Source organism: Diplotaxodon limnothrissa, linkage group LG22, assembly GCF_057381915.1.
Source record: "Diplotaxodon limnothrissa isolate DT_005_m linkage group LG22, D_limnothrissa_male_GT1.1, whole genome shotgun sequence".
In the NCBI taxonomy this organism is placed as follows: Eukaryota; Metazoa; Chordata; class Actinopteri; order Cichliformes; family Cichlidae; genus Diplotaxodon; species Diplotaxodon limnothrissa.
The window spans coordinates 15,417,284-15,561,462 of record NC_140616.1 but is presented as its reverse complement, the minus strand read 5'-3'; positions in this window follow the sequence as shown (position 1 = coordinate 15,561,462).

Here is a 144,179-nt window from a genome sequence, read left to right as displayed (position 1 = left end):
TAGTAGAGATAGAGTTCCCTGAGGATGTAGCAGGTGTCAAGGGTCCCCTTAACGTCCTCGCTCTCGTCTGTCCTGAGCCCCCACAAGGTCATGAAACCCCTGTAGTGGTTGGTACCAACGCTTTTCTGTTCAGCCGCCTATTTCAGCTGTGCAGAGATAGCGGTAGTGAGAACAAAGTCAGCTCCATGAGGATACAGGCAGTTTATGACAAAATCCAAACTCAGTCCCTAGGACCCCATGCAGCCGACGATCCCATAGGGCAAGTGACATGGCAAGGTCCAGGGCCACTTACCATTGCTCCGGGAAAAAAATGTTATGCCACGTGTAAAGTAGAGCAGAAAAGAACTAAACCCCAAGATGTTGTTTTGGTCGAAGCACCTGCCATGCCCCAACTCCCATCCGGCGTGTTGGTCCAGCCAGGTGTTCTCCGTGAAAGTGACATGGATGAGAACAGTTTCATCGTTCTATTACAGAATGAGTCAGAAAAACCCACCTCTATCCAAGTCGGCACAGTTATTGCCGAGATGCATGCAGTGGACGTAGTCACCGACCCTAAAGTTTTAGAACCTGAAGCTAGTACCGTAGCTCCCGAACTCTTTGATTTTGGTGACTCTCCTGCCCCTGCAGAATGGAAGGAAAGACTACGGCAAAAGCTAGCGCAGAGACGTAATGTTTTCTCTCTTGATGAATGGGATGTGGGGTTAGCTAAAGACGTAGAACATAATATCCGCCTTAGCAATTCTACCCCCTTCAGAGAGCGTTCACGTCGTTTAGCTCCGGCTGATATTCATGATGTACGACAACACCTACAGCAGCTGTTAGCTGCAGGCATTATCAAAGAGTCTCGAAGCCCATTCGCATCACCTATTGTTGTAGTGCGAAAAAAGAATGGCTCCATCAGAATCTGCATCGACTACAGAACTTTGAACAGTCGTACTATCCCCGACCAGTATACCATCCCTCGTATTGATGACGCCTTAGATTGTCTTACAGGCAGCAAATGGTTCTCAGTCCTCTATCTTAGGAGTGGGTACTACCAAATTGCCATGTCCGAGCAAGATAAGGAAAAGACTGCATTTATCTGCCCCCTGGGGTTCTATCAATTTGAACGAATGCCACAAGGCATCACAGGAGCCCCAGCCACTTTTCAGCGGCTCATGGAGAAGGCAGTGGGTGATATGCACCTTCTTCAAGTCCTAGTGTACCTTGACGACATAATCGTCTTTGGTAGAACACTCGAAGAGCATGAGCAACGTCTCCTCAAAGTCTTAGATCGCCTTGAGGAGTTTGGTCTGAAATTGTCACTTGACAAATGTCAGTTCTGTCAGTCCCAAGTCAAATATGTTGGTCATATTGTCTCAAAAGATGGTATAGCCACGGATCCAGAAAAAGTAGAGGTTGTCAGGAACTGGCCAGAGCCAACAGATCTGAAAACCCTTCGCTCATTCCTTGGTTTCTGTGGGTATTATCGCAGATTTATTGCAAATTATTCAAGCATAGTCCGCCCATTAACTGAGCTTACCAAAGGTTATCCACCTACTCAGAAAAACAAGCGATCTCAAACCAAATACCCAACCAAAACGTACCTCAAACCTTCTGAGCCATTCAAAGAGCGATGGGACCACTCCTGTCAAGCCGCATTCAGAAAAATCATTGAATGTCTGACCAATGCCCCTGTTTTGGCATTTGCAGACGCCACTAAACCTTATGTCCTACATGTGGATGCTAGCCTGAACGGGTTAGGTGCCGTGCTAAATCAAGAGTACCCCGAGGGCCTTAAGCCTGTTGCTTTTGCTAGCCGAAAGATCAGTGAGTCAGAACGAAACTATCCGGTCCATCAACTGGAGTTCTTAGCACTTAAGTGGGCGGTCGTGGATAAATTTCATGACTATCTTTATGGAGCTAAGTTCACGGTTAGAACCGACAACAATCCCCTAACCTACGTGTTGACCACCGCAAAGCTAAATGCTGTTGGACATCGTTGGCTTGCAGCTTTAGCCACGTACGATTTCAACATCCAATATCGTCCTGGTCGTCACAACATAGACGCAGATCTATTGTCCCGACAACACACCAATGACACTGAATGGACAGATGTTCCACAGTCTGCAATAAAAGCTATCTGTAAAAAGGAATCTATCTATGAAGCTACTAAGTCCCCTGTCAGGCTAGTAGACCAGCTGGGAGTTCCTACATCCGTGATTCCAGAAGCTTATGTCCTTCCAGTAAGCCTAAAAGCAACTTTGGAAAATCAATTGACTCCTACAGACTTACAAGTTGCTCAAGATCTGGACCCAGCCATTGGACCAGTCAAACAAGCCATCCAGACTGGAAAGCAACTTATCACATCCAAAAATTCACCACCTGACATGTCTTTGTTAAGTCGTGAGAGCAGAAAACTTGAACTGAGAGACAAAATACTATATCGACAGAGAAAACTGGACAATGGCACAGTTCACAAACAACTGGTTTTACCAGATCGATACAGAACAAGTGTAATGAGATCACTACATGATGAATGTGGACATCTAGGAGTCGAGAAGACAACAGAACTCCTCAAAGACCGTTTCTATTGGCCACGCATGAATGCTGATGTGGACCAGTACATCAAAACATGTGGACGTTGTGTCTCTCGCAAAACTCTCCCACAACGGTCATCGCCACTCAGTCAAATCACTAGCAAAGGTCCTTTAGATCTAGTCTGTATTGACTTTCTTCAGATTGAACCAGATAACAAAGGAGTTGCTAATGTATTAGTGGTGACTGATCATTACACAAGGTAGGCACAGGCATTCCCTACAAAAGACCAAAAGTCAGTCACAGTTGCAAAAGTATTATGGGAGAAGTACTTTGTGCATTACGGATTACCTGCCCGGATACACTCAGATAAAATGGAGCACTGTAACAAAAAATAATTTCCCCCAGGGATCAATAAAGTATTCTGATTCTGATGATTCTGATTCTGATCAAGGTCGAGACTTTGAAAGTCGCCTTATCAAAGAGCTCTTGTCTATGCTAGGTATCCGAAAATCACGTACCTCACCATATCATCCGTAAGGAGATGCTCAGCCAGAACGTTTCAACAGAACCTTGCTGTCAATGCTTGGAACTCTTGAACATGTACAGAAACAAAACTGGAGTCAGCACATCAGCCAGTTAGTACATGCCTATAACTGCTCAAAGAATGAGTCTACTGGATATTCTCCATACTATCTAATGTTTGGACGTAATGCCAGATTACCCATTGACATTTGCTTTGGCGCTGTTCTTGAAGATGACGCGGAGATGACTCACCTGCAGTACGTCGACAAAATTAGGAAAGAACTCAAACAAGCATACCATCTAGCTACCGAGAATGCAACAAAGAACCATTTGAGGAACAAGTCACGTTATGACCAAAGAGTAAGAGACCAACCTTTACAAGAGGGAGACAGAGTTCTGATAAGAAACGTTGGCCTTACTGGTAAACACAAACTGCAAGACCGATGGAAGTCAATACCTTACATTGTCATCACACAGCTGCCAAACCTACCTGTGTACAAGGTAAAACCGGAACAAGGATCTGGAGGTGTCAAAACTCTACACAGAGACCATCTGCTACCAATCGGTTATCTTGTCAGAATCGCAGATAACTCAGTTTCACCTGAAAGAGTAAGAACACCAGTTACTAGAAGACGTCATGCCAACAGACGTCAGATACGGGACCAAGAAGACCGATTATCTGATGTCTTGCCAGACACAGAATCTGAGAATGAGTATGTCTACCAGTACCCCACCATTTCCAGTGACCATATTCAGGGACATGAATTCAGGTCAGACAGACCTAACACAGAATCTCTTCACTCTGATAATTCCCCCTCATCTGAGAGTGAACCGGAATTGGAGGAAGGACCTTCTGAAAGTTCTCATGAAGAGGAATGTCAGCCATTTTTCGGTTTCAAACCATTTTTCGGTTTCAAACCATTTTTCGGTTTCAAACCATTTTTCGGTTTCAAACCATTTTTCGGTTTCAAACCATTTTTCGGTTTCAAACCATTTTTCGGTTTCAATCTGCTGGCACTGTTTTGGCGTCCGGGGGCGCGCTGGGGGGTTTTCCGGCCCGCATGTATTTGCATATATTATAGAGGCCACTAGTGCTGACCAAGCTGCCATCTTTCTCTCTTCCCGTCTTTCAATGGCTGCTTCAATTTCAGCTTGAACCTCCAAACCGCAAGTAAGTAATCATTTTTTGTCATCTTTTCTTGCTGTCCCACTGGGCTGGACATTAGTTTAGTTTTTTTAGCTACATCTGGTGAAGTTGTGGTAAAATGCTGGTATTAGCCTATTCGTCGTAGCAAGCTAGCCTGAAGCTAATATTTGCTAAATTTAGGGACACCCGTGTCTCTTCAGGAGTTGGAGGCTGGTGTTCTAGGAGCAGATCTCAGGATCTCAACAGGCAGTGTTGGGCAGTAACATAATACATGCACCGGCGTTACGTATTTAAAATACAAAATATGAGTAAATGTATCCGTTACAATTACTGTTCAATAGGTGATATTGAGAATACAGTTAGTTTGTTGAAATAAATGGATTACATGGCGGTATTTACCTGTTTCATGTTAGGCTATGGTCTCTCTATTTTTTGGTAATTCCACGCCGGTGGAAACTCAAACAAAACACGCAATAAGAGCCTCTAAAAATTATTATACAAAAATTATTTAATATGAAGGCAATAGCAGAGTGTTACAGGCATCGCCCTAAACAATGTAGCCTCATGGGCAGTGTAGTCCGTGCTGCAGGGAGAATGGACTGCCATACCCGTTATGTGTCTGTGAGCGAGGGAGGGAGAGAAAGGAGAAGTACAGCTGTCACGGAGCAGAAACGGGAGCTGGAAGCATGTAAATATAATAATAACCACTAAAGCCAAAAAGAGTGCCTGACGAGCCCAGCTGCAAGTAAGCTGTTAAGACTCGACTGTACACCGTGTTCTTGTTTTCCTCCGAAACAATAAGCAGCCTTTCAACGCCTCTCTCTGTCTCTCGCTAGCAAACTTGACCCAGACAACAAAGTAAAGCTAGTTTTCAGCTATGAGCCCGACACGAACCGGACGTATTAGCCAGAGGTCCCTTTACTACGGTTCGGAGCCGCTGACCTGTTTTATATACGCGCTGAATAGTTTTCTACACGAGATCGCTGCAGCCTTACCTAATGTCCACCTACTGTTACTCATTTATATTAAGATTTTAACATCTAGTTGGTGTTGGTATGGCGAGTAGCCTTCAGTAATAGTAATAAATCACACAGCAATAGCACATTCATGTAGTTGTAAAGTATTCAGAATACATTACTTCTATAATCTTTGGTGGAATACATTTTAAAATTAACCTTCCCAACACTGTCAACAGGTTAGCACCTCATACCACAGTGCATCAAAGCAGCCTCATGAGCGCTGGGAAGGAGGAGCCCAGAGCCCAAAACAGACAGTGCAGGAGATGACAAGGTTAGTAATTGTATGGTGAAAATTATACTTTATCTTGATTGGCAAAAGAAAAGTAAATACAAAATCTGCTTCTCACACATAGGGCATTTCCAAAACTTCAATTTCTTTCATTACAGCTGTCCTGTGCCAGAAGTTCTGTTGACCCACAGTGAGAGGCATCATTTCAGAAACACCAGGAAGACTGAAACTCATCGCCGGGATCAAGCAGGGCTCGTGATCTTCACCAGCAGCTCCCTCACAAGAAGGATAAACCCAGCATTTCATGAACACTGATGGAGACCTTTGCTTTGTGTAATGTTAGAAGTACTCAGATAATCCTCAGAGGGTCTGGACTTTTAATAGAATAGAATTCAACTTTGTTGTCATTGCACATGCACAGGTACAGGGCAACGAAATGCAGTTTGCATCCATCCAGAAGTGCTTTAGCCATGATATAGATATATTACAATATATATTAGCAATAATATAGATATGTAAGTATATTACAGAAATGGGTCTATTATGGTATGTTATAATGTACACGGTATGAAGTATGTTGTGAATATTCTATAACTATAAGTATGTACAGGCTGTAGTGAGTACAAACTATGTACAGGCTATGAACAGGATATAAATATGAAAAACTACAGAAATCTGAGATATACAGTTATACAGAAATGTGAACTATGCAAATTATAAACAGTTGTAGGATTAAAAATCATATGTACAGAATGATTATTTACACAGAACTATACAGTAGTGCAGTTAAGTAATAGCTATAGCTATAAGCTATAGTAATAGCTTTAAGTCCTGTAGAAAGTTAAATATATGTTGTGCTCACTGGTTACTCTGGTATGAATGACTCTGAATTACTTTATGATAAATAACACACTATTGTCAAAAAACAGTGAAAGAATTCCAGATCACAAGTTTTTAGTTCAAATACAAGTAACAACCTTTGACTTTTAATCAGGTTTTATTTAATTGTGTCAGAAAACATCACGTGCTCTTCATGTAGCTGAGTACATTCAGTGTTTAAAACAGAAGTTGTGCAGGTCTGAGATCAGCAGTTTTCTGAAACACCAAACTGAGGTACTGTTAATGCTGATGTATAGTGACACAGTTACAGGGGTGATTAATCCTTTTGACTTTTTGTCTTTAAATTTATCAATAAAACAGCTGCAGCTTTCACTGACAGCACATGTGGTACTTTAACCTTTGTACTGTTTTCTTCAGTTAATTTTGGAGTTACTACAAAGATTGAAGATATAGGATGATCTGTCTGCTGTCACTGGGTGGTGCTGAGGTCTGAATCTGAGGACGGCTCCTGTAATCACAAACAGAACAGAATCATCACAAACTGAAATATAAAGTTTATCTCTCAAATCTGAAATAGAGCAGATCCTTCTCCGTCCTCACACACTCGGGATCTGAAGTTGTTCAGTCCTACAGTTCTGCCGACAGCTGTTTATTTTTTTTATTTGTTTTAAAGGCCTTACTAACACTTTTTCTAATATCATGTTTACCTTTGAGTTGTTGATGCTTTATAAATGGACATCTGCAAAGATGAGATGATGGAGCAGGTTTCAGTCGAGGTTCAGTCTGCTGCTGCATCCTGGTCACAACATACAGAGGTGTTATCAGCTCAGTATTGAACAAGATATATTAATGTTTCAAATTATTTGTCCTAAAGGATGCAAGCTGTACAGAGTACTGAACATGTGACTTTGTGAACATAATTCATTAAAAATAATTTGGACAGTTTTTTAACCTGAATATTTGTAACAAACTCAGTAAAAAAAAAAAAAAGCTAAAAAAAATAATCAGGGGAAAAATGTAACATTTTAAGTTAAGCTGACAAGCGGAAGTAGTTGGTTTCAGTACATAAGTATCGGGCTTTGCTATTTAATCCGTAGCTATTGACTAATGAGGGGAATTTAAAAGTTGGCTTTAATGTCCTTCCACATGTGGAAAGCGACAGAAAACATGCTGCTGTTTGCACATATTTAATAATCAGCTCTGCACAGGAGCAGAAGCAGAGTCCAGCCCGTTGCTCTTACAGTATAATACTCATAATAAAAGTACAGTAACCGTGGTTAGTCACTGAGCAGCCTGGTGCGTTTCTCTTGATTTCTTTAGTCAGGGTAAATCCATTCACCTGCACGGGGTAGCTAAACGAACTTTACAAAACATGTTTCCCCGACAGCCGAGTGCTCATCTTAGCTAGCTAGGTCCTTAGGTAGCTAGCTAAGGACCTAAATTACGGATTAGCTTACAAACACATTTAACTTACCAAAAATAATGCGGTGGGGCCTCAGATCCTCCTGTCCGGTAGTCCAATTTACTGAAGAACACCTCAGGCTGTCACTTTGAAATAGTCGGTAATGTAAACGCTGGACCTCTCGGCATCTGCCATTCCCGAACAGACACGTGCGAGTTTGTCCGTGACCGCAGCCGCGTCGTCAGTGTTTTCTCCAGTCATTGGTCAGCATTATAATATATGCAAATACATGCGGGTCGGAATCCCCGCCCCCCAGCGCACCCCCGTACGCCAAAACAGTGCCAGCAGAGTGAAACTGAAAAATGGTTTGAAACCGAAAAGTGGATTGAAACCGAAAAATGGATTGAAACCGAAAAAAAAAAAAATTGTAAGCGAAAACAAAAAAATTAGTTTCAATTAATTGTTTTTCACTATCAAATTTTTTTTCGGTTTCAATACAAGATTTTTCAGTACATTTATTTCAGTTACAATATTTTTTTTCGGTTTCAATCCATTTTTCGGTTTCGTTTCAAGGTGGCATCGTTCTGATTCCATAGCCCCTCAGCTTGTCCTCGCACTTAGCCCAAAGGATTTGTGAGTAGCCACGAGCACGTGCGTTTTGTTTTCTGCTTGTTTATCAAGCGAAGCGGCCATTTGTGTGTTTTTTCTGGCCCAACGAGCCCGAGCAACGATCAGGCCTGCAACGGTTTCAGTAAAGGAGCTCTAAAAGGTTACAAATTTGAACTGAACTTGAAAGGGGAATATCTTGGATAAATGTGTTGTTTCTAAACATTGACTGTGAATTGTGAAGAGGGAAAAACCATCCAATTGAATTGTAAGGAAACACTTCAGAACTTGGAATATTGTTTTTTTTATTTAAATCATACTTTGGTTTGACTAAATCTTACATTTTGAATTTAAAGTTTTGTGTTGTGTCATATTTATGATTTGCAGAGTTTATAAGTGATAAGGGTTATTAAAAAGGTAAAAGAGAGGTTTAGCATGTTAGATAAATTCATTATTCTTAGTGAAGATGAAACAGAACTCCTTATTTTCACTAAGTGGAGGCACCGCCAACATTAAGATTTATAAGTACAAAGGTTAAAACTGGTTAGCTATCGTTTCTCCTGTTTACCAATAAAATAAGTAACGTACCCAGGGCCCCACTCAGAGTACTATCACCATCTTAACCGAGGGTTAATCCAGAGCTACTTGAGTTGGGTGCTACACTTATTATAGGTGCTCGGAAACTAATCAGCAGTAGGTTTCTTTGCTTTGGCGTCCTTGAATCTGTCCTGCAGCAGATCTGTAAATTAGGCTCATTGTGGTACTGGAAACAAATATCCATTCTGTTCTCCCAAGAAGCTATCTTTTTGAGCATGTAGCAACAATCTCAAGGACATCACCATATAGAGATAACCTGCATTTGAAAGAGCAACAGGCAAAGGACAAGAAGTTACCTAGCAACAGCCATGGTGAAAGTTAGAATCAAAGTGCAGCTAATGACAACTGGAAAGCACTTTATCAACAGCTTGGGAGTGGATAGAGTCACAGAGTTTGCCAGATGGGTCCCCGTTTTTTTTTTTTTTTTTTTTTTTTTCCTTTTTCTTTTTTTTTAGACCCAATAATTCAGTAAAAAAAAAAAAAAAGGTTTTGTAGTTATCTTTTGCATAGTATAAGTTGTACAGTATAGGTATCAGGCCAGTGAACATATTACATGTATTTGGTAAGACACTACTGACGCACAAAGTTCCACTGATTCATATTCCATACCTGCATGGTTTTTCTCAATTTGACCTAGGTCTATGAACCAATAATAATAATTGTCCATAACAAATTTTGAACGATGAATTTGGAAAGCATAAATAGCCTGTTTGGCTTATTAATCCTTAATGAATGTTTCAGAAAGCAAGGAGGGAGTATGTTTAGATTTTACAACACACATTTTTTGGAGAAAAACATTTATAATCACACAAGATTGTGTTCTTTTTTATGTAACACATGAACACAAAACAGTCATAAATGATTTAAACATATTTCACTGAGGCACCAGCATTCTGTAGCTCTTTCTCATAAGAAATCCCCATAGCTACCATTGAAATTTAGCAACATTAACTCACTATTAATTAACAATTAGAACACTTGTTTATTCCAAACAAGTCTGGTCATTCAAAACAGTGGTAGGAAACCTTGTGTGTGTTCCAGACATGTTTGTTACAGTGCTTTGTTCTATATACTTCAAGGACTTTCCCTACCTCACATACATGGCCCATTTAGCATCACCAATTAACCTAACATGTATGTCTTGGGACTGTGGGAGGATGCCCACTCCAGATTTTATGGAAACCTCACACAGAAAGGTTCCAGTCAGGATTTGGCCTGGCCAGGTTTGGAGCCTTTTTTATTGTGAGGAAACAATGTTAACTACCCCACTACTGTGCCACTCTATTTCAGATCTTGTTTCGATGTCATGGCACCATCTCTCAAGACATTCTCTGACCTCTGCATAACCTCTGTTCTTTATGAGCACCATATTTGATCACTACTTTGCTGTTTTACTTTTTCACAGTTCAAAGATTCCCCCATGATCTTTCAAAGACCAGCAAATGTCTCTCTGCGGGAACCTGGGCAAATGTGACGGAAACCCAGACAGTGCTCATAACAATGTCAAAGTTCCCATTGACCTCTATCACACCACCATAATAAAAGCACATGGAGACAACATGTACAGTTTCACAGTTTTAGGATTCCCTAAAACCACGATGTTCTTTGATTTGATTCACACTGGTGGAAACCAAAATTTATCTAAAAAAAATACAGATCGAATTTGACCCAGAACAGCTTCAAGGTACAAACATTTGTAGCTCTTGTAGTTGAACTCCATAAATTGCTACAATATTTAAGTTTTTGTTTATTTCTGGTCACTTTAGGCAAAGTCAAAATTATTCTAAAAGAATTAAATTGAGGTATTTACGTTAATGAAGCGATGCTTTGAAATCTACCTCCATTCGCACAGATTGCATTTTATTCCATGTTTTGTATTCTTGGAAAACGCATCATCATTTGAAGGATGGCAGGCTTGAAATTGTTCTTCATTAAGAATGCTGTGTTTGAGTGTCTGAGTCAGGGACTTATGAGAATTATCTGGAGACAGAGAGAGAGAAGAGAAAAAGTGGTGAAGTAACATTGTGATAGACATAAAAGGAACAGCCAGGCAAAAGAAAAATAGAGTCAGTGAGAGACCATAAAAAAGTGTGATGTAGTGTTGGGTTGTCTGCTCATGTGCTGTCATGATGGAGACAAAGGTCCCTTTTCACAGCAGGTATTAATATGTATCTCAGATAATTTGAAGTAGACATGAGGACACCTTTAAGTATGTCAGTTCCCAATAGTTATTTCAGGTACGCCAGTCCAGCCGTAAGCACAAAAGCCTCACTCACATGCTTCTCGAACCTTATGTTTGTGCGGGGTAGCCGGTCAAGCAAGGGTGATGAGCTAAAACAGCTTTTTTCAGACACTACATAAACTACACTCGGCTGCACTGAATCCGAGTGTAAGATAGAGAATGTTTCATTTGAGCACTGCAACTTTCCTTTTCTGCTTTTATGTTTTTTACCTTGGTATTTTTCCTCATTATGATGTAACAAACAACTTGGCAAATGCTTGGCAGTAAAGGGCAACTATAATTCCGTTGTTTCAACATTGTTCGTCATTAGGCTGTGTCTCTCTGTGCATCTTAGGTGAGCACTTGGTGAATCTGATCTAATGTCCCTGCTTTTTCTGTATGTAAACAAATGCTTTCTTAAACAAATTTCTATTTGTGCTGTTTCTGAATGGAAATGAAATAAAAAACAAAACATCTGGGTAGCACTTTCTATTACAGCTCAGTAATAAAGGGGTAATGGGAGGGTAACAAGGGAAACAAGAGCGTAATAATGTGGTAATTTCTAAGTTATTACCATGCAATTACCAATTTTCAGCAGAATCAAAATTATGTATCTTTATTAATCTGTGCTTTTTTAATATACTATTATCTTTGCAACTATTCACTTGCTGTCAAAGGGACTTTTAATGAACTCAGAAAAAACTGTTAGGTAGGAATGACAGGTTCAACCAGAGAATAGAAGGAAAAGCACTACCTTGCTGTTTTGGTGTTGTAGATGTCTTGGCTGGACCCAGATGGTAGAACTATGTTGGTGCATGGTTGCCTGACACCTTATCACACAGGACTAAATCCTAATATGAATGACACACTGTTCGAATTTCTCTAGCCTTACATATCTCACAACATTTAAACCAGACATTGAGGTTTTATTTCTATTTTTCTTTTGGAAGACTAAATACAACAACAGAAAATAATTTCCCATTATGTAAAATTGGGAGAATTGTCCCATGGGCAGAAAATGTACATTGATTAATTAATATTTTTTTTAGTTTTTAGGGGTTTTTTGTTTGTTTGTTTGTTTGTTTTTTGTATGTTCTGCAAATGTTTTGAGCCTAACACTTAGGAAAATAGCCTGAAGTCTCCTAAACAACCTTTTTTGTAATTTCTTTAAGTAGTCTTCAAGAAAGTTGTCCAGGCTCCTTGAAGGACATTCAAAGCTCTTTATTAGATATCGGCTGTCTTTTGTTCCATTTTCTGTCAATTCACCACTGAATTGGCCTCCATTTTTTTTTTTTTTTTTTTTTTTTTTTTTTTTTTATCACATAATTTCATTAATTTTGACAAGCTCCCCAACATCACTGGCTGAAATGGAACCCTAAACATGATATATCCTCCACAGTGTTTTGGAGATGCTGTAGACACTCAGTTTTCAAACTCTCTTGAATTCCTCTGTATATATTGATGATTTGAAACAAAAATTCATATTTAAATTCATCACTGCTGAAGACCTGCCCTTGAGTTTCATTACAGTTCCTGTGGAAGTTAAACCTCAGGGTTTTCTCTCAGTTTCCCATTCTTAAGAATGTCTTCGTGCAATAACTTCCAAATTAACACATTAATGACATTGCATTTTTCATTAACACAGTAATGCAATGAGTTAGTGTATCAAATGTTCACATCACATTTAAATTTGTTACTTGCATGACAAACGTTCTTCATTTATTTGCACATTAGGTGGATGGAGCAAAAAAAAACAAAACTTCAGTTTTTGAGGATTGGGGATCTGGGCTTTTATTCTATTTCCACAAAAGATCCTAAGTCTGATGATAACATGCAAACTGGATCCAGGACAGAAATAACTGCATACTATTATTATAACAAGCATCTGCGCAGACAGCATGCTAATGCAAATCTAGCTAAAAACCCAGAGTCATGTTGAGAAATGAAAGCTGAGTACATGCAGACCCCAGCTCAGCAGCCAGAGCCTAATTTTCAAAAGGTAACAAAAAAAAAAAAAGATGGCCAATCGGGCTTGTAACATTTCTACCTGTTGACAATTATATGGCAGACTTGCTACAGTTGTCAATTTAAAGACACTTTGGACATATTTAAACAGTAAAAGCTGAGATTAGTGTGTGAGTGAGTGAGATTTTTCAGATTTGCTTCCCTGTTTCTTGTTTTAATCTTGTAAGACATCGTTTACAGTCCATTTTCTTGAAACTTTGAAGTCACCACCTGCCAGTGTTGTGCTACAGCCAAAGACTAAGAACAATAATCACATGCATAATAATTTAAGTTCAATTTTAGATATGTGCATTTTAAAACTGTCTGTTCGTGACGACACTCCTGGGAACCAGGTTGAGAGGCCCTAAGCCACTCTTCTATAGTGTTTGCAAATACCTTAAATAGCAAGGTCAAAGTCAAAAGAAGCTAAAGAGGAAACTGACCAGATAAAAATCTATCACTGATATGTTATCCTGTAGTTCAGTACATATTATTTAGCAAAGGAGATCTCAAGGCACGAGACAGAGGTCTAAAGTTTCAATGAGTACGACAATCGCATGGGCAAGGTGACCTAGTGGTTTGAGATACCATCCAATTACTTAAAGGTCACAGGTGTGATCACAGAAAAAGCCACTGTCTGTCTATCAGCAACCATGTATCATGTCAAATGGTCCTTGAGGTAGACACTGAATATCAGGCTCCTTACTCAGTTCAAGTTCATCAGTGGTAAACATGACAGTATACTCTGTCAAAATTAAAATCAGGGACAACTTTTATTATAGAAGTAAAAAGGTCAAGAACATACAAAATACAGGTTTAATCTAAAAGTGTGAACTAATCCATTTGGAATTATTGCCATTTCTGAAACAAGGATCAATGCGGAGAAAGGAATGGACTTTGGACTGGAGGGATATGAAGTGAATTTTGTAAATAGAAGGAACAAGAGTGGAGGGGGAGTAGCTGTGTATGTGGATAAAAACCTAAACTACAAGGTGGTAGAAAGTATGACAACTGTAATTGATAATTTACTAGAATGTATAACAATTGAAATTTATAAGGAAAAAGAAAAAAATGTAATAATTAGCTGTATATATAGAACACCTGGCTCTAGTATTCAAGTATTTAATGACTTCATAGAGGAAATATTCTCTAAAACAAATCAAAAAGTTATGTTTATCTGTGGTGATTTTAATATTGACCTGTTGAATCCAAAAAAGCATAAAATGAGCGACGAATTCCTAAACACTATGTACAGTTTGAGTTTACATCCTAAAATAACCAGGCCTAGCAGAATTACACCACATTGTGCCACCTTACTTGACAATATTTTCACTAACAATATGGAAAACAACATTGTGAGCGGAATATTAATTAATGACATCAGTGATCACCTACCAGTTTTTGCAGTTTATGACACTAATTATAAGAAAAATCAGCATGAAGAACAACTGAGATACAGACGTGTAAGGACGGAAGAAACTATGACTGCATTTAAGAACGATCTATTAAATCAGGACTGGGACAATGTGTACAAAGAAGCTGATATTGATATTGCATATGGCATATTTTTAAGAATATTCATGGAGTTGTACGATAAAAACTGTCCAACAATAAAATACAACAGAAAGCACAAATATTCAGATAGACCATGGCTCACTAAGGGTTTACAAAATGCATGTAAAAAGAAAAATACACTCTATAGGGAATACCTAAAACAAAGAACAAAAGATGCTGAAAATAAATATAAAAAATACAAAAATAAGTTGACCAATATTATACGTGTATGTAGAAAGGAGTATTATAGTAAAATATTGAACAACAATAAACATAATATGAAAGGAATATGGGATGTTTTAAACGGTATCATTAAAAATAATTCTGGACAACAAAGTTATCCACAATACTTTATCGATAATGGCAATATTATGGAAAACACTGCTGATAAGGTCAACAGCTTTAATCATTATTTTGTAAATATTGGACCAAAACTGGCAGAACAAATTCCTGAGTCACTGCCATCAGTAGACTGTAGTGAAAACCTGATTGATAGGAACCCTAACTCAATGTTCCTCACATCAGTGGAGGAAAAAGAAATAATTGACATTGTACACATGTGTAAATATAAAACATCTACTGATTGTAATGATATTGACATGAAAATCGTCAAGAAGGTCATTGAAGGAATTGTAGGACCTCTAACATATATTTGCAACTTATCATTTCAGACGGGAAAAGTGCCAAACAAAATGAAAATAGCTAAAGTTGTGCCGCTGTATAAAACCGGGGATAGACGCCACTTCACAAATTACAGGCCTGTTTCTTTACTACCACAATTCTCCAAAATCCTAGAAAACCTGTTTAATAAACGATTAGACAAATTCTTAGATAAATATAAATTACTCTCTGACAGTCAATATGGATTCAGATCAAAAAGATCAACATCTCTGGCATTAATCGAATCAATTGAGGAGATTACGAATGCTATTGATCAGAAACAGTATGCAGCTGGAGTATTTCTGGATCTCAAGAAAGCATTCGACACAATCAATCATGACATATTAATTAATAAACTGGAATGGTATGGGATTAGGGGGGTTGTACTGCAATGGGTGAAAAATTATTTAAGTGACCGGAAACAATTTGTGAAGCTGGGTGTCCATTCCTCATCATGCTTGGACATTGCTTGTGGTGTTCCACAAGGCTCTGTACTGGGTCCAAAATTATTTATTATTTATATAAATGATATTTGTAAGGCATCTGATATATTAAAATTAGTATTATTTGAAGATGACACAAATATTTTTTGTTCTGGGGGGAATCTAAAGGAGCTGCTGGATACAATTACTTCAGAAATGTGCAAAATTAAAAAATGGTTTAACAGGAACAAACTATCGCTAAATCTAAGTAAAACTAAAATTATCTTATTTGGGAATTCCCTTAGAAATGCACAAGTGCAGATTCATGTAGATGGTGTGGAAATTGAAAGAGTACTTGAACATAAGTTTCTTGGTGTGATTATAGATGATAAATTAAACTGGAAGTCTCATATAAATCATATACATAACAAAATTTCAAGAAGTGTCTCAATCTTGAGTAAAGTAAAACACATTCTGGACCACAAATCACTCCACATTCTCTATTGTTCCCTGATTGCACCGTATTTGAATTACTGTGCAGAGGTTTGGGGCAATACTTACAAATGTTCGCTATCATCAATCTTTATATTACAAAAAAGGGCCATAAGGATAATCCATAAAACTGGTTACAGAGATCATACAAATCCACTATTCTTAAAATCAAAAATTCTAAAATTCACAGATCTGGTTCATTTTCTCACAGCACAAATTATATATAAAGCAATAAATAACCTGCTTCCTGACAATATTCTAAAAATGTTTTCTAAAAGGGAACGGGGATACAATTTGAGGGGGGAATTAAATTTAAAACATCCTCGTATCCGTACAACATTAAAAAGTTTTTGCATCTCTGTGTGTGGAGTGAAGCTGTGGAACAGACTAAGTAAAGATATGAAGCAATGTCCAAGCATGGCGCAGTTTAAAAAGCGGTTTAAGGATATGGTTTTTACAGGGTACAGGGAAAAGGTAGAGATTTGATAGGGTGTTCTTGTCTAATATTTTCATGTGTGTGCGCACGCACGGGTTTGTTGGTATGGGTATATATATATATATATATATATATATATATATATATATATATATATATATATATATTTATTTATATTTGTAGGCTGTGTATCCTTGAGGTGTTAATGGGGTTATTGAAAATGTGTATATGTGCGTATGTGTGTATATACGTATGTATGGATAGATAGAAACATATATGTGTATATATTTAAAAAAAAAAAAAAAAAAAATTACACATAACATATAATGTAATTGCAAGGAGGTATTTCTGTAGTCTATTGATACTAGATAGTGGAAAAGGGGTGGGATTAAATAAGCTTATGCTTCTTCCTGCTCCTTTTTGAACATGGACGTTGTTTGGAGTTGTGGTTGCTTGTTTTCCTTTTGTTTGCTTTGTTCATTTGTCTCTTTTAATTCTATTTTTTTTTATACTTTTTCAACATGTTCAAAATAAAGATTCAATCAATCAATCAAAAAGTGTGAACATATTCAATCCTGAATATGTCAAAAAAGAGGTAACCCTTAGGTGAGGCTATAAGGATTTACTAGTTCACTTTCTTTTCCCTCTTTAAACTTTGTGCTTGCTCACATATCTATGCCGAGAGATGCTTCTTATTTAAAATGTGTCTGTGTTAAATGCAGCCTCCTATAGTAATCAAATATGGCTAAATGTGCAAGAAAGAGTGTTTGATGTCTCACTACAGAACTAGAGGGCATGCTAATGTTAAGGACACATATTAGATATCCTACCTGGCAAGCAGAGCAGTAATGTGTTGCACAGCAAGAACCACTTTTACGGCTTATTTAATAATGAAAACTTCTCAGTTATAGTTAGGATAATTTAGTCAAATCAGAGAAATCATATTTTAACCATCATAGTAGCAAGACAAAATTTATTGGGGTCTGAGAATATAGAAATAAGAGCAAATTATCTGTATCATTACATCGGGTGCTTTCTTTTCCTTAACGTGGCGCAATAAATATGATAAAGTGTAGACACTGATAAACAGCAGGCTTTCTACTAGTCATTTGAATGCAGAACTGGTACACATCTAAATTTGAACTGCTTTACATTTAGAGTGCCACTGTTAATTAAAGGAAATGATTGGCTTTACTATTATCTAATTTTTCTATCTACACAACAGTCTCCATCTTTTTTTCTCTAGGTCAGAAATCAAAGAACTTCATTTGAAAATGAAAGCTTGTAGAATATCTAAAAAGCAAATAATAGCTTAATGTCTGGATTGTTGAAATTCCCTTATACTAACTACAAGGCACCAAATTTGGATTTCTTTTTTACAAAGAGAAACTAATGCACATTTTATGCCAAACTGCCATCATTGCCCCAGTGATGCCAGCAACTCTTTTGTCCTAAAATATTTTAATCAATTACAACTAGTTCAGAATTCTGTATCTGCAATGCTTACTTGAACTGGCTGCCTCTCAGTCCCCATATATATCTTAGAATCATTGTACAAAATAATTGTTTTGGAATGTAAAGTGCGACTTTTACTTTGAAGCTGAACAATCTCCATTTCCACATCACACTGTCAGTTTGACCACCGCTTGGAAAGTAGTTTGCAAATGTTTGCAGTCAAGTCAGTGTCTTCATTGAAAACTAGTTTTGATGTCAGCAAGGCTTTTGGTGCAGCAGCAAATACCTCTTTATGACCATTTTCACACTAGAGACTGCCAGCAACCTCCAGCAACCACTTGCCAACTGGTTGCAGAATATGCACTTTTACGAGCTGACTGGGGGTTATCAGAGGGGGTCACTGTATGATTTCTAGGCCTGGGTGAATGAGGCTTTAGCAAGATATTTCACAGTGACTGACAGCTACTTTCAGGAACTACTTGGAGCTGGTTTGGCTAGTCACCAACAGGTCTCTGGGTGCTAGATGACTTACCAGAACTGTTTAGGTGTGGTACAACAAAAAGAATGAATGGCCAGGTAAAGGCACATGAAAATGAACAGAACACAGATATACCAGCTGAAAAAAATAGAAAAGGGTATGTGTCTTGCCTGGATTTAGAAAAAAAAATTCTCATTGTTGTTGAATTTCTAACACAATAGAAGTGACTGGTTCCCATGATGCTATAGAGGGGATAGGTGAATACTATTAATAATCTGGCAGCATAATAATTATGGTACCAGCTGGCTGTTTTAAACTAGTACTCTACTGCAAAGCCATCAGAGAAAACCTCTAAAAGAGGCAGCACTGATTTAACAAAGCAGCATTACACCTGCCAACACATGTGTCAGGCCAAAGGTTGGTGCACCAGAGACAATGCAACTGACTATTATATTCCAGACAGCCTTACTGCAATGTCAGAAAGTGTCTGACAATGATTGAAAAGGAACAGTGCTTTAAAGCAATTGTAGATATAGTAAAACATTCAATAATGTTCGTATTTGGCATATTATTGTCACGAATCGCTGTGTGGCAGGCAAGCAGGAGTGGTGGACCCAAAATGCAGAACTCAGACACGGAAGTGAAACTTAAGGCGCAGCTTTATTGCTGGGAAAAACCTCGTACAAACTAAACTCACCAAAAGAAAACCAAAAGTCAGAACAGAGGAACCAAGGACTGAAACACTGGAAAGAAACACTAAACTGGAGCAGGAGACCAAACACTAGGAACATAGAAGCAGAACACACAGCTAGTTGAGGGTACGACGCGACACTGACACAGAGAAACACAGGGCTTAAATACACAGACGGCAGTAATCAAGGGATGAGAGACAGAAGGGGAACACACCTGGGAGAAATCACAGCTGACGAGACAGGGGAAACGTAACTGAGCACACTCACATATGACACAAACCTTCACAATAAAACAGGAAACTCAGACACATGGAACCAGACAAGACATTGAACTAAACAGACAGATTCACAAACAGATGGGGTGACACCATAGACAGAGACAGACTCAAAGGCAGACCAAATATAACACACAGAACTCAAACAATAATAATCATCATCATCATAAACTAGAAAATGATAACTAAAAGCGCTGGGTCACCGACCCAGGACCATGACAATTATTGGTAGTCTACCTATTATTTTTAATTAGACTGCCAAAAACATTTGATTTTCAGACAGATTTACTAATTTTAATTTGTTGTCACACCACATCATTCAACGATAAACTGATCATCTATTTTCTTCTTTGTGTTTTCTTTTGTTTTGTTGTTTTTACTGAGGCATTTTTATGGTTTAGAGATATATGCACAATATACAAACCTTGTCACTCACATTAAACAAGTAAAAAATCTCTTAGATTATGAGGGGATGAAGAATTGACTAACAAATCCCAATAGCTTTTTCTTCTAATTCTTCTCCAAATGTAAGTTTTGTCCAAGAATCCCACATTTTCCGAAGATACAGTAAAACACCTACTCATTGTATGAAAAGAGTGTTGGACTAACACAATAAATGAATTTTTTATACTGTCTCTTTGTACGGACGAGTTGCCATATATAAAAATGGACAAAATAGAACTCAATTGTGACACATGCTGCTTTGCTAAAACCCTTACATGCTATAGAATCCTGAGCTGGAAGGTTGAGTTGCTAGCTTTCATAACCCCGATCTCTGTTCAAGGCTGGCTTTTGGCATTGGTTATAAATTGCCTCCTTGATCTTTCTCCAGCCATCTTCTGATTCATGACCTCTTTCCTCTCACTAGTAAAAGATGTGCTCACTTTTGGCCTGGAGTTTGCAACAAATATTATCTGCTTCCAGTGTTTGTGCCATATTTTGCTCAAGGTGGCAATTTTACAAATGTAGCTTTATATTGCTCATTGCATGCTTGAATACTTCAAAGATGCTTTGAAAGTTCAGTCACATAAGAAAATCACACCAAGCCCTTTATAGTGGAAATTCAAAAATACTACTGTACTGTTATTTTCCACATATAAAACCTAAACCGATTAAGGCATCACCTCACAAAGTGTCAGGCCAGTACACAAGTTGTGATATTTTTGATATATTCATCCAGTTGAGTTTGCTCACTTGATCTCTCCATGGCCTATTGAAATATTCTTAATTGTATAAATTAGCTATACAAAACTCTGAAGTAGTCAACAAAAGCCTTATGAAAACGTATGAAATGAAAACAGAGGTTGAGGTTGTGCTAATGTGTGATTGGTGGGGGTAAAGCTCAACCCTGCGCAGAGCTGGTGCAGACCACATCATAAAAAGAAAGCATTTCTCTTCAGACAAATGACTAAAAAGTGTGTCTGATACTGATCTGGAAGAAACAAAGCCTGAAGGGCGTGAAGAGTTGTTTGCTGCAGTGGTCAAAAACTTCACTACAGTATTCAAGAGCCTCGAGATTTGTGATCAGTGGCAGATGTTTGCCACAGAGTGGGCAGACAGATTTTATAAGGCCTGTGTAAGAAACAAGTGATCCACCGGGGAATATTATTGACTCTAGCTTCCTATTGCTGTTTTCAGATTTTTTTTTTTTTTTTTAACACAACATTAAACCACCCATTCATCAGTCTTTTTTCCCCTTTATCCAATTCATGGTTATGGGGGAATGCTTTTCCCAGCTGTCATAGGGCAAAAGATATGAAAAATTACCTAACCCTTATTTGTAGTACTGCATGAAGTTTGATGTTCAGTTTGTCTCCACAAACAAAGAGAGGGAACAAAAACATGTAAAATTACAGAACCAAATGCCACTTTATGTTTTTTTCAATGTGTGGTATAATGGAGCTTCTAGCTCTTTTAATATATATTTTTAATTAAATATCTGCTGAATTTTATAAAACGTTCCATTATTAGCCATTCATGTAAGTATACTGTGGTGAACAAGTAGCTCTTGAGATTATTATGCTTTCTTTGTCAGTGAATAGAAAGTGACTACGGAGGAGAAAAGTGCACACATGTTTACACAGAGTCATTTGTGCAGGTTGCAGTGGGACACCCCAAATGTGTCTGCAGCAGAAACCGAAAGAATTTTTGTCATTTATTGGCATGAAAAAATTATACATTTCACTTTGCCTAAAATGGCCTCTTGGCATTAGGATTATGTCTCATCCAAATCAAAGGCACACAGCTGCAGGCACCGCTAACGGCAAGCTTGTGGGCCAAGCAAATTGGAATAAAAACACTAAGATCACAACCTGACGATGAGAAACAATGTCACTTTTACTTGCTTCTTTAACTGGGTGTATATATATCCGAGTGAAAGTTTCTGAATAAGACAGCACAGAGATGGAAAATTTAAATGTTACATGATTACTCCTTAGATTTTGAATTTGATTATTAATATAGACTTGCCTCTGCAGTGTGCAAGGTCCCTACTCCCTTATGGTGTATTCACTAGCCAGCAACTCTGACTGGTCGCAGATACTAATCAGCATAGATACCATCAATGCCACATTTAGCTGTTGCTTACCTGCCTCCACTGACACTTAAATATCTTACTACACTTAAATCTGCATTTAATCTGAAGGCCACCAGATGGCAATAGCTGTGATTTAGAAAAAGGCTTCTGGCCCTGTAAAAATCTATGGCAAAGCAAATTTCTGTCTTGACCTGTGCGAACCCTTTGTTGTTGAATTTATGGGCTTAGTCACTCATGCAGGCGGTCTATCCTTCAAGCACGGGTCCTCTACCATAGGCCTGGGAGCTTGAGGGTCCTGCGCAGTATCTTAGCTGTTCCTAGGACTGCACTCTTCTGCACTCTTCTGAGATCTCAGATATTGTTCCTGGGATCTGCTAGAACCACTTGCCTAGCTTGAGAGGAGTGACTATACCTAGTTGTGTGTGTGTATATATATATATATATATATATGTATATATATATATATATATATATGTATATATGTATGTAAAAAACACCCAGCACGCCCCTGCGGGCGGTTTATCCTTCAAGCTCGGGTCCTCTACCAGAGGCCTGGGAGCTTGAGGGTCCTGCGCAGTATCTTAGCTGTTCCCAGGACTGCGCTCTTCTGGACAGAGATCTCCGATGTTTTTCTCGGGATCTGCTGGAGCCACTCGCCTAGCTTGGGAGTCACCGCACCTAGTGCTCCGATTACCACGGGGACCACCGTTACCTTCACCCTCCACATCCTCTCGAGCTCTTCTCTGAGCCCTTGGTATTTCTCCAGCTTCTCGTGTTCCTTCTTCCTGATATTGCTGTCATTGGGAACCGCTACATCGATCACTACGGCCGTCTTCTTCTGTTTGTCTACCACCACTATGTCCGGTTGGTTAGCCACCACCATTTTGTCCGTCTGTATCTGGAAGTCCCACAGGATCTTAGCTCGGTCATTCTCCACCACCCTTGGGGGCATCTCCCATTTTGACCTCGGGACTTCTAGGTTATACTCGGCACAGATGTTCCTGTACACTATGCCGGCCACTTGGTTATGGCGTTCCATGTATGCCTTGCCTGCTAGCATCTTGCACCCTGCTGTTATGTGCTGGATAGTCTCTGGGGCATCTTTACACAGCCTGCACCTGGGGTCTTGCCTGGTGTGATAGACCCCAGCCTCTATGGATCTTGTACTCAGAGCTTGTTCTTGTGCTGCCATGATTAGTGCCTCTGTGCTGTCTTTCAGTCCAGCTTTGTCCAGCCACTGGTAGGATTTCTGGATATCAGCCACCTCCTCTATCTGCCGGTGGTACATACCGTGCAGGGGCCTGTCCTTCCATGATGGTTCCTCGTCTCCCTCCTCTTTCTTGGGTTTCTGCTGCCTGAGGTATTCACTGAGCACTCGGTCAGTTGGGGCCATCTTCCCAATGTATTCTTGGATGTTCCTTGTCTCATCCTGGACTGTGGTGCTGACACTCACCAGTCCCCGGCCCCCTTCCTTCCGCTTAGCGTACAGCCTCAGGGTGCTGGACTTGGGGTGAAACCCTCCATGCATGGTCAGGAGCTTTCTTGTCTTTATGTCAGTGGCTTCTATCTCCTCCTTTGGCCAGCTTATTACCCCAGCAGGGTACCTGATCACGGGCAGGGCGTATGTGTTGATGGCCCGGATCTTGTTCTTACCATTCAGCTGACTCCTCAGGACTTGCCTGACCCTCTGCAGGTACTTGGTGGTTGCAGCCTTTCTAGCGGCCTCTTCATGGTTCCCATTTTTTTATATATATATATATATACATGTGTATATATATATATATATATATATATATATATACATATATATATATATATGTATATATATACATATATATATATGTGTGTATATGTATATATGTGTATATATATATATATATTTTTATATATATATATACACATATATATTATATATATATTTTTTTTTCCCCAGGGTATCAGTATCAAGTATCAAGTCTGAAATTCTAGTAATGTGACAACCCTGACTCTGACTAACAAAGCTTAACCCTAACCTAGCCTAACCTCAGTCATGACTTAGCGTAATTTCACTGACCTTCTGACCGTAATGCTAAAACATTGCCTCGAACCATTTTCAAAAATAATGCACAAATTATCTTCATGAAAACAACAGCTAAAACAGAATAGTTAAGGATATAAAAGCAGAATTTCTCTTCAACTTTTCCCCTCCACAACTTTTTATTTCACATCTGCATAAGTATGATCTGAAATGTCTGTTTCTGTTCCCATTTTTATGTTTGTAGACTAATAAAAGATATTAAAACAGAAAAGCACATAAAGAATTGTAAGGAAGGTCAGGAAGCTCACATTAAGTGAAGCAAACAATGATCATATTCATACAGAATGAATATTCTTTCACTTGGGGAAAATGTCAACTGACATGCTGGCTGACATGCCTTTCTCTCCATTTGATAAGATTAAGATGGATCGTTTTTGATTTTGCTGTTACTATATTTCTGAGGGATGACAGCAGCATAGTGACACAGGTTAAGAACAAAAAAGGTGTGTCCTTAAACAAAGCACAACCTGACTATTGTAACAATGCTAAAGCCCTACCATGTGATGTCATGGATTTGTACTCCTGGATTCTGAATATTATGCATTATTTGTGTTTGCGGTTCAGTTTTGAATAATGCAATGCAATGATCTGTGGGAATCCACCCTCCGCAAAACATTGCATTACAAACTCACATAACAATCAATCCATCTCTGCGTTTGAAGGGTGTAAGAAATCCACAAGTTGGTCATTAGCATTTCCTTTAGGCTCCTGTATGGTTTTGAATAAAACATTGCTTAGGTCCCAGCTTGTATAAAAGCTGCAAAATTTTGTGTGATGGTTTGAATAATTTGTATGTGTGGCTTCAGGGGTGTGTATGTGTCTTTTGTGTACAAATCTATTGGAATTCATTGCTCCAGGCTGCATGTCCTCTACTTGTTATCGCACGCAAGCACACATTCACATACAAACACACATACTCAGAGTGGCTTTGAACGTGACCTAGCATATCAGCTAGTATGTCAAACCAAGGGACCTATGCGTGTTTCCAAGAATTACGTGTTTGGAGGAGAAAAGTGCACACACGTTTACACAGAGTCATTTGTGCAGGTTGCAGTGGGACACCCCAAATGTGTCTGCAGCAGAAACCGAAAGAATTTTTGTCATTTATTGGCATGAAAAAATTATACATTTCACTTTGCCTAAAATGGCCTCTTGGCATTAGGATTATGTCTCATCCAAATCAAAGGCACACAGCTGCAGGCACCGCTAACGGCAAGCTTGTGGGCCAAGCAAATTGGAATAAAAACACTAAGATCACAACCTGACGATGAGAAACAATGTCACTTTTACTTGCTTCTTTAACTGGGTGTATATATATCCGAGTGAAAGTTTCTGAATAAGACAGCACAGAGATGGAAAATTTAAATGTTACATGATTACTCCTTAGATTTTGAATTTGATTATTAATATAGACTTGCCTCTGCAGTGTGCAAGGTCCCTACTCCCTTATGGTGTATTCACTAGCCAGCAACTCTGACTGGTCGCAGATACTAATCAGCATAGATACCATCAATGCCACATTTAGCTGTTGCTTACCTGCCTCCACTGACACTTAAATATCTTACTACACTTAAATCTGCATTTAATCTGAAGGCCACCAGATGGCAATAGCTGTGATTTAGAAAAAGGCTTCTGGCCCTGTAAAAATCTATGGCAAAGCAAATTTCTGTCTTGACCTGTGCGAACCCTTTGTTGTTGAATTTATGGGCTTAGTCACTCATGCAGGCGGTCTATCCTTCAAGCACGGGTCCTCTACCATAGGCCTGGGAGCTTGAGGGTCCTGCGCAGTATCTTAGCTGTTCCTAGGACTGCACTCTTCTGCACTCTTCTGAGATCTCAGATATTGTTCCTGGGATCTGCTAGAACCACTTGCCTAGCTTGAGAGGAGTGACTATACCTAGTTGTGTGTGTGTGTGTGTGTATATATATATATATATATATATATATATATATATATATATATATATATATATATATATTTTTTTTTTTTTTTTCCCCAGGGTATCAGTATCAAGTCTGAAATTCTAGTAATGTGACAACCCTGACTCTGACTAACAAAGCTTAACCCTAACCTAGCCTAACCTCAGCCATGACTTAGCGTAATTTCACTGACCTTCTGACCGTAATGCTAAAACATTGCCTCGAACCATTTTCAAAAATAATGCACAAATTATCTTCATGAAAACAACAGCTAAAACAGAATAGTTAAGGATATAAAAGCAGAATTTCTCTTCAACTTTTCCCCTCCACAACTTTTTATTTCACATCTGCATAAGTATGATCTGAAATGTCTGTTTCTGTTCCCATTTTTATGTTTGTAGACTAATAAAAGATATTAAAACAGAAAAGCACATAAAGAATTGTAAGGAAGGTCAGGAAGCTCACATTAAGTGAAGCAAACAATGATCATATTCATACAGAATGAATATTCTTTCACTTGGGGAAAATGTCAACTGACATGCTGGCTGACATGCCTTTCTCTCCATTTGATAAGATTAAGATGGATCGTTTTTGATTTTGCTGTTACTATATTTCTGAGGGATGACAGCAGCATAGTGACACAGGTTAAGAACAAAAAAGGTGTGTCCTTAAACAAAGCACAACCTGACTATTGTAACAATGCTAAAGCCCTACCATGTGATGTCATGGATTTGTACTCCTGGATTCTGAATATTATGCATTATTTGTGTTTGCGGTTCAGTTTTGAATAATGCAATGCAATGATCTGTGGGAATCCACCCTCCGCAAAACATTGCATTACAAACTCACATAACAATCAATCCATCTCTGCGTTTGAAGGGTGTAAGAAATCCACAAGTTGGTCATTAGCATTTCCTTTAGGCTCCTGTATGGTTTTGAATAAAACATTGCTTAGGTCCCAGCTTGTATAAAAGCTGCAAAATTTTGTGTGATGGTTTGAATAATTTGTATGTGTGGCTTCAGGGGTGTGTATGTGTCTTTTGTGTACAAATCTATTGGAATTCATTGCTCCAGGCTGCATGTCCTCTACTTGTTATCGCACGCAAGCACACATTCACATACAAACACACATACTCAGAGTGGCTTTGAACGTGACCTAGCATATCAGCTAGTATGTCAAACCAAGGGACCTATGCGTGTTTCCAAGAATTACGTGTTTGGCATGGCATCTACACTTTTTAAACATTTAAAGACTGTCAAAAGACCAGTGATACCCCTACAAGTAAGTATGCTCTTTCCTGGTGCAGTTACATTTGTTTAACAAAAGCACTCTGGTTAAATGTAACATATTCTCCTGAGTGGAGGTGGATAAGATTATTTTACTAATTTTGCAATCATTACAACAAAGCTTTAATTTTCAAGAACGTGCATTTTTATGAGTGTAAATTTGTGCTAGATTTTCTTTTTCTTTTTTTTTTTTAAATCAGGACATAAAAAATAATCTGATCTTCATCAGCTTCAAAAATAATTTAAATATAATGTCAGATCAACAACAAAACATGACATATGACACTGTGACACTATTTAATTGTCAAAAAACTGAGCCAAAATGCAGATGTGTGAAAAACTAAGGACACCTCAGTAGCAATACCTTGAAGTAATTGTTTTCTATATGACTTTATCAGTCTCTGACATCATTGTGGACACATTTGTTCCACTCTTGTTTAAAGAGCGGCTTCAGTTCAATGATGTCTGCAGAGATTTGTATATGCACAACTATCTTAAGGTCTACAAAATTTCAACTAGGTTAAGATCTAGATTTTGACTGGGCCAATGCAACACCTTGATTCTTTTTCTTGACAGTTGGCAAGGATATGCTCTGTTTTTTGGCAAAGACGGCGCTGTACATTATGACCAAACATCTCCACTTGACTTGTCGTCCAAAGGACATTGTTCCAGACGTCTTGTGGTTTGTGGTTTCTCACTGTAGAATGATGGATCTTATAACCCTTCCCTGACTGAAAAGCAGCAAGAATGCCAAGCAAAGGCCAAAACTTTTGCTACATAGAGGTGCTCACCCTTGTTGATGATCAGCTAAGTGCATTTAACACTCAGCACCCGGCTGGAATGTACCCTCTATGGAAACAGTAAGAATGGAAAATTCTCCCATGCAGTGCTTTGACATTTTTAGCTTAGTTTTTTAAAAATAAATAATGACAGTTTGATATCTCATATATTGTTGTTCATCTACGGTTGTACAATAATTAAGTAATGGTAAAGACCAGGTCATTTTATTATTATGGCCTGATGCATAAATCCTCAGTAGATTGTCTCCCAGAAAGTTGACTCAGTTTGTCTGTACATAGCATTTTCAGTGGCTCTTACCCAAGTTTCTCCCACTGAATATGTCCAGATGAACCGAGTTAACTTTCTGGGATTCCCTTATCTGGATGACTGAGCATGCATCAAGAAGGTGAGTGTACTTCCTATTGTTTTTTTCACCATAACTGCAGTTCCATCTCGGTTTTTAAAGCACCTTAAATCAGAAAAGAAAAGAAAAGAGCAGGCTTCCTGAGGAGCTAAACTTAATGAAACACAGCTGTATGGAAGAGACCTCATTTAGAGAAACAAGAAGTCAAAATGCATTTCTATAGCACATTAAAAACAACTTCGGTTGATCAAAGGGCTGTACATGCAATTCAAAATACACAAAATCGTTATAAACACTATAAATATAAAATACGAATCCAATATATAAAAACATCAAATAAAAAAATGATGAAACCAGTGAAAATAGTCTATATAAAGACTGTGGTGAGCAGCAACCACCATCTGACCAAACTAAACGCTGTAGACTAAAAACCAAACAAAAACCTGGTAGCTTTCATTTTTGCTGAAAAAGCCAAATCTCTTCCAATAGCTGAGTTTGCTGAAGATTGAGACTCGCTACAATCTTAAACATGCTGTTTTTGACTCTTGCTTTTTCACCGGCTGTCTTTCATACCATCCGTTCCACAATTTAATAATTTATTTGTGCCCTGAAGGTTATGAGATGTCCACCCAGTTGTACAAAGCACTTTTACACTATAAATAGCATGTGAAAGCATATGATACATACAAAAGCCCCACGTATCACACTGTTATATAGGATCAAGGCAGATATTTCATCACAAGATAAGGTTGATTTTGATGATCACATCCCTCCATGTATATATTTTTATTTTTTTACTTTGTGCAGCACTTCTGTCAACCTGTGTTATTTGTAAATGTGTTTATTGATAAACTGACTGATTAATCGATTCTTGTGAACATACAGTCGTCCAGACATTTTAATTTACTTTGCTGTAAGGATGAAAACGTGTCATTTGATTAAACAGCACCTTACTCTTATAATTATTTCCTTGATTGATGGTATTTAATTATGTCATTAAAATACTTTAAAATACTTCTCCAATAATTTATCCACATTACTTCTTTGAAAAAACAAAAATCTGATGCAAACCGGGGAGGAACATTTTTAAGGTAATTACTAATACATGCATTCATGATTTATTAACAAGCATTTGGTTATTCATAATTTTAAGATTTAATACTTTACACTCACTCCTCTCTACTCTTGTTGGCTAAGTGCAGTGAGAACCTGTATGCCCCATGTTTATGAGCACACAAGGCCAGTCGGGTCAAACCTACGAGGTCAATACATATAATTCCCGTTTGATGTCTTTTGAATGAAAACCTTTTTTTTTTTATCCTACATGTAATAAATGAATGAACAAAGAAAATGCACTGACAGGCAGTGGATTCCCCATCTTACCTCCTTTCCTCCTCTTAAGCCTTCCTCCAAGAGCACTTTAAGCTCAGTGATGTGTATGAGATGGATTGAGGCAGACTACAGCACAAGGTCTACCCTGAATTTTGTTTCAATTGGGAAGCAAAGCCTTGGCCTCAGTGAGCCACTGCCTACCAGTTGTGTGCCCCAATAAGCCATCTTTTGCGCTTGCTGTGGCCAGTGTGCCTTAACCCTCACCATCCACGACAGTACCAAAAAAAAGAAGGAGGACATAGAAGATGCAAAAAATTCCCATAAAATACTAAATCATAATACTATATATTTTATTCTGTGTTATTGTTCTGTTGTTTTTTTAAATCTATCATATTCCACAAAGACTGTTCAGTTTAGTTGTAAATGAGTTTCTAATATAAAAAGTGAAACACTAGGTATTTGTTACAGTACCTTAACACTGGAGTCATCAAGGACATTAGTGTCATCCATGGAGTTTCACTTGCTTCATCTCCTGTCTCGCAGGGTTTAGGCACACAAGGTAATAAAACTAATATTAGAGTTTGAAATGGAGCACATATATTGTGACTTAAAATAAGATTTCTCCATTTTCCAACGGTCTTCACATTGATATCTTTGGGAAAAAGCTTCCCCCAGCTGAGAGCAATTTCGCTGGACACTGTGTATACTTGTCTAAGAGATTTTATGTAAACCTGACTAAAATTACAAAAAAAAAACAAAGTGTAAAAGTTTAAGGTGAGAATGTTTGATAGAGAGTTGCATTTACACTACAAATAGATTAAATAGCAAATAGGCTCATCTCCTTTAGGACGCTCTTTTGTCTTAACTTCTAAAATATATTGTTGTGAATTTTCTATCACATTGCTGCAGCCAGTGTCCTTTTTGTGCTATTGTCTAATATGCAGGGTTGGCAACATCAACTCAGGGGACAGGAGGTCTGCAAAAGGCTTCAGTAGCTCTGAGCCTGGGCTTACTGGCACTGTTAGAGGAAAGGATGTTAGCAAAACTCTGTGATATAATGGCCAATGACCTCCACCCCTCTCCATGACATGCTATCAGTCTAGTAAAGGACCTTCAGTCACACACTTGACATGCTATGCCAGAGAACCCGGCAGGTGCACAGTATGCCAGCTACCAACAAACCCTCCTCCCAAGGCGAAAACATCATCAGCAGTAGCTATTGCCAACTGGGATGGTGTTCAGAGATATTATGAATCCAAATCTAACTCACAGCTTCCCCCTTTATATAGCCACTGTTTTATCCATTGCTGTTATATAAACAATGAAACAGACAGTAAAACAGGTACAATATGAGCACTGATGTCAATTTTGTAACATTATCATTTTATTACTGCATTACATGAAGTTTTACTCATGCTGTCTCAAATGTAGAGTAGTTTTAAAATGAAAGCGTAAAATATAGGAGATTAATTCATCATTCAGGAGATTGGGTTTGAATTGTTTTTCTGTTGCATGAACAAGCCTGAAATTATTTTGGGTAGATGAGTTTATAGTAAATGAGAACACTTCAATGATCAGCAAAATATTTCCAAAACAAGGTATGAGATTGTTTCAAATAATGATCTTGTGAAAGCTTCTGAAAGTGCAAGGCCTCAGTTGCACAAGCCTAGGGAGTGGTTAGTGACTTACAGTTGCTAGGGGAAAATATTCCCGGTTTTCTCCAATGGGTTGTGGCTGGAGGTTGTTCCCTGTTGTGAGGGGGAATCATGGAGGGTATTATACAAAAAACCTTCCTGTCAAAACGAACAACCACACATATAGGTATATGGGTATATGCATTTTTTCCTTGAGGCCTGTGCTTGCCAGGGGAACACTGACCAATCTCTAGGCCTGTGTGTCCGGGGCTTTAGCAACCAATTTTACAGATAGTTAGCAACCTCCTGCAACTGCTTGCCCATAGGTCAGGAATACAAATTTTCCCTAGAGAAAAATGAATTACCAGGAGGTCACTAACCAGTCAGTTTGAGTGATCATTAAAAAACAGTTGCCAAAATTTTATTTGGAAGGTGTTTAGAGTGGCTTCTTTTAATCTGTTGAACATTTTCTCTTTCTTATTCTGAGAAGACAAGCTTTTCTAGTTCTTAAAACTCCCCTTTAACTGTGCTTAAGGTGGAGACAGAGACTTTTATTACCTGAAATCCCATTTTCCAGCAAGAGATTTAGACACAAACAAACATCATTATTTTGTATACAGTAGAAAAAAAATGCTGAAAAGGCAATCGAAGTTTGGTTTATGGGTGAAGGAGATGAGATGGAAAGAGATTAATAGAAAGAAAATGGGTGACAAAAAACAGAAGCGAAAAGGGATTTAAGATGTGAGACAGACAAAGCGGAAACAGCCTGAAAAGAGGAAATTGATAGTAAAAAGATGGAAGGGAGAGGAAATGAGGAGATAAGGAGATTGTATTTCCATCATGGTCACATTCTTTCCAGTCTTTTCCAGTTCTTTTATTGTCTGCTTCTAATAGCCACACATTAAGATTTGTATTATGTAAATATCTCAGTGTGTGGGAGTATGTGTGGTGTTTTTCTTTAGTTTTTTCAGTTGATTTATATACTGGATGAAGGTTTCTTAGTGGTTAACATTTAAAAGTTCACATTCAATATCTGTTTCTATTTGTCACCATTGTTTATTTTTCGTATCCATTTTTACCTTCGTGCCTTTCATTCTTCTAAACTTGTCACCTAGTATTTTTATGAAGCAGCAGTATTTGAATTTTTATTACTAGCATGAAACAACATGGTGTTATTCGAAGTTTTATTCTACCGAATAAAATGGACCATTCTGCTATTTATAGCTGTTGACAGAATAAGTGTCACACATGGGTAAGAAGGACCCAAAATACAGGATTCGCAGATCAACATGCAAAAACAGAAATTCCACCTTCATTAAGTGGAAATTTAGAAATCCATAACAGAGAACTAACAACAGAAACTCGCTAACAAAACCAAGTCAACCACAAAATAAGTTTAAATGGCATGCTAACATGGGACAAACACAAGGTCGGTACTATTTATGCTTAAAGACACACTGAGGGCAAAGGAAGAGGACAAGCAACAGCTGAAACTAATCAAGAAAAACGATACATAGGAACTCAAATTAAATACAAAACAAAGGAGACAAATAACTGTCAAAATAAAGCAGGACACAGAAGGATGGCATGGATGGAATTTCAAAAGAAACTAAAAATCAAGGACGAGCAGCAACTACAACTAACATAGATTAAAAATCAAATGCATACAGATAAAAAATAGAAACAATAAGCATGCGAAACAGAAAATATTTAACAAACAGAAATTAAAAGTTGAGAAACTTAAAACTTAAAGTGACATCCATCCATCGTCCGTCTTAGAAAAATAAAATACACATCTTTAAAATTAACTACCACCATATATTATTATTATTTTTATTATTATGTTTTTTATTTTATCTATGTCGTCTGTTATGTGTCGACACAAACCTGGTTCATCCCTTGTGTTAGGTGCCTTTTTTATGCTTGACTGAGTCATAGGCAGTGTAGGAACTAACGCGTTATCAAGTAACGCGTTACAGTAACTACGTTATTATTGTGGTAACGAGCACGGTAACTAGTTATTATGCCAAAATCAGGAACGCGTTTATCGTTACTGGGATTTAGATAGGGTCGTTATTCATTACTTCGTGTGTTGCGTTCGACTTACCTCGGAAATCGGAACACAGACCTGGGAATAATGTCACACTCGAGCGTTCTGGTTAGTCTCGTCAGAGAAGTCAGGATTCCAATATGGCGAGCTTGAAAACGGTTGTTTTGCTAGCCCTCTAAAAAAACAAATTACTACTAAACACATATGAAGCTCATCTGCAGTCTGGAGTTACCTACATCTTCCTACTCGGAAGGCAAGCTAGAAGACTGGCATCCTTGCTGGGTATCCAGTTAGGGAAGCAACACATTAACAAGAGAATTCTGAGTAAAACCAAAGTTACTTTTCCTAGTAACTAGTTGCTTTGAAAGTAACAAGTAACTTGAAGTAACTGAGTTACTTTTGATAGAAGTAACTAGTAATGTAACTAAGTTACTAATTTAAAGTAACTAAGTTACTAATTTAAAGTAACGTACCCAACACTGGTCATAGGTGAGGGTAAAGTGGATTAACAAATAAAAACATTCCTCTGAAAATGATCAGGTATGAGAACAGCATGAAATTTGTGAAAAAAGAGACATTTGAAAGACCGCTCCTGCACCTTGGAAACAGTTTTGCTCTTTTTTATATGATTTATTTTAAAAAAGATTGTCCCCATGTAATTTTTGTCCACAATGAGACACAAGCAACTGCAGTGAAAAGGTGTCCGCAGTGTGAACTCCTGAACTGGTAAGAGAGGATCACAGACACACAGGCAGGCAGACAGAAAATATAGTAGGACACAGTAAGTTTGTCATGTTTAAATGAATTAGTGTAACTAAGGAATTTCCTAACTGGCATAAATTCAGCACATCTTATCTCATTTAATGTTATCTATAATTTGGGCTAACAAACTAGATTTATTGAATGGTCTATGCCACAAAGCAAGCCATTATATTTTGTCAAGATAAGTCCATTAAAAATGCTCTACACATTGTGTGCTACCATGGTGGAGAGGTCCAGTTTGGGGACTCTAATTAGTGGATGGGAATCCCAGCAGAAACCTACTGGCTATAGCTGTTTGTGTCTGGACACCTGTCAATCAAGTGTGCCCCTAACTCCAAATAAATAAGTTATATAACAACAACAACAACAAAAAAGAAAGAAAAAAAAACCCCACCCAATACACAGTTGTTATGATGAGGCAAACTATCCATAGAGGGCAAAACAGCTTGTTTGTACCAGGATGTAAACATGCTTTCTCATGCTGTAAAGTCGAACATTTTAACATATGGGGATTGACTAGCTTTTGAAGCCAGTCTCAAATGACTGTTAGAGAAACTACAGTTTTTTTGTTTTGTTTTTTTGTTTTCATTTTGTACTTCCTTATTGATTTCATTTTTCAGCTCTTAATGTTGCTGCTTGTTTATAACACCTTAGGACTCCAGTTTAGTTGCACTGGCATGTTCAAGTGTTACAAAACTAAGACTGCACATCTATTTTTTTTTGCTTCATCACTACTTATATACACAGCCTTAAAGGAAACTAAAAATAAAACATATATGACACTATCATTTTATCTGTTTTGTTTTTCAGGTATTAGGACATGTTAGGTTCATGCAACCATCCTTATCTAAAATGTAGTGGATGAGATTGAGTTTGAAGTTCTCTATTCATGACTTTCTGCTTTTATCTGTTTTTTTCTCTTAATCGTCAACTTTCTTGGTGTTTCTTTCTTTCTCTGTATATGCACATTTTCGTTAAAGTCAGCCGCTTAACTAAGTTGTGGACCACTGCCAGCCCGCAACCAGATCAAGAGAAGCAGCGACGGACTTAGATAAACTAAGGGACACAAAGTAAAGGGTTGAGAAAAGAGATGCTCAAGAGAGAAAGAAGAGTAAAAAAAAAACCCAGCACACAACAGCAGAAGGAGAAATTGATGTAAATGAAACTTAATGACTATTAATGTATTTTTCCTGTGGCAGCTGTGTGTGTCATATTGGAAGGTCACATCACTGTCAAGATGTCATATGACGTTAAAAGTTTGTGTGAGTGGGTGCTATGAAGAATTTGACTTCTACCGTATATGGCGTATTTAAAAAAGAGCCAGTGAAAACATCTGCTAAATTCAGAAAGTATAGCTCAACAAAGGGTTCGCTCCATTTCTACTAACTGAGATACATAAGATTTCATCACTCTTTACCATTTATCACAATTTATTCACCATTTTTACATCAACAGATTTTTCACAAAAACATCAGCCTGCAGCTTTATACTATATATAACCGTTACATTGTAGCAGAAACTGTTGGTGGTTTCCAGTACTTATTTTTCACATTGTTCCTCATATAGCCAAAGCTTAATTACATGCACAGAAACATAATGTTTGATCCACAACCTGAAAAACTGAATAGGCACACCAGAGTTTTTAAGGTCAGTAATTCAAAATACAGTCAGTTTACAGCCTGATGTCATGTACAGACGTATGAGTCCAAAATAGATGCCAGATAATTCTGGAAACGCATCAAACGGGGGAAAGGTTAATAATATTGAACGTTGATGAAGTACGTCTTTCTTTGTGGCAGTGAGGTGTGGGCCACATATCAAAAATTAGTAAAGCCCCACTAGAGCAGATGTGAAAGCACATTTTGGTCTCCACCTGTGGCTTTTCTCACTTGGCATTTAAAGCAGAGCTTCACATGACAGTGAGAAACATCTGATTTCTCTGTCTTATTGTTCAAAAAAAAAAACATTTAAAGGATTTTGTATCATTTAGATCTCAGCTTCAATACAGCCCTCTATTCTATTCCTTTTTAAAATGTTGCATTTACCTGTTTTCTTCCTTTTCTTTTTTAAAATTTTTTTTAACAGATTGTAAGAGGCAGTATGTTTGATCTCGGTTAGTTAAGAAAAGGTGAATACTCTTTGGTATTTAAAAAAAGGACTGTCAGGATTTTATTAACAGTATATGGACACATCTGGCTTCATGATGTACAGTAGCTGTTAACACCTCTGCATTCTATGCATGTGGCTAGGGAGAAGACAAACCTGGCCTCAAGGGGTCACAAGCTAATGTACTCATTCACTCATCTTGTTTCCCCGAGGATGGTGACAAATCAAATATGGAGGTCTATCCACTTATTTGTAGGGTTTTTTTCTTTTTCTTTAAGAGCTTAGAATTTGGGGACGAGTGTGTTTCAATAAACATCATGTAAATTAGACTTTAATTTAAAATTGGAAAAAAAGCACGTCTTAGTTGAAAGAATATCAGAAGGAAGAAGAGAGTGGACATCCAATACAAGATGTTCAAGTCTATGGATGCAAAGGGTGGATTGCTTGTTGTTATATGATTTCTTAACAGCGTGAAACACAAAGCTCTGAAACATCACCAGTAAATTCAATTTAAACAAAAATTGCTTTTTTGGGGTTTAAAAAGTAAAATTTTTTAAAATGTTTTTCATATCCAAGTTAAAGCACACTGGACAGATCTATAAAATTAGAAATTAATCCACCTTGATATTCAACCACTAAAAAGTTTTTCTTTAGCAATTTATAAATTACAGCTATTTACGAATTCAAGTAAGCAGCTGTAATTTGGCATCTTAGTCCAAAAATAACAATCTGTTTGACTACTTCTAATTTGAAAATTCATGTAAAGCAACAGTTATATTTTAGCCCTAAAAATTTTTTTTGATTAAAGAACTTTCATATACTGGTGGATTAACCATTGCAGAATCAATTTCCAATACTGTTAATTTGGGGCAGCTGTGCAAAAACCTTACACCAGGTGATATTTTAATTAATTTGTTGAGCACTGTATATACTGAAATGAAATAACGTACTAAACTGAAAAGAATATAGATTGATATAGATGTGTATCTATTTGTGACAGAAAAAGCAGGTGACAGAAGGTATTTTCTGTGAATATTACCATACCAACTGGTGCTCCCTCGGGAACGATAGGCGAACTATGAGTAAGTATGTGTGTCACTGAGCGCATGAATTAAAATGCAAGCGAGATCAGTAAATCAGAAAAAGTACCCAGGTGTGGGTGGAAAGGTTTTCACACACCAACACTCAAACGTGTGCTTTGGTCTAAGCATTTTGAAACCTTTAGTTTTAGGTTGCTCAACAGCTGTGACTCATACAGTGGTTACAGGAAATGCCACAAACTCAAACATACCTTTCGGGCCAAATTAGAAAGCAGCAGCTATTTAAATAGGCCAAAATGCATAACATGGCCAACAAGTTAACTTGTTGGTGGTGAACTGGCATGTATTCCAGGCAGATATGGCAGACATGCATGGTGCATCCAATCAAGTACCAGGCAGCAAAATTGCTTTTTAGGGCCAACTCTGCCTGTCTGATAGAACAGTGTCTGCAGGGTAGTTAGCAACTACTTTGCAGCATTCTGATCTGTGCCTAGTTTAGGTTTCTAAACTGGGATTTCTCAACTGTCTCTAAGTTAGTGTATGTGTGCATTTGTGGTGTGTGTGTGAGTGGGTGAGAGAGAGAGGGGGGGGGGGGGGGAGAGATGAGGGGTCGGCAGGTTGCCAGCACCCTTGTTTGACACAGTGAGACACTGACAGGTCTCAAGGTCTGCCAACATACACACACTCACACACGCACACACACACATGCACAAACACACTGAAAGCCAACCACACAAGGTCTGCCAACTCACATCTGTAAAACTTTTCATGGCCAGAGGCTGCTTTTGGGGGTGTGGGGTGTGAGGATAGAAGGGAAATAGTGAGGGATGAGGGAAGAGAGGAGACAAGATAGAGAGCATGAGAGACAGACAGCTGAACGTGTGTACACACAGGAGGAGCTCTAATAAGGCTTTAAGGGTAAAACTAAAAAGCTAAGGGGATTTCGGAGGGATGGATGAATGAATAGACTGACAAAAAGAGAGAGGGTACAAAGGTTTCAGAGAACAAGAGCAGGATGCACAGGAAAATCCAACTCAATAAAGCCTGCTTCAAAAGCTTTAGAAATTAGAAGAGTCAATTCTCATTTTATAAACAACTATAAAGAGATGCACAAGTGCTAGACTTTGATTGAGTGGTCTGAAAAATAAAGCAGCTAAGTACTTAGAGAGGCTTAGAGAGGAATGTGAAGATGATACTGAAGGGAGAATTGGCCATTTTTAATCAACGTATTATCTTTGCTTTATATGAATCCCTAAATTTTGGGTTTCTGCACTTTCTTACACATAAAAATGTTAGTAGATGTGTCATTTTCGAAGTAGAAGAAATGCATCAAATGAATACAAAGACTAACACATTCAGTTGTTTCTATTAGGAAAAGGGTTTCAGTGGTCAATGAATACAGATAAATGGATACTGAAGTCGTTTTTGCTTTGTCTTGTGTGTGCACATGCACTGTGGAAGGCTTATGTATGAAAACAGCATTCTATATGTAACTTCAAGTGTGGCTGTGTGCATTAATGTACAGTGACTCTCCCTTTATAAAGGGCCTCATTTGAGCTATACTGCTTAACGAGCAGTTCCTAAATGTCAGCATGGCCCCTGTAGGGCTTAACTTCCTGGTACTGAAGGATTATGGGAAAAATGTCAGGGAGAATCTGAAGCACTGATGAGAGCAAATGAGTATGAAATAGAGAGAAATAGAGAGAGCGACAGAGAGGGAGATAAAAAGCCAAATGCAGAGAAAGGGTTTGGGGAATATGGGTGTGAATGACAGGAATTAATCATCAGACATACATTTGCATGGGGCGCACACATTTACACACTCCAACGCATGCATACACAAACAGACAGACAAACACAAAGACGCATGCATGCAGGTGGCACATTACATAGCCCCTGGCAAAATGACTCATTGAAAGACCAATGTGGATGTTATCTGTTTCTGGGACATTGTGTGTGCGTGCATGTGTGTGTGTTTAATATATCACGTGCATCGTATTCTGTGAGTTACAGAGTGAGTATCTGTTTAGCAGACCCAACGGTCAGGCTAGATCAATAAACAAGTGATCAGGGGACAAACAGCACACAGAAGCCAAAAGAGGAAAGCTGCAAATAAGACGAAGACGTAAAATTAGCAATCAATGTGTACTGAACATGACAACCTCTTAAGAGACTTTATTTAGCTGGAGGGTGTATTACCGCTGTGCCTTTATTTAGACATGGTACTGTAGCAAAGAGACAAGTCTACTTTAAATCTTGGATGGCCTGCTTGAGGCGCTCTTAGATTAAAGCTTTCTTAACAGGGATGTAGAGAGAGACAGAAAAAGTTGCTTTATGTTGATTTGTGAAAAAAATCCCAAGTAAACTTTACACTGTATGTGGTAGTTGCAAAATAGCAGTACAGACACATTAGGCAATGACAATAAAAAAAAATGATGCGTGAATGTGAGCCAACATCTACAGAAGCCAGGACAGCACTTGAATCTACTGCCAGGTAGAAACATAGTGTCAGATAGGACGTCAGCCAGCGCTAACATCTGTGGAAGATATGAGATTGATCCACGGTCATCTAGAACTGCTTTATTGCTGGGAATGAGAAAACACAGACACATATTCAATTCAATTCAATTCAATCCAATTGTATTTATATAGCGCCAAATCACAACAGCAGTCGCCTGAAGGCGCTTTATATTGTACAGTGGATCGTGCAATAATAGATACAGAGAAAAACCCAAAAATCATATGACCCCCTATGAGCAAGCGCTGTGGCGACAGTGGGAAGAAAAAAAGGAATATACTTAGAGGGTATACACAGCATATGGATGTAGGAAAAAGAAAACACAGAAAAGACATACCGTGCTAATGGTTGTGAAGCTCTATAGAGTATATTTAATTTCCAAATTCCATCATGTGTAGAAGAGAGACATAACTTTCTTGAGAACAGTAACTGATTCCTTTGAATGAGAATCAGCTACTGTTACTTTTCCTCAAAGTTTTCCAGAACCAAGAAGAAAAAGGGACTATAGAGCTGTTTACGTATTCACAAACCTCCATGCTACTGAAAAAAATTCAATCACTCTAGTTACAAAGATCCCTCCTAAGAAAATGGAATAAATCAATATTAATTCGAGAACCACAGAGGACCAGCCATAAGTCAACTGCTTCTAGTAATTTAAATCTCCCACTCCCACAGTAGCGACATGACTCAGATTATGGTCACCCTTTTTCTGTTTCTTCCTTGTCATACCCTGAAGTGACCACATTTTTAGCTTCTTGCTCTGAAACTGCCAACACTTTTGCTCTGATGCTCACTCCAGCGCTACAAAAGCTTTTTGATCAATGTGATTAGGAGGTGATTGTCATGCCCTAAATTGACTGAAGGACTGAAAACATATCAAACTCATGATGCGGGAACATTTTCAAAATACTTTCAAAGCTAGTAAGGGCTCTTTTTGTATTCTTCACTCTAGCTTTTCCATCATTAGGAATACTCAAACTCAAAAGTTTAAATAACAAAAAAACAAAAACCCCCACCAAATAAAAAACTTTGAACTTTTTGTACTGTGAGAAAGATCCTTCGCTGGACTATTTAATCGTTCTTAACATCAACCAAAATTCAAGACAGCTGCCAAACCTACTGTCTGCATCAAAATGACCATTTAGGCCTGATTAGAAAGTAAAAGGAGCAATTAGGTCCTACTAATCACAACACAAATGTGCAGGCTGCATACTAGAACTGTGCAGGCTTAAAACCAGAACCACTGACTGTGTCAGTATAATCAGTGTAACTAATGTGTAAGTTGTCTGTGAAGGTTCTCAGTCATCCAGGTCATTGTAGTCAAAGGAGCTTGCAAAGAAAAGCGTCTGGACTTCTTTAAGTTGCTTGAAGATGTTTCACCTCTCATCTGAGAAGCTTCTTCAGTTCTAAGGTCAAATGGTGGAGAGTCCCAGATTTAAACCCAGTGGGAGTATCCCCCCCAAAGAGGGACAAAAGGACCCCCTGATGATCCTCTTATCACCTGAGCCAAGGTGTGAAAGCGGGTGTGGGTCCCAATCAGCCAGAGTTTCGGGTGAGCTCATTGTGAAACCTGGCCCCACCTTATCATGTGATTTCCTGAGGTCAGATGGCCCAGGATGTGAGTGGGCGTTAAGGCGTCTGGGAAGGGAACTCAAAACTGGATTATAGATGGCAGAGAGTTGGTGTCGTAAACCACCGCCTCTGTTCAAAGATGGTCGCTCACAGTGGACATAGATGGCTTCTTTCACTCCTCTTTCAAACCATCTGTCCTCTCTGTCCAAAATGTGAACATTGGCATCCTCGAAAGAGTGACCTTTATCCTTTAGATGCAGATGGACTGCTGAGTCTTGTCCTGTGGAGGTGGCTCTTCTATGTTGTGCCATGCGCTTGTGAAGTGGCTGTTTGGTCTCTCCAATGTAGCGGTCTGGACATTCCTCGCTGCACTGTACAGCATACACCACATTGTTAAGTCTGTGTTTTGGAGTTTTGTCTTTCGGGTGAGCCAGTTTTTGTCTGAGTGTGTTGCTGGGTCTGAAATGCACCGGGATGTCATGCTTGGAGAAAACTCCTGAGTTTTTCTGATACACCGGCTACATAGGGGATGACAATGTTGTTGCGTAAATCTGGGACTCTCCACCATTTGACCTTAGAACTGAAGAAGCTTCTCGGATGAGAGGTGAAACGTCTTCAAGCAACTTAAAGAAGTCCAGACGCTTTTCTTTACAAGCTCCTTTGACTAATGTGTAAGTTACATAAAAAACAAAAAGATAACCCACATCACCTGATTCCCTTCTGGCAAATCTCATATAATTTGATGTGCACTAATGAAGTTTCTTTACCCTGCCTACAGAATCTGTAAGCTGTTTTGCAACCCATCTCCATCCCCCTGTTCCTCAGTTCATGCTGTGTCTGTGTTAATCAGCGTCATATCCGTTGTCCTTTGTGACTGCTCCGTTCTGTAAGAGGGTGTTGCTGTTGCTCTGATTCCCTCAAACTTTCCACATATGCACATAAATGGATAGGAAGGTCCCTAAAGAGGGTTATACTTTATATTCAAAATACTGCATTTAGAAAAAAACTGTATTTACTTTAATGGTCATGAACTTTATTTTCCATTTTGCCAACAAGAAAACAATGTCAAAGGGCTGAGACATGATGTGACATACTATATGTAACGTCTTTACAGAGAGACGCTAACATTGAAGGTTTTTAAACAATGTCCGTTGCAGACAGCAAAGAGTTATGACCCAAGTCACTTTACTCACGTACGCTTGCCTCAGGGAGTGGAAAAATTATTAATTCTTTAGGAATAGATCTCTAGGAAATACCAAAATTCCCATTGAAGTTTATATTTTTACTAAACATCCATCCATCCATCCATCCATCCATTTTCATCCGCTTTGTCCGGGGCCGGGTCGCGGGGGCAGCAGCCTAAGCAAAGAGGCCCAGACCTCCCTCTCCCCAGCCACCTCCTCCAGCTTATCTGGGGGAATACCAAGGCGTTCCCAGGCCAGCCGAGAGATATAATCTCTCCAGCGTGTCCTGGGTCTGCCCCGGGGCCTCCTCCCGGTGGGACATGCCTGGAACACCTCACCCAGGAGGCGCCCAGGGGGCATCCTTGTCAAAGTTTTATTTACCATGAAGTAACATTTTTAAAAGTCTTACCCCAATTGATATAATATTTAATTTTAGCCATAGGAACTAGGATTTAAATTATATACAGTTATACATAGTTAATATAATTATCTGCATAGGGAATATCATCTGCATAGTGGGCTATTACAATTAGCAGACATCTGTTTACATTTCCCTGCAGTAATATACGACGCATGCTATTTTATAATTTTGTAATTGAATACTATAATTACCATTCCCAGTGGCAACAGAGGCAAGCATTATATTTCTGTCTCTTTTTTTTATTCATGCAATATGGAAATCTTTTCATTTCAGTGTAGCATCAATCAAAGATTCTTTATCAGCCAGACTGTGGAACATTTCTCCTCATTAACAGTATATGACACATAGCAAAGTCTGTGACACACAGTATACTGTGAGTAATACTAAAAAAGCAGCATGAAGCTTTTTAGTATATCTCATTCATTCTACAATACCCTAACCTTTTCAGATGATCACTTGATTCCTGTGCAGCCAGCTTGATATAAAAAAATAGCATATGAGCATTTTTGTATGCTTTATTTGCATTTTTTTAACAATTCATTTCTTTGATCATTGACTATGCACTGTAAAAAATTTAAAATGTCCTCATTATTTTCTGCCAGTATGTAATGTTTTATTTGTTAGTTTGTTTTCAGCGGAAACCTTTGGCCTTTTTCTTTAAATGGTAAATGAAAATGTAAAAATACAGAAAAAAGTATGTTGTACTGTATTTTTACATTTTCATTTATTCGTTGTTTTTCAGAGTAAATGTAGATGCCTGAAGTATTGTGTTATTTATATTCAGTTCCCTGATGTCCTGATATGTACACTAGTCCTTGTGACTCAACTATATTGATTAATGCTGATGGTTAAAAGAAAAGAAAACATAAACTGCAGACATTTATGTCTTACAAAACACATTTCAAAGTGTGTAGGGGAAAATCTCCCAGTCCATTGGTATTCAGGTTAGCTTTAGGTGATGCAACGTTGGCATCTGACGTGTTCCTAATGCTAACTATGGTGAGGTTTAGAGAGAGGATGTGGGTTATTTCAGTATAACTTGTGTTGTTGTTAATTTATAGATCGGAATTTCTTTTCTATATTTTGTGAGCTTTTCACTTTTAATATTTTACTCCTGTATGTGGTCTTTCTCTCGCATTCTCCCGCAGTATATATGTGGGTCCAAAGAAAAACCCACTGGCTACCACTAACCTCAGTCACTATCACTGTCTTTCAGCACTAGATTCAACTTTTTCCCCCCTTCTTTTTTGAAATATCAGCGTTTCTTGTACTAATCCAATAACTATTACAAATTGAGTTTGAGCCAGTATCTTTTGTTCTTTAATATTTCACTAAGGTGTTATCCAGAATTCCAGGATTTTCCTTTCATCAAATTTCCCTAAAATGACTTATTTTATGTTTTCACTTTTTTCACTTTGACTCATTTGTATTGAAATTCTGAAAAAAGAACCAATGCTAAGACCCTTATCAAGTACCATCAACCCAGTGCCAAAACGTGCAGGTTTTTGAAACTATGCATTGTAAGTGTGTGTATGTCTCAGTGCGCTGTACATTTGTGTGTGTCCCATTGTCTCAAAGTGGTGGACCATCCATCACCATTAGGCTGAAGCGAAGAGCCTGACTCACACTCAGGAACAATCTAATTCCACTAAAAACACCTCTCTCCAGCACTCTCTTCTTCACTTTCTCTATTGTCGGGTTTCTCCGCTTCACCTTCTTGTTTTCTCCCCTTCCCTATCTCTCTGCAGGATTTAGGGAACAGACTTCAGCAGATGAAAACCTCCCAAGCATATCTGCAGTAATACCTCAGACACACACTTGCTGTGCCGCACACACACAGAGGACACAGTCTTGCTGTCAGTATATTGTTCTAACTCGGCTTTTTGTGTGTGTATGCGCGTGTGTTTGTGTATATGTGTGTGTGGTTATCATTCTGTTAGAGGAGCCAAATGTGAGACAAGATCCTCTTCAACTTTTTTTTTTTTGGTCTTAGACCCAAGGAGAGGAAACCATGCTGCAGTAAACTGAAGCTTTCCATAACACTATAGGATTTTGGGCTTAAAATTGGGCTGGAACAGTTTTGGAATCACAATTACTTAAAGTTTGTTCTCACTGCATAACATATACCTGCATAAACTTAGATGCCCACAGACTGATGAAGAAGATCAAGATTTAGATAGGTTTAATGCATATCGGCTGAGAAAGTGAGCACATCCAATGCAAAAATCATCAAGTTTTATTTCATTTATTATTTTATTCATTTATTTTCTTTTAAAAGAAAAGAAACAACATCGCTGCAAACAATGTGACATGCTCATCAAAAAGGGCAGACACTTTAACTGGCCTTTTGATTGATCAAAAGAAGAGCTTTTGTTACGATTTAAACAGTTATCTACAGTTCCAGTCACAATAACAACCACTCCTTTCCTCCGGGTTAAACTGGCCTGCGGAAAGTCCTAGACGCTGATTCATTACCAAAAGGGTAATGTAATAGTCTTACAGACAACACCATGCGCAATTTAATAAACGCCAGCTCTATAAATGATTGAGAGTCAGAGCTGGGTAAACAGAAGCAGTGACAAGATCACAGTTTTTTTGCTGTTACACACTAAACTTTAGATCAATAATAGCTCTGCCAGGGTAGAAAGGAATATACACTTTCCAAGTCAGTGAACAACATTACACGGCTTCAGTAACAATTGTCTAATTAACCCCACCCCCCCACCACCCATAAAAAAAACCCAAGTGTTTGTGACCTACTCTTCAAACTCAGAGCTTAAATCTTTTATGAATCGGAAACACCAAAACAAAATGTTTACAGTCTATGCTGTGAAAATCTGCATTAGAGGATGTATACCTACTGGTCATGCAGATGGATGCAAATTTAGTAACAGATGGAAGCTAGCTGGGGCATTTGCACAGTAACTTCTGGCCTGTGCATATGTGTAGCAGATGTGCTCAAATAGTTTGGTTCCAGTAATGTCAGTGAGGTTATGAAGAGAGCTTATCCTTCTACGGATATTTTGTCCTACCACAGATATCTTCTTAAATTAAGCCCATTATACACGTGGCTAAGGAGTGATTCCAGCATGGGTGCACCACACCTTTGACAGCTACTCTAATCAGCCTGTGCTCATGACTGGACTGATCTGTATTATTCTGGAAAGACCAGGGCATGCTGGTCAAATAGCGATTTCCCTGCCTGTATGCCAGTAATTCGTACTCTAGGAGTATTACTTAAAGCTCAAGGTTCACGAGGGGGTTTTAGCCTCGAGCTGTTTTTCTAATCAATACAAATAGTTGATCTGAGTAAGCGCACTGAATGTCATGACAAGCTATGTTTGCATTAAAAGAATATATTGGATGAAGTTAAAAATTCAATTTGTATTTATCTTTTTAAGTAACTCCAACACTTGCATACACTTTTTTATAATTAAAGCAGTCAAATACATGTTGCCCTGACCTTTAAAAGCTTGAATAAAAGTGGGACAACTTAATTTCAATTCTGAAGTTTTTACCACAAGTTTCCAATTTACCTTATTTACAATGTTATAAATAAATGAAATTTTTTTCTTCCATTTGCACTATATATTTCTACTTCTATTTTATTTCTAAGAATGTTTACATTTCACTTTAGAATAGATAGAGCACAGCATTCCAATTTTTACATTAAAGATAGATTTTCATAACCACTGCTAAAAAAATCACATTAAATTCAAGCTCCAAATATGTTTAATTATCAACATTTAACATCTGTTAAAGGTTTACTTCGGCTCAAACAGCCTACTTGCTGACAAAAATGCATAAGCTTTGATTTAGAAAGAGTAAAACACTTGTTTTATTATATCTGCTGTATTAAATGGTCAGTGCCAGTTAATGTAACCACAAACTAAAATTAAAAAAAGAAAATACCAATTAGTTTTAGCCAGCTAAGAGTTTTTTTAAATTTACAACCAGTGAATTAGTTTAGAACAATATGTAATTTCACTTTTAGTGTTAAGCATATTTACTGCAGTGAGTGTGCTGACTTCAATATTTCATGCTCCTGCTTCTTTCATTTCTCCCTCTCTTTTCTTCTGTTGCTACAATTAAGTCGCAATAATTTGGTGCTCCTGTGAAGACATTATTTTTTTATTAAACCTGCTAAATTCTTCAGATAAATCCTGGTTACACCGGGTAGAGTGATTTAACTCCTATGCAAAGGGCATGTAAAACCTTCCCTGAAGACACAAAAGCAGGGTGGAGGTGCATAGGATGGCCTCTTATCTATGTCGAGGAAAAGGAAAAGAACAGGAGGGAGTCATTTATTTTTCGTCACTCTTCTCGCATGATTAGTTCTTCTTAGAGCATGCTGTAACTTTGTGTAGGTTGTGCCCAATTTCAGAGATGACAAAGATGCTGGGAAGAGGTAAAAGTCTCTTTATATATGAGTCAGCAGGACAACCAATACAAAACAACAAAACACAGCTTGCAACACAACAAGAGCTAGGCGAACAGTTACTGTGGACGAGGGAAAGGCACCAAAAACAGGACTGTACCAAACAACTGAACTACTACTGCCTTCCACTACATAAAGAGAAACTGGCTTGACCGGTGTTATCTGGTGTAGCTGAGCCCAACACTGAGCAATTTGTGACACACTGCAGGGAAAAAAGGGGACTGTGAAATGACAGGCAAATTGTTTGGCAATGTACTCCAATGTGCAACATTTCTGCCTGCTGGCATTAACAAAGGCTAGCACCTTGGACAGCTCCTCACTGACAGTTCCTGGATCAGCGCTCCAGGATGGCAACAATGAGGAATCAAGAAACCTTTCGAAGTTACATGTGACACCAGTGTTAAATGACAAAGTGGTTAAAAAATTGAAAAAAAAGCATGTAGTGACATGCGAGAAATTTCAATTTACATCTAAAAGTGATGACATTTAAACTGTTTTTGCTCCATATAACTTCTGTTTGCGGTCAAACAATATCTTAAGCTCTGTTATTTTCCTTTCTCTGCACCTTCTCTGTGTCTAAAGCCTTTTTAAAATTCAGAGGGCGAACAGGTGTCTCAGCAGAGCCCAAAAACTGGTCAGATATTGCTGTAACCATCAACCCAGTCTAACTTTGCCTTGATCCAGCTTTCACAAGATGTGACAAAAAAGGCTGAGAGGCATGTGACAAAATCTTTTTTCTTTTACTTTCAAAAATACACAGTGTTAACATAGACTAAATGTACGTACTGTAGCATCAGTAAAAACCTATTGCTGACTTGGATTTCTGATATTTTAATAATGCAGTGTTTGTTTCTCAGCTAGTAAAAGTGATTCTGTGAGGAGTTAATCTGAAAGTCATTTCTCCACAATACTTGAGATAGGGTCTGTGCTTATGTGTATGTGTGTGTGTGTGTGTGTGTGAGAGAGAGAGAGAGAGAGAGACAAAGGAGGAGTAAAAAAGAAAGAGACCGCATGTCCGTGTGTGTGATGTAGAGTAAGGTCAACAAAACACTTCAACTCTAAATTCACTTCGTACTCCTTGGCTCTTTCTTTTCTCTCTTTCCACCAAGTAGTGCCTAAGAGGCAGTGGTGCTGGATTAGTATGGGTGTGTGTGTGTGTGTGTGTGTGTGTGTGTGTGTGTGTGTGTGTGTGTGTGTGTGTGTGTGTGTGTGTATTTCTTACCATGCGTGTAGAATTAGATTTTGAGTACAGGTGCTTGAGCATGTCTGGGCTTCATAAAAATGAATCATCTATCTATCTATCTATCTATCTATCTATCTATAAGATAAGATAACCTTTATTAGTCCCACACGTGGGAAATTTGTTTTGTCACAGCAGGAAGTGGACAGTGCAAAAGTTATGACGCAAAAATTAGAATACAATAAGAATAAATACAGTACACAGCTGTACAGAATAGAATAAAATAATATACTATATACAGTAGAATAAAATATAATAAAAATATACAATAAGATAAAAATAGAATACGAATACAAATACTATATACAACTGAGTAAAAATACAACGATGCCAGAAAAGATTATTGCACTTAGTGTTATTGCACATGTGTGGATGTGTGTGTTTGTTCAGTTAAAGTCTTTGTTGTGGAGTCTGACAGCAGTGGGGAGGAAAGACCTGCGAAATCTCTCCGTCCCACACCGTGGGTGCCGCAGTCTCCCACTGAAGGAGCTGCTCAGTGCTGTCACAGTCTGCTGCATGGGGTGGGAGACGTTGTCCAACAGGGATGACAGCTTAGCCGCCATTCTCCTGTCACTCACCACCTCCACTGGGTCCAGAGGGCATCCTAGAACAGAGCTGGCCCTTCGGATCAGCTTGTTCAGTCTCTTCCTGTCCCCAGCAGAGATGCTGCCGCCCCAGCAGACCACACCATAAAAGATAGCAGAAGCCACCACAGAGTCATAGAAGGTCTTCAGGAGTGGGCCCTCCACCCCAAACGACCTGAGTCTCCGCAGCAGGTACAGCCTGCTCTGCCCTTTCCTGTAGAGGGCGTCTGAGTTATGAGTCCAGTCCAGTCTGTTGTTCAGATGAACACCAAGGTACCTGTAGCTGTCCACAGCCTCAATGTCCATACCCTGGATGTTCAGTGGTTGCAGTGGAGAATGCTTGTGCCTGCGGAAGTCTACCACCAGCTCCTTGGTTTTACTGGCATTGATCTGGAGGTAGTTCAGCTGGCACCAGTTCACAAAGTCTTGAGTCAGTCCTCTGTACTCCTTGTCGTCCCCATCAGTGATGAGGCCGACTATTGCAGAGTCATCAGAGAACTTCTGCAGGAAGCACTGGGTGGAATTGTGGGAGAAGTCTGCAGTGTAGATGGTGAAGAGGAACGGAGCCAGAACCGTTCCCTGTGGGGCCCCCGTACTGCAGACGACCCTGTCCGACACACAGCCCTGAGTCCTCACATACTGTGGTCGGTCGGTGAGGTAGTCCAGGATCCAGGTAGTGAGGTGATGGTCCACTCCAGAGTTCTCCAGCTTGTCTATCTATCCATCCATCCATCCATCCATCCATCCATCCATCCATCCATCCATCCATCCATCCATCAGAGATAGATAGATAGAAACCTGCAGCAGACAACTCAGCAAACTGGCCACTAAAAATATAATAATGGACTGGTAAACTTCTCTTGCCATGCACCATGGCCATTAAACCATGAGGTCTGTTTTATGGCTCACATACTACCCTGAGGACCTAAACACTCATATAAAGCCACGTACACACATTGTTATCAGGTGCAGTTGTGGCCCATGTAAGCCATGTGTCTAAATAAAGACACAACAAAACGCTTCGGTGTTTAGATTCAGCCAAGCTATGCAGCAGGAGCGTGTGTGTGTATGTGTGCCTTTTGAGCAAAGTGTGTGGTGTAGCTCTCTATGGACGTTTTTCTGACAGTGCATGTATGTGTGTTTGCATGTGTGTCTTTAAAGCTATTGTCTTGCTTCTCCTCTCAGCTGAAGCCAATTAACTTTGCTGCTCTGCTGGTGATAACACACACATGCATGTGTTGGTACGAGCATGCACACGAGCTAAGATCAGAGCACACATACACTCACAGATGAATGTTTGGAAAGAGGAAGTTGTTTATAGAGCACCGCTAATGTGAGGAAACAACATTTAAGGGTTTATACAGAGGTAGGGAACACAGCTAAGAAATTGCAGAACAATCTGTTGCTAGGTTACAATAACAGGAAGTCTTGTAGGTTACCATAGTGGAACAATTAGCCTTAAGACTTTTCTGATTAATCAGAAAACAGGTTATATGACTTGAAAGATTGTGCTATTTATACCTTCTCCACCTTCTCCACCTTTCCATTATCTACCCACTCCGCAACAAATAAATAAATAAATAAATTACAAAATGGGGCTGTAGTGTATGACATCATTGACTGAGTGACAGTAGTAAGCAATCAGCTGTAGACATGAAAAAAAATGAGTCAGAGTGAATCATGAGTGAAGCAGCTAAAGGAACCCAGGCAAACATAACTCACGGTATGTTTTAATTATTACAGTTCTTCACATGTAGGTCAGGAGACAGTAATGTACCTACGGCCAGTCTGGTCAGAAATTCTTTTTATCTCTATACTGTATGGTGTAAAAGTCCTCATTTCATTACATTATGGTAGAAAAATAGCAAATGGTTCACAGCATTTTTTTAATACTTGCAAACGTATACAGAAATACAGTATATAATGAAAAATAATGTCTGTACAATACTAGTAACCGTGGCAACTGATATTCTTCTACGCACTGTCAAGATGGTCCCACACTTATTCAGTCATGTTGCAGTCCAGGCTCTGAGAACACCAATTCATGATAGTTTTCCATTGTGTGTTTTTCTATCAAGGTACGCTTTTACTGAACTGGATCATTGTCATGCTGTAAAATGATGATGCTGCTGCCAGTCATACGGTTTCCAGATGGTGTTGCATGGATTTATCACTCCATAAGACCTGTTCCCACTGATTTGTAGTGCAGTTCTTTATGTAATTTGGCAAATCTTCACCTTTTCTCACCATTTCCTTTCCTTAACAATGACTTCTTGACAGCCACCCTTGTACTGAGACCGTTTCTGATGAGGCTTCTAATACAGTAGATCAGGGGTGGGCAACTCCAGGCCTCAAGGGCCGGTGTCCTGCAGGTTTTAAATCTCAACCTGGGTCAGCACACCGGAATCAAATGTTTAGTTCATTACCTGGCCTCTGGAGAACTTCAATTAATATTTAGGAGGCCATTTAGCCATTTGAATTAGCTGTGTTGGATCAAGGACACATCTAAAAACCTGTGGGACACTGGCCCTCAAGGCCTGGAGTTGCCTACCCCTGCAGGAGATGGATCAACAGAAGGTACTAATGCATTGTTTTGGTCCTGTGTCAGAACTTTTGTATTTTTTCCCCTATTTCTTAAGGCTATGACTTTGAGAGTACTCATCTACTGTTGATAGTTTTTTTCATTATATGTTTTTGCAAGTAGTAAATGCAAAAAAAGAAGTTGTTTGATATCTATATATATCTATATCGTTTACCAGTCCATTATTATATTTTTAGTGGCCAGTTTGCTGAGTTGTCTACTGCAGGTTTCTATCTATCTATGGATGGATGGATGGATGGATAGATGGATGGATAACTATATATTTCACATAAGTTATTATTATGTTAAATTCGATGAATTCAAATTCTCGATTTTGCAAATAAATAAATCATATTGTTTGTGTTTGTGGGCATAGTCTGTGTAAGAATGAGAACAAGGTGGATGTTGCTGTTGTTGAAGTAGTCTTTGAGCACCAGCAGGATAAGAGGGTACGAGAAAAAAGTCAACAGATGATAATTGCAATAAATGAAAAAGGTATGCTGGAAACTTTTCCAGTTATTGTCATCTTACATTCACAGGCATCAAACTGTAGTCTGTGTATAAAACTAGCAGCAACTACTGGAGCAAAAATAAATTAAGGCAACAGAGAAGTGCCAAAAGCTTCCTGAAATACCCATTTGAGGCTCGCTACAAAAGTGAGTCAAACCTAAAGACTCCCATGTTGAAACGCTTGACTAAACAGAACTGAAAAGCATCTTTACGACCTGGAACAAAAACAGGTTGGCCTCTATGGATAGTTTCCCCCTTCATAACAACTTTATAGTGGTGGACATTTTTATAACTTGTAATCCTGTTAAGACTGAATCATGAGAACCAGGCTTCTTTGAATGACTGGCATCCTGAGTGCAATTGTGCTCTTTGTGTCATTCTGAGCATTTTTAGTGAATTGCATGACACATAATATTCCTTACTGTGTGGTACTTCCTGTTCAAAACATTTGTGCTTTGGTTTCAATGAGGGAGATCATAATATCTCTGTTCTATTGTGTTGCCCTGTTTATTCTATGGATACAGCCTAGTCATTAAGAAGCAGCACTAGCAATCCAATCAACTTCTGACACATTTTATCAATCTACTGCCTTTGGTTTATCCACAAGTGCAGTGTATAGGGACATTCAGTATATAAAATATTTTGTGAGAAACATATCACACACATGTTGGGACACACAGAGTCACAACCAGTCATCACTGTACAAAAGGAGTCCAAAGTTGACAAGAGTGTGACAGCTTATCTCAGTGGTTATTGTGGGGTCACACTGTTTATGTCTCAGTAAAAGCAAACACAGTGTAGGACTATTGATTCTACCTCTCTGTTGATGTCTTCTGTGGATGCAACACAGCTGTACACCCCTGCCTACCTTTTCTTCTCTTTTCTGTCACTCACTTCAAATGCTTTTTGGACCATAGTACAATTACCTTTCTCTTCACCAGCCAGACAGGTGTGATTCCACTTGTTACACTGCACTTGAAGAAAACAGAGAAAATACAATGTCAAGGACTGCAGAATTCAGAAGTGGTTTTAAATGGCAAAAAAAAAAAAAAATGTTTTTAAGGGTTCCATGAGAGAGATTCAGAATCAATGGATATTGTAAAATGACCAAAACAGTTCTACAGGCACTTTCATTTATGATCAGAGGCAAAAGAGAAACAGAAATAACAAATATGAAAAAGCACAGACATCAGCACACCCTAATTATTTTTCCTTTGTCAGGCTAAAGGTGTAGCATTTCGGCTGTCGTTGTCTTAGATCACAAAGATTTCCTGACCCTCTGGCCTCAGTCAGTCTGACTTGACTCCCAACTCTCCTCCTTCACTGTCATTGAATCCCTGCAGGCCTGTCTCTCAGCCACCTACACCCTGTACAACTATGACTGAAACCAACCCATCCAACCAACGTCATTGTCAAGTACTGTATGCCAATGACACCAAGTTGGTTGGGCTCATCACTGATGGATATGAGACAGCATGCAGGGCTGAGGTAGAGAAGTTGTCCTGCTGTTGTGCAGAAAATAACCTGAAGCTGAATGTGCTTAAAACACAAGAAATCATCAGGAGACACAGACAGGTCCACTCCCTTCTCATTGGAAATGGAGAATGGATAGAATCTGTCTCCACCTTCAGGATTTTGGGCACCCAGCGATCGCTTGGACCCACAACACCAATGCCCTGGTAAAGAAAGCCCATCAGCGGCTGCACTTCCTCCATGTGCTGTGGAAGAATAACCTGGACCAGAAGTCGCTGCTGGTCTTCTACCAGTCCTCAGTGGATAGCGTGCTTTTCTACCTGGGTGTTTCATATACAGGGGCCACAAGTGAGAACAGGAGGGCTGTGCAGAGAGGGATTAACACTGCCACAGGTAGCTCCTTCCATCTCAGGAAAACCAGGGCCATCATAGGTGACCCCTCACACCCCCTCACTACCTGTTTGAACCCCCACCCCACTACTTCCAAACATTTGTTCTGAACTTGCAACTTGTTCTCTAATGTGTGCCTTCTATTCTTTTGTATATATTCCTCTTGATTGTATATATTTCTATTGTTTGCTATTCATTCCTGCTGTCTACTATTACTGTTTAATTATAGCACAGCTGGTGTCTATTCTATTCTATTCTATTTATGAATGCTAGCTTGGTTATCAAACTACATTTGTAGTTCAATTTAAATAGGATGCTACAGCTTACAAATACAAGCTCAAAACAAACACTAAAAACAACCAGTAAAAATCTTCACAATTTTTCTTTTAGGACAGCTGAAAGCTAGCTATAGTGAATAAAACAGCACACTGGTGTCAATCACTTTCCAGAATAAAATATCTATATCGTTTAAGGACCATGGTCCTTAAAAGGAAATGCCATCCAGGAAACCAGATAATCATACTGCCTCACCTTTCTAATTCTCTTGTCACTTAACCAAGTTGTCGTGTGTTTGAATCAATCCCCATCTCCAGTCGATTCAATGGTCTATGGCGTCTTTAATACTTCATCTTTCAGCCTTTTGATCTGCACAAATTGTATATTAAGTGATCAAAATTTTACAGAGTAACTGGATGTTTTGTATAGCAGTGCCACCATGCTTGCTTTCCTTTTCTGTGCAACGAATTTAGCTTTGCGTTTTTTAGCCACAGCCCAAAAATCTGTCTCTCTTGTTGTCTTATCAGTCTAGGGACTTTGAGCATTTAGCATTTTATATATACTATAGTCAGTGAAAGAGAGATGTAAGAATAGAAACTATTTGGAAAGACAGAGACATTTGATAATATATGCATTCGCACATGAGAAAAGTGTGAATGTGTGAAACAAGGGGGAAGGAACCCAGAGAGGCGAAGAGGCTGTGTGTACGTAAGAGAGACATTTCTGTGACCTTCTGCGTCGCAAAGCCCCATCTGACTAAGAAATGAGCAGGGGTGGAGTGATGGGGGAAGGAGAGAGGAGACTGCTAATGAGTGGGGAATGGGATGAAGAGGGGAAGGGATGGAGAAAGGGAAGGATGGGATTTGACTGTAAGTACTGAATATTTGACATTTATCCAAATGATAACACAATCCCCAGCCTTTTAAAATTGCTGCTTTACACAGAGAGGCAGAAAAGACACACAGTGGACTAAACTGAGGAGCCCAACATCTAACGTATCATTCAGACAAACACTGCCAAACACCATAAGCATTGTTTTACATATTAAAACACTTGAGTGCATTTGATTTGAATGCCAGAACCATCAGACTGATATTAACGCACTGCTGAGGCTGAAATGTAGTTTGCAGATCACATACTGTAGCGCACAGGAAATGTTAAGCTCCCACATACTTTTTTTCCTGAGGGGCAGAACTAATTATGAACCCACAACTTATATGGCTTCATTAACCACAAGCTCATCTGACAGATGCTAAAGTAACTGTCACGGACCGCCGGGGCAGACCGTGTGGAGTGAGTGGAGGACCCAAGAGCAAACAGAGGTGAGGACACAAAACCGGACTTAACAGAAGGCGAGCCTTTATTTAGGGCCGAAAACATAAGGAACAAGGCAGCAAAGGAACTGAGGGAAAACCTGAACATAGACTGGGAAAACTATGGCTAAACAAGGTACAAACTAGGACTAGTTGAGGCTGGGGAACTATGACAAGGGGTAGGGGAGATAACACAGACGACGCGACACAGACTACATGAAACACAGAGACTAAATACACAAGAGGGATGATCAGGGGAAGTGGCCACACATGGGAACACAGCTGACACAGATAAACATAACAAGACATGGCAGGAGTAAACAACACTGACGGGAGACTGTCAAAGTAAAACAGGAAGTACACAGAGGTGCAAACAGGAGGAGAGAGAGAGAGAGCACGGGCATAGTGGGCTGGGGAAACATGGAATAAAACATAAGGAGAGACGAGGGCTCACAGATACACAGAGGGGCACACAGGGGGCAAAAGCCACGAATGGAAAACACTAAGGGAACAACACAAGAGGGCAACTCAGAAAACGTGGCCTAAAATAAGGAACGAAATACAAAAATACAAAGAACTAAGAATACTGGGCCCACATGGCCCAGGACCATGACATCAACATGTTTTAAAGTGCTTTTACTTAACCTGACCAACTAACAATAAAGCTTTATCCCAGGTGACTGATTAAAAGCAAAAAATAAGAGAACAAAACATATCTTCATTTACAGTTATAATCAGCAGCACTTCTGTATTAATGTTTTTTTCCTTTCCAAAGACATTACATCTGTTCATTAAAGGTTTCACAATAATGTAGGTGAAAAAGCTCTTTATAAACAGAGAGTGATCTGGGTATTTAAAGTGGGCTGAAATTCATTCACTGCTTGGTAAATCTGATTTCTGAATCAGTATCAAAAAATGTTTTGTTTGACAAGATCTATCAAAATACACAGTTCTACAGTAAAGCATAACATAGCGTGAAAACGCTAAACGGTCTGGTTTTCACAAGCTTGGTTTTAGTTTAAGGGTTGGCTTGTTGTAATGATAGTTGGCCAGAGGGCTGGTTGTACTGTAGTCTGCTATGTTGTGGTGGAGAGCTAAAAATAATAGATAATAGGCAATTTGTGCCGGACAAAGCCCAGATCTACAGCTATATTATGATTGTCATCATTATTCCCAATTGCTAGTCTCATTAGCCGGGGATCAGTCCGCCAGTCTCCTCCCCTCGCTGGTGCCCAGCACACCCCCAACCCCTACGGCACCGCCTGCAGGGGGTGGGTCTACAGGGAGGAGGCTAATTTCCCTTTTTCGCGACTACCACTTGCCCCGGGCATCCTTCCCACATGTGGCTCCAGGGCAAGGCTTCGGTAGCCACATCACAGGTAGGTTTTTGAATGGCTCTTTGTCTGGTCCCTCACCTAGAACCAATTTGCCCTACCTATAAAAAGTAGTATAATGTATTGTAATAAAGATAGTTTTATATATCTATATCTATAGATATATAAAAAAAAAAAAAAACACCCAGCACGCCCCTGTGGGCGGTTTATCCTTCAAGCTCGGGTCCTCTAGGCCTGGGAGCTTGAGGGTCCTGCGCAGTATCTTAGCTGTTCCCAGGACTGCGCTCTTCTGGACAGAGATCTCCGATGTTATTCCCGGGATCTGCTGGAGCCACTCGCCTAGCTTGGGAGTCACCGCACCAAGTGCTCCGATTACCACGGGGACCAGCGTTACCTTCACCCTCCACATCCTCTCGAGTTCTTCTCTGAGCCCTTGGTATTTCTCCAGCTTCTCGTGTTCCTTCTTCCTGATATTGCTGTCATTCGGAACCGCTACATCGATCACTACGGCCGTCTTCTTCTGTTTGTCTACCACCACTATGTCCGGTTGGTTAGCTACCACCATTTTGTCCGTCTGTATCTGGAAGTCCCACAGAATCTTAGCTCGGTCATTCTCCACCACCATCTCCCATTTTGAACTCGGAACTTCCATATATATACATATATATATACACAGTTATAGTTAATTGTTAGAAAATAACAATTGCCTCTAAATTGCCTCAAAATTTAAAGCGTGTCTGTAAGTGTGTGCATTACTTATTGTGTTGTTCTGAGTTCATAGTTGTCGATCCCTCTGCTGCTCAAACAACTGGTTAAACAATCTAAGACATTGTTTTTTGGCGAATTGGGCAGGTTTGGTTGGGCTGAGTCTAGCTATAGTTAAACCAACAACCTTGGCTGTCCAGCCTAGAGTGTTAAACAAGTGCAGAACTGATTTGAAGGTTTGCAGCTTTAAACTAAAATGCTGGCCTCTCATTTTTTGACTGAAAAAATAAAATAAAAGTGAAACCACAAATTGAACAGTGATGTGTTCAACTCCATACATAAGTCTGAGTGGCATGTCTGTTTAATATTGAGACTGTGTGTGTAGTCAAGGCAGAAAGACTTTATTCAGTGTGGCAGAAGGTTCAGGCTGCTTCAGAATTGCTTCAGACAGAAAGGAGGTGGTGTGCAGTGGTGTTCCTTGAGCAGATAGGTTTGACTTGACTGTCCCTAAAGCAGGTTTTCATCTTACATGTCAAGCCAGAGAGGCCCTATATACAACCATCAAAATTGGATGCTTGCAAAGATGCTACTGAATCGTGATTAATTATCCCAAAGGTTTATGTACTTATTAAGACAGATTGCTATAACTTCATCAAAGCAGATAATTGCCAGCCTTTTTTTAGAATAAATAAAAGCGAAGACCTATTTAATGCATTGCAGCTGTTTATTTCTGCCTGGCTTCACCCCGAGGTAAAGATGGCAGAGTTTAAATTGCGACTGCAAGTCACTCAAAAGGTAGGGTCACTGAAAAAAAGTATCTACTGTCAGATAAGTATATGGAGTTAAATGGAGCTGACTAGTCTCAGTGTGTGTGTGGGCGTATGCAGTGATGAGGCCGCTGCCATGACCGGTAAACAGATTAATGCTGCTTATCATGCTGAAAACTCAGAAAGAAAGTCAGATAAAACTGACAAACTGTGCAAGCGCCACACAGCCCACTCCTCCCGCTAAAAAGGCTATCCATAAACATTATGCTCTGTGCTTCTGTCTCTTGCGTTCTCCATCTGTCTCATTTAAACCTCCATTTTGGTCATAAAGTATTCCAAAAAAAAAAAGAAGAAGAAGCAGAATGCAGTAACCTTAATAACTGGGCTCCATCTGACTTGCAAATAAATAGCTAGAGAGTGGCAGCCTTTAGCAAGCTGCATGCTACATGGCTTAATGTTCAAGTCAGTGTCATGGCAGGGGGTGCAGCTATCAGACTTGTTGCAGAGCTGATTAACAAGTAACCCTGCTGTTTCACTAGTCACAGAGGACACTGTGGATGAAAAGTAAGCTTGTTTGCTTTCCACAGGGTTAGCCACCATTTAGCTGAATGGGGTAATCCTGATGTTTGTTCAAAATATAACTATGCAGGTTTTCAAAAATGAATAGCTAAGCCTACAGAGCCTTTTTTTGGTAAATAGAAGGCAGTTTAACATATAAATATCATGTGGGTCAGGCTTGCTGTTCACTTTTCTTTAAAAGAGGCCTATTATGCTAATTTCTGACCCGATATTTTGAGAATTAACTTTGCATGAAACAGTCAGTTCATCCAATGTTTTAAACAAGGCATTTTAGGTCTATTTCCCTTCCATTAAGCCCCAAATAGTAAACAGAAGATTTGAACAGTGCTAGGCTGGGCCTCTATGCTCATATTTAGAGTTGGGAAGCTTACATCATACATGGCCAATAGAGGAAAAAGCTGTCTGAAACCCAGCATTCAGAACAGCCTGAAGCTTGACCTGTGGGCTCATAGGGGCAACTCATACACTGCCCTTGTTATTTGCAATGTTGACCATGTTTAATAGAAACATCCACATTTTATATTAAAGTATAAACACTCACTAGACACTTTATTGGTTATACCCACTAGCAAGTCAGTGCATTCAGTGATGTTAAAACTGAGGATCAAAATAGGGGATGTGATTAAAGCATATGTGATACTATTATGTCAAAATGGACCAGGAATCTCTGAGGAATGTTTCCAGCACCCTGTTGAATCTATGCCATGGACAATTAAGAGACTTCTAAAGGGGAGGAGGCCCCGGGGCAGACCCAGGACACGCTGGAGAGATTATATCTCTCGGCTGGCCTGGGAACGCCTTGGTATTCCCCCGGATAAGCTGGAGGAGGTGGCTGGGGAGAGGGAGGTCTGGGCCTCTTTGCTTAGGCTGCTGCCCCCGCGACCCGGCCCCGGATAAAGCGGATGAAGATGGATGGATGGATGGATGGATGGATAAAGGTAAAACAACCAGAAAACAGGGACATGCATGATGAGTCTTAAAATTCATAGAGAAAATCTTACTAGGTCAGATTTGGTGTTTTTGGAAATTTTCCACTAAAACAAAAATGTCATTGTATACATTTTACTGTATAATCAAGTCACACAAAGGATTTGTGTAAAACTGATAAGGATATTCATCAAACATAAACAGAAGAATCACATATCAGAATCTAGAAATATATATCATCTACTACTTTGAATCTCTGTTTTTAGTCCATTTTAGAATATAAATAACTGAGCCAAGCCATGCACCATTTATTGCCTTTGTAGAGGGAACAAAAAAGCTGGGCTTGTTTCTTTTTTCTTTTTCTTTTTCATGTTTATACTGTGGCAGAAAAAAGGAAGCTGAATCAGAACACATTTCTATTTTACTGAGCAAAGTCATTTAACACATTCTTACTCAAAACAGCCGACTTGCAACAGAGCACACAGCAGTAGAAAGAGGGGAAAAAAATTCAATTGAACCTGCAGGTGCCACATACACACACATACACAGAAATATGCACACACAATGAATCATAAGTCCAACAATCAGCATGAACATGCACCAGTGCTAAGAATACATGCATGTGGACGTGGGTGTGCGCTTTCTTGAGTTGTGGCTGTGTCAACTCTCAACAGGGAACCTTGACAGCTGTCCCTGTGTGTGTGCGCGCGCGTATGTACATACACACATGTGTGGGTCTCCCAGGGGCATCATGACACTTCATCATTTGTTAATTAGCCAGTTAAGTCACCTAATTAACATGCCAACTCTTTTATTCTCTGTCAGACTTTCTTGCCTGCTTTGTCACCATGTGTTTGACAAACGGTAGGTGAAGTAAAACATACAGACTTAAGCAGAAACAAAATCTGTTTGGTTTCAAATGCACATCTTCAGTATTTGCCAACTGCTTGAAAATCGTATTTTGTATGTATTTTTTTTTTTAATTAAAATTAGTAATAACAATAAATGATCAGTGGCAGAGTTTAAGTTTTTTTTTTTTTTTTTTTTTTCGCCTGTCCCATTTGGTTCTTTAGCCATCAGAATTGTTGTCTGAAGACCAACAAGGATACCCAATGGATTTACTTTGCCAAATGGATCATCGTGGCATTGCCGTATTGGTCCATTTGGTCGATCTTTGTTTTTATTATTTATTATATTTTATTTTCAGATGTTACAGACGGGACAGACATGAGTGAGGGATAGGAAAGGGAGAAAGAAAGAGGAAGGAAAGGAAAAACAGAAGGGGAGAGGGACAGTGAGAAAGGGGGGGAGAGAAAAAAATAAAAATCTGGATCACCTGTTGAGAGAAGAATAGAAAACAAGCAAAAAAAGACAAAAAAAAACCAAAGCAACATACTAAACACAACACCATCGCATTAATCTAGCTAAGTGTAAACAGCAGTAAATACTAAATATTCAATGTTGTTGTGCAGCACGCAGGACAGATGTGCTTCGAAGTAGCAGCCAAGAAAGGTGTAATTTGGGTCTACGAGCAGTGAACACCCGTGTGCATACCTGTGTGGATCAGCGCGCTTGTATTCCAAAGGTTTCTCCAACTCTTTTATTCTCTGTCAGACTTTCTTGCCTGCTTTGTCACCATGTGTTTGACAAACGGTAGGTGAAGTAAAACATACAGACTTAAGCAGAAACAAAATCTGTTTGGTTTCAAATGCACATCTTCAGTATTTGCCAACTGCTTGAAAATCGTATTTTGTATGTATTAAATGATTTCTAAAATAAATTGTGCAGTTACTGATATTACAGCCACACCCCTGTTAAGCAAAGTATAACACACAATTAATTTCCATCGTGTCAGAACAGTATGCAACACTGTGCCACAATGACACTGATAAATCCCTTATTAACATCTTTCTGCCTATTAAAAACACACATTCCCTCTGCCACACATGACTACATGAGCGAAACATTAATATATGTGACATTAAGACCATTATAACGTGCCACTGTGTGTATGTGTGTGTGTGACTCACAAATACAACAACAGTAATTAAGAAATCATCTCGGTGAGTTGATGGCAATCAGTTATGCATGGCCTACAGGGCAGTGCACCATTTGTGTCACCATATTTTAAGCTGCCTTTTTGTGTGCGATATTAATCATACCAAAGCATTAACTCTATCTAATGTGAGGGGTGTTTAGCATTTTAAATAACTATAATCAGCAATAGTTATGCATGTGCCAGTACAATAGTAACTGCACTTTCCTAAAATGCAGCCAAAAAATTCATGTCATTTCTGCTGAAAGGATCCATGGGGAATGCAGAGGCCACCTCAACTGCACACCAGACCGACCTCATCGTAATTTCTACCTCTAAGTATCACAGCCAGGGCTGTACTGCTGGCCCACTCTTCATGTCCGTGGAGAGACACTAGGCTGCTTTGCTCCAGCTCATGAAGTGGTACCATACATGCCAACTGTACTGCATTTTCCTGGACTGCAACATACTTACATAGTGGAAGATTCTCCACAAATATCTCAAGAATTTTAAAAGAAAATTGAAAAATGCAGACTCACTTTAAAATAATCTTGGCTGAGGCTGATGAATAAAGCAGGAAACATGTAAAAAAAAAATATGGATATACGTAATGTCTGCATTTAGCAACATGCACAGTCACGCATCCTGCATTTAGTCCAGCTAATCTGATCAGTCAGTGCTGTCTGCTTATTGAAAGTGCATGTAGACAGACTGATGCTTTACAGTTTCTGACAAAGCATTAAGTCCACCATTTTATAAAGGCTAGCACATACTCGTGATTATATATATATGTATGTATATATGTTTATAGACAGATACATCTATAGATAGAAAAAGGTTAACAAAGTCTGGTTTTGTTGTTTGGAGTGGATCTATATCACCAGTCATCATGTGTGTCTGGCATGGTCAATTCCTCTTCCAAATGACCTTTCTCTAAAGGTCAGACTGTGACACCACTCACATGCTCAATAGTATCACGATGGCTCAGAGACACAGAGTTGCAGGCAGGCTCAAACCTTGGCACAACATTAGAACTGTTATTCCATGCAGCTCCCCAAGCCTTTTTAACCTTTTCACAAGTGAATTTTAAATTTTCTAAATTTAGCACTTACACTGACGCAGACTGCAACATAGTGTCAGGTTGCATTTGAAGGTTGATATGTTGATGTGACAGCTGCTGCAGCACACAGCCCACTACTTAGCTATTCTTAATTATAAGCAGAGGTGTTCACATCTCACTTTCAAGCGCTGGTAATTGGGACAATGAAACTGAGTTTTATAGTGTGATTTAGCTGTATTTACAAAGGGATGATTGGCTCACCAACAGACAAAGGTAGCAAGGAGGTCAGACTATCACTTCTGTCAGAAAAAGCTGCAGAAATCTGTTCTCAGGAATAAGTAAAAGAATACCTGCCCATCCCTTCACTTTTGCTTTGTCAGTAACATCTAACTCAATAAATAATTTCCACTCATCATGTAAATTATCAGCCACTCACTGAAGATCTTTTTTGTTGAACTGCTGTTGTTGTCATCATCGTTGTTTTTCCTAAGAGCAGCAATATTCATCGAATAAATTATATTTATTCAACAGCATGGAGATGGAAAACCTAATCGGATTTTTGATGAGGTGCACTTCTTTTCGGAGGTGTTGTTTTGCACAATGTTCCATAATTGACATCTTGTTTAGGATGTAGGTGTAAGACACAGAAAAAAATTAAAATAGGTTTGATTTCTGAAATTGATGGATGCGGATTTGTTTCCTTCCACTTTTATCCATCTGAAGTAGTAAAATGATGCAACAAATAAATGAAACTACATATTTTTTTTATATTCATTTGCATGCTATGTGCATTTTCCAACTTTGTATTTGTGTTTCCATGCACAAATCAGGTCTTGCTGTCTTTGAAATCCTGTCTAGCTCCTCTGTCTCTTAATGACGGATTAGGGTTCTCATAGTATGACTGCTCATCCAGCAATAATCCGCACAGACTCTGAGCTTGAGAAAGCAGTAGGCTAGACAGGAAAGAGGTAGAGGCAGAAAGGGAGAAGAAAATGTAAGTGCAAGCAAATGATTAACTCATGAAGAATGATTGCGAACAAGTCCATGCAGACAGAAATGGCAAAAGTGCATCATCAGTCTCTCATCCCCTAAAATTCTCCATTCCTTGACATTTTCTTTTACTTTGTAGTTTCATATAACAATGTTTTATGTAACGTTTTACTTTGACATTCCTTCTGGTGTTTCCATGTTGACTGCAACATGATTTGCATAAGCAATTGAGGACCAGAATTGCGCTACTTTTCCTCACTTTCCCAAGGTTAGCAATAGTGATCCTTTGAACCCAGACTCTGTCACTACGGGGTTTGGTTTTTCTGTGAAGTTTTTCAACTAGGAACATTAAAGTTCAGAGTGCTATTACTGTTTCATGGCGTTCCACAGAATAAGCAATGACTATGAAATTTACACAATTTTGATTTTCAGAGAATGAATCCTAATAAACACCTAATGAAAACCAACACTCTTGCATGTAAACTGGGGTTTCTGACAAAACTTTTCAAAGCTTTCTCTTGACAACTCAAAGTTATTCATTACTATATAACTACATTTCAGTCGCATCATTTAGAAGAACTGAACTTGAACTTGATTTATCCAGATAAAGAAATCAGTTAAGCTATTTGGTGAACAGACTCCAATGACCCATCATAGAAAAGTAGAGTATGGACGGTGGTGGTAAAAATGAAGATGAGGCTTGGATGGAGTTCTGAGTGACCAGGGTGAGGCGGAGATGAGGAGGAGACAGGTTGCATGAATGAAAGTCAGAATGACAGAAGAATATAAATAATACACAGAATTAAGGTTCATTCACTCGGAGAAGGAGGGCAAGAAGATGACTGAACCTTAGAGCAATGATTTCAGCATTGCTTATTCTGTGAAACATCACATGGTTTTGAGAAGGTACATACTGTCTGACGTCAAGTACAACGTGCTTCAATAAAACATATGTGTGTTGTACAGTATTGTTGAATGAATTATTGAATTTTATCTTTCAGAAAATCAGTTCAAATACCACATATCTTTTTTTAAACATCTGCAACTGTGACAGTATGTTAATGAGCGGTCAAGGCATGGTAAAAGCTGTAATCTTTTGTAGCTCATTACTTACAATAATAAAGTTTACTTTTTGTTCATGGTGCATGAACAACATGATAAGGTGTTAACATCTTTGGTAAACAGACTGGTCCATCTCGCTCTAAAGAAATGTCAAGATATCAGCAAAATTTGTGGCCCAGCAACTGAGGTATTAACTATGCCTCTGGAAAATTGATAAACCCCCAATACCCAGTATTTGAATATCTAAGCACATCTTAGGTGATCAACGTGAAATGTCCATTTTAAACAAACTAATAATGCCACAACTTTATTCTTCAAAGGCAAAGAGGACATACATACTGAAAACAAAAGTGTGTATCTATACACTTCAGTTTCACCACAGTAAACAAGACCAGTTAAAACTTGTACATCCATTCAAGTTTTACTAACAGTCAGTGTGGTTGAGTGCTGCTCAGACAAGTGCAAAGTGCATGTGGATTCACTGACAAGGAGGTGCACATCCCCTTATCTACAGGGTTTCCTCATGGGAAAATTAGTCTTCTGTAGCAGAAACTCAAAAATGCTTGTTATGTTACAGCTTTGAAAAAACATATTAGAACAAGTATAGGGCGATGTTAGATGAAATGAGAAGCTTTGCTTGTCGTCAAAGCAAATCTTAATTTTTGAGATAAACTTTATGAAAACTTTACTGAGCTCATCACTTGCTAGATGTTGTTTTTGTGGTGTGTTATTGTCATTAGCTTTTAATAAACTCTCATCGTCATGCTAAATTTCAGTTAAATACAGGCTACGTCCACACATACACAAGTATTTTTAAAAATGCCAATTTTTTTATACGTCTGGGCCTTTCGTCCACACCTAAATGGTGTTTTGGGTCACCTAAAACAGAGATTTTTAAAAACTCCTGCCAGGGTGGAGATTTTTGAAAACTCAGTTTTTGTGTTTAGGTGTGGACGAGGAAACCGGAGATTTACTCACGCAACTTCAAAGGTGTGCGTTGTTTTTGACGTCACGCTGTGCGCCATGTTATTGTTTCCATAAGATGAATTTCTACAATGGCGGATATAGACAAAATAATGTTGCTGTTAATCTTACTATCTGCAGTTTTAACATGCTTATATATACAAATGCAGTTACTGTCCCTCCATTTAGAAAGACAGAGGTGTCAGAGTGAACTTTGGACGTGGCTTCTACATTCAACACAGACGTTCTCACAACCCAAATCCCGACTTATGTTTGGAATAAATTTCATTTTTTTAAATGAAATTTATGTATGCTGCATGCTGTATTTTTGAGTTAATAACATTAACATTTGAAATGATGACAGTAATTGAAAAGTAACACAAAATTAGCTGCCTTTCCAGAAAAACACAAAAACTTTTCACAAGTCCTTTTTTTGTGCGGGCACAAAACCCTGTTTATTCTTTCCCTCCCGGGATTCTAGACTTATGATTGGCTAGCATTTCTACACGGTTAGGATTTGGCATATTCTTGACAGGGTTTTTAGTATTTACTTGTGAATGGAGATATTTTTTCCAAACTGCACGTGTGGACAGGATTTTATTTTTTTTTAAGTGAAAACGGAAAATCTCCGTTTTCAAAAATACCCATGTACGTGTGGACATAGCCACTGTGCATTGTCTTTGCAAGATTAATGACTTTACCTTCAGCCTGACCTGAACTTATTCCCCTTGTAAGAATGTCAGCATGCTAAACTAAAATCCTGATCATCATCAACACTGTAAATGTTGTATCTACTTCAAACATTCAGGCCAATGTTCGCATGTTAATCCCGCATGAAGCCCAAAGCACAGCTGTGTATAAGTATACTCTCACACAGCCGTTAGCATGGCTGTAGGCGCTTAGTCTTTCTGAGTCTAATTCACCAAGAGGAAAGAAAGGGATTTGTCGTAACCATTAAAACACTTCTCTTCAAACACCTCGGGCTTACATCCAGGCCACATGCACAAGTGGATGAACAGCACACACACATAGTCATGCTTTGTTGACCAAGTGTGAAAAACAGGAAGCTTGCTGTCCCTTTGAGATAGTCATAGATGTTGCACAGAGCTACACACTAGGAAAAAGAAAACATGTATCATTTATCCACAAAAACAGCGGTAATGTCTCAAATATACTGAAACCTACCCAAGAATGACATAGAGACATAAGTGCAACTACACAGTGAGTCACAGACAGATGGGTCCGGAGACGATTGCCTCTGTACCTTCTTTGTAATCAACTCTGATCTGATTTCAGTGACACAACAAAACCAGCAACTTTGGAAGTAGATTTTTTACTAAAAATAAGGGGGTGAAAAAGTGACAATGATGCCTAAAAGATGCTCCCTTACACCGTTGGCTGAAATACAGTATCAAGGCATCTGCCGTAATTATCAGCGCAGCTGAAACTGAGCCATGCTAGAGCAATTAAAAAGTCTTTATTCTGATTCATAATTATTTCAGGGGGTTTATAAAATATGGACCTCTCAAGTCCGCTTCATCCAAATTGGGTTTAGTGACTCATCTGGCAAATGAGTTAACTTCTAAAAAGTCTGGAGAATTACTTTTGAAATTGCTCTCAGACAGAGGGCTGAAATGTGCCAGCTCCAATGAAAAAGTTACCACTTTCCTTTACACAAATGGCATGCTGCAGACATTTGCGAGTTACTTTAAAGACAGATGGGCAGGCACACTGCTAGATATTCAGACACTGACACTGGAGGGAGAATCTAAGATGAAGAGCAATCTAGTTTTCTTTGGGTATTGTGCGGTGACTTTGCGCAACCTTTCTTTTAAGCTCCAGGGGCCAGTATTGGTGTAACCCTGGTAACAGCACAAAACAACCCACTAGCTCCTATTGAAGTCTACATCACACATAAACAAATCTTATACACACCTAAATATCATCCTGGATTTCATCTTCCCAGACAGAAGCCCACACTTTTGCTGTCTTTTAAGTCTGGCTTCTTAGGTAATGCAGGTCTAATGGAAGCAGTTTCACACCCATATTTGTGGAAATTATTTCCTGGAAATTTGGTGGATAAACAGGTATTGAGCCAAAGAATATTTTGACAGATTTTTCCAGGATTTGCCCCATCAAGTCATTCCATTTTTAGCAACAGCTGTGGAACTAACAGGGATTTGTTTCCAAATACCAAGGTGGGTGTTTTCAGAGCCAATTTATCAGTGAGTGTGTGATAGGAATTTAATGGATGAGTGGTGTTCGGGTCTATTATAGAAAACTGAAATTCTTAATATAGGATCTATCTATACCTGTACCTACACACAGCCAGCAGCTTATTGTTTTGTATAAAATTAAAATGAGCAACATTATAAATAAGTATATCATTAAATAAGAAAATTAAGAGTTGATTCTGAGAGGGAGAGAGTGTGTTTTCCTACTAAGCGTGGATTTATGAATCATAAAGGAAAAAAAAGACAGCTCGGTTCACTCGTGGTATATGCCGCCTACTTACGTGCCAGTTTCTTTTCTTTTTTTACATATTGCTGATAATATTTACTTTTCCTAGTGCGTGAACCCAGTAGCTTATTCAAATGGTCTCACAAATGCTCAGAGTATTGTCAGCACCACTGAATTGTGCAATTATTTCCCAATTGCGGGCCCACTGGCTTCAATTTCCAGCACTGCACTGTGTGTCACTGCAATGGCATCTCCATCTTCATTTATCTGTGTCTTCCCATAATACTTTACTGTCATTTTCCCCCCTCTTTTGAGTGTAACATCTTTCACGTCCAGTCATTCCTCACCTGTCCACAAGGTGTCCTCTGAGTGTTTCCCTGCTCTGCACACCTGCTGCTCATCTTATCACCAGCCCTTGTGCTCTGGACATCTGTTTCCACAGCTGGTTCGTATTATCTCATTACGTTCTGTGTAAGTAATTATACTGCAGTGGCTATGGCTGTTTCCTCTTTTATTACTTTATTATTATATATGGAATTCTAAATAAGACTAGACTGTGCCAGGAAAGGAAATCAGACAAAACAACTTAATGGCCATACTAAAAACAGATCTGTCTACATCATGTTAATTGAATGAGGCTGTCTGCACCACATTTTTACCAGGTGCAAGAGCACGACTGGTATTGTTCTCACCCTCTGAGTCTGTATGTTTGTTTGTCTCACCATGGTAAAATGTGATCCTGGAGACACCTACTGTAGCAGGAAGTGCCTCAAAGATGGTTTTCAGTGTTCCAAATGCTGTCTGCGTCTCCGTTTAGATGTCGGTGCACAGATTTTGTGATACGGAATCCCTTCTCAGCATGTTTTCTAGATTATTTACTGTTTTTCCTTAGGTGTATGCCTAGTAGAATAGCACTGAATCCTGTTTACACCAAGTGGGACAAACAATGCCACGTGACTCCTGTATTCTGAGCATGCTTTTGAATTCTTTTCCTCATTTGTAAACTGAGTTTGTGTGTGCTTTTACTTTGGGCCAAGTGCTTTTGTGTTTTGCATCTAGATCCAATGTGACTGGGTTCCAATAATATAGTTAGATCTACAACAGATTGTATGGCTTTACCAAAAGCTGCTCTGTTTTCTGAATCTGTAAAGCTTAGAAAAATTAAAATGTCAGACATTATTATTTGGCTAGTCAAATTCTCTTTTTCCTCATTCTCTTATCATTCCTGCAGCTCTCTCAATCTCTCATTCTTTAATTTCTGTCTTATTTCATGTGAATAACATTTCATATTCATGAATGATAAAGCACTGCCTTTGCTGAAGAAATATTTTTGTGTTTGAAATGCATCCAGAGTAAAAAGCTTCCACCTAGAGCTGCATGTGCCTATGCATGCTTGAGAATAATGCCTTTTTACACATCATGCATATTTAGGTGTCTGTATACCTGTACAAATGCTAATGTTCAGTTCAGTTCAGTTCATTTTTATTTCAAACATTTCAAACATGTGCCTTCACAATCATTACAAAATATCATTCCATTATTTGTTTGAAAAGGAGTAGGCTGAAGTATTTACTTATTTGTCCCTACCCCCTCAAGTTTTACCTCTCATTCATTAAATTTTTTTTTGTCTTAAATTAAACAAACAACATATGAAACATATAAACATATGAAGTAAAACAAAACATAACATACATAAATCAAAAACAAGAAATTAGCAAGCCCCACCACAGTATAGTTTCTTTCATATGAAAAATACAGAATGTGTATATTTGCAGATACACAAGTTATGGAAAAACAACAAACCAAAACAAAACAAAAAAACAACCAAAAAAGAACCGCAACACCATTACCAGCAACATTACCATCCTGGGTTAACCCCGTTTTCTTCATTCTTATACTTATTTAAAATTAGGTTTTTATATTTTACTTTAAACTGTTTTATGTTTTGACTGTCTTTTATTTCTTCTGTTAGACTGTTCCATAATTTAACTCCTGCAATTGAGATTGACATAGTTCTTAAAGTTGTTCTAGCACTTTGTATTTTTAAATTCCATTTCCCTCTTAAGTTATACCCACCTTCTCTTTCTATGAACAATTTACAGATTTCTTTAATGTGGATTCCCAAAGAGCAAAACAACAATAAGAACTAAACCCATCCAAAAAAATGAGTATTAGTACATTTCTGCTCAGATGCAGTACTTTGAAATCACAAAAGAGCTAATTAACCATCAGAAGCTTTTCAGCTTATTAACAAAACATGACTTTTTTTGTATCATAAGACTGCTGTCTGACAGCTACTTTATACCATATGTGATCTATAAGTATGTTTAAAATTTCTCCTTTTCTTTTACTAATTTCTCTTTCTTTATCTTTCACCTATAGCTGTGTGCTAAAGCATATGCTTTAAATGCACTGATTTGACCAAAACTGGCTTGCACCTAATTTTCTTTTGATTTTGGAAATGAATCAGAATCAGAATCAGAATACTTTATTGATCCCTGGGGGAAATTATTTTTTGTTACAGTGCTCCATTTTAAACCAACATTAAGACAAGACAGACAATACGCTAACTAAGAATAGTACAATATATACATATATATACATACATACATACATAAGTCACTTATAAATAAATATTTGGAAAAGAAACATGTGTAGTTGTAGCAGCAAACAGTGTGTTAAGTGGATGCGTTGTACAGGGAGATGGCCACAGGCAGGAATGATTTCCTGTGTCGTTCAGTGGTGCTTTTCGGTAATCTCAGTCTCTCACTGAACGAGCTCCTGTGACTGACCAACATGTCATGGAGTGGGTGGGAGGTGTTATCCAACATTGTCTTTATCTTGGACAGCATCCGCCTCTCCGACACCACCTTGAGGGAGTCCAGCTCCATCCCCACAACATTGCTGGCCTTACGGATCAGTTTATTAAGTCTGTTGGCATCTGCGACCCTCAGCCTGCTCCCCCAGCATGCAACAGCATAGAGGATCGCACTGGCCACCACAGACTCATAGAAAATCCTCAGCATTTTCTGGCAGATGTTGAAGGACCTCAGTCGCCTCAAAAAATAGAGACGACTCTGGCCCTTCCTGTAAAGTGCTGTGGTGTTTTTAGCCCAGTCCAGTTTATTGTCAATGTGTACTCCAAGGTATTTATAGTCCTCCACAATGTCAACACTGACCCCCTGGATTGAAACAGGGGTCAAGTGTTTCCTGGTCTTCCTGAAGTCCACGATCAGTTCCTTGGTCTTTGCCACGTTGAGCTGCAGATGATTCTGCTCACACCACGTGACAAAGGAGTCGACCACAGCCCGGTACTCTGTCTCATCATCCCTGCTGATGCATCCAACCACCGCAGAGTCATCAGAAAACTTCTGAAGATGGCAGGTCTCTGTGCAGTGGCTGAAGTCTGTGGTGTAGAGGGTGAAGAGGAAGGGGGAGAGGACAGTCCCCTGTGGTGCCCCTGTGTTGCTAATGCTAAAAATGCTATTTTTCATTAGTCTGTCGTTTCTTTCTAGGTTTGTTCATCACGCCAGCATCCACTGAAGAGTAGGTGGGCACATTAATGAATAAAGTGAATAATGTGAAACCTACTCAGGCCCCTAAAACACTGTTGTCCCTTCATCATAGTTAATTAAAATATTATGAAAAGTTGTGTAACAACATGTCGACTGATTAATGGTAACCAAAAAAATATGTGTGTCAGGAAACACAAATGCTCTGGATTGGGAGGGAATACCCCCCATAACAAAGTTAAAGCTGTGTATTTAAATGCACTTTAATAATGCAAGCAATATTCTTTTCCTTTTCTTTTTTTTATATGACCAAACGTCTTTTATTGCATTTGATGATAGGGAACAGCCCATTAACAGTAACCTCAATAATTACAACTAGCACCTACCTGAATTACTGCTGTCAGTTAGTCAGCAGTGTATACCTGGTGTTATTCTTCACTAAAAAAATTTGAGAAATCTTATAACGCCTAAGTCCTCCTAAGTCCTAATGTTAAATTAGGACTCAATAATGTACACATGCTTCTGGTATAGTGCACTACAAATATTATGGGTCACTACTTAGTGGGGCAATTAAGTGGAAACAAGAAGGTAATAGTATGAACATAGCAAGTTACTAACGCCTTAACTACCAAAGTAATATCTAAGTAATAACCAAGTAATAGCATAGATTAAAGATGATTATACTTGAATAATATTGTTTTACTAATGGAGTACTATGAGGCAAGACATTAGGTGCAATACTGCGGAAACCAAAAAAACAAACAAACAATTTGTAACACATTTGGTCACAGTTTGATTAGAAGATACTGATAACAGTATAGTTGTAATAGTGCTTGATGCTTTACATAGGATGCCATCTATACATCTACCTTTTGTCCCCAGCCTTCTTCAGTGTTTGAAGGTAACTGTGTACATATTATGTTGCTGTGGCCTATTACCTTGAAAGATTTGCAGCATTTTCTGTAGAATAACAAGGAAACAGGGCTGAAATGTCAAGCTATATATTTCTGCTAAACTCCATAGGTTGGCAATAGAAGACCTATATCCAGAAAAATTTGCAAAATGTAAAATGCTCATTTTCTACATAAAATACACAGGCACACACAAGGTTTGTTTGTTTGTTTTTTTGTTTTTTGTTTTTGTTAGCTCAGGGGGCAAAAGATCAGGCTGTACATAGGTCAGTTTGTGTGAGTATACGTGTTGATTTTGTGCATGTTTTAAAAGGTTAACGATCAAGTCAAATATACTTAAGGGCAAAGCAGGGTAGTCTTGGTTGTTATAGCAACATGTTAAATAACTACAAAAAGACAGGGAAACAATAAATGGAAGATGATGACGTCAGGTAGCTCAGGCAGGAGTAATGTAAAGTATGCAAAAAGAGAAATGGTTATTTATAAATGCATTTTGAGGATACCCTCCTTCCCCTGTCTTCATCATTTAACATCTCCAAAAGGATCAAATCATTCAGATCTCTTGACATCTCATGTGGTTGAAGAAGAAACCATAGATTAAAACTCTGAAATCTAATCACCAAACTTTATGGGTTCTATGTGACTGCATGACAAAGTGCTCAGAAAGTTTGAATACTTTTGTCTCAGATATGTTAATTTTACACACTACAGCATATTGTGTGTTTGCTGTATATTCATTTACTGTGATTTTGTCATAACTAGCAAAACACTGCAACAATTGTTTGTTCCTTTGTTCATATACTTACAATTAATTGCTCATTTGTTCCGAGCCTCCATGGAGGTCTAGTGTTGGGAAATTGCCCACTCAGCATTTCCTGCTATTAGCATTAGTGATATCATGTCTTTTTGGGCCCTACAACCAAATTGTACATAGCACATCATTGTTCTTTCTCTCTCTGTCTCTCTCTCTCCGTCTCAGACTAACTGGATAGCTCATGGATATCCTCATTCACCATCATTTCCAGTGGACCAGCTTCTAAATAAATCACAGATGTAAGTAGTAACAATGTTTCAATCTTTTACAAAAGCACAAATAGCTCACCAGTTGGAGCTTATCTTTTGGGAATTGCACTTATCAAAGCTACAGATAACACCGCTAAAATCCAAGTCCCAGCGGTATAGTCATCTTCTTTTCTTCTGTCCTTTTTGAGCTCTATTTTTGTTTTTCTTTCTTTCTTTCTTTTTGCTTTGGCTTGCTAAATATCTTTTTTTTTAGTGTGCCAAAAAAATTATTCACTGAGTATTCACTGAGCACTCGGTCAGTTGGGGCCATCTTCCCAATGTATTCTTGGATGTTCGTTGTCTCATCCTGGACTGTGGTGCTGACACTCACCAGTCCCCGGCCCCTTTCCTTCCGCTTAGCGTACAGCCTCAGGGTGCTGGACTTGGGGTGACCTGATCACGGGCAGGGCGTACATGTTGATGGCCCGGATCTTGTTCTGACTTGCCTGACCCTCTGCAGGTACTTGGTGGTTACAGCCTTTCTAGCGGCCTCTTATATATATATATATATATATATATATATATATATATATATATATACCCTCAGTGCTCAGTGAATACCTCAGGCAGCAGAAACCCAAGAAAGAGGAGGGAGCCGAGGAACCATCATGGAAGGACAGGCCCCTGCATGGTATGTACCACCGGCAGATAGAGGAGGTGGCTGATATCCAGAAATCCTACCAGTGGCTGGACAAAGCTGGACTGAAAGACAGCACAGAGGCACTAATCATGGCAGCACAAGAACAAGCTCTGAGTACAAGATCCATAGAGGCTGGGGTCTATCACACCAGGCAAGACCCCAGGTGCAGGCTGTGTAAAGATGCCCCAGAGACAATCCAGCACATAACAGCAGGGTGCAAGATGCTAGCAGGCAAGGCATACATGGAACGCCATAACCAAGTGGCCGGCATAGTGTACAGGAACATCTGTGCCGAGTATAACCTGGAAGTCCCGAGGTCAAAATGGGAGATGCCCCCAAGGGTGGTGGAGAATGACCGAGCTAAGATCCTGTGGGACTTCCAGATGCAGACGGACAAAATGGTGGTGGCTAACCAACCGGACATAGTGGTGGTAGACAAACAGAAGAAGACGGCCGTAGTGATCGATGTAGCGGTCCCGAATGACAGCAATATCAGGAAAAGGAACACGAGAAGCTGGAGAAATACCAAGGGCTCAGAGAAGAGCTCGAGAGGATGTGGAGGGTGAAGGTAACGGTGGTCCCCGTGGTAATCGGAGCACTAGGTGCGGTGACTCCCAAGCTACACAGCAAATTCAAAAGTGTTAAATTTTTTGGTGTTAATAGTCTCCTTGCAAAAGTAGAGTTAATTTTACTCTAAGCAGAGTCACATTCTTTTAATGTAACTCTGAGGTGTAAAATGATAGTAGTTAAAATCGAGTGTTAAAAATGAGTGTTTCTCTGTCAAATCTGGAGGTGTTACAATGGAAACATTAACTCTTGACCTCTTAACTCTGAACTCCTAGAGGGGCTATGACACCAACAGAGTAAATTCACAGACTCCGCCCCCAGCACGGCTCCAATCGAAGCTGAAGTGAAGCCGTTTCAGAACATTTTGCTCTACATATTTGAGTTGTTTGCCATGCTTGGTAAGTCATTTTTTCAAAGATTGTTTCAATTGTTATTAGCTTTTACTTCTGTGGCTCTTTGGAGTTGAGACAAAGCTGTGTGAAAGGCATTAGCCATGTTGCTCGCTGATAGCATAATATTCTGTTTTAGCTAGCTGAAAGGTATTGTTTGCGGGCAAATACCACAGCCTTGAAAAAAAGCTTGCATGTGAATTTTCAGTCAAATCTTTGGTCAAATACACCTAAAACAATGTCTAGAGTGTGAAATGTTGGTATAATGGTGCTACTTGAAGCCTGAAAACGATCGCCCATAAAAAAAAACGAGCAAATAGCAGTAGCAGGCGTCCTGACTGGATTCTACGTTAGCATAGATCCCTCCAGAGTTTTGTGCACACGGTTTAGGTAAAAATTAAAAAGGTTGAGGTTTTACATTTAGTTCAGTATTACCTGTTGCCTGTGTCCTTGTCTTTTGGGAAAATACTTTACACAAGTAATGGCTCAAAGAGGATTCCTTTTTTTTTTTACTGTGCTGCAATTGTTTACTGGATTATTTGTGCCATTAATTAGTGTCAACTAATTTTTATTCGATCTCCACACAGGATATGCTTGTGAAGATGGAATATGGGGGAGAGCAGAAGTGCGTTGAAGTTCCACAAAGTGATGAATGAAGGACATGCATATTGTATTGAAGAAATAAGTGATGAGAATGCTGTTATTTGCATTTACCATGTCAGACCTTTTGATAAACAAAATTCTAATGAAAGTGAGAACATGTATACTGTTACGTCTTTCAGAAAATGTTTTGAAATTGTGGTGCACAGTTCAGAATAAATGTTTTTCAAAAACCATTGCATCTTTTTAGTAAATGTTTATTTCCAAAAGAAATTTCTAGAAGTTCAGAACAGTAAAATTCCCGCTTTTTAGAATGAATTAGAAGATAACTCTTACGTAGTTAAACTAAAATACTCTTTGAGAGTTAATATATAAACTCTTAACACCAAGTGTTAAATTATCAACTCCAGACAGATTTGGTGTTTAACACTAAATCAGAGTTAACGTACCAACTCTCCAAAAAGAGTTAAATTAACACTCTCTGGTGTGGACCCATATAGACACTTTAATAGTGTTGAAATCAAATCCGACAGTGTTAATTTGGACATGCTGGATTTGCTGTGTAGGCGAGTGGCTCCAGCAGATCCCGGGAATAACATCGGAGATCTCTGTCCAGAAGAGCGCAGTCCTGGGAACAGCTAAGATACTGCGCAGGACCCTCAAGCTCCCAGGCCTCTGGTAGAGGACCCGAGCTTGAAGGATAAAACCGCCCGCAGGGGCGTGCTGGGTGTTATATATTAACAAAGCAAAAACATTTACACGATTTTAATTCACACAGTAAATCTGTTAAACCGAAGTAATCACTTGGAGTGCTTATCTAAATGTGAAACAGCTATCACAATTGAAGTAGATTTTTCCATGGGGGATTAGAAACCCCAAAATTTGAATTATATAAAACACTTCCTTAAATGGCTCAATTACTCCCACCACGGCTCAGCACCGATGATGACTTTTGGATTCAAATTTGCAATAATATCTTCAAAAGCATCAAAAACACATATTTACAACAGATGCTAAATAAAATCATTCATAGAAGACACTATACTAGTGAAAAATTACATCAAATGCGATTTTGCAAATAAGATAATTACACACACAGCATGCAGAACACCTCACCTCTCTGGCACTGCACCTCAGTTAGAGACGTTTGGGTCCAAATCACAGATCACCTTTCACACTTACTTGGCTGCCACATCCAACTGTGCACCTAAGTGAGTTTTCAATTTTGCAACTGCATAGTCCACTGCTAGTATTCGCCTTACAGTCGCAACTTTCACCAAGAATGTTGTCACACTTCAATGTTAACCAGGGTGAAGGTCCAGATGTAAATGATTTCATTTTTATTATTAACCACGCAGGTATGGTTGGTACTCTTATTTCTCTTAAATGTCTATAATATGTCCAAATTCTAGAAAACAATTTGAGTGTGTAATTTAACATATATATATATAATATATACTCTATTACTAGATCCAGGTGTGTTTTTAAAAAGTATTCTAATTTGCTCAAATGTCAACACCCACATCAATGCCTGCCGAGCACATTTACCTCCATGCTCCTCTCATGCTAAAATATGAAATAGTTATGAAAAAGCAGACTGTTCAGTTCTTCACATGGACACGAAATTGTCCCTTTTTTTTCATTACATTCACATGACTTTGAAGATTGACTCTGCTCTGCCTGTGTCTGACCTCCTTCTATTCCATCTGCTCCGTGTAGCTTGATTTGGCTTCCATCAAAAATAAATGGAATGTATGCCACACATTTTTAGCAGAGTGGAGCACAGAGCCACTTCTGGGATGCTTCTGAAAGGTACCGAGGCACATCTGGTGGACACACAAGTACTGTCTTAAACACCTGCAATCAGCTTCAGTGGCTGCCATGGGCACTTCCTAGATTCAAATTTATTTTCTTTAAGGTACTCTTTAAAGGGCTGTATATACACGTACACTTAAATAAGTTAAGTAAAATAAATAAATAAAAATCCAAGACGCAATCTTTAAAAAAAATAAAGAAAACGCATGTATTCACAATATTCTACAAGTCAGGGTGTCAGAAGATAAAATTTATTTAAAAAATTGTGACATTTAAAAGTAAATGTCACATCAGTCATATCTATGTTTTGTTACATTCCAGTGATATTAAATTACGCAATAACAGATTATACAGATTCTGTATTTTTTATCCATTTATTGATTGATTGTTAAGTAAAGTATGGTTTAGCCATTCTTTATTTTACTTAAAAGACCATTAAATTATAGGTAAAATTGACTGACATGTTTCTTGGACATAGGCTGGGCCTACATGGTGCAGTTTAAATCATCTGTGCCGAATTCAAGCCAGTAAGTAAGGTACGGTGCAAAGTTTTTTAGGTCAACATATTTCTTGTGGTTTCTGTTATCCTTTTTCTCTGTTCTTTCACTTAAATTACAATGGATTACTGTAATAATAAATAGATATGATGTTTTTGCAATTAATGTTTGCTTTGTTTATAATCTGTGTCTCTTGTTGGGTCTCATCAGAGAGGGCAAAAGTTTGAGGGAGTCGCCAAAAACGAAAGACTTTCTTAATCTGCACATTGAGATCCACTGGAGCTTGTAGGCATGAAGAAATAGTGGTTCACTTTTAAAGAGAATTACATTGTTAGCAGGCAGTGGTTTGTATGTGTTGATTTCTTTTTCCAACCTGCTTTAGTGTAGATCAGGTTTGTTACCATGACGATGTACCTGGATAAGAAGTGCAGCACATTTCTAATTGGGACTGCTGAAAATCTAAGGTTAAGTTATCTCACTAAGCCCCAAATCCTGTTTCATAGAACATTCCTTTCAACTCCTGATTAACCTTGAGATCAAAAACAAAGTTTTGAGTTCAGCTGATCAAACTTCCTTCAATCAGCCTTTGCGTATGTTAACTCTTACTTCAGCATGTGCATGAAGATGATAAGTCATTATCAATGGACCTGCGACAATGATTCACCATGGAAAGTGTTTTACTTCACCATGCTCGTTATTTTGGCACAAGAATGGAACACACAAAAATACAGAGAACAAAGGAAAGAAAAAACACTAGAATACTTCAAGAAAAGAATAACTTAGGCCATCATGAAAAAGAGTTAATTAACCAGCAAATGTCAACAAAATGAGATATTCATTGAGTGTCAGGCTAAGTTTGTGTTGTGTTTTCCTAGTTGCCAGTAGAGGTGTTATACAATCTCATCAAAAGGGGCCAAAAACTGACAAAGAAGTAGTATAATTGGAGAGCCAGATTAGAAGGATAAAGCTTTAAATTGAGTTACTAGAACACTAGTTATAAGTAGGTTTGCTGCATTTGTATTTTTAAGAACAAAATAATGAAATTAGTTATCTTTATTTGACTGCTGCGAATGTTGTTTGCTTAATATGTGAACTGATTCCAGAAAATTGTGTCCTGGACATCTTTTCCATTCTGGAAATCTCCAAGTTGGATTACATAGTGTTCTTCAAGCTCTTTCATGTGTCCTGCTCTCATCTAATTGTGGCAATATAATGAAGAACAACACGTGCTGCAACAAAGTTACATGCCCTCTGGAGTCATGCTGACTGCACAGCCATTATACTGACATTATTTGAGTGTGCCTTTGTCATCTTAACCTGTGGTGGGGACCAGTTGTTTCCACAGAGGAACACTGAGGGTAGCTAAGGGTCTAGATAAGGAGTAAGATAGTCTGTGGTTACCATGCAGATTGTTATAACTTTCCTGAAAATATAAAGTGGATATATTTTAAATGTGTTAAAGAAAGAATACATTTTTCCTTTATGCAGCTGTTATCAAGTCTTTCAGCCACTGAAAGCTCTTTGGTGACATTAGTGTCCTTCAGCAAATGAAGAAGAATTGATATTGATATGAGTCATGAATACAACTTATTACATTGGGAAACTGCAAAAAAAGAAGAAAAAAGAGGGACTCTAGTTTAGTATAAAAGTATAGTATATACATATATAGAATAGGAATTACAACTAAAGGATTTCAGGAGTTCTCCGTCCGTAGAGGTTTGTGCTCAGGGAACACTACGTAATTATGATCTGGACATTTTAGGATACTTTTATTACATCTGTATGAACAGTTTCGCAAAAAAAAAAAGGAAAGGAAAAAGGAAACTGTGGTTGGAGAACATTTTTCTAGTAAATGATGGATTGTGACAGAAAAACCATAAAGTTCACATCTGTAGTCATCAAGAAATGAAAGTACAGGAAATGCAAAGTCTATGCAAATTAATTAATTCAGAATTGATTGTCCGATGTCCGACATTATTAATGTCTGACACCTGCTTCAGTCTCTGCTAGATGGAGGAGACATGGAGAAACTCAGGGAGAGTAAGTGTTACAGCGGGGTGGCCAGAGCAGGTGAATGGACCCAAATGCAGACACAGAATGGAGGCACTGGTTCAGATGTTAAAAGAAAACTTTATTTACCAATAAGGACTTTGACTATCAGATTGGCACTGTGAACTATGAAGTCAAAACATGAGCTATTAACTATGATGTCAAACGGAGGCTGTGAACTATGAAGGGGGATAAACATAAAGTGGCATAAGGGGGAACTCAAGGAGAGGGTTGTGGCAATGGTGGTGGGGATCAGTGTCATTGGAACACAGAGAGAGAAAGTGAGATGTCAGAAAAGTGGGTGCGACTGGTTAGGCAAGTAGGAGTGTTTTAACTTTGAGCATCTTACTGGTTTTACAGGTGGAAGCCATCATGGCAGTAAGCCAGTCGAAGTGGTCCGGGTGAGCGTCCAGAAACATATAATCCGGGTGGAGCGTTTCAGAGGTTTCTTTTGCTGTGGCAGTGAGGCAGGCAGGTGGAGCAGATAATGAACAGGGCTCGAGCTGTGACCGTGATTGCTGTGAATACCAGCGTCCTGAAATGGGTGAGTATTGCCCTGTGTGGAAGTGATGAACAAGAGAATTCCTGGGAACCACAGGGAGAAAACACCAGGTAAGCATCAGCAGAAACTATGACTGAACGTGAAAGACCGTCATGGTCATCGTTACTCTTGTTCAAAGATAATAAGTTGTTAGGTTTGTAGTTCAGTTGCACAAGCTGAGTTTACCCTCATATTATATTAGTGAAACTGTGACCTAAGGAATGCAGTCAGTGGAGTCTGCTGAGATGATGACAAGATAGCTCTTTTTTTGCTTAAGAAAGTGCTGTGAACCAGATCTCTGCCATTTCGCTGTTCTCTTTTGAATGAGACGATGAATTTCATAATAGCTGCATGCAAAAGTAGTAAGCATACCATTTAAAGTTCAGTAACCTTTTCATTTCATTTGAAAAAAAGATAACTGATTGCATAACATGCCTGTGTAATGGTTCACCTACAGAACAGCACAGTATTAAGCAACATGTAGTTATACACGTGATTTAGGTGTGGGTCTCTCATTCTGTCATGACCGAGATGTTTGTTCAATTTAGGGATGAACATTCAGTCCCACTTGGTTTCTGGCCACTTACTCGAAGCTCTTACAGGCATCAGTGGTTCCTGATAATCTGGTACAATGTGAACAGCACAGGAAGCTGAAGCAAAAAGATGAAGTGACTTCAGTAAGAATTCATAAAATGTTTTAAAACGTTTCTTCTGTCACTCCAGCTCTCCCTTTTATCAGTGTGGATTCCTTTGAGTTATGAATCAGTCTCTTTCCCTCTCCAGAAACCCTTTCTTTCCTGTGTGTTCTCACCCGCCCCCCCACCCCCAACACTTGTCCCCTAGTTGAACTTTTGTACCGATTATACACATAAAGGAGACTATACAATTCATTTAGACATACAGTGACACATACAATTACTTCTATGTGCGACATGAGTTTGTATTCTGTGAGTTTGATATCTATGAGTATTAGCCACCAGCACCATCATGAAAACAGCGTAATTTTCTCTGGGCATAGCACAGATTGGAAGGCAAGTCACACCTCTTCAGTGAATATTTCAGCATAAATTAAAAATAATCCATTTTATTGTACTTATCAAACAATGCGTGCAACAATTTACTGATAATATAGCAAAATCAGCTGTATTTAAAGAGAGTATAAGAGACGATTGAAATGTCTGAAATGTTCTAAAATGGGGCGATCAGGTGCACAGTCTTCTAAACTAAACACTAAACTTTTTCATCTAACGTTTTGTGGACCTTGCTTTGCGTTGTGAAGAACAATTATGTTGGAACATCATAATCGGAGTGCTCGGTGCAGTGACCCCCGAGGTAGTGGGTCTAGCAGATCCTAGGAATAACATCCAAAATCTCTGTCCAGAAGAGCGCAGTTCTAGGAACAGGACAGCAAAGATACTGTGCAGGACACTCAAGCTATATGTATATAGATGTTATCATTATGTAAACAAGGTTTTCACATATCTCATCAATGTTGCACAAAATCTCGGGAGAATACTGATCCACGTCTACGAGATGTTATATTTTAGGGTTGGCATGGATTGGTCCCACACAGGACCCCATATCCCTAGTGGCACCCTGAGCTGTCATTGCTTTTCTCATCACATTTTCTTCTGTTTTCCCCACTTGCATGCTTTCTCCTCTTCTCTCCTATCTAATCAATGGCTTCTCCTCCGATTTCCATTATATATGACCAGTCTAATCTGCTTTTGTGGTGCCAGTGTTGAAAATCCTCGTTTTCTCTTCATCCTGTGATCACATCGGCCCCCTTTTCTTTTCAAATCTATGAAGCCACATCAGTGTTTCTTCTCTCCTTCCGCATTCATCATTCAATGCTTTCCTTTATCCTCTTTCACCAGCTTTAAAATCACTACAGGTTTGCCAATCAGCGAACAGCAGTCTGGATTACAATGGGTTTTGGCAAGTTTGAGATGGGTTTATGTTAACACAGTAGTGAACCTGTTCTGGCTTATGTTAAGAAGTAAGTTCTGCAAGCGATCACATGTAACCATTGCCGTTAAAGCGACACTTGCACCTAGATTTTCTTCAGCTCAGTCTTAATTTGATATTCAGTAGACATATTTGTTGTACATTGAAAGAGATTTTTGTAATTTCTCAGTCGAAACAAACATGCACCCTTTGACTGATAAAACACATCAACCCTGTCTTCTCCATCCTCACATTACAACAGGGCTTCACTATTTTATTTATTAATTTCTCTGGATTCTTTTCTCGAACAAGAATTTATCACCTTATCTTGTACAGTACATCTCCTCCCCTGAACTTCTCCACCCTTGTCTTGTTCATCAGTTTTTCCCCTTCATGTTTCTGGTCTTCTTCTTTTTGCTCCTCCTCTGGTTCCTGTGTCCTCTTCACAACCCGTTACCTCCTCGCCTCAGGTAGTTATTCCCACTTTTGTTCTCTCAGGCAAACTCGTCCCACCCTTCGTTATTGTCTTATTTACCTCTTGCGTTCTTTCAGTTCCTTGCACTTCTAATCTTGCCTCCCTGACCTATTTTTAAACTCTTCTTTTACTGTATCTCCACATTCCCCTTGTCTTATATTCCTTTACAGTCTCATTCATATCTCATGCTGTTTCTCTTCATGTCTTTGTCACCACTGCTGCTGCATTGTTCACTTTCAGAAAGTACTCAAGCTGTTCCTCTCATCTTAATTAACATTACAAATCCCCTTTCCTCTTTCCTGTTGCCTGGATTCAACCGCATGAATCATTTGTCTTTTCCACAGCTCATTCTTAACCATGGATATTTTGCATTTTCAGATTCATATTACTACAATATCTTTCTTAGGGGGATGTTTCCTTGACTTCATCATCTGCTAGGGCATTTATATCAAGTTCACAGCATAAACAGCTCCCAACCAATCATGGAAAGAAAGGTCTGCTTTACTCATATGTTTAATGTGAGTAAAGCAGGTTTGTCCAGTTAGAGAGACTGCATATTCAAGCTGCTGTCACAGAGGATCCTGTTAAAACAAAAAAAAGAAAAAACAATTATTAAGGTCAGTGAGTAAATAGGTGTAAGTTGAGGATCGTGATTCACCCAGCTGATTTTTGACCTGTTTATTTTAAAACATCAGTTCCAGAAGAAGTTGGGATGCTATGTAGAATGTAAATACAAGAAGGAATGCAAATCTTTACATTTTTGTAAAGCCATATTTTAATCACAGTAAAATACAGAAAACATCAAATGCTTCAACTGAGAAAACGTACCATTCAAAGAATAATATTATCTCGTTTTAAATTTGATGACAGCACCTCAGAAAGTTGGGACACAGTCATGTTTACCACTTGTAGCATCCCCTCTTCTATTAACAACAGGCCATATATGTCTGAGGACTGCGCATAGCTACTGGGTTTTAAGACTTTTGGGTTCATCCCATTCATATCTGATATGGGATTCAAGCTCTTCAACAGTCCCTGGACTTCTTTGTTGTATTTCTTTGTTACATAATGTGCCAAATGTTTCCATCTGGTGAAAGGTCTGGACTGCTGGTAGGCCAGTTCAACACCCAGACTCTTCTACAAAGCCATGCTATTGTAATACATGCAGCATATGGTTTAGCATTGTCTTACTGAAATATGCAAGGCCTTCCCTGAAAAGAAGGCCTTGCATATTTCTTTCTTAGCACTGTTGATTTTCCACCTGTCCAAGCTGCCACTTCCATTGGATAATTTGATCTCCATAGTTGCATAGTTGAAGCCCCATACGATCGGCGATGCAGACTTCTGAGTGCTGATAGCATGGTAGTTCCTCCCTTCTTTGGTTTTCTTTTCTTTGGGTTTCCATTTTGGCTCAGTCCATTTTTAGTGAACAGAACACTTACACATACAGTTTCTTCTTTGCGTGACAGAGCTTTATTCGCCTTCCCCCCTTCCTTGCCCATGCAGTGATTTTCATTACAGAATTATGTCTATTTCTAATATGGTGTCCCAAATAACACTACTGATTTTTGTTCTTGATTTTATTTCCCTTGTGCACAGAGATTTCTCCAAATTCTCTAATTCTGTTTTGATTATATTATGTACTGTAGATGATGAGATATTAAAAGACAATTTTACATGAAAGAACATTGTGAAATTTGCAGATGCGGTTTTTGCAGATCTTTACATTTGAGAAACTCTGCCTTTCTAAGATGCTCTTTTTACAGCCTGTCATGTTATTGACCTGCTGCCAATAAATGTAATTAGTTGCAATATGTTTCTTCAGGTGTTACTTGTTATGTTTCTACCCTCCTGACTTTTGCTGTCAAATTCAAAATAAGAAAAGAATTTTCTTAAATTAGTACATATGATATGTTTTCTGTGTTGCACTGTCAACATTTTCAAATCACTGCATTCTGTTTTTATTCTTTGATATTTTCCCAACTTTCTTAGAACTGTGGTTGCATTTCCATCCCCACTTTCAATCTTTAGCACTCTTCAAAGAAATTGGGTGAAATATGACTTTCAGCTAATTTACTGTATCTGAAGGTCTATTTTCTTCCAAAGTTTGTGTGTTCAAACCATGTACTTTATCCAGTTTAAAATGGTTTTGCTTTTATAATTTTGTTTTTAGCAACTTAGCATGACCAAAGAGTCTCTGTATCTTTTATATATATATATGGGTAAAATCATTTAATCATGGTTTTAAAAAAGGCGGTTTAATCAGAACACTGGCAATAATGATATTGCTATAATATGCAGATCATATTCCATCCAATCTACTGTGGAATTGAATAGAACTGTGAATTGACATATCACTCATAAAGAGAAAAAGCACCGTGCTTCAATCCATGTTGTACAAAATAACACATTGGCACATACACACAACAGTAAATCTAACAGCATACATATGCAACTGCACTCCATAATGTATGTGCACTCTCACACTCACAAAGGCTTTTATGCATACATTCGTGTTTGCGGGCAAGTTTCTACACACACTCACGCACATCTATACGTGCTGCCAAATGACCTGTTGGTGAACTGAGGCTGATTGTAGTCATCTGTCTGTTAACTGCACTTTCTATAAGCGGATGGCACAGTGATTAATGAAAGATGGAGAGAGGCAGACATGGAAATAAATGAAAGATGGGGATGGGGGGGGGGGGGGCACCATGAAGAGCTAACCATTGACTGAGAGGGAAAAAAGAAAGTGAGGCAGGAACAGAATGAGAGCGAGAGATAATCAAGGAGGGAGAGTGTGGGAAAGATAATCATGATGAGAGAAGGCGCAAAGAAAGACAGAGATAATCATCCCACTTTCCACTTACAGTGTTAGATGCTGATTGGTTGAATGACCTCTGGGCCAACCCTCTCTTGGCGCTATTAGCAACAGGATGACTGATGGGGAAAATATAGTCCAGCGAAGGCCAAAAGAATTTGGATGATGAGATGGTGTTCCTGCTCACTTATGGACAACTCTGAGTCTCATTTCTGAGACCGCAGGTCAAGACCAAAAATGTTTTTGAGTCTGTTATGTTCAAAGTCTATTTTCTAACATGAAAAAGCTGTAATATGCTTTAACGAGCCTTGATTCTAGAATAGCAGAATACTTGTGCTTATTGTGGGATCTCTCATGGCGCGTTGTATATTACACCAGCTCACTCTGGGGCTCAAACGCTTTGAGTACTTTTTTTAAAAAATAAAAACCTTGGAAAATAATATTAAATCACTCACTGAGCTTACAGGTACTAAGCTGACTACTTATGAAGGATCTCCACAGCTTTTTTGGAGCTTTTGTTTAAACACGTTTGGCTCACTTTTGCTTATTTTCTGTCATTATCTACTGCTTTAGTTGAGGATCCTCATGTAAAATATAGCCACAATTACAAAAAATGACCTCAGATTATGTACAAGTAAATCATGTGAGCAAACGTTCAGGCTTCAAACTGCTCCAAAGGGTTTTTAATTCTTCTTTTCACTGTATGCCATTGCAGGGAGATACTCTTCATATGTTCATCAAAGGTGCACAGCTTTGGCTGTGATCACAGCAGCCCCACCCACCACAGTTCAAACTGTTTTCAAGTGGGAGCCAGCTAGAAGAAACTTGCCTTAAAGGGAGAGTGGCCTTAAAAAGAGGTGTTGGAACATAAGAATTTCTTTTGTCAGTCCATCAAAGCTACTCCAGTAGAGCCGAAATTTTAAAATACAGAGTTTAAATGAGCGTGACAGATCCTCTTAAAATTTAAAGTGTAGTTAACAATAGATTTTTCAATTACAAGCAGTCAGATCTGAGATAATTCCAAAATTACAGCCTTATTGCTTTTCTAGTATTGCTATGACTGATACGAGGGAGTGAAGTGTTACTCTGAAGAAGTCAGTTCGATTCAATTTTATTTCTATAGCACCAAATCACAACAACATTCGCCTCAAGGTGTTTTATATTGTAAGGTAAAGACCCTACCATAATAGAGAGAAAAATAAGACATTGTAAGCTGAGAGTTAGCAGGTTTCTTTTTCTAAGAAAAAGCAAGCAGAAATGTGTGATAAGACTGAGGAGGAGCTTTCATTCTGTTAAGACCAATTTTACTTCTGAAGGTGTGCGACGGAGTGCAGACCTGAATGTAGCTTTAATTTATTATTAGATTTTGATAAATAATGAGTATTATGTTCAGTGTCTCATTATTATTATGGGGACAGAGTCACAAACTCATTTACACATTTATGACTTTATTTTGATTTACTACTGTGCACTTTATTCACATTATGTGCCCAACCCAACACATTTTTGTCACATATTGGCCTGTGACATTTTTTACTGTCTTGTTTTGTAACCAAAATAATAATAATAATAATAATAATAATAATAATAATAATAATAATAATAATAATAATATTAGTTGTTATACTATCATCCCACAGTGTGCATGAATATGTAAAGGAGGGAATGTGTGATGTCCTTACCATTCACAGATTTCAGGCTTATTATTTTAACAGCGGTGTGCTTTTTTTTCTAGCAAGGATCTGCTAATCTTTTTTGGGGCCTAGCAACACAGTCTTGCTAAAAAGCCTTTAAATCAAGGATGAAGATCAAGGACTGAAATCTGGCCACAAAATGCTATGGTAACCACCAGTGACTCGTGTCAACTGCTTTCACATCCTTTCTTTTTCTTCCAGATGTAGTGACACATACCTCTTTAATCTGCGACAACAAGTTTAACTACAAATGAGAGATATCTCACAGAACAAAACACACCATGCAATAAAAGGTATACTATGCTGACAGACAATGACAGCCTTTGAAATTTTAACTATATAGGGAGTGCAGAATTATTAGGCAAGTTGTATTTTTGAGGAATTATTTTATTATTGAACAACAACCATGTTCTCAATGAACCCAAAAAACTCATTAATATCAAAGCTGAATGTTTTTGGAAGTAGTTTTTAGTTTGTTTTTAGTTTTAGCTATTTTAGGGGGATATCTGTGTGTGCAGGTGACTATTACTGTGCATAATTATTAGGGAACTTAACAAAAAACAAATATATACCCATTTCAATTATTTATTTTTACCAGTGAAACCAATATAACATCTCCACATTCACAAATATACGTTTCTGACATTCAAAAACAAAACAAAAACAAATCAGCGACCAATATAGCCACCTTTCTTTGCAAGGACACTCAAAAGCCTGCCATCCATGGATTCTGTCAGTGTTTTGATCTGTTCACCATCAACATTGCGTGCAGCAGCAACCACAGCCTCCCAGACACTGTTCAGAGAGGTGTACTGTTTTCCCTCCTTGTAAATCTCACATTTGATGATGGACCACAGGTTCTCAATGGGGTTCAGATCAGGTGAACAAGGTGGCCATGTCATTAGTTTTTCTTCTTTTATACCCTTTCTTGCCAGCCACGCTGTGGAGTACTTGGACGCGTGTGATGGAGCATTGTCCTGCATGAAAATCATGTTTTTCTTGAAGGATGCAGACTTCTTCCTGTACCACTGCTTGAAGAAGGGGTCTTCCAGAAACTGGCAGTAGGACTGGGAGTTGAGCTTGACTCCATCCTCAACCCGAAAAGGCCCCACAAGCTCATCTTTGATGATACCAGCCCAAACCAGTACTCCACCTCCACCTTGCTGGCGTCTGAGTCGGACTGGAGCTCTCTGCCCTTTACCAATCCAGCCACGGGCCCATCCATCTGGCCCATCAAGACTCACTCTCATTTCATCAGTCCATAAAACCTTAGAAAAACCAGTCTTGAGATATTTCTTGGCCCAGTCTTGACGTTTCAGCTTGTGTGTCTTGTTCAGTGGTGGTCATCTTTCAGCCTTTCTTACCTTGGCCATGTCTCTGAGTATTGCACACCTTGTGCTTTTGGGCACTCCAGTGATGTTGCAGCTCTGAAATATGGCCAAACTGGTGGCAAGTGGCATCTTGGCAGCTGCACGCTTGACTTTTCTCAGTTCATGGGCAGTTATTTTGCGCCTTGGTTTTTCCACACGCTTCTTGCGACCCTGTTGACTATTTTGAATGAAAAGCTTGATTGTTCGATGATCACGCTTCAGAAGCTTTGCAATTTTGAGACTGCTGCATCCCTCTGCAAGATATCTCACTATTTTTGACTTTTCTGAGCCTGTCAAGTCCTTCTTTTGACCCATTTTGCCAAAGGAAAGGACGTTGCCTAATAATTATGCACACCTGATATAGGGTGTTGATGTCATTAGACCACACCCCTTCTCATTACAGAGATGCACATCACCTAATATGCTTAATTGGTAGTAGGCTTTCGAGTCTATACAGCTTGGAGTAAGACAACATGCATGAAGAGGATGATGTGGACAAAATACTCATTTGCCTAATAGTTCTGCACTCCCTGTACAATACTATTTGATATGTGCTACTTTCCAGCCTGATACTGCAGCTAACAACTTCTGGTTTGCACTTATTGGCCTATTGACCAGCATGTATACTTAATTAACCATGTTTTTTAAAGTTTTCTTTTACGTCATGTTTACTGTGCATAATGTAATGACATGAATATTTCACCGGATTACTTGGGGAAAACATTTTATAAACTAAGAAACTTTGAGAGAGAACAACCCTTTCACGGGACACACGCTCATCCACACAAAAGGCACACACTAACTAAAGGATAGCACAGTTTTTGCATTAAACTTTATACGTATCACAACTACTGTTTCACATCATTACAGTGGCTAACAATATTTAATATCATTTGGATTATGTTTTTCTTTGTCACTGGTCCATGCTTTAGATTTAAAACTAGATGATTTTTTCCCACCCTGTGTTTTCTGATAGCCTCAACAACAAATGAGCTGAAACCCACCAAATCACCCTGAGTTTAAATTAAGTGTTTTTTATTGCTTAGCCTTTTTATTGCATATACTTATTGATTTATATGGATTTCTTATGTGTCACAGATTGCTTATTTCTTAATTTATTATTTGTATTTTGTCTCCCTGTATTTATTTTTTCCAAACTTACTTACGCTTATTGCAATGGCAAGGCACCCATTTGGTGTAACTAATGTTTAATTAATCTTTGCTCCTCGTCCGATCCCCTGAAACTTATACACACACAGCTGACATGTTATGGTGTATAATGTGTCTTGGGTCAATGTCCTTAATTGGCCCTATCTTGCAGGAGACATTCTTAGAAGTCATAGATCCAAATCTACGATATCGATTGATGCTGTCCAGTAACTGCCCAGTTTGTCAACAGCTTCAATCAAAAATAGAGGTTGGTTTAAGAGGAGAGTCTTTGAAAAGCTGGAGTTTGAGTATAGCTAGGGAATTGAAGTATCATCATATTTCTTGGATGTATACCAAACTAAGCTTCAGATAAACTATATTATTAACTATATCCTTTGTTCTTGCTGCATTGGGATGTTTACGATATCACTAATTTCACCTGTGTTCGATTTTTTCATCTGCTTTGTTTGGCCAGTTGCATGTCTTTGAGATGCATACAGAGGAAAAGAAAAAGTCAACACAATAATCACAGTGATGCATTGAAAATAAGACTTTGTATGATAGTCATACGCAGTTGATTTCTTTCATTAGAGCTTCCAGAAACACTACACAAGATGGATCTCACGCACCAGAATGTGCATCTGCTGAGTATGTTGTGTATTATCTGTATATGTTTTTGATGTAAACTGTCATATGTTGAAAAAATAGCAGTATTCATATTTTCCATTTATTGGACCTTCATACACAGTTTGCACCTTGTAGACAATGGAAAAGCAAATGCTATCTACTAAGTGTCAGCAACCAAACACCACACCTGACATGAAAATAGTAAAAAATACCTGTACTAACAACGTGAATAAATTATGCACCTCTTATATATCTATATATAGAGTATTAAGACTAATAAAAACCTGGAATAATAATAAAACCTGGTAAACGGCTACCAAAAACTCAAGGTAATGTCCTAGGAAAACATTTGTATTGTGCAGGAACTTTGTTCTTCTCTCTGTCTGAGTGGAAAACCTCTTGTTGACCTTGTTCTTAAAAGTCTCTGTCGAGTTTCTTCTCCATGGAGAGCATAACCAGAGCATTAAGACAATCCTGTGTCATGGTGATTCTCAGCAAAGTTTTGATCCTTTACAAAGTAGAAAAGCACCTCTCATATTCAGCTGTTGTGTGGTGGGTGTGGTGAGGAAGACCTTGAGAAGACGAACGGCCTCTGTGGAAGATGTCTGTAGGTTGTTGATACAGAGGCATGACACCACTGTCACTCTTGAACTCACTGTTCTCATAAATGAATGGCATTTCTGTTTTTGAGCATTTGCCTTGTTCAGCACAAAGTATTCTTTCACCGTTGTTTCATCAGGGAACTTCGCACTGTGTTGTGGGAACAACTCACCATGTAAGAGTGTTACACTGATGAGGTGCTTAGGGAACAAGAACTACTCCTTGGCTTACTTCAGGAATGTACTACACACCTGTAAAAGATAGACCATTAGCTTAAATTTTCAATAAAGCTGGTTGGATGGAAGTGATTCTGAATGAACACATGCCCATGTCTAAGTGAAGGTTATGAGTGTTAAAGTTTGAACACCATTGTCCCTAATAGCAATTTGCAGTATATTTTCAGTAAACAGTTAGTTCATTAAGTAAACAATTTTTCTGTTAAATGTTATGTGGGATATAATAAAGATAGCTATCTCAACCATATCATTTTTTGATCATCTCCACAAACTGGACAGAAATCCTGTCTCCTGAGTGTGAACTCCACCGAATGAACAAGAACAAGCAAGTATTACTTGCAGACGCTTTGTTGCATCATGAGCTCTAACATTTTTTTCCCTGGCTAAATACCACCAGACCTTAAAACATTTACAGGGAGACACTGACCACATCACAGCATCACGCTTTACAATATTACACAGTCTCTATGGTTCTCCCAGTGCTATCATTCTTATTCATATTAATTTTCTCTTACACATTTACACTGGATGCAACACAATTTTGGTCTTGTGCATAGTTGTCTGAGTTATCCTGAATTTTACAATCTCAAATCTTCTAGAAGTTATGAGCTGAGCTTCTCACCTGACCTTAAGTCCTTTACCTGTGTTCTTGTGTCATGATCCTGGGTCTGATTGTGGGGCTTTGTGGTGGAACCTTTTTTTTCTGAACTGTTTTTGGTATTTTGGAGTCTTAGTTCTTCATGTGACTGAGTCCTAGCTTTAGATTTTAGTTTGTTTCCTCTGTGTTTTCAACCCTCTTGTGTCAACTCGACTACAGACACATAAAGTCCATTCATGTGTCTGTGTTTTCCCCCATTTGGGTCTCACTTCTATTTTTATTTTGAAAGTTACTTGGTACAAAATCCGCACACTAAGCCAAGACTATGTAGTTCCAGGTGTCTCTGAAGGACTGGAAAGCAGTTCAATTGTAGCAGTTCAATTTCAACTCAGTTTTATTTGCAAAGGGCCAAATCACAACAGCAGATATCATTGATTGATTGATTGAATCTTTATTTTGAACATGTTGAAAAAGTATAAAAAAAAAAAAATAGAATTAAAAGAGACAAATGAACAAAGCAAACAAAAGGAAAACGAGCAACCACAACTCCAAATAACGTCCATGTTCAAAAAGGAGCAGGAAGAAGCATAAGCTTATTTAATCCCACCCCTTTTCCACTATCTAGTATCAATAGACTACAGAAATACCTCCTTGTAATTACATTATATGTTATGTGTAAATTTTTTTTTTTTTTTTTTTTTTTAAATATATACACATATATGTTTCTATCTATCCATACCTACGTATATACACACATACGCACATATACACATTTTCAATAACCCCATTAACACCTGAAGGATACACAACCTACAATTTTATATATATTTAATATATATATATATATATATACACATATATATATATATATATATATATATATATATATACATACACATATACATATACACATATATACATATACACATACATATATACCCATACCAACAAACCCGTGCATGCGCACACACATGAAAATATTAGACAAGAACACCCTATCAAATCTCTACCTTTTCCCTGTACCCTGTAAAAACCATATCCTTAAACCGCTTTTTAAACTGCGCCATGCTTGGACATTGCTTCATATCTTTACTTAGTCTGTTCCACAGCTTCACTCCACACACAGAGATGCAAAAACTTTTTAATGTTGTACGGATACGAGGATGTTTTAAATTTAATTCCCCCCTCAAATTGTATCCCCGTTCCCTTTTAGAAAACATTTTTAGAATATTGTCAGGAAGCAGGTTATTTATTGCTTTATATATAATTTGTGCTGTGAGAAAATGAACCAGATCTGTGAATTTTAGAATTTTTGATTTTAAGAATAGTGGATTTGTATGATCTCTGTAACCAGTTTTATGGATTATCCTTATGGCCCTTTTTTGTAATATAAAGATTGATGATAGCGAACATTTGTAAGTATTGCCCCAAACCTCTGCACAGTAATTCAAATACGGTGCAATCAGGGAACAATAGAGAATGTGGAGTGATTTGTGGTCCAGAATGTGTTTTACTTTACTCAAGATTGAGACACTTCTTGAAATTTTGTTATGTATATGATTTATATGAGACTTCCAGTTTAATTTATCATCTATAATCACACCAAGAAACTTATGTTCAAGTACTCTTTCAATTTCCACACCATCTACATGAATCTGCACTTGTGCATTTCTAAGGGAATTCCCAAATAAGATAATTTTAGTTTTACTTAGATTTAGCGATAGTTTGTTCCTGTTAAACCATTTTTTAATTTTGCACATTTCTGAAGTAATTGTATCCAGCAGCTCCTTTAGATTCCCCCCAGAACAAAAAATATTTGTGTCATCTGCAAATAATACTAATTTTAATATATCAGATGCCTTACAAATATCATTTATATAAATAATAAATAATTTTGGACCCAGTACAGAGCCTTGTGGAACACCACAAGCAATGTCCAAGCATGATGAGGAATGGACACCCAGCTTCACAAATTGTTTCCGGTCACTTAAATAATTTTTCACCCATTGCAGTACAACCCCCCTAATCCCATACCGTTCCAGTTTATTAATTAATATGTCATGATTGATTGTGTCGAATGCTTTCTTGAGATCCAGAAATACTCCAGCTGCATACTGTTTCTGATCTATAGCATTCGTAATCTCCTCAATTGATTCGATTAATGCCAGAGATGTTGATCTTTTTGATCTGAATCAATATTGACTGTCAGAGAGTAATTTATATTTATCTAAGAATTTGTCTAATCGTTTATTAAACAGGTTTTCTAGGATTTTGGAGAATTGTGGTAGTAAAGAAACAGGCCTGTAATTTGTGAAGTGGCGTCTATCCCCGGTTTTATACAGCGGCACAACTTTAGCTATTTTCATTTTGTTTGGCACTTTTCCCGTCTGAAATGATAAGTTGCAAATATATGTTAGAGGTCCTACAATTCCTTCAATGACCTTCTTGACGATTTTCATGTCAATATCATTACAATCAGTAGATGTTTTATATTTACACATGTGTACAATGTCAATTATTTCTTTTTCCTCCACTGATGTGAGGAACATTGAGTTAGGGTTCCTATCAATCAGGTTTTCACTACATTCTACTGATGGCAGTGACTCAGGAATTTGTTCTGCCAGTTTTGGTCCAATATTTACAAAATAATGATTAAAGCTGTTGACCTTATCAGCAGTGTTTTCCATAATATTGCCATTATCGATAAAGTATTGTGGATAACTTTGTTGTCCAGAATTATTTTTAATGATACCGTTTAAAACATCCCATATTCCTTTCATATTATGTTTATTGTTGTTCAATATTTTACTATAATACTCCTTTCTACATACACGTATAATATTGGTCAACTTATTTTTGTATTTTTTATATTTATTTTCAGCTTCTTTTGTTCTTTGTTTTAGGTATTCCCTATAGAGTGTATTTTTCTTTTTACATGCATTTTGTAAACCCTTAGTGAGCCATGGTCTATCTGAATATTTGTGCTTTCTGTTGTATTTTATTGTTGGACAGTTTTTATCGTACAACTCCATGAATATTCTTAAAAATATGCCATATGCAATATCAATATCAGCTTCTTTGTACACATTGTCCCAGTCCTGATTTAATAGATCGTTCTTAAATGCAGTCATAGTTTCTTCTGTCCTTACACGTCTGTATCTCAGTTGTTCTTCATGCTGATTTTTCTTATAATTAGTGTCATAAACTGCAAAAACTGGTAGGTGATCACTGATGTCATTAATTAATAATCCGCTCACAATGTTGTTTTCCATATTGTTAGTGAAAATATTGTCAAGTAAGGTGGCACAATGTGGTGTAATTCTGCTAGGCCTGGTTATTTTAGGATGTAAACTCAAACTGTACATAGTGTTTAGGAATTCGTCGGTCATTTTATGCTTTTTTGGATTCAACAGGTCAATATTAAAATCACCACAGATAAACATAACTTTTTGATTTGTTTTAGAGAATATTTCCTCTATGAAGTCATTAAATACTTGAATACTAGAGCCAGGTGTTCTATATATACAGCTAATTATTACATTTTTTTCTTTTTCCTCATAAATTTCAATTGTTATACATTCTAGTAAATTATCAATTACAGTTGTCATACTTTCTACCACCTTGTAGTTTAGGTTTTTATCCACATACACAGCTACTCCCCCTCCACTCTTGTTCCTTCTATTTACAAAATTCACTTCATATCCCTCCAGTCCAAAGTCCATTCCTTTCTCCGCATTGATCCATGTTTCAGAAATGGCAATAATTCCAAATGGATTTGTCAACTCATTTAGATATTCCTTTATATTGTTGAAGTTGGCATACAGACTTCTGCTATTAAAATGGATTATTGATAATTTATTTTCCGTGTTGATGGTGTGCTTAAACTGTTCATCAGTGAAGTAGCAGCAGTTACAGCTGATGTTGTAGAAGAAATTATTTTCCGGGTCTATATCCTTTTCTAAGTCTAGAACATTATGGTCTGTGTATCGAAATGTTCTCAGTTCCAGATTATCATAAAGAGAATTCCAATGAGTCATGTTGATATTGTTGCCGGATGCAGATGAAGTTCTTTTGGACTGTGCCATGTGTTGTGTTGTGTGTCACGTCACATGTGTATTCATACCTCCAGAGTAAGTTGACCTCAGTATTTGTCCAGCTCTTCCATATTTCTGATGACCAACACTTTGGCTTGTTCCGGTGTTCCATTGAGTTTAATGAATACTTTGCAGTTGGTGGTCCATGTATTTTGAATTTTTCCCTGTTTCTTCAAGTAACGTGCTTTCCTGGCAATGTCCGCATTTCTTTTTATCAGATGTTCGTTCATGAAGACATCGGATCCTTTCAGTTTCCTTCCTTGTTTTAACAGTGCTGTTTTCTGTTTTCTGTTTGCAAATCTCACAATGATGGCTGGTTTGTTACTGTCATTTTTTCGGGGTAGAGGGTGGCAAGCCTCAATGTTGTTATAATCCACTTCCACACCTTTGGACCGTAGAAAGGTAACCACTTGATGCTCCGTGGAGTTGACATCTTCCTCTCCTGGCCCTCCTACATTGTCAGTGGCGACCGCCCGGGCGTATGACCGGGGTTTGATGCGAAGCCCCGTGATGATAACATCGTTCATCCGGGTGTACTGCTCCAAATCCGCCACTCTGTTCTCCAGGTACGCCAGCCGCCGATCCTTCTCGGCGTTCTGGATGCGGAGAGCCTTAACTTCCTCGACCAGGTCCAGGATGGCTTTCTGCTGCAGTTTGACAGTAGAAATCTCCTCTGTCATAAACTCCAGCGACTTCTTAATATCGTCTCCTTCCTCGGCTGACAGAACTTTTTTCGGGCCCATGCTGAGAGACGCTCTCGTAGCTTTGCCGTGACGACCGGCTAGCTACTTCCCAGAATCATTATATTGTAAGGTATAAAGCAAGAAAGTCTTTGACTTGAATCTTTGGGCCAGTTAGGCTTTTTCTATGTGGAGATTTCATGCTCATCCTGTGCATGCGTGGGTTCCCTCCGGATATTCTGGTGTCCTCCCACAGTCCAAAGATATGCATGGGTTATGTTAACTGGAAATTTTCAGCCATACATAGTTGTGAATGGTTGTCTGTCTCTCTGTGTTAGCCATTGTTGAATTCTCCCAATTCTTTGAATCTTTGGGCTGAAGGAAGGACAATACTCGGTGTATAAATGCTCAATCAACAATCATTTATTTCCATACAATTCAACAATAAGAGCATTACAACGTCCGGACGGGAGAGATGCCTGCAGAGGTTCGACAGCATGTCTCAAAATGGTGGCAACTTTCACAGACTTTTATAGCTAGTCACAGCCCCCCTCTTTGTCATAAAAGCTGCATCTTCACATGTTTTTCTAATTCTTAGCGAGCCTGGCTCCTGACCTTGCCTCCCTGTCTTTCTGTGTGAAATTGGAAGGGGGGTAAAGAATGTGGTTTTATCTCTTCTGCCCAGACACCTAGTCTCCCTCTTACAGCCTTCTTCACATGATTCAGCAATAAAACATCTCAAGAAAACAGTGTCAGACATTCACAGCTGATCAAGGATACAGAGTAATGCACACTTTGTCTAATGAACTACAAATGATTATGTTTCTTTTATTCAAGAGTATAATAGAGACTAAACTACATACATAGCACACCATTAGAACTAAAGGATAATATATGGCCTACAGCTGTTAAGCTAATTTACTACATTGACTACTGGTCATAAAATGGCATATGTTTAACTACTAGTCTTTAACATTCCCTCTTTGATCTCTTTTCTCAAAGAGATCACCTACAACACGCACTCCAGGGTCACAAGGTCCACGTCTCTCCATTCCTCAGGCTCATCCTTTAACAGAGGCATCATGACCCCCCGGCCCTCCGGCCCTGAGGCTACGGCCCTGTCAATAAGACGAACTACTAGTGCTCTGAGGCACGGGATCAAACAACAACCACATGTGGTTAAGACTGCAGTGAAAACAGACAGTGAGACCATGATTGACATAACAAATCCCTTCCATTGCCCAAAAACAGAAGTCATCCATTCCTCCAGCGGATTTTCGATACCTGAATGTTCATGCATATTATGGGCCAGAGTTCGTAGCCCCTCCAGTGCTCGAGTTACAGAGCCATCCGGAGCAGTATTATTGGGAATAAAAGTACAACACATTTGTCCAAACATTTCACAAACCCCTCCTTTTTCAGCCAGAACCATATCCAGCGCCATCCGGTTCTGCACTGCCATCAGAGAGGTTGGACCTACTTGTTCTGCTAACCCCTGAATTGCATCACGGGTCAAATTTGACAGTCGGAGAACGTTATAATGCACATAGTTAATTCTATCCACGTTTTTGTTGGGGGTGACGGGAAACAAGGCAGAAAGTACTGGGATGTTTTCAAAACCGGCTGCTATCTGATCTACTAATTTAAACTCATTTGGAACGCCACGCGGAACACCGATAGAATCTATATATGTGGGTGAATTAACAGTTAAATCAAACGACCAAGATGATCCTTTAGGCCACCCTTGACGTCTGCGCCTAGGTGGTCGTCGCGCATTTCCCTCTACCCCCTCAGATTTATCCTTACCCCCTATTATCAGCAGAGGCGCTCCTAGTCTGACCATGGCACAAACACCAACCGCTTCATTTGGTATTCGCACATGCAGACTCCCACCTCCACAATAATAGTACAAACCGGCTCGAGCCCAAGTCCCCACGACCGTGGCGCCCGCACGCGCTGCCTCTCCTCTTCCTGGAACTGTGACCTCACACCAATCAGCCGGGATCTCTCCTGCGTCATACTCCTGCGCTCCGGGATCATCTGCAGTAAAATTGAAACAAGTGTAATTAGCTTTCCTAGGTGTGAATGGTCCGGGAATGGTGTTATTATCTATTGGGGGAAATAAAGCAGATAATGGCGCACATTTTCCTGAATTTACTGCTCTCCGAGTAAGTCGGAGCATGCAATCAAAACCCCAGGGGTCCTCTGGATACAGAGGTGCCGGCTCAATAAATAAACGTGGGCGTGCTGTAGCGCATGCCACACAATCAGACACCTTTTGCTCTTTTGTATTTTCAATCAGCCAGTCCAACCACAGGTTGCTGTCCACATAGCCTGTGGCACGAGACATCAGCTGTCGGGGTTTCCACTTTGTGTAGTCCATTTTTGTTACCTTAGACACGGAAGGGGGGGCTTTGCTTGATGCGGTGTTGCTGCTGGACATATTACAGCTTAATGTGGCGTTGTTGCTGGGTAATCTACAGGGTGGATCTTTAAAGTTTATCTTTATTACGCCCCTCGGGTCTTTCCCAAATACATCTACACCTAACACTAAGTAAAACACTTTATCTTCTTTCCTGTACCGCTGCGGTGTAACCTGCCACCCACCAATAGACATTGTAAGTGGATTTTGTGTGTTACTGAAATCACGCTGGATTGCAAACCCCTCCCAACGGCCCCGTGTATCCCATCCTGGGAGGGTGTAACCGGTCACCATTTCCCACTCCTCACACGGGGTGAACCCCGTGGCGGTGGGTTTACCTACAAGACAAGCATTCGTGAATCTTATGTCATGACATGTCCACACTTCGTACCCGCGCCAACTAGTCTGATCCTTCCCACACTTTATCACGGAACACAGATCAAAAGTGAAGGCTGTGGTGGATCCTCTAACGTAATCCACCTCTATGCCTCCATAATACTCCAAACAAGGATCTGGTTTCTCACCTACATCGCGCTCAGATCCGGTCGCCTCAGGGTCCGCGAGAGGAAGAGGAGATGGATGAGTTCTGTAACTGGGCAACTCACACAACAGAAAAACAGTAGTTAGCACACCAATAGTGATCATAGCTAACACTCCCATCAGTTTCCAGTTTTCCAGAAACTTTATTTTTGCATTAGACTTTTCCTCCCCCATTTCAATACTCGCTAATAGCTTCTAGACTAGAGCTTTAGGCCTAAGGCACTTTTAAGTTTAATTTTACTGCAACTAACAATATCTTCTCGTCGGGTGATTCTCGACTTCTTTCTTCAGCCTCCGGGGTGGACTACCCGTTGGTCGTTACACAGATCAGGGGATTATTCTGCCCCTTCTATACTAAGATCTGTGTTTTTTGGGGTCACAGCCGTGTCCCCCTTTTTCGCCAAGAGCCTCTCCGACCGCCTAGGTTCCTCCGCCGCCGCACACTGGCTCCAGTGGTACCAGGTGTCACCTTTGCCCCTCAGCTGGACCGCGTGAGAGGTTCGAGTGGTCACCTCGAAAGGTCCCGTCCACCTGGGCTCGTCCCACTTTCGCTTATACACCTTCAGCCACACCCACTTCGCCTCTGGCGTGGTCACCTCCTTTCCTGTTGGATCTCCCACCTGCGTAGTGAAGCTAGAGACAAGAGCTTTTAGTGCTTTAAACTGTTTCACATGTTCAGACACTTTTACTTCCTCTCTTAATTCTCTTACACCTGCTGCAGGGCCTGGAAATTGTCTTCCTGTCAGCAGCTCATATGGAGTGAACCCAGTGCGCTGATTAACGGCGCACCTTACACTCATTAGGGCTATGGGAAGAGCATCAACCCAATTCATGTTAGTCTGTGCACAGATTTTTGCCAATTTGTTTTTAAGATTTTGGTTCATTCTCTCCACTTTTCCCTGAGATTGTGGATGGTAAACTGTACCGTATCTATGTTGCAACCCCAACATACATTCCACCTCAGCGAGATCTCGATTTTTAAAGTGAGTGCCATTATCTGATCTTACCTTCTCTGGGAATCCATGCCAAGGGACATAATAATTCACCAGACATTTGATCACCGTTTTACTATCCTCTCTGCGCGTAGGCCACGCCTCTGGCCAGCCAGTCAGTCCATCCACACACACCAACAGATATCTAAACCCTCGAACAGTGGTTATCATGTCAGTGTAATCAATCACAATTTCCTGGCCTGGTCTTTCTGGCAAAGGAAACTTACCCATTTCTGGTTTCACGGTGGGCTTCGGATTGTGTTGTCCACAAATCAGGCAGGTTCTCACATGTTCCCTTACCAGGTTTTTCATGTAGGGATGCCACCAATGACACAAATCCCTTTCCATCTGGGCCACTCCCACATGACCTAGCCCATGAGCTTCTTTGATTTTCTCCTGGGCCACTTCTGCTGCGAGCACTGGCCGCCCGTCGGGCCCTCTCCACACTCCTTCTGATTGTACGGCCCCTCTTTCCTGCCACACCGCCTTTTCCTCGGGTGAGGCTCCTCCTTGCGCCTTTTCGATGTCCTCTCGCTTTTGGGCTGGCAGGTCTCCCCATTCCATACCCATACTTACCATTTGTTTTCCTTCCTTATAGCCTGCCGCCCGTTTTGCTTCCTCGTCGGCTGCTCTGTTTCCTTTCGCCACCCAAGTGTCAGACTCGTCATGCCCTTTACACTTTATGATAGCGACCTCCAGAGGTTCTTTCAGAGCGTCCTCCAGCTGTCTCATTTCCTCCTCATGTTTGATCGGTTTATTTGTGGCTGTTCTGAATCCAGCCCTCCTCCATTGCCCCAACTCCACATGTGCTGCTCCAAAAACATATGCTGAGTCAGTATAAATGTTAACTCTTTTTCCTTTCCCTAATCTCAGAGCTTCTATCACTGCAATAAGCTCTGCTCTCTGTGCTGACTGAGGCCCTTCTAATGTTCCTGATTTCTCCACCAGCAGCTGTTCTCCAACTCCTTTCACCACTGCATAGCCTGTTTTCAATCCTTCACTCGGATCTCTAAAACAACATCCATCTGTAAAGTAATCATCTGCCTCACTCACCGGTTCTGCTCTCAAATCAGACCTTACTTTCTCTTCAACCTCTACTATTTGTGTACAGTCATGAGGTGTTCCCCCCCCCCCATTTGATCTGCCATGTTAATCCCTTCATGTGTGAAGGTCAAGTTTGGAGACTCCAGAATCTTAGTCAGTCTCTGTTGTCTCAATGGGGTCATTGTAAATGCCTGTGAGTTCACATAGGCCACCACACTGTGTGTTGTGAGCACTTTCAGTGGGTGCCCTCTCACAATGTGAGCCACTTTCTGAATTATTTTTGCTACCCCTGCTGCATGTTGTGTGCACATGGGGTGTCTTTTTTCTGTGTTATCCAGGCCAATGCTGATATACATCAGCACTTGTCTCTTTCCCCCTTTTTTCTGAAACAACACACCATTTACTACTCCATTTGTTTCAGAAACATCAACTGAGAAATCAGAGTTATAATCGGGGATTGCCAAATCTGCTGCACGAGACAGGGCCTGCTTTAATTCAATGAACCGCATTTCAGCTTCAGTGGTCCAGTTGAGATTAGCTGTGAGATCTCTCATGCCGTGTTCTTTCACCAAATCCCTCAGAGGTTTGGTTTTGCCCACATAGTCAGGAATGTAGTGTCTACTGTAACCTGTGAGCCCAAGAAATGACAACATTTCTTTAACTGTACGTGGCTGGGGGTGTGACATAATTGTTTCCCTCTGGGACGCCAACATGCCCACCGTCTGCATCGCCACCACACGACCTAGAAATGTAACTTCAGTTCTGACAAGTTGGAGTTTTTCTCTACTTACTTTAAAGCCTGTTTTAGCCAGCTGACGAAGCACCGTCATTGTCGCTTGAAAACAAGCATCAGCTGTTTTAGCGGCAATCAGCAAATCGTCCACATATTGGATCAGTGTGCATCCTTCAGGTAATACACATGGAGAAAGAGCATTTTTGAGTACCTGATTGAAAATGCCAGGTGAAAGGGCAAAACCCTGCGGCAGCCGTGTGTAACGCAGCTGCTGGCCCCTGTAAGTAAATGAGAAAATATCCCTTAAAGATGGATGCAGAGGGAGACAAAAGAAAGCATTTGCCAAATCTATGCATGTGAACCACCGCTGATCTGGAGATAAATTAGTCAGAGCTGTGTAGGGGTTTGGTACAGGTACTGTTTGTGTCTTAAGGACAGCGTTTATTGCCCTAAGGTCATGTGCCATGCGATACTTGCCCGTGCCTGACTTTTCAACTGGGAGGATCGGAGTGTTCCATGCAGAGGAAGACGACTCCAGCACACCCACCTGCAGGAGCCCTGAAATAGTTTCTGCAATCCCATTATCTGCCTCTGGACTGTGTCTGTATTGTGAACGCCAAATAGGGGTGTCATCCTTTAACTCAAATGTGATGGGTGAACAAAATGTTAAACCCACATCAGTTGGACCTTTAGACCACAGAATGTCTGGGAGTTCTGTTAAGCCTTTAACAGCTTCCTCGTGATCAGATTTCTCCCTGCCATGTGTTCGCTTTAAAAGTTTGTGTTCTAACACACTCTGATCAGTAGCAGTCACAGAAATTCGATATGTTTTACAACTGGGTGAGTATGAGACATCAGTGAGTTGTGTTTGTTGCCAATCTGTGGCCCTTGTGGCTGTTCTCACCATGGGGCCTAAATCTTTTGCTTGATGACCCTCGTGTACTGCCAAAGACACATGGGGAACCGCTTCATCCCCCATTCTATACCAACTCATTTTATCTTCAGGGAGTGGAACAAACGCTGCCACTCCAGCTGTACCAACATAAATGTCCTGAGAGTTAAGCTCCCAAGTTGTCTCATCTAAACACTCATAAAACAATTCCTCAAAGCACTCAGTGCGCTCGCGATCATAAAACAAGGTCACGTGGTAGGGGTCACGCAAGGGTGAGTAAACAGACATGGACATTATCCAGGGACGCCAGAGTTGGTACTGTGCCAGAATTCCATCTGATGTGGTCAGTCGCGCCCAGTAAATCTGCGCTGTGCGTTCACAATCCTCAGATAACAGCCACTGTCCTCTCATTCCTGATTGCAAACAGGACAGCTGTGTGCCATCTTTCAAAGTCACTGTTAATCCATCCGCTCCACACATGATAGTAGCTCCAAGTTTAATGAGCAGGTCCCTGCCCAACAGATTAACTGGAACTTGTGATGAAATCATGTATGAATGTGTTAAGGACTGGCGTCCTAACTCCGTCTTTAGAGGGACGGTCACTGGCAAGGTCATGGGTACCCCAGAGAAGCCGATAACACTGATTTTTGTGTCTGTGAGTGGGATGTCGTCAGGAGCCGTACGAATGGTGGAATACGTCGCTCCTGTGTCCACTAAAAAGGGCAGGTTACGTCCTTGAACCCTCAGTGGCAACAGGGGGTCTGCCCCTCCCCCTATGCCCAGGCCTCTCTGTGGGGTGTGTCAGTATTGTCCCTGCTGCCAGTATTCCACTGAATACTGGCCTGGAGGAGCCATCTGTGAGTTGGGGGCCGACCATTGTCCACGCCCCCTTCTGGCCGAACGTGGCATGTTGGTACTGAACTGCTGAGGTGGTTCTGGGCACTCTCGAAACCAATGTCCAGTCTGACCACAGTTGAAACACACAGTCCCTGGCACATATAGACCTCCTCTTAGCGCACCCCTTTGTCTGCCCATGCCGCCGCCTCCTCCCCGTTGGCCACCACGTGAGCCCCAATTTCCTCTACCGACCCCACGGCCACCCCAATTTGTGCCTCGCGCGGGTCCCGGTGTGTCTACTGGCAATGCATTAGGATCAACATCAGTCCCCATTAGCTGGAAACCTTGAGCTACCATTACTTTTGCTATTTTTTCATCCTTTTTCTTGTCATTTGCCTTTCCCCTCATTTCACCCAGCTGTAATTTCAACAATTGCTCTTTCATGTTATCCGTCTCCTCAGTTTTAGCTATAACCTCATCATGAGCTGTCTGCAGGCGATGCACCAGATGTTTCTCCCACACGTGAGACTCCGCCCCCTCCATGTCGGGATTATCAGTCATGGCCACTCTGACCTTTTCGGGCACACCTTTTAACACAGCGTCTCTAAACCACAATTGTTGCATCCCCTCTCTACCAGGATGCTGGCCAGTGTTAAGGGCCCATGTGGCTTTAGCCTGTTCTATGTACTCCCTTGGAGTTTGATCAGGCTTCCACAACAACTTCAAAATCTTAGCAGCATTTGGAGTGGGATAGTTTTTCACGTAATGCATGAGATATTTCATTCACAACACGGCAAAACGGGGTGCTATCAACCATCAATGCTGTACCTGCTATTTTTTCTATGTCATCCAGTGCTGTGCCTTTAACACATCTGGCCACCACAGCTCTGAAATCACCTAGGGCCAGTTGAACACCTGTTGTTGCTCTATCAAACTCTCTCAACCACCCCGCACCTCCGTCTGTAATTGGAGGTAATAACTCAATCAATGCAGTTACATCTCCCACCCCGTATGGCTTGTATTTCATGTGACCCCCAGCGGTCACCACCAGGGGGAATGTCCCCGGCAGAGACAAAGTGTCCCTATCATCCTGGCTCCGACGCGTCATGGGGTGTGGTTTGTTTGGAAGTTTGGGCTTGACTACTCTGCCTCTTCCTGATTTTTCTCTAGCTGCTCTATTTTGAAAGGCCCCTTCTAGCTCCGGCCCTGCATCTAATTTCTGCTTTTCCCAGACACTTACTGGCGTATTATCATCCAGTGTGCCGGATAACCAGCCCTCGTATGCGTCCCCATCGGGCCCGCACACCTCACCTTTCTCAACCTGTGGTGCAACAACTACTCCACTACCTGCCTCATCCTCAGAAATTTGATGACGCTGCTCTAGAGTTATTATAGCTGTTTCAAGCAGCCGCACAGCCCGCTCTTCTTCAGTCTCGACCTGCTGGGGAGACTGTTTCATGGGCGGTGACTGCACTCCGCCACAAGCTCCCTCCTCATTAACAAAAGTGGAGCTTTGCTTTATTCTGTCACTCTTCGGGGCTGGAGTAGGTCGTTTGGGCTCTTTAGATATATCACAATCTACATAACCGCCTGTTACTTCTAAAACTTGGCCATTTTCACCAGAGAGACAGCCCTGCTCCACCCTCAGCACAGGGTAAAGGGGGGCGGGGGCCTGATAGGGAGGGGGAAAACCAGTGAGCGATGACTTCACCGGAGAAGCCGGCAGCATCAGCTTCTCAGGCTCCTCCCTTCTCTCCCTCATCCAGTGCTCCACCCCCTGGCATGTCACAGCCCACCTCGTTACACGGGCTTTCTCCTCCTGAATTTCCTGCAACTTTTTCCCGAGTTTCCGCCTGCTCCAAAAAGTGGCCTCCTCTAACTGTGTACTAATGTCCTGCTCTTCTTCCTGGAGCTTCTGTGCTATTCCCAGAAGTAATTTTGCCAACGAACCTCTTGTTTCTCCTCTCACTCCTTCCTTATCACACAACTTTTTGACTTTCGCTGCCACAGCTGCAGCCTTTGATTTTTTCTCACCCACGCTGCCAGGTCGCATGACCCTCAGCGCCCGCAACAACTCCTTCACCTGCTCATCAACAGTTTTCCACTCACCCTGCATTTCTCCTCTTTCTATGTCAGATTTAAGACCCGACATATTCACACCACCACACACTTCTCACCCTTTCTCTCCTTTTTATATTTTTAATACTTTTTAAATGTTTACACCACAGAGTAATACACCCAATTATGCCCGTCTATCTCTATGTGGCTCCAAATTCCCTCTTTATTCTAATTTCACACTCGTCAGGGGACAGGCACACAACAATTTCAACCACTGAAACGAGGAATTCAACCTTTTTATATTTCTTTACTAATCTAGACTCAACGTTTGTTCGCAAAATGTGTCTTGTTCTAGTCTGGAATAAATGTGAACCCGTGATTACACGGCCGTTCCAGTGTTATTTCCGTAGCTATGCGGGGGCCCTCACCTCCCCAAGTCACCACCTCGGCACCCGGACGATGCCGGTCCTGGCCACGCGTCCACGGACAGGAGGGTCGCCACTCCTAGGGCAAAATGTTCCACAGGTACACTAGGCATCAACCTTTGATCCTAAAATGTGTATTTGCTCTAATGTCCTCCTAATCAAACACATCAACCGTCACTGTCACTGTGTTCACGCTTCACACTTCACACAAAAAACACACTCAGAGCGCGCCTCACTCACACTCTCACTCAGTGCGCGCTTTACCCACAAGACAGCACCCAGAGCGCGCTTCGCAGCTTCACACACACACTCTCACCCAGAGCGCGCCTTCACACTCACACACAACACTTTTCCTCAGCGGGAATTTTACACAGAAACCTCTGAGCTCAACTGTTAGATCTTCTTAAAGCACACTGCACCATAGACCAAAATACCCCTTTCTCTGCGCTTATGACCGCCACCACGGGGCAAAGTCGCATCATAAAAGTGATGCTTGCATCCCCGAAGTTATACCTGACATCATAAACCAGGTGTTGCTATGTACTTAAATTTTACTTTGTATTATGACCGCAGCCCTTAAAACTCGACTGACGCCACAAACCACCGTCAAAACCTCTATCCAATGTACTAAAACTAGCACCAACCACTACTGCACTTCACGGCCGCACCACCGGAACACGCCGTATCATAAACCAAACCTACGGACGTGTTTCGCTCTCGCGTTGCCAGCGTTCAACTGCACCGTGAAGCCAGCATCTGCTTTTCCTTAAATCAACTTCTATTTCATAGCCGGCAAAAGCCAGGACGTCACTGACACCATAAACAAAATAAACAAACCTCGACTTCAATGTACTGGACTAATGGCCGCGTCTTCAGAATAAATTCTAACGTATTATTGCTACAGAAGCCAGTATTAGACAAAATTAAATGTGGAAGGTAAAGTGGCTGCAACTAGTCCAACGTAGTATGTTATTAGTATCTCGGTAGAAGCAGTTTACTGCAACTAGTCCAACGTAGTATGTTATTAGTATCTCGGTAGAAGCAGTTTATTTAACACACTGGAATTCAGCCTCAACTTATGTTGTTAGTATCTTGCGCCAAAAACCAGACACCGACAAATTTACTGTGAAAATACATGTGACTCAGCGAACAGATTAATTTGGAAAGCCCAATATGCACATTTGGTATAATACAACAGGCTGTGCTTACCTTTTTGTTGTTAGACCGGTCTTCCGTTCGCCTCGCCCCACGATCTCACCAAAGGCCCAATTTGCACTTCCTCAGCACACCAAAGATCCGGGTCACGGCACCAAGTTGTTGAATTCTCCCAATTCTTTGAATCTTTGGGCTGAAGGAAGGACAATACTCGGTGTATAAATGCTCAATCAACAATCATTTATTTCCATACAATTCAACAATAAGAGCATTACAACGTCCGGACGGGAGAGATGCCTGCAGAGGTTCGACAGCATGTCTCAAAATGGTGGCAACTTTCACAGACTTTTATAGCTAGTCACAGCCCCCCTCTTTGTCATAAAAGCTGCATCTTCACATGTTTTTCTAATTCTTAGCGAGCCTGGCTCCTGACCTTGCCTCCCTGTCTTTCTGTGTGAAATTGGAAGGGGGGTAAAGAATGTGGTTTTATCTCTTCTGCCCAGACACCTAGTCTCCCTCTTACAGCCTTCTTCACATGATTCAGCAATAAAACATCTCAAGAAAACAGTGTCAGACATTCACAGCTGATCAAGGATACAGAGTAATGCACACTTTGTCTAATGAACTACAAATGATTATGTTTCTTTTATTCAAGAGTATAATAGAGACTAAACTACATACATAGCACACCATTAGAACTAAAGGATAATATATGGCCTACAGCTGTTAAGCTAATTTACTACATTGACTACTGGTCATAAAATGGCATATGTTTAACTACTAGTCTTTAACACCATGCAACAGAATAGAAGAAGCACCTTAAGACATTTTATGGTTTTCAAAGATGGTCAAAATCAACCAGTTGGACTGCATGCTGTCTCTTTTAAATCACTCCAGTCCTCAGGAAATGTAGAATATTGATATTATCACCATGCAAGCAGATGAGAATAATGACATTTCCACTGACTCATAGCTGGCACTTGTGTTACATTAGAGTGTTTTTTTTAGTTAATAATCATCCAGAGTGCAAGTACCAGGACCATCTCTACAGCACTGCTGCTGAGTACAACACTCCCAAATGAGTACAAGGCCAAACATATCAGCCAAGATTATAACGGGGTGGCTTTAACGAGAGGAGCTGCCAATGGGCTGCAGCTTAAGATAACAGATGTCTACAAAGATGCTCACTACAGTCACCACTATGTAGATCAGCTGAACCTCCACCTCTCCGTTCTTGTCTTGGCCACCCACAGGAACTGCTGTGCTTGACCAGGTAGTTGCCTGGAGACTCCTCAAAGTAAACACTGTGAATAAGGACATTCATGATCTGCTATCACCCCCACCCAGATGGCTGCCCCGTCCTAAGCTTGATTCTGCTGGAGGTTTCCTGTTAAAACTGAGTTTTTCCTTCCCACTTTTGCCAAGTGCTTACTCAAAAGTGATTATTTGATTGTTGGGTTTTTCCTGTATTATTGGTGCCCTTATTAACATGACTTTGGATATTAATAATGTATTAGTTTTTGTTGTTGTGCTTAAGGAAGCAGCACCTTACCAGTGACTCACTACAGTCAGACCATAATTGTACAGCCTTTTCTTTCGCTCTATCATGAACCCTTGAATGAGATTAAGAAAAAGAAGAGCGTGTATTAAAGCCCACAACAAGCACTTAGTGATCTCCCTGGAGGATCCAACCAGCTAGGTTCAACTTTGCTGATTCCCTCTTTTAATGTGTCCATTTTATGTTACAGTAAGCTACTTTGAACCCTGTATGTTTGTAAGTATACTGTGTTGAAAGGGTCTGCACAAAACAGTGTTATACTCATATACAGGCACAGATACAGTACAGAGGCATGCACACATTTACACACTTTGTAACGTTTATTGGCTCAAAAAGCTTGTGATGGGTTTTCAAATGCTCACGCACAGGCACACAAACATACACACGCAGATGCATGCTTACTGTGTTTGATGTGAAACAGCAGAAAGATTACACTTTATTGCGCACAGTCTCCCTCATACACACACACATGCCTTGATGAAGGACAAGAAAGATGAGATACAGATGCAATATTAAACTATCGATATTTCGAACAGGAGATAAGTCAGTTTTTCAGACCCAACATAAAAACTTTTTCCCAGGGATAAATCCTTAGGTGCCAAAACCTTCTTCCACTTACTCTTTTATTTCTTTTACTGAACTTTTTTCCTCTTTATAGAAACACAGCAACACATCTAAAAACAGTACACCTACACATGGACAGAGCCTTGCTGATGATGTGGTTCATAATTATGGTGTTCCAGATACATGCAGAAGATTTATTAATTGCATATTAGTTGCATTCCACATATTAATTATTAATATCCATTCATATCTGTTGATCTGTTAAATGTTGTGCAGTCATGTGGTTTTAGTCACTTGCCAGATATTTGCTATCTATTTTTCTATACATATGCATACACACATGGATGATGGATGGGTGTCTCATTGCAGACTAATTTCAATCAAGCGAAATCAGCCCCTCGCAACAATATACTTCAAAAAGGTTTAATTAGACAACACTATAAAAACACCTTTGTTTCTGTAGTGCACATAAGTAGCTGATCAGAGGTATTAAATTAGCAAACAATCAGAAATCAGCTTTTCTAATTAAAATTAATTTGGTATGTGAGAGGACAACAGGCTTTAAAAAGTTGTCTCACTAAGCCAAAGTTTTAAACTCATGCAAAATCGTTTACGCCAGACCTTCCCAAAGTGTGGGGCCCACCCCCTGGGGGGGGCGCAGAGCCATTGTAGGGGGGGCGCGGTATGAAAAGGGGGAAAAAAACAAAAAAACAACGCTTAGATACTGTTAGCATAATGGACAGGTTTTTTGACGGGGCTCCCACACAAACGCAAAGCAGGAGATGAAGCATCGCTGACTATGTTTCCAAACCAACTTCATTCTAAGCCAAAGACTAGAAAATATGATGAAGCATATCTTCCCTTTGGTTTCACCTACACAAGTGCCAAGGTAGGTCTCCCCTGCAGAATTGGTTTTCCCTGCATCAGGAGCAGCGCTGGGCTGTTTAAATCATGGACAAACAGTATCCCACATTCTTGATTTTTAGTTCACAAACACTTGTTGTAAAGACTAACTACTCCTGACATGTTGGCGATGTTAGCTCTTTATACAGTAAAGTTACAGCGGGATACAAATAACATCAGGCTGATCCTGCCACGATTTGTTCCCCCGGTTCAAATCCTGGACAAACAGTATCCCACAGCTGTTTATGTTTTTGAACCCATTTTGCACAGAGAGGCATTTTTTGAAAAATGTATTGATAGCAATGTTGAATATTATTACACAGGAAAAAAACAACTACATGTAAAATAATCAAACCGTGACGCCTCTGCCTTTGTAAATGGAGGGACAGTAACTGCGTGTGTGTATGTAAGTGTGTAAAACCTGCAGATAGAGATGAAATACTGTTAATCTGAATATCTGCCATTCTGCAATTCATCTCATGTAAACAATAACGTGGCGCACAGCGTGACGTGAAAAAAGGCACATACCTTTGACATTGCGTGATGAACTCTATATTCCTCGTCCACACGTAAACGCAGAAAAGGAGTTTTAAAAATCTCCGTTTTCGGTGACTCCAAACGCCGTTTACATGTGGACGAAACAGCTGCGTTTTCAAAAATACCAGTGTAGGAGCGGACGTAGCATAAAAGGGTTAGTAGTTTACTTTCTTACTACCTGTAATTTATTGCAGATCACTTGTATTTGGTTAATTGTTTACTAAATGTTTGAGGTGTGAAATAAACCGCAATGGAGCAAAATATGGGTGTGTGTGGTTGGAGGATGTGTTTGTGCGTGTGCGCGCGTGGGGAGGGGGGGGGTTTCGAACATTTTTCTTGTAAAACAAAGGGGGGCCCAGCAAAAAAAGTTTGGGAACCACTGGTTTACGCGATAAGAGTGTCCACTCTGTTTCACTACCGTGCAACTCAAAGTGGAATGTCGCAAAAATAAATAAATAAACAAATATATATGTGTGTGTGTTTGTGTGTGTGTGTATATACATATATATACAGGATATTTACAGGATATGTCATGTATTTCCTGTGTCATCCATAAAATATTTACAAGATTTGACAAGGGCTTCAGCCAGCTGGCAGAACTGTGAACTGCCATGTTGTCCAAGGACAATGAGAATAGCAAAACAACACCAAAAAACCCCAAACAAACTAAAAGTACTACACATGGAAAATGTTATAATATTGCTGTAGGTGTGTGTGGCAGTACTCTGCACTTAATTCTAAGCAGTAACCACTTATGTGTTTGACAAAATTAAGACACTTTTTAGCCAGTAATTTAAATTTATAGTAAGATGCCTGAGGATTCAGTAGCTTGTAAAACCACCTTGAATAGCAATAACTTGAAGTAATCATTTTCTTTATAACTTTATCAGTGTCTCACAGTCATTGTGGATTTTTGTTTATGCACCACTCTATTAATTTCCTGCCACAGCATTTCAGGCAGGTTAAGCTCTGGACTTTGACAGGATGACAGGACTATTGCAACACCTTTATTTTATTTTTTATTTTTATTGTGTCAACCATTCTGTTGTAGATTTGCTTCTGTGCTGTGAAGCATCATTGTCCTGTTGCATGAATTTCAACCAAGCTTTAACTGTCAGACAGATGGCTTCACATTTGACTAGAAAACCTCGGTGTACAGAGGTGTTTACGGACAACACAATGATTGCAAGGTGCTCAGGTCCTGTGGCTACAAAGCAAGCTCACCCCTCCAGTACCATGCGCAACAACAGGTATGAGGTGTTTGTGCTGAAATACTGTGTTTGGTTTTCTCCAAAAAGTAATGTTGTATACAATTTTCAGTCATCTTCATTTTGGTCTTTTCTGTCCAAAGGACATTGTTGCAGAAATCTTGTGTTTATTATGATGCAACTTTGCAGTCTGATCTCATGGTAAATTTGCTGCTGGGTTGTATCTTTTAATGCACACCTGAATGTTTCAGACAAGTTATCTTATCATATAGAATCCTGTGATTTTTTTTATTTTTTAATAATATAACTGTATAAGTGCTAAAAAACTGTTTGTGTAAATGGTAGATTCTGGTTATGTGAGGAGATATGGTGTTACTGTTTTACAAAAGAAAACAATGTGTCATCAGGAACACTAAGAATATCATAAATACAGTGATTTATTCCAAATCAGCTCCACTGAATAACTATTTGATTTTATTATTTATTGAAACATTTTGTCATTTAATAAATTCTGAACCAATACAAATTTAGATATTCAAGATAATCAGATGTATTTATCTTCCACATCCAATATAATTATGTTAATTGTTAACAATTATTAACATATCCTTATAACAAATACTTCTCAAATTACTGAAAATTTAGGTTTTACAGTTAGTTAAGCTTTCATCTAAAAAGGTTTTGAATTATTTTAAAGGTAGATTGTCTTTATAGTCAAAGTATTTGACATCTAAAATGCAGCTGAAATGAAATGTTTTGCATTGGGAGTATAACCCACATTGCAATTATTTCTACAGATAAATAATTTTTCATCCAACTCTAGGTCAGGCCAACCTGGCACCAAATGAAAAGTTAGTATAACAAAGCATGAAGCTCATAGTGAAACATGATAGAAATATTCAGGTGCGCAGATGCTCTGCCTTTTCAGGAACTGGAGACAAGATGAACTACACACTGACAAGAAAGGAGTTCCACTCCATTCTTCAGTGGCATGCCATCCCCTCTGGCTTGAAATTGTCTGAAAAAAATGATTCATTTTGCAGCCGGACAATTGGCCTAGACATACAGTGACACTGTGCCATGCCTGTTTGAAGTCCTGGGAAGGCAAAGAGTACTGACATGCGTGGCTTTCCCCTCACAGTCAGTAGACATCAGGCTCACCAAACATCTTTGGGAATATTTCAGAAGGCAATAACTAAAAGCTACTCAAATCTGACTTCCACTCAAATGAGCTTGAACTATTTGGATTCCTATTTTCAGAAACTTGTATAATCAACCAGTCTGCTAGGAAAGAGTATTTTAGTGTTATACAGTACTGAGGGATTCAGAATTTTTTGAAAAAGTGAAAGGTTTTTGGAATATTAGAAAAAAAAAATTTTATTCACTGAATATTTAGATCATTTAAAAAAAGTTAGGCAATCGGTAAAACTCCAACAGATGTAGCAAAACTGCAGACATTCTGTACTTAAGTAAAAGTACAGATACAAGAATTAAAAAATACTAATAAAGTACAGTGGCTCGCAAAAGTATTCGGCCCCCTTGAACTTTCCAGCATTTTGTCACATTACAGCCACAAACATGAATTTTACTGGAATTCCACATGAAAGACCGATACAAAGTGGTGTACACGTGAGAAGTGGAACGAAAATCCTACATGATTCCAAACATTTTTTACAAATAAATAGCTGAAAAGTGGGGTGTGTGTAATTATTCAGCCCCCTGAGTCAATACTTTGTAGAACCACCTTTTGCTGCAATTACAGCTGCCAGTCTTTTAGGGTCTGTCTCTACCAGCTTTGCACATCTACAGACTGAAATCTTTGCCCATTCTTCTTTGCAAAACAGCTCCAGCTCAGTCAGATTAGATGGACAGCGTTTGTGAACAGCAGTTTCCAGATCTTGCCACAGATTCTCGATTGGATTTAGATCTGGACTTTGCTGCAGTTGATATTCTTAATGTATAGGCCTAGATCAGCTGACCTGTGCTGCTACTGGTCTCAGGTTTACTGTTACATACAGATTTACAAAACTGTATTTAAGAAGATGTAAACAGATGTTTCATAAGTTGTCCTGGTTGATTTCCATGCTGTTTTAATACTACACTGCATAATGTAGGTATGATGGTGAAATTCAACAAATGAATGTAAGCATCATCAGCTTAGCTTCAAACTCATCTCTCATGTCATTTACTTGATGTAACCTAACTGAAGCACCACAGCCACTGTGCACCAGTAACACACTGTTCTTTACTTTCACTGTACAGCAAACTAACCTGCACTAATTTGCATAGTATTTCATGGAGCATGTAAATAACACACTATAGGGTTTTTTTTTTGCAGCATATTTCACAACATGAAAAACATAATGTCACATGTACAGACCCAACATCTGATCTAACAAATGAGGACTTACATGTAAGCTTTAAATTTCCAGTTAATCAAATACCACAGAGCAGTCCATAACTCTCTTCTATAACCTCTCTTCTTGCTTTCCTCTTATCTTGCGCTCCCTTTATGTCAGCTCCTCTTTTATAAGGCTGCTAGATGCTAAAGTACAGTGACCGCAACCTATGGACATCTGCCGTTCTAGTGTTATGTCAAAAATCAAACAACTTAACTCCTGACTATAACACGTGGTTTTGACTCTTTCATCTCTTTGTATGCCATAACCCCTAGTGATTAATACACAAACAGATTGTCTTTCATGTGTTACTGTTTAGGCTCAAATCGGTTTGAAGTTTGAAGGCCCACAGTGATGTCAAATAATAACTCCCTTCAAATGCGTGAAGCCAAAGGTTTTTAAAGATATAAGGAGTCGAAAGTATAGATACTTTTTTCTCTGTTTTTAATAATTCAGCTCATCCGCATAATGGCCCTTCATATCTCACTTTTGTATTTTTAATGAGACACCAAACAATATTTTGGAGGCTATCAACATGCTAAAAACCTGGTGTACACTAGAATCTTGCTAATTCTTTTAACACATTCATCATTTTGATTTGCACAACTGCAAGTGAATGGTAAAATGGTAAATGGCCTGTATTTATATAGCGCTTTTACTAGTCCCTAAGGACCCCAAAGCGCTTTACATATCCAGTCATCCACCCATTCACACACACATTCACACACTGGTGATGGCAAGCTACATTGTAGCCACAGCCACCCTGGGGCGCACTGACAGAGGCGAGGCTGCCGGACACTGGCGCCACCGGGCCCTCTGACCACCACCAGTAGGCAACGGGTGAAGTGTCTTGCCCAAGGACACAACGACCGAGACTGTCCAAGCTGGGGCTCGAACCGGCAACCTTCCGATTACAAGGCGAACTCCCAACTCTTGAGCCACGATCGCCCCAATGACGGTGTTGCACTAGGACATCCTTGTTAACATGATAATTATATTCCATTAAAATTCCTCATGCATAAACACAACATAAACACGCTTAAGCAAGCTTACCCCACTTGACAGACAACAAATGTCACTTTGTATATTGTCACGTACAATAATGAGTCACTGCATCACAACTATACTTTTTAATACTGTGTGTGTGTCACCCTCTGGCCACCAAAATAGTTCTGACATGTCAAAGCATGGACTTCACAAGACCTCTGAAGGTGTCCTGTGCTATCAGTCACAAAGATGTTAGCAGCGGATACTTTAAGTAGCAATCTGGGATCACCATGGATTGGACTTGCTTTTACAGCAAATTCCACAAATGCTCAACTGGATTGAAATATAAGGAATTTGGAGGTCAAGTGAACACCCTGAAGGTTCTGTCAGGTTTGTGGAACTTTTCCTAAATAAGGCTTAAAGTGTCTCTGGGGACATTAGACACCAGTGCCATTAGGGAATATCATTGCCATGAAGTGGACAATATGGTCTGCAACAATGAATAATGGACATGGAGGTGATCACTACAAGTAACATGAATGCAGGACCCCTCATTTCCTAGCAGAATAATTGCTCAGACTAGAGCTCAGAGGTGTCCTGTTTCTGTTTTGTTGTTGTTTTTTAACAGTGCCTCCTGCTGCCATTTTTCCCCATTTTAAAGGACATACCAGCACCCTGCCATGCACATGATGCAAAAGAAAATGTGATCCAACGGAATAAGCTGCTTTCATGGCCGTTTTAGTTACTTGGTCAGTGGGAAGGTGTCAACATGAGCATTTTGGATGGTCCGTGGCTATGTAACGCTAGGTGCAGCAATCTAATACAAATACAAACAATCTAATATCTTTCTATTGTTGCCAGTTCACTGGTCATCCTTTCTTAGACCTTTCAGCACTAACCACAGCATACCAAGAACATTTCACAAGACACATTATCTTGGAGATACTTTATTCACTTAAAGGATTTCAAAAGATACCCATGCAATCAATGATACCTGCTCTGCCTGCCTTACTGTAGTGGTTCTAATGTTGTTTACGTGTTTTATGTCATTTCTTAAAATGCCACAATGTAGCGTTCACAACTTCCATATTCTATTTCACTGGTTGAAATGTGGGTAAATGTTAACAAATATTTGCTTTTGGGAACAATGATATGTCATATCAGACCCTCCCCTTACTATTCATCCTATTAGATTTAAGCTGATTTGGGAACACCTGCATATGTCACAGCCCTGTGTTGTTGTTGTTTTTTGTTTGTTTGTTTTTGTTTTCTGGAGGTTTTGTCGTTATTGGTTTTTTTGTTGGTCAGGTGATTTGAAGACTGTGAATATTTTTGAGTTTGCATGTTTCGGATCTACTGTTATTCAAGATTTTGAAGTTGTCATGAACCGAAGTTCAGTACACAAGCTGGACCCAGAAGCAGAGACAACACGCACAGGAGTACGAAAAATAAACTTTATTTCAACTAAAGGTGTCCCGGAAGGGTCAAAGGAAAACACGCGAGGAACTAGAAAAACCAAGGGACCGGGGGATGATTTACGCAGGAACGCAGTAATCGGGACTGTGGGAGGCTGCAACAGAAAGAGGAAGAGAGTTACTGGGGAGCGGGGAAATAGCAGCATACGTGGGGGAGAGTATGAGTCTTACAGTCAAAGCGGGGCCGTGGGAGCCGGAGGGAGGGGTGAGGGTCCGCGGGGGAGCTCCAGGAAAGTAGAGGTGATTGGTACCGGAGGCGATCCAAACTCCAGACGGGCAGGTGGACAGGCAGGTGGCTCAAAAACACGCCGAGCTGTTACCTGAGCGCAAAGGAAAAGATTAGCATTTGTTCAGGTAAATGAGGGTTTTCACAACCGCCTTCCCGTGGGTGTACGTTACCACTGTGAGACGACTAACGGACTGGCGTGGAGCAGCTGGCTGGGCTGGATCAAATAGTCCACCTGATAATCGCCTGATAATCACCTGAGATGGGATGCAGGTGTGGAGTTAACAGCCACACCCGTGGGCATCCCATCAGCTCCTCGGACACCGGGCCGCGGACCATGACAGTAGTTCAGTTTTCTGTTTGTTTGTTTTTTAATCTTGGAATTCCTGTTTAGAGTCAGTTCATGCGATTTTGTGTCTGTGATTTTTTTTTATTTTACTCTATGCTTATTTTATTAATGGATTTTACTTTTGGCGTTCCAGTTCTTCTTTTGCCTTTTATTAAATCTAAAATCCAAATCCAATTTATTTATATAGCACAATTAAAAACAGAAGCCAAAGTGCTGTACAGAAACAAAAGGGTAAAACACAAGATAAAACCACTGACACTCACATTAAAACATAATAATACACATAATAAACATTAATATTAGTTTCAGTTCCCTCAGTGTTTCCCCATCCACTCCTACCACTGTCGCATCTTTCTGTGTTTTGTCTTCCCTTGTCTCTATCCATGTTCATTGTGAGATGTCTTGTCTCATGCTTCTTCAGAGTGTGTTACCATTATAGTTATCATCATATTAATCTCATTTTGTTATTTGCTTTTTTTGTTTTAGTTTTGTTCTTTTCCCTTTGCATCAGCTTTTCTTTCTTAACTCCCAAATGAGTCTTGTTTCTTTAAGTAGTCCAGTCTTTCCCTTAGTCTTTGTTGTAAAGTATGTTTTCTACGTTTTTCTTTTCCCTTCATAAGTATCCCTGTGTCTTTGGACTTTGTTTAAATGGGATTTATTTCAGCATTAAAAGAAACATTTTTGCTTCAGCTTTAAGCCTCCTGGGTTGAGGTCCTAGCCTCTACACTCTACACATCTTCACAGTATATGGCTCTGCGCAGAGCTTAAGTAGTCCTGAGGGGTGCACTATGAGGCACGATGAATGGGTTAGCGAGCTATGTCGACCTTAAAGTCAGAGCTTTCTGTGTCATGAAAGTGGCGCTTTTTTTCACCTGGCTAAATCAGCCTGGTAACTTATAACCTGGCCAGGAGCAAGTTATGTTCAGATGATCAGTTTTAAAATGTCTACAAATGTCTGTAATTTCAGTATAGATTCTCTGCTGGGGAAAACCCCCAAAACAAAACAAAACAAAACAAAAAACAGAGCTAATTTGGAATCACCATTTCACCTAACCCCACTAACTGCATGGCAAAAGAGAGGGTGGGTTCAAAACCAGGACCTTGAAATCACAAAACAAACAAAGCCAACCTTCCTGAGCTGCATCGGCCACAATAGTTTAATACATTACCAAGATAAAATGACCTTTTTTGTAAGAAATGACTGCTCACAGTACACCAGAACCAGATATTTTTTCAACTGAAAGGCTCTGCTTACCAGGAAAACTATGTCAAGGTCAGTGTTGCATTCATATTAACCTGAACTGAGAACAAATTCACTCATCTGCAATTTAACTGAAAGCCATAATATCACACATAGATTGTGTTTTAGCTTAAAGTTAGTTAGGCAAAAATAAATAGCCACCCTCTCTCTGTGACACACGTGCATAAGCTCAAGGGTGTAATAGATTTTTCCCATCACATCTGTAGAAAATATTCTGGACATACATGCACATCTTTGATAGGTGATTATTCAACACATATCAGGAGAAAGAGAGTTAGTGCAGATCAGTAAACACCCAAAAAGGGCTGAAGAGGGGAAATAGAAGGACAGAGAAAAAGCAAGGCAGAAATGGAGAATAGGAGAAGATGATTATGAGGTTGTACTGGCAAATGGATATTGTGAGAATCATTCAGTAAATGACAGAGAGACTGGGTAATATTTACCAAACAGTTCAATGATAGATATGCTGAATTATTCAACAAATGGTGTAGTGATGCAGAGCGATGGGAGTGCAGAGTGATGATATAAAGACAAGAAGGGGAGTAGAAGACAGAGCTATTTACAAAATGGTCAAAGGCACGTACAGCAGATGTGTCAAAAATAAGAGGAGCGAGGGCAAGCGAAGAGGAGGAGGAGAGGAAACAGGAGGAGGAGGACTGTGGGGAGGTGTGAGTAAAGGAGACGAGATGGTAATTGGGCCATCATGACTGTCACTGAAAGCAAATAAGCAAAGCCGTAATCGCAACGCACACTTGGAGACAAATTTTGTTCCTCTGCAGCAGTGCTCCTGTGGGTGTGTGGAGGGTATTATTCTCTACCTGTTTATCAATTACAGTTTCTGCTGTGTCATCAAAAGAGTATATAATGGTTTCTTTTTGTCTTTTCACTGTGTGTTTGTGTAGGCTTTTGTGTACAAGTGTGTGTGCACCTTATTGTTGCATACATATTGCATACTCTTCTTTTTTGCAATTATATATATTACATAAATTACAGTGGGATGCAAAAGTTTGGGCAACCTTGTTAATAGTCATTGTTTTCCTGTATAAATCGTTGGTTGTTACAATAAAAAATGTCAGTTAAATATATCATATAGGAGACACACACAGTGATATTTGAGAAGTGAAATGAAGTTTATTGGATTTACAGAAAGTGTGCAATAATTGTTTAAACAAAATCAGGCAGGTGCAGAAATTTGGGCACTGTTGTCAGACCAAGAAAAATCTCGGATAGAAAAAAGCGACGAATGGTGAGAACAGTCAGAGTCAACCCACAGACCAGCACCAAAGACCTACAACATCATCTTGCAGCAGATGGAGTCACTGTGCATCGTTCAACCATTCGGCGCACTTTACACAAGGAGATTCTGTATGCGAGAGTGATGCAGAGGAAGCCTTTTCTCCGCCCACAGCACAAACAGAGCCACTTGTGGACTAATGAAACTAAAATTGAGTTACCTGGGCATAACAAGGGGCGTTATGCATGGAGGAAAAAGAACACAGCATTCCAAGAAAAACACCTGCTACCTACAGGAAAATATGGTGGTGGTTCCATCATGCTGTGGGGCTGTGTGGGCAGTGCAGGGACTGGGAATCTTGTCTCATTGTTGAGGGACACATGGATTCCTCTCAGTATCAGCAGATTCTGGAGACCAATGTCCAGGAATCAGTGACAAAGCTGAAGCTGCGCCGGGGCTGGATCTTTCAACAAGACAACGACCCGAAACACTGCTCAAAATCCACTAAGGCATCATGCAGAGGAACAAGTACAACGTTCTGGAATGGCCATCTCAATCCCCAGACCTGAATATTATTGTAAATCTGTGGTGTGAGTTAAAGAGAGCTGTCCATGCTCGGAAGCCATCAAACCTGAATGAACTAGAGATATTTTGTAAAGAGCAATGGTCCAAAATACCTTCAACCACAATCCAGACTCTCATTGGAACCTACAGGAAGCGTTTAGAGGCTGTAATTTCTGCAAAAGGTGGATCTACTAAATATTGATTTCATTTCTTTTTTTGTGGTGCCCAAATTTCTGCACCTGCCCGATTTTGTTTAAACAAATATTGCACACTTTGTATAAATCCAATAAACTTCATTTCACTTCTTAAATATCACCGTGTGTGTCTCCTATATGATATATTTAACTGACATTTTTTATTGTAACAACCAACGATTTATACAGGAAAATAATGACTATTAACAAGGTTGCCCAAACTTTTGCATCCCACTGTATATTTAAAAAATATATACAGTAAATATATTATAGTTCCCAAGAAGTAAGAAAAGCATTTAGTATTAGAAACAAAATTCAAGCCACTAAAATGAACTCATTATTAGAGCCCTCTGGGGCCAAGTTAAGAAGAATCATTTTTTCCAAGTGTAATCGTTATTTCTTGTACAGTCACTTAGGGTCAAAAAGTATATACTTCATGCAAATCTGCACCAACTTACACTGGAATTTATCCAAAAATACATAAAATTCTTAATTTAAAGTATGTGCAGCATAATGAACATTACTGGGCCTCAAACCTGTTTGATCTCCAACAATTTTGTTTCCTTTTGAGTGTGGAGCAGGGAAATTATTTTACTGCTATTGGTAAATAATCATCATCATTACCATTGCATTAATAATATAATTTACAGCATTGATATTGTATTCAGAGGTTTAAACAGTGTGTGTGTCTTTCAGAAAGACTAAGTGCAGCAGTTGACAGGAAGTTGCAGAAGTGAAAGCAGAGTCTAAGTTATTCTGAGTAGCAGGTTAGACGAGGCTATTTGAATTACTCAACCCGTTCTCACTCCCAAAGCGTAACATTTTACGCTAGGTGACAAATCGTCACCATATTACGTTTTCGGCTACCCACCACGTTTCTAAATGACGACCTCGGAAAAAGAGGAAATATGAGAACCGTCTGGACTGAACCTACACATGTTCGCTCTTTTTCTTCAAATCGCTTAGAAACACGCTATTTAACATCATTAAAGTCCTGGTTAAGGTCAAATCAAATCAAATCACTTTTTATTCAAATCAAATCAAATCACTTTTTATTGTCACATCACATGTGCAGGCACACTGGCACAGCACATGCGAGTGAAATTCTTGTGTGCGAGCCCCACAAGCAACAGAGATGTGCAAACACAACAACACAAACGAGCAAAATACAAGAATGGCCAATGGTCAGGAATAAGGTTATGGTCAGGGCTAGGGATAAGGTTAGGTTTAGGGCTGGAATACAGGGCTGGAACGTCTACTCCCGCGGGAGCGTCATTGCACTGGATTCCAGCCATAACCCGCCGCGTACCATAAGAACGCCGAAGGTCTCCTTTCGCGTTCCTCAGGAACGCCGCGGGACGTGACAAAACGTCGCCATGTTACGCCTCGGGAGTGAGAATTACTAGGTTATTCAAATTGTCTGTTATACTTTTATATTCTTTTACTAAGCTCTTAGTAGAGGTTCTTGATTAAAACATTTATTCAACATAGTACATGTAGTTTCAGTTAGGATATTACACATAAGGATGAGCCTCTGGTCTGGTAAAAGGTCAGAAGTGCAACGGGTGAGATGAGAGAGCATGTAAGGTCAACACATACACACACACACACTAGTTAGACTCATTTATAGGTGAGAAGTTGGTCATGTTTGTCTCTGGAAAGAGGAACAGCGTCTGGCAGGATGTGGGGCTTGTGTTCCAGACGAGATAGAAGACAACGTTCTTTTAAACTGTGTTAAAAGTCATTGTGGTTTTGATTTGACGTATGTATGTATTGTCTGTGACGTATGAAGGGGCGTCGTTAATTCAAACCCTGATGCTATAAAAATCTGTGTATGCTTTGATTAAGTCGAAGATCAAGTGCTGTCTGCGTACAGTGGTCTTCCCACGCGTGTATTCATTAAAATCAATTGTTTGACCAAGATCTTCTGGACCTGGTTGTTTGTACTCTCCTTCCTCAATTATGTGAACCTTAACATGAGCAATGTGGTTTCTTCTAAATCCGCCTACATTGTAAATAAATGTGTTAATAACCTGCCTTGATGTACAGGGACTGAGGTGGATTTGCAAAGCGAGGCTTTTCTGGAACAAAATGGTAACAAAGAAAGGCGACACTTATGTGTGCAAACATACACTCACAAACACCTTGCTGTTACTAAGTGGAAGTCAGTTCTCTAATTATGTTTCCTCTCTCTGTCTGTCTGATTACCAAAATAACAATTTCAAGATTGAAGCGGTATGCGAATAATGCAGAATGTGTATCTGTCATGGTCCCTGTGCCTCCCCGGCCAGCCCAGTGTGGCCACAAGTGTTTGTTGTTTTTCTCTCACTCTGTCTCTCCTACCTGTCTGCCTGGGCGGAGCTCTGATTGGGCTCCTGCCCTTGGCCCACGCACCTGCAGCTGATCTCGAGCGGATTGCAGTTCTCTGGCTCTTAAGGCTGGGGCTCTGAGCTGTTCGTCGCTGGAATATTGAGTAACTCTCGTTAGTATTGCCTGGCTTCCTTGCGATTCTACTGTTCCCGTGTTTGCCTTCGACTTACCCTCGTCTGTGTAAACAGGTTTACCTGGATCAGCCCTTTTGTGACCCCTGGACCCCGTGAGTAGGAGAGTGAGCTGAGCTGCTTGTGTGGAGACTGTTTGGACGAGGAGCAGAGCGAGTGCGAAGAAGTGTGTCTCCCCAGCCAAGTGATCCCCGGGACCCTGGTGTTTCCCCCCCCCTTCACGTGTATATAGTGCACCAGTGTGATTAATAAAGTGTCGTTGAACTGTGCTACCTCAGTCTGCGCCTGAGTCCGTTCCACTCCCGTGACAGAATATTCCAGCCACCATGGACTCAGCAGATTCAGCTTCCTCCCCGTCTCCCTCCGCCCCGGTCACACTGGAAGCGATCTTACAACGCCACGAGCGAATGCTTGTTCACCTCAGCGAGAATGTCGCTGCCTTAACACTAGCAGCTGCTCAGCGCACTCCATTGCCGGAACCCTCGCCTACCAGCGAACCCGCCCAGGCGTCATCAAGCTCCGCAGTAAGTGCTGCCTCACCGGTTCCGGTCCCGGCTGTGTGTGAGTTTCATCTCCCCACACCTGAGCTGTTTTCAGGGGATGTAGGGAAGTGTGCGGGTTTCCTTATGCAGTGCGCTCTCCAGTTTCGCCAGCGGCCTCATGCCTTCTCTAATGACGGGAGTAAGATCTCATATTTTGTTCAGTTGCTACGAGATCGTGCGCTGACCTGGGCACAAGCCGTGCTGAGCGCTAGTCCCGAAATTACTTATGATGATTTTTTGTCTCTGTTCCGGAGTGTTTTTGATAAAGGCTCCACTGCTGCGGCGGCTGGGCTCCGCCTCATGAACCTGAAGCAAGGTAAGCGGAGCATGGCAGATTTTTCAGTTGACTTTTGGACACTAGCGACGCAAGCGGGGTGGGGGCAGGAAGCATTAAAGACGGCACTGCTAAACAATGTGAGTGAGGAGATTAAAGATGAACTAATGGTGCGTGAGTTACCCTCCTCTTTAGGTGCGATCATGTCCCTATGCATCCGAATAGACGATCGCCTGCGTGCACGGCGAAGCACGCAACGTCGCTTCGCTCAGCCTCGGCCACCGCGGGACGCCTCACCGGGGCCTGGAGCGGCACTCGAGCACGGCGAGGTTGAGGAGGAGGAGCAGCCCATGCAACTTGGACGTTCGCAGCTCTCACCCGCAGAACGTCAACGGCGTATGGCTGCCGGTGAGTGTCTATATTGCGGCCGTCAGGGCCATTTTGCCTCTTCATGCCGCGCACGGGCAAAAGGGCGCGCTCGCCAGTAGTTGAGAGAATACTGGTGGGCGATATAACTACTAAAAGTTCTCTCCCCCGGCTTATGTTGCCTGCAAAACTCACCATTAAGAATGTTACCCACTCTCTTCAAGCTCTAGTGGATTCAGGTGCTGAGCAGAGTTTCATTGACGCAGCTCTGGCAAAAAAGCTAAACATCACACTACACGCCCTACCCGATCCGCTTGCTGTCACAGCCCTGTCTGGGCAACGCTTGTCGGACATAACCCAAATCACGGAACCCCTGTCTCTTACTCTCTCGGGTAACCACTCAGAGCGCATCGAGCTTTTCGTGTTTCAAGCACCGCGCACCCCCCTTGTATTGGGTTATCCATGGCTGCTCCAACACAATCCGCACATCGATTGGAAGAAAGAGAGAGTAACCGGGTGGAGCATCGAATGCTACATGAACTGTCTCCAAGCTGCACCCGCTCCTACCACATCTCCAGGGCCTGACCAGCCGGTCGAGCCTCCGGAATTGACCTCGGTCCCGCGTGTTTATCATGATTTGGCTGAAGTGTTTAGTAAAGATGGGGCGCGTTCACTCCCCCCTCATAGACCGTATGACTGTGCGATTGATCTCCTGCCTGGGGCTCCGCTTCCCTCTGGTCGTTTGTACAGCATTTCTCAGCCAGAGAGGGAGTCTATGGAGAATTACATTGCTGACTCTCTCGCTGCGGGCATCATTCGGCCGTCGTCCTCCCCGGTGGGAGCGGGGTTTTTCTTTGTTGCTAAGAAAGACAAGGCCCTTCGCCCCTGTATCGACTATCGCGGGCTTAACAAAATCACTGTTCGTAACAAGTATCCTCTGCCCCTTCTTTCTTCTGCTTTTGAGTTACTTCAGGGTGCCACGATCTTCAGTAAGTTGGACCTGCGCAACGCCTACCATCTGGTGAGAATCCGTGAAGGGGATGAGTGGAAAACGGCCTTCAATACTCACCTAGGCCATTTCGAGTACCTTGTGATGCCTTTCGGCCTGACCAACGCCCCAGCCGTGTTCCAGGCTCTTGTTAACGATGTTCTCAGAGACTTTATTAACCGATGTGCTTTTGTCTACTTAGATGACATTCTCATCTTCTCCAAATCTAAAGCGGAACATGAGGTCCACGTAAGGCAGATCCTGCAGCGCCTGCTGGAGAACAGGCTCTTTGTTAAAGGAGAGAAATGTGACTTCCACATGGATTCAGTGGCGTTTCTGGGCTACATCATCACCAGAGGGGACTTGAAACCTGACCTGGCAAAAGTTCAGGCAGTGTTGGACTGGCCCAGACCACCCGATCGCCGGCAGCTTCAGCGCTTTCTGGGGTTTGCTAACTTCTACAGGCGTTTCATCAGGGATTTTAGTAAAATTGCTCTGCCTCTCTCTAGGTTAACATCACCCAAGGTGCCATTCCACTGGGACCTGCTGGCTCAGGAAGCCTTCTCTCGCCTCAAGGAACGGTTCGCCACCGCCCCGATCCTTCGCCAGCCTGACCTCACCCTGCAGTTCGTTGTGGAGGTGGATGCATCGGAGTCTGGAGTAGGGGCCGTGCTCTCCCAACGGTTCGAGGGTAAGCTCCACCCCTGTGCTTTTTTCTCTCGTCGTCTTTCCCCAGCTGAGAGGAATTATGACATCGGAGACCGCGAACTTCTGGCCGTAAAGCTGGCTCTGGAGCAGTGGAGGCACTGGCTGGAGGGAGCTGCACAGCCGTTCATTGTCTGGACCGATCATAAAAATCTCGAATACATCCGCTCGGCGAAACGGCTCAACTCACGGCAGGCCAGGTGGGCTTTGTTTTTCACCCGGTTTCATTTCACCATCACGTACAGGCCAGGCTCCCGTAATGTTAAGCCAGACGCTCTTTCCCGGCAATACGCCGCAGTCGGGGAGGAGTCCGACCCTGGATCTGTTCTGCCCACTTCCTGCGTTATTGGAGCAGTTACGTGGGAGATCGAAGAGCTCATCCGGGAGGCACAAGAAACCGACCCTGATCCTGGCACGGGCCCCCCTGATCGACTCTTTGTTCCGGCGGCTGTCCGGTCCCGGGTGCTCCAGTGGGCTCACACGGCCCGTTTTTCCTGCCATCCAGGAGTTAACCGCACCACTGCATTCCTGCGCAGGTATTTCTGGTGGCCCGCCCTCATTAAAGACTCACGGGAGTACGTCACCGCCTGCACCACTTGTGCTCGAAATAAGCACTCCAATCAACATCCGTCTGGATGTCTGCAGCCACTCTCCACACCCAGCCGACCCTGGTTCCACATCTCTCTGGATTTCGTCACTGGTCTGCCACCATCTGCAGGTAACACTACAATATTGACCGTCGTTGACCGTTTCTCCAAAGCTGCCCATTTCGTTGCGCTTCCTAAGCTCCCCACAGCCTTGGACACTGCCCGACTCCTCACCACGCACGTTTTTCGGCTCCATGGCATCCCTGAGGACGTTGTCTCGGACCGGGGCCCTCAGTTCACGTCGCGGGTGTGGAGGGAGTTCTGCTCTGCCATAGGTGCCAAGGTGAGCCTCTCCTCTGGCTTCCACCCGCAAAGCAACGGCCAAACGGAGCGCATCAACCAGGAGTTGGAGGCCGCCCTCCGCTGTGTCGCCTCCCATAACCAGGCCATCTGGAGTGAACACCTGCCGTGGATAGAGTATGCTCACAACAGTCACACGTCCTCTGCTACCGGTGTGTCACCCTTTGAGGCGTCTCTGGGATACCAACCGCCTCTGTTTCCCATGGTTGAAGGTGAGCATACTGTTCCGTCTGTCCAACATCACCTCCGCAGGTGTCGCAGGGCCTGGCGGGCCACTCGGGCGGCTTTACTCCGGACGAAGGAACGGAATAAGGCACTCGCGGATCGCCACCGGACGGCCGCCCCTGAGTATGTGGTGGGACAGAAGGTATGGCTCTCCACTCGCTTCGTGCCCTTAAGTGCCGAATCCAGGAAGCTCTCCCCCAACTTCATCGGCCCGTTTGATGTCTGTGCTGTGATCAACCCTGCATCCGTCCGCTTGGCGCTGCCACGCAACATGCGTATTCATGATGTGTTCCATGTCTCTCAGGTCAAGCCGGTGGTCTCCAGCCCGTTGTGCCCTCCTTCCAGGCCCCCGCCGCCGCCCCGGCTCGTGGGTGGCCAGCTGGTTTACGCCGTCTCGCGCATCTTGGACTCCCGCCGCCGGGGTCGGGGTTTTCAGTACCTGGTTGACTGGGAGGGCTACGGGCCAGAGGAGCGTTCCTGGGTGCCCCGGTCGGCTATCGTGGGTAGGGACCTGCTCCGTGACTTCCACCGCCTGCACCCGGGTAAGCCTGGTGGGTCGCCGGGGGGCTCCCGTTGAGGGGGGGATACTGTCATGGTCCCTGTGCCTCCCCGGCCAGCCCAGTGTGGCCACAAGTGTTTGTTGTTTTTCTCTCACTCTGTCTCTCCTACCTGTCTGCCTGGGCGGAGCTCTGATTGGGCTCCTGCCCTTGGCCCACGCACCTGCAGCTGATCTCGAGCGGATTGCAGTTCTCTGGCTCTTAAGGCTGGGGCTCTGAGCTGTTCGTCGCTGGAATATTGAGTAACTCTCGTTAGTATTGCCTGGCTTCCTTGCGATTCTACTGTTCCCGTGTTTGCCTTCGACTTACCCTCGTCTGTGTAAACAGGTTTACCTGGATCAGCCCTTTTGTGACCCCTGGACCCCGTGAGTAGGAGAGTGAGCTGAGCTGCTTGTGTGGAGACTGTTTGGACGAGGAGCAGAGCGAGTGCGAAGAAGTGTGTCTCCCCAGCCAAGTGATCCCCGGGACCCTGGTGTTTCCCCCCCCTTCACGTGTATATAGTGCACCAGTGTGATTAATAAAGTGTCGTTGAACTGTGCTACCTCAGTCTGCGCCTGAGTCCGTTCCACTCCCGTGACAGTATCTGTGAGTATTTCTGTAATTGTATTTCTGTGTGTGAGAGAGAGATAATCAGATGCCAACCGAGCTGTGAAAGTGATTGCCGTGGAGCACAGTGTAAGAGAGGCAACAATCAAAGAAACACAGTACTTATCACACTCACACATCCACGCGAGCGCAACATACAGTTAGTTAATACAGCAGTTTTGGATCCAAGATTGCAATTTAGGATGTAATTATGATTTAGTCTTTTTCTGGTTTTCAGATGATTATCGGATTTACTTTTATCTTTGAAGAAAAAATATCAACAGCATTATTTAAAAATAGATCACAAGCAGTGACGTCATATTGTGCAATTTAGTCATACTAGAAACAAGCTAAAAAAAAGTGCTAGGCAGTTGAAAAGGTGTCAACTTTTCAAGTTCGCATACTGTTCTGTGTTCATATACAGTGTGCTTAACCAGATGGTGTTTCATCATTCATAGTCATTCTTTCATAAAGGTGTGCCAGCATATGCCAACCGCGATACTAACAAAAAAAGTTTAGTAAAATTTAAAAACCTTTGCAAGAATTTCCTCAGGATTTGCTACCTTGAGAATCAGTGGGTAATAGAGCATTGTAGATAGAAATAGACGAATAGGAATTGGTTTCATCTCACAAACTAAAACTACAGCAACCAAAGTGGATTTTAATCTTTGTATTTTATGATATCCTATGCCAGTGTTTACTTGTAATGCAGGAACAAAAGATTTGTTTGTCAGCTCCTTAGCTAATATGGGGTAAAGTCTCTACTTGGTGGCTTTTTGCCTCTTCAACAACATTTAAAGAAAATAGTCACAGATAAAGATGCTTGAAAATAGGTACTTCATCTATATTTCCCAAGCAGTCGCAACAGCAGATCAATCCTCTTGTTTGATTTTGCACACATTTTATGTGGGATTACCTTCTGAATCCAGCCGTCCCTGCCCCCTAGGCTGGGTTTGTGTCTCCTCCCAGTCCTAAACTAGGAGAGCTAGACTAAATTCAAACTTCTCCTTTATAACCTTGTTACTTTTATACAATCTGCAACACACAGCATGTCACGGTCTGGCTGGCAGACCGTGGGGATGTGGGGAAAGGAGGACCCAGGCGCGGAGCTCTGAATAAAGACAGTGCGTTTATTTACAGTGAAGGTAAATATTGATGCACAATTAATCCCCGTGCTCCCCAAGACTCCCGTGTGTGTCTTCCAGTGGCGTCCGTGTTCGTGCTCCCCGCTGTCGTGACTGTGCACACCCTGTGCGTGCTGTCCTTCCTCTCCACGCTCCTCCTGCAGGGAAAACAATGGAAGCAGCCGTTAGACACTGACCCCTGCGGGAAAACACGATCAGTACTTCCTGGACTAACACTGACTTGGGAGTCTAACTCAATGATCCCACACCGGTAGGAGCTCCAAGACTCTCCTAAGTAGCTCCTCCAACGAGCCCTGATCAGCAGCAGGTGTGTGGCTTCGGGTGTGGCCAGTCCCCTAGCAGGGCCACACCCACCAGCCCTGAAAGCGCCTGTAAACAAGTGTTCAGACACACCTGCACCCATACACACACCCACCAACACTCATATCTACAAACACGGAGAAGAGGGGCAGCAACACCAAAAATACATATAATATAACAAGTCCATAACTGGATCAGGGACCGCTCAGACCCAGGACCCTGACACAGCAAGCACACAGCCCATAGCAGAGGCCTCCATTGTGTTGTTTTGGCTGTATTTTTAGCCAGCTGTTTGTTATTTTAGTGTTTTCTCCTGGTGGTGCAAATGCAACAAGATAAAAATCTCTTCTCTTCCCTCAAGCACCTGTTGAGCTGCACATTGAAACTAACTCTCTGACCGATTGTTTCACATGTAAATGTAGCTGAAAATGTATGGAACGCCAGGACTGCCATAATGAATTAATTAAATACACCATTAAATAATTAATTAAATGTGTCAATAATTAATTAAAATTGGAATTAATTAATTAAATAAATAGTTATGACACATGTAATTAATTAATTATTGACACATTTAATTAATTATTTATGTATTTCACATTTTAATTAATTATTGACACATTTAATTAATTAATTATTGACACATTTAATTAATTATTTATGTATTTCACATTTTAATTAATTATTGACACATTTCATTAATTATTGACACATTTAATTAATTATTTAATGATATATTTATTTATTTCATTTTGGCAGTCCCGACGCCTGGCTCTCATCATGAAATAATTTTATCTGTCAGCCTCACCCATCAAACTCAGGGGGCGGGGTTAACGCTGATCGAGTCAAAACCATTGCTTTGGCCTGGTGGCCATTGTTTCTAGCACACAACAACCGGCATGTGGAAGCTAACAGAACTGAGCTTTGAAAAATCCTGTTTGTGTGTTACCAAATACCGTTTTAATATTTTTTTAGCCGAGAATGTAGTGGTTTAATCTTCATGTGTCTGGTCGGTTTGTCAAGATACAGCCTCTTTGCAAAAGTGTTTCGATGATTTCGGAGATGTCTGCCCAGTCTCACGGCAAAGCGTGGGATAGACCCGCTCGCCTCGCAAGCAATCCCACCGACAAAGCGCAGGCCCCGGTACACAGCTGTAGTAACCCCCGCTGACTTCTTTTACTGAGGTTATATTTATCGATGTTTTATTTCCTGATGTTCTTATGTGTCCTACGTGTTTCAGTCGCCAATTCTGAATTATAACTAACATTAAAAACATGTTTAAGGAGGAGAGAGAGCAAATAAATCTGTTTAACATCTGATCTTTGGGGTTTTGTTCAGTAATCAGCGTGACCTGTGTATAAACACATAAAAGAGATAACGTTGGTGTTTCCGTCATGTAGTAACTGCTGGCTTTAACTGTACAAAGGTTGTTCGACACTATGAAACACATACAGACTTCATGATGTTCGGCTAATATTTTTATTGTGAATATTAATCATGCTGACCTCGCTCTGTACACCACGCAGCGAGGTCAGCATATCCACGATATCCTCAGCTCCATGAGTTAACACAAAGTTTCCCAGCTGACTATCTAACTGCCAACTATTCCAGAGACGTGAAAATATACAGCATAAAGAAAAGTGTAAGAGACTCAGCAGCAGATTAGAATAACAGTTATACATTTAATAAATCACCAAATGAATCCAAGAAACGAGCAAACCTGTTCCGACAATTTGAATTTGTATTCCCTCAGCTGCAGACTCTCTGCTGTTTAAATGTTTGAAAAGGAAGATTAGATATAAAAAACGTCAAACATAGACTCAGTCTGCCTTCACATTTGATATGAGGCCAGCACGTATAGTGGCCTCAGCAGGCTATTACTGAAATACACGTGCTATATCATAAACTATGATATAAACAGGGAGGTCCTATTAACATGTTTAGTTTTAAAGGACACCTTCCTGCCTTTAGTCTCATTCATGAGCAGTATTAGTTTTCTTCTAACATCCAGAAGTCTGCACAATGTGTTTCATAGTTTGTAACAAGCCTTTGACAGGTAAACATAACATGACCGAAAAAGCAAAAAAAAAGAAAAAAAAAGAGAGAGAGTGTTGACATAAGAAGAGAAAATTCTCTCAATTATGGAGACAGACAAATGGTTCATTTATGTTTGATGTGTGTTTATTCCTCCCTAAATATCGTCGGTGAAGTTCGCCATGCATGTCAGATTTTCCTGCGCATTTTTATACCTCTGCCAACAGAGAGAGAAAAAAAATCACATTCTAACAGACAGCTGGTGCTTAGAATACAGTTGAATAACTATTAAAAAACAGATGATATTTAGATGATAGTTCAGTCTAACACATGTGCCAGTGAACCATTAAACGTCTGTGAAACTATGCAGTTATGAAACGTAACTTTAACCTCAGCCAAACCGATTTGCTCAGTTGTAAATAAAACAGCGAAGTAAACGTGACCCGACAGACAGAACCTGAGTGAATGAAGTCCAGCGTTTAACCACTGAGAGCTAAAACTCAGCTGAGGTTTGAAAGCTGTGTGCCGGTGATTGGACATCAGCCGCTGATAAAGCTGTTTGCCTATAAAGTGCTCTGTAAGGAAACGAGCTCCAGCAGCTCTGCGCTCGGGGAAAACACTATATTTACTTATCTTGTGCAGAAAAATGCGCTGACATTGCGTTATATCGAGCACTGGCTGCCCAGTTAAACTGTGACTATCACCAGGTAACTAGGCGTGTTTCTTGAATTAGCAGCAGGTGTTAAACAGCTGACAGATGAGGAGGAGGATGCATGCAGGTAAACTGAGGGTCTGTTGAGCTGATCGCTGGTTTCGTGAGAAAAATGTCAGCTCGTTCTTTATGTTACAGAAGCACAGAGACACAAGACCAGGCGGAAAGAGACGATCGTTCGGTGAAAATGAGAATCTGCGAATGCAACATGTGGAACACGGAGAGTGGAATATGTAAACAAACCGGTTAACGTAACCCCCTCGGTGCACTCTGCATGCTAACTGTTAGCAGAGCTAGTGAAATCTCTGAAAACATCTGAGCACTTTTGCAAACATGTTCTATGTTGACAACCTGACCAGACATACGTCGCGACATTCGCGGCTAAAACACTGTTAAAAGTGTAGCTGGTGACAGAAAAACGGGGTATTTTAAAACTACACCACCACCATTGCTGCTTGTGATTTGATCTGCATTCTGGGATAACTGGCTGCCCCAAGTCTACACAAGCAATCGATTTTCTAGGATCGACCTGTTTTGACTTACTTTGCACGGCAACCAATCAAATGTTAGAGAAGCTGCATGGGCAGCGTTAACCCCGCCCCCTGAGTTTGATGGGTGAGGCTGACAGATAAAATTATTTCATGACGAGAGCCAGGCGTCAGGACTGCCAAAATGAAATAAATAAATATATCATTAAATAATTAATTAAATGTGTCAATAATTAATTAAATGTGTCAATAATTAATTAAAATGTGAAATACATAAATAATTAATTAAATGTGTCAATAATTAATTAATTACATGTGTCAATAATTAATTAAAATGTGAAATACATAAATAATTAATTAAATGTGTCAATAATTAATTAATTACATGTGTCATAACTATTTATTTAATTAATTAATTCCAATTTTAATTAATTATTGCCACATTTAATTAATTATTTAATGGTGTATTTAATTAATTCATTATGGCAGTCCTGGCGTTCCATAAAAATGCAGTTCAACTGTTGCCAAATTATTGGGTGTGGTGAATGACCCAATAATAAAGGATGTTTGTAAAATGTTGGTTACCAGTGTAATTTTAATGGGTACTATTCGGTCAGTATTTCATACTCAATCAATGAATTGATAACCGATAAAAGACAACATTTTTATTGGAAATAAAGAAACAAATGTAAAGGGCTTACACTCAACACATCTGCAAAATGGAGGAAGACACAGTTTTGTACATTTTAATAAAAATGCTTGTACAGGATACACTGTGTAGCCACAAGTATTCACTCACCTATCCAAATGATTGAATGTAGGTGGTCCAATCACTTCCATGGCCACAGGTTTATAAAATCAAGCATCTAAGCATGCAGACTCCTTCTTCAAACATTTCTGAAAGAATGGATCGCTCTCAGGAACTCAGTGAATTCAGGTACTGCGATAGAATGTCAACAAAATATATTACATTAATTAATTCACAGTGAGCTGTTAGTGGTATTTATTAGAACGTGAAAGGAATTGGAAACAACAGCAACTCTGCCATGAAGTGGTAGGCCACGCAACTCACCGAGGGGATCAGTGGATGCTGAGGCGCACAGTGCCCAGTGCCCAAGGTCACCAACTTTCAGCAGAGTCAATATCTACAGACCTCGAAACTTCATGTGGTCTTCAGTGCATAGAGCTTTTCATGGAATGGGTTTCCATGCCTGCCTGAGGCAGTTAAACAACTCCTTGGTGGCAGAGCCCCTGGTGTTGATGAGGTCCGCCCCGAGTTCCTGAAGGCTCTGGACGTTGTAGGGCTGTCCTGGTTGACACGCCTCTGCAATGTTGCGTGGAGATCAGGGGCAGTACCTGTGGACTGGCAGACCGGCGTGGTGGTCCCCATCTTTAAGAAGGGGGACCGGAGGGTGTGTTCCAACTACAGGGGGATCACACTCCTCAGCCTCCCTGGGAAAGTCTATGCCAGGGTGCTGGAAAGGAGAGTTCGTCCGCTAGTCGAACCTCGGATACAGGAGGAACAATGCGGCTTTCGTCCTGGTCGCGGAACACTGGACCAGCTCTTTATCCTCTCGAGGATACTTGAGGGTGCATGGGAGTTTGCCCAACCAGTCTACATGTGTTTTGTGGACTTGGAGAAGGCATTCGACCGTGTCCCTCGGGGTGTCCTGTGGGAGGTGTTGCGGGAGTATGGGGTGCCTGGCTCATTGCTACGGGCCATTCGATCCCTATACAACCGTTGCAAGAGCTTGGTTCGCATTGCCGGCAATAAGTCGGACTCGTTCCCGGTGGGTGATGGGCTCCGCCAGGGCTGCCCTTTGTCTCCGGTTCTGTTCATAATTTTTATGGACAGGATTTCTAGGCGCAGCCAAGTGGCGGAGGGCTTTCGCTTTGGTGGCCTCAGAATCTCATCTCTGATTTTTGCGGATGATGTGGTTCTGTTGGCTTCATCGGGTGAGGGCCTCCAGCTCGCACTGGAACGGTTCGCAGCCGAGTGTGAAGCAGCGGGAATGAGCATCAGCACCTCCAAATCTGAGGCCATGGTTCTCAGCGGGAAAAGGGTGGAGTGCCCACTCCGGGTCGGGAATGAGTTCCTGCCCCAAGTGGAGGAGTTCAAGTATCTCGGGGTCCTGTTCGCGATGATGGGAGAAGGGAGCCGGAGATCGACAGACGGATTGGGGCTGCAGCTGCAGTAATGCAGACGCTGCACCGGTCCGTCGTGGTGAAGAGGGAGCTGAGTGTAAAAGCGAAGCTCCCAATTTACCGGTCGATCTACGTCCCTACCCTCACCTATGGCCACGAGCTGTGGGTAGTGACCGAAAGAACGAGATCGCGGATACAAGCGGCAGAAATGAGCTTCCTCCGAAGGGTGGCTGGCCTCTCCCTTAGAGATAGGGTGAGAAGTTCAGCCATCCGGGAGGGGCTCAGAGTAGAGCAGCTGCTGCTCCACATCGAAAGGAGCCAGCTGAGGTGGTTCGGGCATCTGACAAGGATGCCCCCTGGGCGCCTCCTGGGTGAGGTGTTCCAGGCATGTCCCACCGGGAGGAGGCCCCGGGGCAGACCCAGGACACGCTGGAGAGATTATATCTCTCGGCTGGCCTGGGAACGCCTTTGTATTCCCCCGGATAAGCTGGAGGAGGTGGCTGGGGAGAGGGAGGTCTGGGCCTCTTTGCTTAGGCTGCTGCCCCCGCGACCCGGCCTCGGATAAAGCGGATGAAGATGGATGGATGGGTTTCCTTACATCACCAAGCACAATGCAAAGCATTGAATGTATTGCAATCAGAATCTCCCATCGGGAGCACCCAATGCAGCAACCCCTATTTTGTGGGCTTGTTTTTCGAGACCTGGGTTCGACCACTTAGTTCCACTGAAAGGAACTCTTAATGTAATATCAAGACATTTTTGGACAACTTTGTGCACCCAACTTTGTGGGAACAGTTGGGCTTCTTCCTGTTCAAACATGACTGTGCACCAGAGCGCAAAGCAAGATCCTTAAAGACATGAACGAGTGAGTTTGATGTGGAAGAACTTGGCTGGCCTGCTCAGAGTCCTGACCTCAACCTGACAAAACACATCTGGGATTAATTAAACTGGAGACTTCAAGTCAAACCTTCTCATCCAACATCAGTGTCTGACCTCACAAATGTGCTTCTGGAAGAATGGTCAATAATCCCCATAAACACACTCCTAAACCTTGTGGAAAGTATTCCCAGAAGAGTGGAAGTTTTTATACCTCCAAAGGGTAGGCTGACATCAAACTAAACCCTGTGGATTAAGAATGTAATGCCACTGAAGTTCATATATGTGTGAAGGTAGATGAGTGAATACCTTTGGCAATCGTCACATCAGTCAAAAATACCTAGGCATATTTTTTTTGTCCATATCACCCAACCCAGTTAAGAATATACCATGATTTACATTCCTGCCTGTAAAAATATTAAAGGTTAGGGTAGAGTTCTGTAACTGTTGAGCAGAAGAAACTTTGTTATCATGTAAATCAAAGACAGCCATGTAAATATTTGTGAGTTAGTTTTGTTTTCATCCTTTTCCTGTGTCTTTTCCTTTGTGTTCCATTTAGCCGAATATGTCGTGAGTTTTGCTTTTTATTGGGTTTATTGGTACAGTGAAAAACAGTTTCACATAGTTTTCTACTCTCTGTTTCTTTCTCTTTTTCTTCTTTTGTTCTAATTCTGCCCTAGGCAATATGACCTTTTATTTCCTGCCTTTGACAAGGAAAGCTCTGATTTGACCTTGTGCTCAAATGCACATATGACTGTGCAGTAGGTGTGTCTGTGCTACTACTATGCATTACTATGTGTGTTCTCTTTGTCCTGCTCATTTTCTGTGTGTGTGTGTGTGTGTGTGTGTGTGTGTGTGTGTGTGCGCGCGTGCGTGTGTGTGTGTGTGTGTGTGTGTGTGTGTGTGTGCGCGCGTGCGTGTGTGTGTGTGTGTGCGTGTGTGCATGTGTCTCTGTCCGTGATCACTTGACACCCCCCAGGGAGCTGGGAGTCAAAGGTCACATCCCTAACACTTCTCCTCTGTTCTTTCTTCCCCTCCTCGTTAAACACTGGTTAAGAGGTCGTCAATTTAGAGGAGATAATGAGCACAGGTCAATTAAGAGGGGAGATAACAAGGCAAAGTGTGATAGGGGACAACACCTGGGGGCTCCTTCACACATTAATGAGATGAGACATCGCACAGAGAGCAAGCAGTTGAGAGATGGGAGGGGGGTATTTTAGTTAGAGACTCTAACCTTCTTCAGTACAATTGCTATATATAAAAAGGAAGCTCAGATTTGACAAGGAGATTCAGTTTTTACCATGTTCGTAAATTGTAAATTGCAACTTGAAAACCCACAGCAGTGTAATAGTAAGCATGTCAGAGCAAATGGGTCATGAGTGCATGAAGATTTGTAGAAATGGCTGCTGCAAAGAGGGATTGGTGTACATGGGTAACAACCCCCTTTTTTAAAACAATGACAACAGCTATTTCTGTCAGTTAATTTTTGTCTTTTGGACCATGCAGACAGACACAAAAGACATATATAATTAGACAGGAAGGAAAAATTGTAGTGACATGTATCTTAACCCCATACTTATTTTGTACAATCTCCCTTCTCATGCAAAACCTTTCCCATGAGAGTTGATGGCCTTCTGATGTTACGCCTTGTTATGCCTGTACTGTGGTGGGGTTTAACATGGTATTTAACGTGGCAGAAAACATGGCATTGAAATGGTTACATTTAACAACTTTGACCTTTAAAATAAATAATATATTTTCCTTTTTTAAAATCACAATAAAAAATCTTGAGTATTTAAAATAAATACATTAATTTAGTTATCTATTATCATCAAGTAAAAACTACCACAAGAATGGTGGTGGCAAACATGACAGGCTGATGACTAACACAAGACAAAAACATCAACTTACTTTAACCTACTATTCAATCAGAGTTAAATTTATCATTTCTGGGGTTGATAAAAGCTGAAGGTAAACATACAGATGAATCAGTGAATTGGAAAAAGAGGTGATTTTTGACTCGTATTGCGATTTAATATTGTGTGCAGATATGATGAAGTTTTACATATGTGTGATGAAAGCTCCCACAACAGAAACAAGTCATTTTTCCACTGTTAACCTATATTCTTAACAATCTGTATCACATATCATTCAGTTTTGCTCAAAAACTGTCCTCACATCGTGACATAAATATCACTTTTTAAACTTTTGCTTTACTGACCTTTCAGATATCCATGCTTTCTCCCACTGTGTTAAATGATAGCTTTTCCTATCTTAGAGATGCATGAAAAAAGCAGCATTTGAATACAACGATCCAGCGTAACAGTCTCTGATGCAAAATCTCCCTGTCAACTGTCTTTTCACGGAAACCTATCAAAGACCGAACATTGTGCACAAGATATTCACCGCAGCTGTCAAGATCTTGATCAGACTTACTCCGATTTTAAATACATTGAAATCTAAACATTTCTGTCATTTTTAAGCATAATAGCTGAATATCAAGACACTGCATGACCAATCAGCACTGCATTTTAAGTAGCTATTAGGGCTGCTCCTCTACTGTGTGCCAAGTTTAGGAAAACTGGCAGTATAATTTTGTCTAAACTCCAATACCCTCATGTTGTTATTCATTCCTAAAGTGTAGGGCTGGCACCATCACATTGTTGTAGATAGAGGATCCAGCAGAGTAATGGTACTGCTTTTTATCCATACCGAAACAGTGGGTGTTTTTTTAATTGTGTTTTGTATTATTCAAAAATCTTGTTTGAGGGGGCTAGGAAGTACTGTGTTTCATACTGGCACCTCTTCACATTTGGTGGGCATGTTTTCTTATATGTAGGCAGTATGTTGGGAACACTGTAATGATGGTATAAAGTGTAAAAGACCAACCAGTGAATAATGAAAGATCAGCTTTATATCAGGCAGTAGTTTTGAGTTTGCTTTTAATGAAATGGGGAACCTCATTTTCAGTCATTTTCTTGTTTGACATTCTCAAGCCTTGTAATTCATAAAACTAGAGTAGACCAATTTGCAAATCTTTGTGTATCACAAATTGTACTGAAATGGGATATGCACTGTAGGAAATTTCATCATTATTATCTCACTTGGGCTAAAAGGATTCAAAGTCATGTAGTTAGAAATGGAATTGAATTTTTCTAAAAGGTTTGTGCCAGTCTATGAGTTTCTACTGACATACTGACCTTTCTTCAATGGTGTTCATCAGGGCAAGCAAGGCAAGCATTGCTTGTCCAGTGGAATCTAAAAACAAGCCATTAATTAAGACTTACCAAAGTAAATCACAGTGTTCTGTCATAAAGTTTGATTTTTTTTTTCAATGTAGAACAGATGCCAGCTTCTGCCATGTACAACAAAAAAAAAACAGGCAAGTTGACACAACCAACATTTGCAGATTAGCTTCTATGAGAAAATGCCTATTCTAATTTTGACACCACACATCCATCCCAGGATAGCTACTGCAAACATAATTTTATAATATATGCATTACTGTAGCTCAAACAGATAAATGCAACTTTAAACATTTGTGGCAATGATATTGCAGTATAGCAGTGGAGAGGACCATTTTTCTGCAAAATAATTACTCCTACTTCTGATTATTTGAGGTGTTTTGATAGTGTTTTACTCCAAGTACGCTAAAGAAAAAAAAAAACGTAAACACTCACCATTATCAGCGGATTGTAAATATTTTGATGATAACTATAGAATTTGTAATATTTTATAATTCATTAGCTATAAAGGAGTCCTAAAAGGTAAAATTATAGTTCTGCCCTCTCAGGTCCTGATCCACCTTCTCTTTAGGTAACTGTACCTAAAGAGAAGTCTTCCCAGATGCATGCTTGGCTGCCTTCATTTCCATTTGCACATCTTATTCCACTGGTATGTCACTTCGGTCGCTTCTCCATTCTTTGCTGGATTGTTGGCTACATTGAGTGGTAGTGAGATCTAGACCTGGTAGTAGTAGAAGTACGTTTTCTCCTCTTCAGTCGCAGAATTTATCTTGATATCTCGCGCTGACTTTGTACTCCCAAAGTTAGGCAGGGACCTAACCTGTCAGATCTAAATATTCGACCGTGACTAAAACCCATTTTGGATCCTAAGCTGTTGTTTTGGATTTTTTTCAGCTGTTTCTTCCAGGGGCCAAAGCTCCATCGCAAACTATCCCTTGCATCATCTTTTGTCACACCAGCCTATATCCTATATATCCATAAACTCTGTCTAAGGTTCTCTTTTCCAGCCTGGTAGCTCCATATTCAACATCTTTTCTCTAATACATCAACTATTCTTCCTCTTCACATGTGCAAACCTAAACCTTGCCTTTTTAACTTTGTCTGGTGTACTTTTATATTGTCATCTTGGCCATCCTGGTCACTTCCAATGAAAATCCAACCATCTTCAACTGTGCCACCTCAGCCTTCTAGGTATTTGTCAATACATATATCTGGATGATGAAGACATCATTGCAAATCTCACTACCATCTTGTAAACTTTTTTGCTATCCTTTTGTCACGATAGGCAGTTGTTTCCACCCAATCCACACTGCCCACTTCACCTCTTCCGAGCACTGTTTATTGCTTTGAATGGTTAACACAGCTATTTAAACTGACCTACCTTTATTATCTCTACTCCTCAATTCTTCACTATTACACCTGCTTCCTCTCATTCACACACATGTAACTTGTCTTGATTTTTCAAATTCCATTCCTCTTCTCTCCAGTTCATACCTCCACCTCTCCTAACTCTTTTCAACCTTCTCCCTACTCTCACTAAAGATCACAGTGTCATCTGCAAACATCATAGTCCACAGACACTCCTGCTTGATCTCTTCTGGCCACCTGTCCATTGCAGTCACAAACAAAAATCATAATCCCACCCACATCTTGAACCCATCTGCCACTCCATCCACAAACCTCACCACTGTCTTACCGTCCTAGCACATCCTCTGCACCCCCCTCACATACTTCTCTGTCACTCCTGAATTCCTCATGTAGAACCAAAGTTTTTCTCTTAGTTCCCTATCATATGCTTTATTTAATTTCTCAAAGACACAGTGAAACAACTTTTGACTTTCTGTATGCTTCTTTATCAACACTCTAAGCAAACCTCATCTCCCTGACTATCCCATTTTTTCTTTGCTAAGCTGTTACTTTGAATACATTCCTATACTTCTTCTTTCCAACACCAAGTCTTGTTCTGTGTCCTTTGTTTAGATGATACACACTAAACAGCTTCTTGGCAGTTTCCCCCAGAATTCCTTCTTCAGTTTCCACCACTAAATTGCCTCTGCTTTCAATCACTTCCTCTTCTTGATGTCCAAAGTTATCCTGGAGACTACCATCCAATACTGTCTAGCTACCTTCTGACACCACCTTGCAGTCTCCATGTTGGTGTTCAAACTGCACCTTCTCCACTCTTATTTCCCTTTGTTGCTTCTTCTTCTTAAACATCTGTTCATCATAGATATTACCATCCTTGTTTTTTTTCTGTAATCCATCACTATCAGTCCTGCATTTCTCTCCTTAACACCAAACCTTAGCAACACCACCTTGTCACCTCTGTTCCCTTCACCTACATGTCCATTAAAGTCTGCATCAGTAACCAGTTACTCCCTCCTGGTGATCCTATATAATTTCATCCAAGAATTCCTCTTTCTGATACTCTTCCAAGTGGCATACACACTAACAACATTGAACACCACCCCTTCAGTTCCCAAGTTGAACTTATCTAAACCTTCAGCTCCACTACACTTTTTTTATTACTAACCTGTCCAACTATCTTTTGGTTTCACAATCCCATCGAGAGACGATACAAAGTCTGGGAATTCTTTATTTGATTGATTTCTGTTACAGTTTTAACAAATCCAAGTCTCATTTTATTCAATAAAATCTTTGCACCTTTTCCAGGACATCTTGCGATTTGAGTCCTTTTTTGTAAATAATGACAGAAAATGTCAAGGAATAGCATTTCAGCATATATTCAAGAATAAAATTAGGAAATTAGTTAGTTTGTTTTTTATAAATGGGGAGTTTGGGGTGGGGTCTTTTCTGTAAAAATCCTGGCACATCACTGCTTTATTTCTAGTGCCAAGCTGCTGAAGTTGATGGAATTACCATAACATACTAATGTGGAAATGTGGAAGAAAACAAGAAAGAAACAATACTTATTGATGATAACAGTAGTCACAACAATAATATACTTCAAACTAAGATCAAGTATGTGTTAACTGTCTGCTTTTTTATGTGCAGCCACAAAAACCTCTCCATCTGTCCTCTAAAGCACTTTGGTGTTATCAGTTTCATATTCAAATGTTCACAGGGTTTATGAAACCAACTAGCGTTAGACGGCTAATACATCAGAAACAGTGAATTTCAGACCTCATTATCTCTGCCGTTTCAAAAAGGCCATTTCACAGGTCTTCTCATGCCCACTGAGCTGTTCAGATATCACGAATCCCTGAAATAATTAATATTCAGATTTAAGCCCTTTTAATTGCTCTAACAGC